Source organism: Syzygium oleosum, unplaced genomic scaffold (assembly GCF_021117445.2).
Source record: "Syzygium oleosum isolate NSW1041296 unplaced genomic scaffold, Sole_v2.1 Sole_v2.08, whole genome shotgun sequence".
NCBI classification, from domain to species: Eukaryota; Viridiplantae; Streptophyta; class Magnoliopsida; order Myrtales; family Myrtaceae; genus Syzygium; species Syzygium oleosum.
The window spans coordinates 4,406,812-4,547,199 of record NW_026607492.1 but is presented as its reverse complement, the minus strand read 5'-3'; the positions used below and the strand labels follow the sequence as shown (position 1 = coordinate 4,547,199).

The window sequence follows — 140,388 nt, the reverse complement described above, 5'->3', positions numbered from 1 at the left end:
CAGAGCAAACTTTCCTCCGTATGGCGAGACGTTCTTCCACCATCCCACCGGCAGATTCACCGACGGTCGTCTCATCGCTGATTTTATCGGTAACTTCTCTTTTTCCGGGTAACTCCTACGTGAATTCTATTTATTTCCTCATAAGTTAGTGCTTAATTTATTTATTGTTCTATTTTCTTTTTCTTTTTCTTTGGTTATGCAGCTGAATATGCAAAGCTACCGCTGATTCCCCCATATCTCCAAATGAAAGATGATGAATTCATGGGAGGGGCGAATTTCGCATCCGCTGGAGCTGGTGCTTTGGTTGACACTTACAAAGGATTTGTATGTCTCTTATTTATCTATTTATTCTTTTGGCTCGGAGCTTTAATTGACATGAATATTTCCACTTTTTGAGACTGCAAGAAAGATGGGAAATGAATAAGTTCGTGTTGTTGACTTATCAGGTGGTGGATATGATGGTGCAGCTGAAGCAGTTTGAACAGCTAGAGAAGAAGCTGAGGAAGAAGATGAGGAGTGAGAAGGCAAAGAGGATAATCAAGGAGGGTGTTTACTTGATTAGCATTGGAAACAATGATTACTTCGTTTATGATCCTGCTCTGTTTAATTCCATTTCCATGGAAGATTACGTGGGGATGGTGATTGGAAACATCACCACTGTGCTCAAGGTAATAATACAGAAAAAAAAATCCAAATTTCCATCCACTTTTGTGAAATGTCACTTAAAAATAAATTTTATCGACCTTGTGATTTCTTGCAATTTTTAGGCACAAATCGACACGGTTCGACAGATTTGCATATAAAAGCCGATGTAAATTGGCATATTCGAAAATGGCACGGTTTGAACTCCATGATATTTTCTTTATGTTCAATAGAGATATATTAAGATGACATAATCAAACACGAGTTTGTAATCCAAATTGACTAGTGAACACGAAATGCCGACCCTTAAGTAAACTGCTCTTAATATGATCAATTTTAAGTAGTTATTTAAATTTATAGGTCGTGATTTGATATCCAATAAAAATCTATAATATCACTTAGTTGATTATTGGTTACATAGCTCCGTGTGCGTCACAAGTATAGAATTGCGTAATTATTTGGGTGCCTTTTATCTAATAGTCAGGTGGTATCCGAGTGTATTCGATTAGTTCATCTCCCGAGCAATCTTAAAGGCACACTCCTCTACTTACATACACTATCTGTCAATTGTTATGGCATTTTAAGAGGGATGATTTGGCTTTCTGATTTTTCTTTTCAGGGAATATACAAAGTAGGAGGAAGAAAATTTGCAATGATAGGAATAGGGCCAATTGGGTGTGTGCCAGCCATGAGAGCATCGACCAGAAATGGAACTTGCTCAGGTAAAGCCAACAAGCTCGCAAAGCTTCACAACATTGCGCTTCCTTCAATTCTCGCAAAGCTGGAGACTCAACTGCAAGGATTCGAGTACGCCTACTTCGACTTCTACACCACAGGCAGTGACAATATAAAAAACCCGTCAAAATATGGTAAGTTATTTTTTCTCTGGTGCACTTAATTTTGCTTAAGCACCATTTTATCTATACCACTTATGGATTCATAATTGTTAGATCACGCGTGTACTAAATAGAAGTCCTTACTTTTGAAATGTGAAATTGATTTAGGTTTCAAGGAAGCGAAAACCGCGTGTTGTGGTTCGGGTCCTTTTAGGGCAGAACCAACTTGTGGAGGCAAGAGAGGGGTGGAGGAATATTCATTATGTCGTCATCCGGAGAAGTACGTGTTCTTTGATGCCAACCATCCAAGTGAGAGGGCTAACCGGCAAGTTGCGCAATTGATGTGGAATGGGAGTCTTAGTGTAATCAAACCTCACAACCTGGAAGCATTGTTCAAACTTGAAGGTGTTTAAATTTTATAATTATCTGGAATTGTAGGTAAATAACCACATCCCGCTCGAACATCAAGCTATGAATGACGAGGCATAATGTTGGATTGATTGTATGGCTGCACTTCTGTTATAGAATGAGGATGTTCAAATGAGTCCTAGTATTGTTAGAATGGCAATAGACTTGAATGCTTTAAAAGTTTCGGGAAAAGTCTGAAAAATGAGATTGATTATTCCTTGATTCTATGCTTTTAAACGCATTTTATGGGCCCAAAACACAATAACGTTCTTAAGATGTGGCAAAATGATAAAGAACCGATATTAAGTAGGGGTGAGCGGTTTCCGGTCCGGTTCGGTCCAACCCAAGAACCGGAAACCGGACCGGAATGATCGGTTCCCAGTTTCTAGGACCGAGGACCGGACCGATGGTCCGGTCCGGTTTTAATGGGATCAATCACTTATTAGTAAAAGCAAGAGGGAATTTAATCCCCCATTATAAAATGTGAATGTGCTCAAGGAAGCAAAAGAAGCAATGGTGCTCAGCAAGAATAAGCAATAAGCAGTCAGAAAGATATCTACTAGAACTTGCCTAAAGAACAAGACAAGTGACAAGCAAACTTCTGCTATCCCCTTCTTGGGTATTCAAGCAGTTTCAGATCATTCACTACAGAAGTCTTTGCAGAACAAGTCTCCTAATGCTGCGTCAGAAATAAACAGGCTTGACGTCGTTAGGCCCAAAACTAGCTCTACAGGATGGGCATTTGCGAGGACGAGTTTCTGTTATGTTCTGAATGCAGGTGTTACAGAATAGGTGATAGCATTTCGTGATGACAACCTGAGGATTTAAAAGCAAATATTTTCTATTTTTTTCAAAAATTTTAAAAAGTAAATAAATATATATGAAAAAATTAGAAAAATATATATTTTATCATCATTGTTATTACCCTAGAAGAGAACGATATCATGATTATTATTATTTAGTTTGCATGAGCTTAGCGGATATTATCGAGAACCGGACCAAACCTGTTTATAGGAGCGTAAATATGGCTGTCCATCATTTTGCTCACTCCTTAATATTAAGGCTCTCTTTGTTTCGCGGAAAACATCTTTCGGAAATATATTTTCCTAATTTTTCGGCGTTTGGATCACTTAGGAAAATGAGCCAATAGAAAATTTATGCTTAAAATCAGTCTTAAAGAATTAAGAATTAAAAAAAACTCAGAAAAAAGAAGAGGGAAGAGAGTCAATTGCATTATGCAGCCCATTAAACTATGGGCCATATTGATTATCCTTTCATTCCTCCTAGATGAACCAAGCTGAGTCCTACTATTACGTTTAGAAAGTTCATGATATCTCCCGAGAAACAATATGTATGTTAAAATCACCTGGAAAATTAGTATACTGATTGATGAGACAAACTGTTTTTTGGTTCGAATGTGCGACCTCTTTAATATAACGATCTTGTAGATTAGTTTTAGGTTGCTTTAGTGTTGCTCTTCCGAAAACGGTGGGCTTTTTAGCCCCCTTCAAAATAGTACCTTTATCTTTTTTTTTTGGGCCAGAAAATTAGAAACTTTATCTGATTTCTTATACTTTGTAGCTATTATTATTATTTAGTTTGCATGAATTTAGCGGATATTATCGCAGTTGCTGTTTATGGGAGCTAAATATGTCTTTTAATCATTTTTCTCGTTGGTTGATTTTTGTTATATCTTGAAACTCTATAGCCGTTGTGCTCCTTTTGCCAATTTTGTCTTAGTCTCCGATTGTTTCACAGAAAATAAAGAATTTTGAAAACATTATTCTAAAAATAATTACTTGTATTGTTTATTAATGTAAAAGAACAAAAAATATTTTCATTGTCTATGAAAATATTTAGTTATAAATTATTGTCAATAATGAAAAATATTTTTTATTAACTAATTACTTCAAGTGATAAAAGCGATCAGTTTTAGTAAGATATTTTTCAAATTATTCATTTTCGTGAAATAAACGGAGCCTTAGTCTCAAATTTTTTTTCATTGCGTCATTGGCTGTTTCCTTTTTCATTGGCTCTATCATGCACGCCCACCTCACATTACTTGTTAAACAATCATCTAAAGAAGTGACATATCCGCGAGCCACAATGGAAGCTGCCATTGTTGTTGTCCTCTTCTAGGGTGCCTTCGAAGAGCGCATAAAGAGAGCCTATGGAGACAATAATCACGAACATGCTGCCGGAGAATACGACCAATGATGAGATCTCTCTTCAGCGAGGGCCGCAACCCTTGCTAAGGCTTTGTGAGGGTCGCCAGCAGGCCATTGCCGAGACCCCGACGAACTTTTTTTTGGGAAGATGAACACAAGAAAGAATAGGAAAAAAAGAAAAAAAGAAAAAAAGAGAAGGAAAAAAAATTCAAAATATTAAAGAAATTGCAAAGATCATCCACCTCAACACTGGTCAACTGCAGGCTGTGCCACGTAGAACAGCTGGCGCTGATTAGACTACCACATCATCGATTTTTCGGCCAAAATTGGTTAAATGGACTACATTGGAATATTGTCAAAAGGTTTATGACTAGATGAGCTTGCTTTGATTGATACGTATGAAGGATTTTTATGTAATAATGCCATCTCTCTTCTATTTTCTTACACGAGATTCTAATAATTTCAAGTTATTTTCTTTGGGCTGTTATTAGGTGATGAATTTCATGATGCATGTAGTTTGAGAAGCTGGAGAAGACGTTAAGTAGGAGATTAGGGAATGAGTAGGCAAAGCGAGTAATTTCGGAGGCTATTTATTTGATTAGCATTGGAAGCAACGATTACCTAGATGCCGATTTATCGCAATCTCACTCTGTTCAAGTCCTATGCAATGGAAGATTACGTTGGGATGGTGATTGGAAACATCACCAATTTACCACCGTGCTCAAGGTAAGCACATTTGAGCATTCATACAGTTCCTAGAAGGTTTACTTCTTGATCCGGGGCTAAGCATATGGAACTTTATCCTCTGATGTTGACTAAATTAACCTTTCCTAATTGTCATAACCAATGACTATCTGAATTTTTCCTTTTTTAGGATATTTATGAAATTGAAGGGAGGAAATTTGGAATGATTGGGATGCGAAATATTGGATGTATTCCATCCACGAGACAATCAAGCGGGAATGGTTCTTACTCGAGCATTGCCAATGAGCTCGCAAAGCTTCACAACAGAACTCTCGTATAAATTCTCAAGAAGCTAGAGACTCAGCTACAAGGATTCAAGTACTCCTACTTTGACTTCTACACTTCAGCTCGGAATAGAATCCGAAACCCATCGAAATATGGTCGGTACCACAAGTCTTTCTAGCCTTGATTATGCTTACATATTTATCTAGACAGTGAAAAGTCGTGGGATCTTTTCTTCTAAAATTAATTTCAGGGTTCAGGGAGGCAGAAATGGCATGCTGTGGTTTGGGCCCGTATAAGGCGAATCCGAGTTGCGGAGGCAAGAGATGAGTGAAAGAATATTCATTGTGCCGTCGTCCCGAAAAGTTCTTATTCTTCGATAACCAACCGACCGAAAGGGCCAATCAATAGTTTGCCCAATTGATGTGGAACGGAAGTTGAAGTATCATCAGGCCTTGTAATATAAAAACATTGATCAAAATTGGGCAAAAATTAGGGAAAATGACATATACGGTCCTTAAACTTTGGTCTAATATGTAAAGTGGTTCATCAACTTTCAATATTCTATGGACTAATTTGAACATGTATCAAAAGTTTAGAGATCACATTGCACATTGGATTAAAGTTCAGGGATCACATTGAACAAATTAAAAGTTCTTGGATCACATTGTATATTTGGTTAAAATTTAGAGATGATTTATATTATTATCCTAGGAAATAAAGGTACTTGACTGATGACAGTTGCATTAATTACACTGATTCTCTACTTTTGTTTCCATCTGGAGGCGACAAAGCATAGGTATCACACGTCACGTGAAGAATGCTGTTGTTGGCATGTGGTGCAGTTATTAGACTTGTCAAATTGCCACGGAACTAGTGGCGAGTATGGTTCCGGGGTAGATCTTGAAATCTGAAAACTTGATCGATGAGAATCTGTAGGTTTTAAGTTTCAAGATATGTAAGATAAATTCTAGGTTTCAAAAATTAGAGAACTTGTTTCAACGGGTAGGTTCTAGGTTCTAGATAGGCGGAACCTAAAACCTGGAATCTAGAATATGGAATTTGAAACCTAAACAACCTTTTTGTGTTTTTTCTTGGTCAATATCTTCACGTGATCCTACGGTGTTTCATGGCGTTAGATGATGGATGTATAATCTGGAACCACTAGTTTGAGCTTTCATTTTATGACTTGTTAATGTTTCATATTCTTCGTGTGTCTAAATATAAGTTATGGTCAGTGGATCATAGCAGCAAGTGGTGGTAATTAAAGGTGATGGTTCACTGCAATTGTTCAATTAATAATATAGGTGGAACCTGGGTAAACCTTGGCAATGACCTTGGAACCTATGATATGGTAGGTTCCAGGTTCCAAAAAATAAGAAACCTATTTTCATGGGTAGGTTTCAAGTGGAACCTATACGAAATATGGAACCGCTCACTCCGAGTATTGATTCACACAATGACTTCTCAGTTTAATTGTATTTATTTGAAACGTAATGCCAGGAAAACTAGTCTTTTGTATTTTCTTTGGTGAATTCTTTGGTGAATGACTAGCTTGTTTAGTATTGTTGCGTTCATTTTTGTTTTGATTAACTAAAAATGAAATATAAAAAAAAGAACTTGTTAGACCCTTGAACCTATCCTGAAACCTGTGACAGGGTATGTTTTAGGTTTCACTGATTCTCTACTTTTGATTCCATTTTGAGGCGACAAACATAGGTATCACATGTCCCGTGAAGAATGTTGTTGTTGGCATGTGGTGCCGTTATTAGACTTGCCAAATTGCCACAGAACGACACTTCGCACGGCTTGGCGAGCGACCATGGACCGTGACAGGCCAATCTTTTCCCCACTGTTCCGTTTGATTATGAAAGATCCCAAGAGACACTGCTTTCTGAGTGTACTAAGATAATTAGAAAGAGAAAATGTCTCTGCTTAATCGTTTCTTATTATGGACATCTGTGCATGCAAAAAAGAGTGCATATTTCGAAAATGCAGTCATTTTGACCGTGATCAAAGATATTATGAAGATTACGATTGCATTGAGCGTTGGATTAATCTTTGATCTAGCATTGTGAACATATGAGCTATTATATTGTATATTGGTGAGCAACTTTCATGCAACCTCCAACTACCGTGAAGCATTTAAACCCATTAGGGGCACGGGTTAGTCTTAATCAAAACCGTGCTGTATCGAGCATGAGATGGGTTGCAGTTGGGGCTGCTAAGAGTGATGTCGGAGCCAGAGCGGAGACGCTTATCGGTTTTGACATACTTCGATCCCACGATATCTAGATATTGGCTGTTATGCTACCCGGTAAGTCTCGTGTGACCTTAGACTAATAAGATACTTATTATAATGTGAGGGTGCGAGTGAGACACGATTGGAGCGAAGGCCGCGGATGAGGCTGCCTCCTGATTGTGTTAGCCAGTAGTGTGCCCTGGGGCTCACACGAGGAACTCTTTTGAAATATCATGAACATATGATTTATTAAAGTGGGCTTCTGGATAACGACTAAAAGCGCTTATGATAGGGTTAAAGACTTGTCCCCCTTGACGAAAGTCTTCTTGCACTGCAAGTGTTGAACTAGTCGGCCACTTGACCAAAAAAAAAAAAAAAACTAGTCGGCCAAAGTGGCCAAACAGTGAAAACCGTGTCGGACCACGACTCGTTCAGACGCGTCTCCCACGTTGGTCCATCGTATCCCTCAAGTTCGTAATTCCTGGTAAACGCACAGATAGAAGAGACTTCGTAACAAATACTATGATTACCATATTCTATGTGTCTATATATATTAAACCTAAAGTGGACGAACATCATCCAATACAGGTCATCATGTCGACTCCGACTCTCCACATCATTCTCTTCGCTAGTCTCGCCAGCCTCTTCGTATCAACTGGCTGTGCCAATCAATCTCGGAAAGACGTTGCTTTGTTCATCTTCGGCGACTCCATTAACGACGCAGGGACCAACAACTACATAAACACCACTGCAGATTTCAGAGCAAACTTTCCTCCTTATGGCGAGACGTTCTTCCACCATCCCACTGGCAGATTCTCCGACGGTCGTCTCATCGCTGATTTCATCGGTAACTTCTTTTTTTTCCGGGTAACTTGTGCGCAAATTCTATTTATTTCCTCATAAGTTAGTGCTTAATTTATTTATTGTTTTATTTTTTTTTCCTTTTTCTTTGGTTATGCAGCCGAACATGCAAAGCTGCCGCTGATTCCACCATATCTCCAAAAGAAAGATGGTGAACTCATGGGAGGGGCGAATTTTGCATCCGCTGGAGCTGGTGCTCTCGTTGACACTTACAAAGGATTTGTATGTTCTTATTCCCCTTTTTTTTTGGCACGAAGCTTTATTTGACGTGAATATTTCCACTTGATGAGACTGCAAGAAACATGGGACATGAATAAGTTCGCGTTTATAATTTATCAGGTGGTGGATTTCAAGATGCAGCTGAAGCAGCTTCGACAGCTAAAGAAGAAGCTGAGGAAGAAGGGGGGGAGTGAGAAGGCGAAGAGGATAATTAAGGAGGGTGTTTACTTGATTAGCATCGGAAGCAATGACTACTTGATGCCTCTCGTTTATACTCCTGCTCTGTTTCAGTCCATTTCCATGGAGGATTACGTGGGGATGGTGATTGGTAACATCACCACCGTGCTCAAGGTATTAACCAAACTTCGTGGCCTTATAATTGTAATTAGACCTAAATCAACCTTTGTTGATTGTCATAATCTTTCAAAGTGGATGAATACTGAATAGATTTATAATGTTTTTTCAGGGAATATATAAAGTAGGAGGAAGAAAATTTGCAGTGATTGGAATAGGGCCACTTGGGTGCGTGCCAGGTGTGAGAGCATTAACCAGAAATGGTTCTTGCTCAGGTGAAGCCAACAAGCTCGCCAAGCTTCACAACACTGCTCTTACTTCAATACTCACAAAACTGGAGACTCAACTCCAAGGATTCGAGTACTCCTACTTCGACCTCTACACCTCAGGCAGTGAGAGAATCCGATACCCATCGAAATATGGTAAGTTACTTATGCTCTGGCGCACCTAATTTGGCTTTAGTTTAAGCATCATTCCTTCTATACCACGTGTGCATTTGTACCTTTTGCATTGCTCGTGTACTGAATAGAAGTCCTTATTTTTGACATGTGAAATCAATCCAGGTTTTAAGGAAGCGGAAAACGCGTGTTGCGGTTCGGGTCCTTATAGGGCGAATTCGACCTGTGGAGGCAAGAGAGGAGTGAAAGAATATTCATTATGTCGTCGTCCCGAGAAGTATGTGTTCTTTGATACCTACCATCCAAGTGAGAGGGCTAACCAGCAATTTGCACAGTTGATGTGGAATGGGAGTCCGAGTGTTGTTAGACCTCACAACCTAGAAGCATTGTTCAAATACGAGTGTGTTTGAATTTTTTTTTTGAAAACGTTGGTGAATAACCACAACCAGCTCAAACGTCAAATATGAATAACGGGGCATTGTTTTGGATTGATGTATGGTTGCACTTCTGTTAAAGAACGAGGATGTGCAAACGGGCTCCAGCATTGTTCAAAGGTGGACAAACTTGAATTCCTTGAAAGTTTTGGGAAAAGTTCGAATAAATGCGATTGATTATTGCTTTGTTCTATGTTTCTAACTACATTTCAAAGGCCCACAACACAGTGAGTGTTCTTAAGATAAGGTTAAACATTAAGCAACTGAAATGGAGAAAAATTACCAACGAAAACTCAGAAAAAGAAGAGGGAAGAGAGTCGAATGCATTATGCAGCCCATTAAATTAAAGGCCAGATTGATAATCCATTCATTCCCCCGAGATGGACCTAGCCTATGCCTACGAATGTTATTAGTATACTAATTGATGGGACAGATTGTTATTGGGTATTGAATGTTAACCCATTTAATATATCCATCTTGTCGACCAGTTTTAGGTTGCTTAGCATCGCTCTTTTGAAGACGGCGGGCTTCTTAGCCTCTCCAAATAAGTACCTCAAACGTGTGATCCATCTAAAGTATTGATCTTTCTTTTTTGACATCAAACCCACATAACTCGCTCAAGTATTGCCAATGAGCTTGCAAAGCTTCCCAACATAGCTCTCCTTTCAATTCTCACAGAGCTGGAGGCTCAAACTACGAGGATTCAAGTGCTCCTACTTTGACTTCCACGCTTCAGCCCATAATAGAATCCGAAACCCTCGAAATACGGTCGGTAATACAAGTCTCTCTAACCTTAATTATGCTTACATCTTAGATAGACAATGAAAAAGTGAGAGCATCTTATGGTCTAAAATTAATTTCAGGCTTCAGGGAGGCGAAAATGGCACGTTGTGGTTCGGGTCCGTGTAGAGCGAATCTGAGTTGCGGAGGCAAGAGAGAAATGAAAGAATATTCATTGTGCCATCATCTCGAAAAATACTTATTCTTCGACAACCATCCGACTGAAAAGGGCCAATCAACAGTTTGCCCAATGGATGTGGAATGGAGGTTTAATGAACATCGGGCCTTATAATGCATAAAAATTGTTCAAACTCGGGCAAACTTGAACTTTTCTTGGACCCTTGGACCCTTGAGAAAATAAAGGTACTTGAGCCTTGACAATTAAATTAATTAGACCAATTTATCACTTGTTTCTATGCTTTTAGTTGCATTTTGAGGCAACAAAACATAGGAATGATTTAAAATGAATCGTCAATAGTCTATCCCAATGCGATGAATAGTTAAGAAAAGAGATCGAGGATTGTAGGGTACTGAAACACTAATCGATTTCATTATGCAGCCCATTAAATTCTGTGCGGGCTTGATTAACCCGTTCATCCATCGAGATGGACGAGCCTGGATCCACCTCGGCACTTAGAAAGTGGTATACGACGTGATTAGACTATAGACATGGTGTAACGAGCTAACATGACTTTACCAAAATGGTGAATCATTAGGAATTTAGACATTCATGTATATGACGAGATCATGCCAAGAGCTGGGGTACCGATGATTCTAGATAGATTTCGAGACCTTTATGCATAATAGGACGAATGTTGTCGGCATGTGGTGCAATTATTGGACCTGCCAGATTACCACAAAACAACACATCGTATGGCCCGGCCGGGGACCATAGACAGTGAAAGATCTGAAGACACTGCTTCTTTCTGTCCTAACAAAATAGAGAGAAAAACAAGGTCTCTGCTTAATTGTTTTCTTATCATGGACATCACTTCCATATAAAAATGAGTACATATTTTGAAGATGCAGCCATTTTGACCCTCATAAAATATATTATGGAGATTATGATTGCCCTGGGCGTAAGATATATCTTTGATCCCATGTCGTTGGCATATGAGCTATTCAATTGATCGAAAAACTCTCACGCAACATCTAATTGAACGGAGTATTTTAACCCGTTAGGCCTCGGGTTAGTTGTGATCAGAAGCACGCTATATGGCACTTGAGACGGGTTTGATTGGGGGCTGCCTTCAGCGGTACTAGAAACAGAGTGAGGGTGCTCATCGGTTTTACATACTCTGGATCCCGTTGTCCAGATATAGGCCGTTATGTTAGCTAATAAGGGTGCACATGAAATGCATTCTGGAGCAGAATTTCTGCTCTGCAATGTATTCCGGAACAGAAATGCGTTTGTTAAAAAATTTTCGAAATGCATTCCGGAGCAATTTTTGCATTCCGTAACAAAAATGCATTTGGTAAAAATGCGTTCTTGACTTCTGTCGAGAGAGAGAGGGAGCGTGGTTGTGTTTGATTTGGAGTTGAGGGATTGGATTAGTCCTGCCGGTGGGATTGGAAGTTCGCGGTAGGTTTTATTGAGTAGATGATGCGGCTGCTTTAGGTTTATTCCGGTCGTTTGAGTTGGCCTCTCGAGCTTGAGAAGGAGGTTCTGCGCGGTTGGATATGTATAGACGTGTTTCGGTTGCTTGTGATTAATTGGATTGAAATCGTGACGCGGCGACCACCGGCTTGTTAGGAATTTGAATCTTGAAATGTGGGCGTGCCTTAACCTCCTGTTGGTTCTGCATTAAAGGGGGCTCTTTTTGTTATTAACTTCGTCCGCAATCGTTTGTATTTTGGGAGACTTTTCTGCCCTCCATTATAGTGGATTCCTGCGTGACCCCCCTCCTTTGTCGTGAATGGGGGTGTTTAGGAGGAAATTTTTAGATGATTCGGCTTTACCGCATCGGTTTTGTGGAGAATTTCGAGAGAAACCAATGAAGTGATGATGGGATATCGTGCTTAAAGCGTGAACGATTTTTTCGGTGGCAGCGATATCTGTTCCTCTGGCTATTGCAGTTTATGTTTTGCGTGATGACGATTTAGCTCCGTTTATGCAGGATCGCGATCTCATTGTCGAGCCAATGTCTTCCGGTAGTTCATCTCAGTCAGCAAGGCAATCTACACCGTCCTCAGCTTCATCAACGACCAATGAGCAGCCTCGATCCCGTAGCACTGGTAAAATACATTGACATTGGCCACTTTGATAGGAATGGTGTTGGGTGTATCAATGAAATTTTATAAGATGTGTTTTCTTTGATACACTACCATGTACCGATTTGAAATTCGTTTTGATGATTTTGAACCCTATTCTTTGGTTTAGGATCTTCTACCGGAAGCTCTAGCCCATCAGCAACTTCAGCTTCAAATCCAACTTCTTTGCGCTGGGATCGGCAAACTATACAATTCTCTGTCAATGCTTGGGTACGATGAGATTTCATCCATGCTTCATTATGCGCCTATATATTTTTTCCTTTGGAGTGAATATTTTCTGACATGTGAACAAGTGTTTGAATGCCATACAATCACTGCAACAGGGTCATATGCACTTGTTCTTCTAGTTATCCGAGTTATGTTTACAAGATTACATAAACAATGATTTTGGGCTACTTGCCTTGGACTTTTAATTGCATATGGGGTTCTAAGGCACAAATTAACGCTGTCCTGCTCTCTCTCTCTCTGCATCTGCGCCGTAGTTTGGAAGGGCAGAGTGCGTAGAATATCTTGATTCTTCAGTAACAAGCAACGTGCATAAAGTTCCTCTTATGCATGGTTCCTCTTAATTGCGTTATGTTTCAGACCTTGCTATTGATGTTGTATGAGGGACTCCTTATTGCTTATATCTCATTCTGCTTGGATCCTTTTTCCCTTCTGCAGCTTTTAAAGCTTATGTATCATGCCCCTGCAACTGCGGGCTATCATCAAAGTACGTGGGCTAAGATTGGAAGGAGTGTTAATCCGCTTTTTCAGCGCTATGCTCCATTCCTGAACACTCCATTATCTGCTGCTCAGAGATGGTGGTTCAGGTAGTGCCCACAAGGTAGGAGTCTTGGGGAGCCATCTTCTTGCTAGGACTTCTGGTGTCTCGGCGGAGGACACACTGATAAGTGTCGGAGAAAGCCATCTTAGACTTTAGATGGATGTTAGCTAATCCTTTAAAACCATGTCTCTGTTTTTGATTCTCGATCGTCTCTGCTGGGCCATCACGCCCTGTTTTCTCACCGATGCCCTCATAGCTTATTTATTAGTAGTTTGATCCATCTACACGACAGAACAAAATGGAGGTTGGAATTTGCCTTGACCACTTTTAAAATGGCACCTTGTCTTTCGTACTCTGAAATGACTTCTTGGGAATTGGCATGTGCACCTGAGACGAATTCGTGTCCTAGACAAATAACTCCTTGAGTTTACACGTGAATCATTGGTGTGCTCGTCTATTTTTTCATGTTATGCTTGTTAACGCTGTGTAACAGTGTTGAAAATATTTGTCATCTGCTACAGGTTTCAGAAAGTTTTTTGTGTTTTTTTTTGTTTTCCCGGGATCTATTATCTTTATCCACAACATTCTTCTGTTTTATCCATGTTACGTGCTTATAAGGAGTGGAAATAGCGGCGAGAGATCGCCATTATCAAGAGATGAACCAATCTAGTTTTGCATTTGAAGAATCATTCGACAGGCGTTGTGCCCACGTGTGAAAACGTTTCTTTAGTGCAGAAGTGTATTTGTTGACGTTGCCCACAATCATATATACTCGGTCATTGAAAGCCGATAGAAATTATCGTTGGAATGAAATCCGTTTGTTTCACAAAAAATGAATGATCTAGAAAATATTTTCTTGAAGATGATCGTTTGTATTGTTTATATGAACGAGTGAACAAAGTTTTTTTCATCGTGCACGAAAATATTTATATATAAATTGTTACCGCAATAGAAATATGTTTCATCGACTAAAAGTGGACATTGATATCACAACTTGCGAGGGCTCCGAGACATCAATCAAAGCGGACCAAGAAGCAACCTTTTCGTCAATGGGTGTTGCATGGTCAATAAATAGCCACCCAAATGGGAAGCAAAATGTACTCAGATTCAGTCGCATATTATGTCTTCATTATACATTATATAAAATATGCTTGAACTCTCTAAACATGTATTTTCTTTCTTTTTGTTTGACGTGATGGTTTTCATACAACTTTTCAGTCATATGAATCATTGCGTTGTAATTCTCTATTCGGAGTTGCCTTTTAAGACTAGGACCGATCTTGGTGAGGTATAATTCTGGTCACGTGATGGTTGGACTCTTGCGTGCCACAATCCAAACAACTTGAAATGGCTTTGGAGTCATTTGAATTTGGCAATTGTAATTTGTAGATAATGTGTCGTCGATCGCGATCGCGACATATGTGGCCTGCACTATATCGGACCTACAAACTCTGTTTTTCTCTTATTGACTTGTGACGACTTGGGGTGAACATGCTGACGAGGTCTTTACACCCCCCACAAATCATCTGATAATGCTAATGGCGCGGTTAGTTATAGCAATGTCTGTTATTTGCATCATAATCCTATCACAAATTCGTTACTGCATTGTAGGTTAAGATAAATAATATTTTGCAATTGAGTTCGAACTATCTTTATTGCGGAAATAAAATTGACGCGCCGTTATAAAATGCATTTCTCATCTAGAAGCAGAAATTTTCTTCTCGTTTTATCAAATAGATTTCTCTTCCATAAATCAATTTTTGGAGCAGAATTAGTCTTATTTTATCAAACAGATTTCTCCTCTGGAAATCGATTTCTAGCAAGAATTCCAGAAATTAATTTCTGGCAAGAATTTGATTTCCGGAGCAGAATGGTTATCATTCGCGCCCTAATTCCCGGGCGACTGTAAACTAACGATGGTTGCCTCCAAATCGAGTTAACCAATGGTGTGCCCTGGTGCTCACACGAAGAACTCGATTTGAATCATCTAAGCACATGATTTATAAAAGTGGGCTTCTAGATAAGTACTAAAAAGCGACTATAAATTGATTAGAGACTTGTCTCCTTGACGAAAGTGGGAATAAATGTAAAAATACATAGTCGGGCTACGACTTGTCCAGATTTATCTCCCACGTTTATCCAATGTATCTCCCAATTTCATGAGTGCTGTTCAATGCACGGACTGAAGACTTTGTAACAAATATATATGTACCAACCTCAAGAGGACGAATATCATCCAACACACGGGTCATCATGTCGACTCCGACTCTCCACATCATGCTCTTCGCTGTTTTCGCAAGCCTCTTTGCCTCAATTTGCTGCAACCATCAATCTCGGAAAGATGCCGCTCTGTTCATCTTCGGCGACTCCATTAACGACGCAGGGACCAACAACTACATAAACACCACTGCCTTTTTCAGAGCAAATTTTCCTCCTTATGGCGAGACGTTTTTCCGCTATCCCACTGGCAGATTCTCCGATGGTCGTCTCATCGTCGATTTTATCGGTAACTTCTGTTTTGCTGGGTAACTTGTACACAGATTCTATATATTTCCTCATAAGTTACTGCTTAATTTATTTGTTGTTCTATATTGTTTTTGTTTTTTTTTGGTTATGCAGCTGAATATGCAAATCTGCCGCTGATTCCACCATATCTCCAAATTAAAGATGATGAATTCATAAGAGGGGCGAATTTCGCATCCGCTGGAGCTGGTGCTTTGGTTGACACTTTTGAAGGATTTGTATGTTCTTCATTTATACGTCTTTGGGCTCGAAGCTTTATTTAATATGAATATTTCCACCTTTTGAGACTGCAAGAAAGATGGGGAATGAACAAGTTCGTGTTTTTAATCTATCAGGTGATGGATTTGAAGATGCAGCTGAAGCAGCTTGAACAACTAGAGAGGAAGCTGAAGAAGGAGATGGGGAGCAAGAAGGCGAAGGGGATAATCAAGGAGGGTGTTTACCTGATTAGCATCGGAAGCAATGATTACGGGGTGGCTCTCCTTTATAATCCTGCTCTGTTTCAGTCCCTTTCCATGGAAGAATACGTGGGGATGGTGATTGGAAACATCACCACTGTGCTCCAGGTGCGAAACCACAAGATTTCCAATATACACCGAGAAAGTATTTTCTAGTTTCACTTCAAAAGTAGATTTTATGACCTTGTGATTTCTTGCGATTTCTGGCACATTCGGACTCGATTCGACAGCTCATGCACAAAAGCCAATGTATATTGACAAATTCAAAAGTGACACGATTTCAAAGCACATGATCTTTAAGCATGCTCAATAGAGACATATTTCGGGAAAAGTGCCAAAAAAGTCCTAAATCTTTTGCATTAGTGCCAATTTAGTCCTAAACCTTTTTTTGGTGCCAATTCAGTCCTAAACCTTTTGCATTTATGCCAATTTAGTCCTAAACCTTTTTTTGGTGCCAATGAAGTCCTAAACCTTTAAATTGGTGCCAATTCTCGATCCTAAACCTTTTGTTTTTGTGCCAATTTAGTCCTTCCGGTCAATTTTGACCGGAATTTGCCGACGTGGACGCCTGCCGGCCGACAGCCGGTCACATGCGCCGACGTGAACAACTTTAATAATATTTTTTTGAATTTTTATTTTTTTTCCTTTTTTTTTCTTTTTTTTCCACTTTCCCCCCCCCCCCCTCCTTCCTCTGGCCGCCGCCAGAGGCCAGAGGCCGGCGAGCTCGACCTCGCCGGCCACTGGTGAGGGCGGCGGCCTCGCCCGGCGAGGGCTCGAGCCTCGCCATGGTCGGGCGAGGCTCGACCTCACCAGATCCGGCGAGGTCGGGCCTCGCCCCGACCATGGCGAGGCTCGAGCCCTCGCCGGAGGCCGCGGCGAGGGCGAGCCTCGCCATGGTCGGGCGAGGCCCGACCTCGCCGGATCTGGCGAGGTCGAGCCTCGCCCAGCGACCTCGCCGCGGCCTGCGGCGAGGCGAGCCTCGCCTTGGTCGGGCGAGGCTCGACCTCGCCAGATCTGGCGAGGTCGGGCCTCGCCCGACCATGGCAAGGCTCGCCCTCGCCGCAGGCCTCCGGCGAGCGCTCGAGCCTCGTCGGACCATGGCGAGGCTCGCCCTCGCCAGGCGAGGCCGCCGCCCTCGCAAGTGGCCGGAGAGGTCGAGCTCGCCAGAGGAAGGAGGGGGGGGACAAAAAAAAAAAGTGGAAAAAAAAAGAAAAAAAAAGGAAAAAAAATAAAAATTCAAAAAAATATTAAAATATTATTAAAGTTGTCCACGTCAGCGCCACGTCGGCGCCGGTGACTGGCCGGCAGGCGTCCACGTCGGCAAATTCCGGTCAAAATTGATCGGAAGGACTAAATTGGCACAAAAATAAAAGGTTTAGGACTGAATTGGCACCAATTTAAAAGGTTTAAGACTTAATTGGCACCAAAAAAAGGTTTAAGACTAAATTGGCACCAATGCAAAAGGTTTAGGATTGAATTGGCACCAAAAAAAGGTTTAGGACTAAATTGGCACTAATGCAAAAGGTTTAGGACTTTTTTGGCACTTTTCCCGACATATTTCAATGGCACGACTAAACATGAGTGCTTAATCCAAACTGACAAGTGAGTATGAGATGCCGGCTCTTAAGTAAATGTAATTCTTTCTCACACTCTTTACCATATGCCATGATTTGATACCCAATTAAGGTCATTATATCACTTAGATAATTGTTTTTTATATAGTTCCGTGTGTAGCGCAAGCATAGAATTGTGCAAGTATTTCGGTGTCTTTTTATTCGACAGTAAGTTGATATTCAAATGTATCTCGACTAGTTCATCTCTCTGAGAGGTCTTAAAGGTGCACTCCACTGTATACATACACAATATAGTGTGTTTGCAAGGTAACCTTCTTGTTCTGGCCTTGCAATAATTAGGCTTGCTAAACATCTGCTAATAGTTATAGCATTTCAAGGGGATAATTTGGCTTTCTGATTTTTGCTTTCAGGGAATTTATAAAGTAGGAGGAAGAAAATTTGCAATGATTGGAATCGGGAAAATTGGGTGTGTGCCAGGCTTGAGACTATTAACCAGAAATGGTGCTTGCTCAGACGAAGCCAACAAGCTCGCAAAGCTTCACAACGTTGCTCTTGCTGCAATTCTGGCAAAACTGGAGACTCAACTACAAGGATTCGAGTACTCGTACTTCGACTACTACACTTCAGGCAGTGAGAGAATCCAATACCCATCAAAATATGGTAAATTATTTATGCTGTGGGAACTTAACTTAAGCATCATTTCTTCTATGCCACTCGTGGATTTGTGCCTTTTACATCGCTCGTGTACTGAATAAAAGTCCTTATTTTTTATATGTGAATTGATTCAGGTTTTAAGGAAGCGAAAACCGCGTGCTGTGGTTTGGGTCCTTATAGGGGTAATTCAACCTGTGGAGGCCAGAGAGGAGTGAAGGAATATTCATTATGCCGTCATCCTGAGAAGTACATGTTCTTTGATGCCTACCATGCAAGCGAGAGGGCTAATCGGCAATTTGCGCACTTGATGTGGAATGGAAGTCCGAGTGTAATTAGACCTCGCAACCTGAAAGCATTATTCAAGCATGAAGGTGCTTGAATCTTTTTGTTTTCCATGAAATCATAGGTAAATAATCACATCCCACTCAGAAGTCATATTACGAATAACTGAGGGATGATGTTGGATCGATTGTACGGTGGCACTTCTGTTAAAGAATGGGTATGTTCAAATGAGTCTCAGTATTGTTCAAACATTGACAAACTTGAATTCTTCGCGTTTGGTCGTCCGAATTTGGATTGGGATAGGATAGGATAAAATAGGATTAAAACTCCTCTCAATATCCTCCGGATTGTAAAAAATCCTATCATATGTTTGGTATAACCTGGATTGAAATTTTTTTAAAATCTTTAAAAATCTACTAAATATCTCTCTGTGATCATCCTCATACTTCCTCCACTCTTCACGCTTTCGTTGTTTCGCTAATGACCGGAGGAAGCTCCTCTCTCCTAAGCTGTGACATTTCTGTAGTCCCGCGTTCTTATTCCCGATAACACTCATACACACGGTGGCGACCCCTCAAAATCGTCAAGTTAGTCTTGAACAAACTTGACCTTGTGATGCTCTGTTTTGGCACAACCCATCATTGCCAATGCAATAGAGCGCGAGGATTGTGTATATATGCAATTGAGACGTGTACTCGTAGGCATGAAAAATCCAAACTAGAATCAAAACCTTAATCACTAGTCGGAGCGAAGCAGAGTGAATTTCAGGGATTTTTCAAAGCTTTCTTGTCTCCGTTTGGTGGTGGGTGATTCGTGAATGTGAACAGAGCATAAACAAGTCGAAGAAGAAGAGGGAGAGGGCAAAAGTTACAGGGATAGCAGAATATTTTGCGGATATTATGAAATTTAGTTTTTTTGTAAAAAAAATCCATATTTACGATTCTATCCAGATCTATCCCACCCCCTAGGTAGGATATTTTTATCAGAACTATATCCGGTCATATCCGGATTTCACGTCACTCCAAATACTGGATAGGATAAAAGTTATCCTATCCGGAATTTTATCCGATCCACCAAACATAGCTTAAATGTTTTGGGAAAAGTTCGAATAAATGAGAATCATTATCACTGTGGTTGTGTGCTTTTAAATACAATTTAAGGGCCCGCAGCATAGTGAATGTTCTTAAGATGAGGTCAAACGGGAAAGAACTGAAAGTAAGAAAAAGAAGAGGGAAGACGGTCGATTTCATTATGTAGCCCATAAATTATGGGCCAGATTGATTATCCATTCATTCCTACGAGATGGACCGAGCCCAGGCCTTCTAATGTATTCAAGAAAGTTTATGGGCTCTCCCAGAAAGGTTATATCATAAGATAAGTAGTAAGTCTATTTAAGATCGACCTGATTAGTACACTAATCAACAAGACAAACTGTTATAGAATGGGATAATGACACAAACAGTCCCTAAACTTTGCCCTAATGTGCAATTTGATCCATAAACTTTTAATTTGTTTAATGTAGTCCCTGAACTTTAGGTTAATATTTAATGTGGTCCCTGAACTTTTGGTGCATGTTGAATTCAATCTCTGAACTATATAAAAATGTTTAATGCAATCCCTAAACTTGAATTAATGAAAAGGACTGTATTGAACATTTTCATATAGTTCAGGGACTGAATTGAACATGTAACAAAAGTTCAGGGATGACATTAAACAAATTAAAAGTTCATGGACCACATTGCACATCGGATTAAAGTTGATAGACCACATTGAACAAATTAAAACTTTAGGGACTAAATTGCACATTGAACCAAAGTTCAATGACTGTTTGTATCATTTTCCCTTATAGGATATTGAATGCGTGACACATTTAAGATACTGATCTTGTGGACTAGTTTTAGGTAGCTTGGCGTTGCTCTTCTGAAAATGGTGGGCCGTCTAGTCCTCTTCGAATTAGTACCTCACATCTGTGACCTACTTAATATATCGATCATTCTTTTTTTTTTCGAGGCCTAATTCCCTAAAGAACCCAAATTTTAGGTTTTTGCCCCAATTCTACCCTAAATTTTTGTTTTGTCTAAAAAAATCTCCAACTTTCATTATAGTCCCAAATTTGCCCATATTAACCCTCCGATCAAAATTATTGTTAGTCATCTAACGTGGCATTCCCACGTCAACTGTAAATCCACATTGTCTGCATACGCTGATTTTTCGTCACTTTTCATCACCTTCATATTTTTTTTCTTCTTCTCGATTCCTTGCAACCTCCAAGTGCTTGAGCTCAAATTTAGGTCGCATGACCTCGAATTTGAGTCGTGCAACCTTAGATGCCTAAATCGCAGGTTTCAATCTCCATTAATGGAGGTCGCCCATAGGGCACAGAGCGGAGGAAACGATCCGTGCCCTTGCAGTGACGGTGGTTGTAGAGAAAGCTTGGGTTCGTTTTGGCTACGCCCAGGCACGAAATGGGTCAACAAAGCTTCGGGAATGGCTGAGCAAAGGCGGTGGCCAATAAAAATGGCTTTTGAAGCTTGAAAAACCAGAATAATTAATAGGGGTCTCAGCTGAAATTAATGGTCAGAGATGATTCCAATGACCGTCAACCGTCGCGGACATGTTGTTGAAGGTCGTGGCTCGGCGTCTGATAACTCTATAAAAATAGAGTTATTTTATCTACTCTAGGCAATAAATAATGCAATATTTGTTAGAATATATTTGGATTTCCTTTTATTTACTTAATTTTTCCTTGTTTATGCAGAATATTGAGATATGGAGAAAATAATGAAAATATGACAAAAAGAAGGAAAAGAATATGCGACCCAAAGAAGAGTTAGAAGGTGGATATCACATTGAGAATTCTGCGATTTATTCCCTAATTTTATGCGAAAAAGAAGCAATTGCCTTGTGAGAGGAGTCTTGGATGTTATCATATAAATAGGATAACTTGGGGGAACATGGAGTTTTTCTTTTTTAGATCGTTTTTGTTTTCAGTGTTCTGAGAGTTTTTCAAGTATTTTGAAAAGAAGACAAAAGTGGTGACAGAATTCTTGTTCTTTGATTCAAGATGTTTGGTTTAATATCTATTGTCGTTTCTTCTTCTATTATGTTCTAATTTTCTTTGTTAGAGCTACGATATAGCCTAACCATGATAATATGAATTTCATGCTTTTTATGCTTTGCAAGTAATTTCATTCATGTGAGTTATATATTATTGTGCTTAATGCGTTTAGGTGATTGGCCACCACTTGAATGATCTGATGTGCATATTTGAGACTGAGAAGTAATAATATGCAATTGCTCCTTATAATAAATAACCATGAATTAAATGTGGATAGAAATATACCATGTTATTTGTGTAGCTTTCGGTGATAAGGTGGTCCAAAAGATTCATTGTAAACCGAGAATATTCACAGATTTTAATGCGCTTATGTTTATTTAAATTCACATAGAAATATAGTGAATTGATAAACTGAGTAGGTTTGCTAAACCTAAGGATAGGATAGTAAATAGACTAGGTAATTCCGCTATCACATGTTTGATATTGTTCTTGTATGCATAATGATCCGAAATTCATATCTAATGGTTATGGTGAAATCGGATGCTCTGACATATTTTACCTGATTGATTATCTGCCTTTAGTTTATAAAATTTCGTTTTTAAAAATTGTCAATTTTTATTTGTTCTTAATTATATTTTGATCTGTTAGATAAATTTTAGAATTAGTCTATTTTTAATATTTAATTGGTTTATTATCATCAATCTCTGTGGGACGATACTCTTCTCATCATTGTATTACTTGTTCAACACGTTCGTTGACACGTGCAGAATTTTACGAACAGCATCAGAGGTCTAGGTGGTGATGGATGATCACCAATGAAGCTGTGACCAAGTGAGTCCGTGCGAAGAGGACGATGAAGAGTGACAAGGCTTTAATCTCAACTAGCTTGGGACATTCCAATAGGAAAAAGTGTGCATGATCCGGGTGAGCGGTTCCCCGACCTCAGAAGTGGACCGCCTTAGCACTACAATGAGGACCGGTTCCAAAAATTGGAACCGAGAACCGCCAATCGGTTCCATGGACCCGCCCGAGAACCGGACCGCCGGTCCGGTCCGGTTCTCCCGGGCGGGTCCATGGAACCGGTCTCAACAAGTTTTCCTAGACAAATAAAAAAAAAATCTGTGGACCAACATCGGATCAACAGAACAAAAGAAAAAGAACATAACTTTTCATACAATTCCTACACTATGATCGATTATATTAACCACGTCATCCATAAATCAAGTGGTTACTCATTAATTATTGAGAAAAATGACCAAGGTATCCCAACTACACAAGAGCTTCAGACATGATAACAAAATTTCTTCTTTTTTTAAATTTTTTTTGGTCAGATTTTTTTAATTAAAAATTAAAAAATTAAAATATATTATTATTATATTACCGGTCCGGTCCGGGTGGGCGGGTGGGCGGTTCCACACCGGGAACCGGGAACCGGCCCAAACAGTACCGGTTCCAAAAAATTGGAACCAGGAACCGGACCGGTTCCCTTGGGAACCACCGGTTCCGGTCCGGTTCCGGGCGGTTCCGGGCGGTCCGGGCGGGTCCCGGTTCTTTTGCACACCCCTAATTCCAATACCCACAATTCTTTAAGCTTCTTTGAGCTTCCTGTAATGATTAACCTCTGAAGGAGGTCACACTTAGTCACTATCAATAGGAGTTCATGTTCTTGAAGCTGAGATTGAGAAATTTGTAGCTTTAGCAAGTTTTTCAAGTTGGAAATGATTGACCTAGGTATTGTTGAGTTGAAATTGACAAGTTGTGGCTCCGGAAGCTGCGTGATAGATTGCAAGCAAGTTCCTATAAAATCGCCGACCCAGATTTGAGCTCTGAGCTCGACCACCTCTGTTAATGGACGTTACAAGGAACAAAGAAGAAAAAAAGCAGATAAGGATGATGAACAGTGACGAAAAATCCACTCAAGTAGACTACGTAAATGTTGGGGTGTGGTTCGTATTCCTCGTTAAGGGGCAGCACTCCCGCGAGAGGGCTTTATAGTTTGAGTTGATATTTTATTGATAGTTTAGATTGAAGCCCATAAATAACTATTATTACGTATGGATATTCTCTTTCTTTTATTTAGTGATTTGTTACTACCGCATCAGTTGCGGAGGTGGTATGTATTTTTTTACTCAAATCCAATCGCAAATGGACACGTGTCTGCTGATATGGAATAAAAGTAAAACATTTGCATCTGTTCACCCATGGAAGCTTCCCCTCCGTCGTGCTCTTGGTGGCCTCCATCTTCCTCCGTCGTCGCTCGTGACCGGCTCTGTCGTCCCTTGCAATCAGCTCGTGGTTGGCCCCGTCGACGGCCGAGCCACTCCTTTATCATCATGGCGGCTCGCAGTGGTTTTCCGTCCAGATCTGGACTAGAGTCGTGCCTCCAGATTTGGGATCCCGAAGGCCAAGGACAGAGCTCAAATATCAAGAAAAAAAACAGAGGAAGCCATCTTCTTGCAGTTGTCCCTTGTGGTCGGCCATGGCGACGAGCGAGGTCAAGATCTCGAAGGCATGGACAGAGCTCAAATATCGAGATTTGTCGTTCCTTGCCGTCGGCTTGTGGTCGGCCATGGATGAACGACAGAGACGATGCCTGAACGCGTTCGACCATGGATGAACGATGCCGACGAAGACCATGGACGAGCACCGACGATTTCGGCCATGGACGGCCAGATCTTGAGATCTGGAGAACGACGAGATGGAGAAAACAGAGGGAGCTGGCCATGCCCGCTTGGACGCATCGGTGGTCAGCTTGGTCATGGCGCCAGCGACTCTGCTGGTGGTGACGGCGTGGGAGGAGTGGAGGTCGGTCGGCTATGGACATAGGAGGAAGAAGAGATAGAGAGAGCTAAGAGGTGAAGAGATTTTTAAATTTTTTACTTAGATTCCACGTCAGCTATTGACATGGATTGATGGACACGTGTCAATATATTAGTGGATATACGTGAAAGTACGCCACATATAATGCTGATGTGGTGGTTACGAATTACTAAATATTTTCCCGTATCAAACACACGTACCTGGCATAACTTGTCAAACAATCAAAATCTAAAGAAATTATCTCGAACTGCCAAACCTCTTGCTCTTAGTTAAATATGTAGATATAGATATTTAGATATAGAAATAGATCAATGGACCCATCAATGGTCTAATAATATGATCCAAGCATAATGTCTGGATAAGTAGGGAAGGGATTATAAATTTGATAATGAGTTGTTTCGACTGAAACTTCTGTGTAGATGTGTTGAAGTTGCTGGTGGACCGCAAAATTGAAAATAAAAAAAGGCGAAGTACGGATCTAGGAGTTGTCCAGACGTATTTCACCATTTTATAAATGGGTAGTGAAAGTCAGAATGCAAATTATGCAAGCAAAAATGTTTAAATGCCCCCCAAAAGTTTGACAATGCCAATTTATGACGTCCTGCGTTTATCCAATAATGGAAAGAGCTATCACGAGCCTTCTTCTTCACAAGTTACTCATTTAAGTCGTACAAAAATCCCAAGAGTCGCCGCATCGTCCGACCCAAGATCGCCATGTCGACTCCGAATATCCACGTCCTTTTCTTCGCCATCTTCGCGAGCCTCCTCTCCTCGACATGCTGCGACATCGATCGGCCCCAGCACGACGTCGCGCTGTTCGTCTTCGGCGACTCCCTCAACGACGCGGGAACCAATAACTACATAAACACCACCGCGTCTTTCAGGGCAAACTTCCCTCCGTATGGCGAGACTTTCTTCCACTATCCGACCGGCAGATTCACCGACGGTCGCCTTATTGCTGATTTTATTGGTATGACTTCTCCATATTCTTGGTTTTTCTTCCCCCATGACTAATTGATTGCATAATCAAAATCTTTTTGGGTGATTCAGCTGAATATGCGAAGCTGCCACTGATTCCACCATATCTCCAGCTGGAGAACAACGAATTTGTGGGAGGGGCGAACTTTGCGTCTGGTGGAGCTGGTGTTCTACCTGATACTTACCAAGGATCTGTATGTCGAGCCTCCTCCTTCTATTTTTCTCTGATGCTTTTTCATATAACCCTTTTGGGTCGTCTTCCTTACTTTTGCTTCTTTAGGTGGTGGATCTCGGGACTCAGCTGAAGCAGTTTGTGAAACTGGTGAAGGGCCTGAGGAAGAAGCTGGGGGATGAGAAGGCGAAGAGAATAGTTTCAGAGGGCGTTTACATGATCAGCATCGGAGGCAACGATTACTTGACCCCTGTGCTCAACAATCCCACTCTGTTTCAGTCCATTTCCATGGAGGATTACGTGGGGATGGTGGTTGGCAACATTAGCACTGTGCTTGAGGTAAACATATATCTATTGATTCGGGTCCGTTTCTCGAGCAATACTTTGCATCATTCCAGTGCACATGAGCACATTTGATTTCATCTCACGTGGGGCTCATATGATTGGCATTTTATATCATATCACCGTTCTGGTGTATATGATGCCAAATAATTTATCTTATCTGGACCCATATGATTTGACAACTTAGAGATTGGATCCATGTGCGTCCCTAGCAGAGATGATAAATTCTTTGTAGGAGTTTATTTACTCGTAAGGTGTTCTAATTTTACTTAAAAGATGGGATTTTTATTGGATCCACAATTGGTAAGATTCAATTTTGGGTTATAGACACGCAGAAGAACTTAATTAAGAAGCTAACTTCAAATGCAAATATCATTCATCCAACAACGATGGATGTGTTAGGATATTATTACACTGACGTTATATTAGAGAACTATAGACAAATTTGGGTTAGCTGCTGTGCTCGTGAACCTTAGTCAACTTTATCCGTTTTGTCAATTTGATTCGCTGGCCCTATTATCTGCATAAACAAGTCCCACCGGGTTACCATTATTGAATGGATTTTGTTGACCAACGCATCTTCTTCTTTATAGTTTAGTGGGGGCCTGATTTTTTGTTTGATTCTGAGCAATTCCTTTGAAAATAGTTTTCCAGAACTAAAGTCGAATTAAGCAAACAAGCTTTCCACACTCAAGACACATAATATCCAATTTTCATTTTCGGTGACTTTATTCATTCTCTTGAAGAGTCGATCTTTCCGTCGTGACGAATAGGTATTCAATTGACGAGTGCTTCAAGGACACTTACTAAATAGACATAGAAGAAAACTTAACGATTTTCACTACAATAATTTTCCCCGTGTTTGTTGTAGTTATTGTTTTGAAAATTGAATTGTTATATATTAAGTAAACTTAACAAGCGCCTCAAGTTCTCTCATTTAATATAATCCTTCTAATAATGCACCCAAAAGAAAATTTTATTTCACTCTACGTTGAAGAGTTTTGAAGAGTGCCATGCCTTTTTTTGGCAGTGTGCAAGTAGTTGGCTTCATCATTTGTATTTTGCTCTTGTATGCCCCACATTGTATGTAAGCCTATGAATTAATATTTCTAAGTAGTTGGCAACAAATGGATCTTCGATTTTTCTTTTCTATTTTTTGCAGGGAATATATAAAGTTGGAGCAAGAAAATTTGGATTTTTTGCAATGCCACCACTTGGGTGCCTCCCGGCCGTCCGACTGGTCGGCGGAAACGGTTCTTGTTCGAGACCAGCCACCGAGCTAGTGAAGCTTCACAACGTGGCTCTTCCGGCGGCTCTCGCCAAGCTAGAGTCTCAGTTGCAAGGATTCAAGTACTCCCTCTTCGACTTGTACACTTCCTTGAATAAACGAATCCAATACCCATCAAAATATGGTCAGTCATTGGAATTATTGTTATGCCTTAAATTTGTTTTCTTGATTCTTAAGCACATTCTGGCGAGGAAGGATGTGGATTTCGCTAACCTCGCGAAATTAACTTCCAGGTTTCAAGGACGGGAAGACAGCATGCTGCGGCTCGGGTCCATATGGGGGGAATTATAGCTGCGGAGGCATGAGAGGGGTAAGAGAGTATTCATTGTGCCCTAATCCTGGGCAATACCTGTTCTTCGATTCCTACCATCCAAGCGAGAGGGCTTACCGGCAATTTGCGCAATTGATGTGGAATGGAAGTTCGCGCACTACCAAGCCTTATAACCTGGAAGCATTGTTTAAACACGGCAACATTTGAGTTTTTTCTTTTTTCAAAGTCTTGGGCAAACAATGGGAATCAAGCTTCATCTCATGAATAAATGAGGCATATTAGTGCGGTTTGATTTTGTGATTGCAATACTGTTGTAATAATGCGAACAATGGGAATCAAACTTCATTTCATGAACAAATGAGGCATGTTATTACGGTTTGATTATATGAGGATCAAATCAAAGCATATATCACATCAATGATCTATTCCATTGCCAGGATATTTAGAAGCCCGCCGGAAAATCCTACAAGTTTCCAATACTGATTTCGTTAAGGTTTTTGGTATGTGTGTGCGGTCTTGCAAATTACACGCAGTTTGTAGGGTTTTATTCGTTGTGCCCTAATCCTGGACAATACCTGTCCAACATTCCAGTATCTATCTGTAAAGCCATTGAACAGAAGGTTGCGTCCTTCTGGTGGAGAAATAGTGAATCTAAGTCAGGGCAGCATAGGAGGGGATAGGAGGAGCTAAAGAAAAGAGAAGACAGAGGTGGGCTCGGCTCTAGAGATCTTATCACATTCAACAACGCAATGTTGGGCAAACAAGTTTGGAGATTATCATGGAATTCATCAGCATTATAGAGCCAATTATTGAAGGAATATATTTTCCGCATGTCGACTCTTTGTAGGCACCAGGCAGGAATAGGGGTGCAGGCCTTCGTGCGGATGGCAAAGTTTGATGGTAAGTAGAGAAGGCATTTCTAATGAAGTGAGATGGTCCGCAGGAAAGGGGCAAGACACTGAAATTCGGGAGGATCGATGGCTGAAATAGGAGTGATTGTAGGACCAGGAAACCCCAAAGAGTAGCAAAGGTAATTAACAAAGAGGAGAACCAGTGGAAATCACAAATCCTACGCAACTTATTTGATGAGATTTTGACCGCTCCTTTGGAAAATAGCACAGAGAAAGACAAGCAGGTTTAGGTGCACAGTAAATCTGGGGATTATACAGGAAAACGTGGCTATAATCAACTATGCGCAGCAGCAAACCAGCAGAGTGTAAACCAAGCCTTATCATCCTACCAAACCCCCTAGATCTCTACGGTAAAATAGCTGGAATCTAAGAACATACCCGAAATCAAAATTTTTCTCTAGAATCTTTGCCAGAATGCATTGCCTTCAAAAGAGAACTTGTTCAAGAGAAAGATAATACCTGAGCCACTTTGTCCTCTGCCAAAAAATATACTGAATCCAGGGAGCATCTTCTTTTCATGTGTTGCTAGGCTCGTGCAGTGTGGGTCGCGTCGGAATTAAATCTCCAAGACACATTTCAAGGTGTTAATAGAATTGAAGATTGGGTGATTAACTGTGAAAAGGCAAAGCCAGACTCACCGAAGCTAGAAATCGTTGCCAGAGTGCTCTGGAATATCTGGAGAAGTAGAAATAACTTCGTGTTTCGTCAGCAACGAGTAGATTCGAGACAAATAGTAGCGGAAGCCATAGCCATGAACAAAAATTATTGGAGATGGAACCCGGGTGCCGAATAGCAAGCAAAGAAGAAGCAGAACTCACAAGTTGCTTGTTTCTAGATACTTTTTGCAGATATTATTATAAATGATGTTTATGGGAGCTAAATATGTCTTTTAATCATTTATCTCTATAGCCTTTTGGGTCTATATGCCAATATAGTCCTGGTCACAAACTCTCCTTTTGTCATTGCTTCATTGACTTTCATTTTATCGGCTGTATCAAGCACACCGACGTCGCATAATTTGCCAAACTATCAAAGCCTAAAGAAACCATCTCGAACGGTCACACCTCTCAGCTCTTAAGCTTAATTTACCTAGTTCGGGGCCCACATCGCACAAATAAAAATTTAGGGACAATATTGTATATTGAATTAAAATTTACGGATCATTCGTGTTGTTGTTACTCCGATATGAAATGTCATATCTGGATTATTGTTTTAATTAACCGTTCAATGTGGTTTCATCTGATTCGTTCATGAGATTACAAAGGTGCTTATGGCTGGTTATGAGGAGGCAGTTGGTTTGTCAATTCTCACAGGTCACATTGTGTCAAATCATGTCAAATTCAAGCCTATGGAAGAGCACGTAAATGTAACTTGGGTGGCAATTTTCCTGGACACGATTATGAAAGAACTCGACATTTTTGTCATTATTGCGCCTTTTCTTCATTTCGTCAATTCTATTTTCGGAGCATGGAGATTCCGACTTCCCATCTATTAAAATAAGTTCCGCATTGGCTAAATACATAATTTTTCTAGGTATTTGGTGTCTCCTTTTTCTTATCGACTTAACATGTCGAAACGAGAATTCATTATACTGTTAGAAATTGTCCATAATCCTAAGTACGTAAGGACTCATTCCGTATATCTTATAACGCTCGGAACAAATAATATATAATATATATATATATATAGAGAGAGAGAGAGAGAGAGAGAGAGGCAATAAGTATGGTAACATTTATGGGCGTCTTTGCAATTTTGCCGTTTGAATTCTACAGACCAACAAAATCATGATTCATCGATGGAACTTGCCAAATTCTTACTGTCGAACTCAATCAGCGACCCCAAAAACACCCGACATAATAAGATATCCAGGCCGTCGCTAGGGCCTATTTATATATATCGAGAAATAAGCACAAGGAGCTCCAACTAAGTACAAGTACACCATAAACAAATGCACTTTTTCTAAGGAACTACACATGAGTGGCCCAATTGATTAAAGTCACAAAAGAGAAAAAGCAACAGTAAAGTACTCCCATTAAAGAAGGTGGCAAATAGTAATACACTCATTACGAATTTACGATTACATTATTTATTATTATTTTTTTAATTTCACTCCCTTTTATTTATTTATATATTTTTTGCTATATTTTAAAAAATCTAATAAATATCCCTCACTCTTCCTCTCATTGCCGCTCCCCACAGTCCTCCTGTCAAAACTCTCATTGCCGACCTCACGTAACTTGCTCAAGTATTGCCAATGAGGTTGCAAAGCTTCACAACATAGCTCTCATTTCAATTCTCAAAAAGCTGGAGACTCGGGTACGAGGATTCAAGTACTCCTGCTTTGACTTCTCCAATTCAACCCGGGATAGAATCCGAAACCCATCGAAATATGGTCAGTAATGCAAGTCTTTATAACCTTGATTATGCTTACGTATTTATATAGACAGTGAAAAGTCATAGGATCTATTCTTCTACAAATAATTTCAGGCTTCGAGAAGGTGAAAAGGGCATGTTGTGGATCGGGCTCGTACAGGGCAAACCCCAATTTCGGAGGCAAGAGAGGAGTGAAAGAATATTCATTGTGCTCTTTCACATAATGCCGCGTCAAGGAATCCAGATCATCATGACCCTACGTTCCGGCTTCCAAAGGCCGTCTCGAGAAATTATTGTTCTTCGATAACCATCTGATTGAAAGGGCCAATCAACAGCTTGCCGATCCATGTGGAATGGAAGTTCAAGTGTAATCGGGCCTTATAACATAGAAAAATTGTTCAAAGTTGGGCAAATTTGAACTTTTTCTTGGTCCCTTGAGTAGATAAAGGTAATTGAGCGTTGACAATTAAATTCATTTGACCAATTTATCCCTTGATTCTATGCTTTTAGATTAATTTTGAGGGACAAAACACAGGAATGATTTACAATGAAATGTCAATTATCTCTCTCACCGTAATGAACACTTAAGAAAAAAGATTGAAGATTGTGGGGGCACTGTAACATTAATCGATTTCATTATGCAGCCCACTAAGTTCATCGTCGAGATGGAAAGAGTATGGGCCCCTCTTAACCTCTTAACCAAAGGCTTCCCTTGAATTCTTGGTATCCGGTTAAAAAGTAACTTCACCAAAGGAAATGAGTTGTCACTCCTATAAGGGCCTCCGCGGCATGTCCGTTTGATATACAGGGACGGCGTGCTCCATGGATGCATTCTTTATTTTAATGAGACGGTGCTCGCACGCCTTGCGCCGCCAATTTCCATGTATCTTTGTCTTCTCTAGGGAGAGGGAATATCTTCTTGAATTTTTACATCCCAATGATCCCGAGATCCGGACAATAACTGAGTGAAGCTTTTCAAGGTCATGCTTAGGTTCAATGATCTCACATTGTGGGCTTACGAGTTATTGCATTGATTGAATAACTCTCATACAACCTTCAATAGAACGAAGCAATTTAAGCCCGTTAGCCTCAAGTTAGTCGTGATCAGAAGCATACCAAATCGAGCTAGAGAGGGTTTCGTAGGGGGAGCAGCCTTCGGAGATACGAGATGGTTTTACATACTTTGAACTCCGATGTCTAGATATAGGCTGTTGTGCCAGCAAATAAGTCCCGCTTCGACCTTAAAATAACGGGACACTCTTTATAATGTTAGCTCGTGAGTGAGCCGCGATCAGAGCGAGGCTCAGGGCGAGGCCGCCACCAGATGATGTTAGCCGGTAGTGCGAACCATGTGAGCACGTGATTTGTCAACGTGGGCCTCTGGATAAGTACTAGAAAGCGACAATAAATTGGTTGGAGACTTGTCTCCTTCGGCGAAAGCCTTCATGCGAAAAAAAGAATACATTGTCGGACCCCGACTTTGTCTAGACGAATCTCCCACGTTCCTCCAATGGATCTCTCAAGTTCATGAGTCCCGTTCAATGCGGGGACAAAAGACTTTGTAACAGATACTTTTATCACCATATTTTTCCATACATATGTACCAACCTAAAGAGGACGATCATCATCCAACACAGGTCATCATGTCGACTCCGACTCTCCACATCATTCTCTTCGCTATTCTCGTAAGCCTCTTCGTCTCGACTCGCTGCGATCATCAATCTCGGAAAGATGTCGCTTTGTTCATCTTCGGTGACTCCATTAATGACGCAGGGACCAACAACTACATAAACACCACTGCACGTTTCAGAGCAAATTTTCCTCCTTATGGCGAGACATTTTTCTGCTATCCCACTGGCAGATTCTCCGACGGTCGTCTCATCGTCGATTTTATTGGTAACTTCTTTTTTGCCGGGTAACTTGTACACAGATTCTATTTATTTCCTCATAAGTTACTGCTTAATTTATCTGTTGTTCTATTTTGTTTTTGTTAATTTTCTTTGGTTATCCAGCTGAATATGCAAATCTGCCGCTGATTCCACCATATCTCCAAATGAAAGATGGTGAATTCATGGGAGGTGCGAATTTCGCATCCGCCGGAGCTGGTGCTTTGGTTGACACTTACAAAGGATTTGTATGTCTCTTATTTATATATTTATTTGGCTCGAAGCTTTAATTAACACGAATATTTCCACTTTTTGAGACTGCAAGGAAGATGAGAAATGAATAAGTTCGCGCTGTTGACTTATCAGGTGGTGGATTTGAAGATGCAGCTGAAGCAGCTTCAACAACTAGAGAAGAAGCTGAGGAAGGACATGGGGAGCGAGAGGGCGAAGAGGATAATCAAGGAGGGTGTTTACTTGATTAGCATCGGAAGCAATGATTGCTTTCTCTTCTTTAATCCTGCTCTGTTTCAGTCCATTTCCATGGAAGATTACGTGGGGATGGTGATCGGAAACATCACCACTGTGCTCAAGGTACGAAACCACAAGATTTCCAACATCCACCTGTTTTAATATTTTCTAAAAGTTTAAATTTATAGAAGAGAGTGTGATTTAATATTTTAAATATTCTAACAACGTCCATTTTCGAGAGAGTATTATCTAATTTCATGTAAAAGTAGGTCTTATGAGCCTCGTGATTTCTGGCAATTTCTGGCTTAAATGAACACGATTCGACAGCTCTATTTACAAAAGCCAATGTGTATACATAAACTCGAAAATGAAATGAATTCGAATTATATGATCTTTAAGCATGCTCAATAAAGATATGTTGCATTGACACGACTAAACATGAGTGCTTAATCTAGATTGACAAGTGAGTACGAAAGCTGACCCTTAAGCACATTCTCAATGTAATTCTTTCTCGTTCTCTTGTCCATATGCCATGATTTGATATCCAACTAAGATCTATTATATCATTTAGTTGATTGTCCTCTATATTGCTCCGCGTGCAGTACAAACATAGAATTGTGCAAATATTTCGGTTTCTTTTCATTCGACGGTAAGTTGGTATTTGAGCGTATCTCGACTTGTTCATCTCTTCGGGAGATCTCAAAGGCACATTCCGCTTACCCCCTATATAGTGTGTGTTTGCAAGGGAACTGTCTTGCTCTGGCCTTGCAATAATTAGGCTTGCTAAACATCTGGTAATCGTTGTGGCATTTCAAGGGGATGATTTGGCTTTCTGATTTTTCTTTTCAGGGAATATATGAAGTAGGAGGAAGAAAATTTGCAATGATTGGAATAGGGCAACTTGGGTGTGTGCCAAGCAAGAGAGCATTGACCAGAAATGGTGCTTGCGCAGGCGAAGCCAACAAGATCGCAAAGCTTCACAACGTTGCTCTTACTTCAATTCTGGCAAAACTGGAGACTCAACTCCAAGGATTCGAGTACTCCTACTTCGACTTCTACACTTCAGGCAGTGAGAGAATCCAATACCCATCAAAATATGGTAAGTTATCTATGCTGTGATGCTATGGCACTAAACTAAAGCGTCATTGCTTCTATACCACTTGTGGATTTGTGCCTTTTTCATCGCTCGTGTACAGAATAGAAGTCCTTATCTTAAAAATGTGAAATCGATTCAGGTTTTAAGGAAGCGAAAACCGCGTGTTGTGGTCCGGGTCTTTATAAGGCTAATTCGACCTGTGGAGGCCAGAGAGGAGTGAAGGAATACTCATTATGCCGTCATCCTGAGAAGTACGTGTTCTTTGATTCCGGCCATCCAAGTGACAAGGCTAACCGACAATATGCGCAGTTGATGTGGAATGGGAGTATGAGTGTAGTTAGACCTCGCAACCTGAAAGCATTGTTCAAAGCATGAGGGCGCTTGATTCTCTCTCTTTTTTCCCTGAAATCGTGGGTAAATAATCACATCCCGCTTAAACATCATATTATGAATAACGAGAGATGATGTTGGATTGATTGTATAGTTGCACTTCTGTTAAAGAATGAGGATGTGCAAATGAGCCCTAGTATTGCTCAAACTTCGACGCACTTGAATTCCTTGAATGTTTTGGGAAAAGTTCGAATAAACGAGATTCAATATCGCTTTGGTTCTATGCTTTTAACTACGATTTTAGGGCCCGCGGCACAATGTTCTTAAGATGAGGTCAAACGTGAAAGAACTGAAAGTAAGAAAAGGAAGAGGGAAGAGAGTTAATCACATTATACAGCCCATTAAGTTATGGGCCGCATTGGTTGTCCATTCATTCCTACGAGATGGACCGAGTCTAGGCCCACCAATTGTATATTAGAAAGGATAACATCATAAGAGAAATAATAAGTATATTAAGATTGACCTACAAAATTAGTACACTGACCGATCAGACAGACTGTTATTGGGTATGTGTGACCCCGTCGAGATATTGATCTAGTGGACTAGGTAGGTTGTTTAGCATTGCACTTCTGAAAATGGTGGGCTTTCTAGTCCTCTTCAAATTAGTACCTTACATCTATGACCCACTTAATGCATCGATCGCTCTTTTGTTAGTGCTTCATTGGCTGTTTTTTGTTCATCATTGGCTGTATTATATACACGTACCTCGCATAACTTGCCGAACGATCAAAATCTAAAGAAACTATCTCAAATAGTCAAACCTCTTGCCCTTAGTTTAATGTATGTAGATATAGATATTTAGATATAGAAATATATCAATGGACCCATCAAAACAATACGCCAAAAGACAAATCGTGAGGCTCGGTATGGGACGGGTGAAAGCGGACAATACCTCAGTGAGTTAATCAACGGATGTGATAGTCCCAAATCACTTTTTCTCTCTTCTTCTCGTGTATCTTTGTCTTATCTAGGGAGAGGGAATACCTTAGGGAAGTTTTACATCCCCGATGATCCCGAGATTTGGATAAGGATTGAGATGAAGCCTTTCAAGGACATGCACAGCTCCGATGATCTCACATTTTAGGCTTACGAGTTATTGCATTGATTGAATAACTCTCATGCAACCTCCAATGGAACAAAGCATTTTAGGCTCGTTAGCCTGAAGTTAGTCGTGATCAGAAGCACACTAAATCGCGCTTGAGAGGGTTTCGTAGGGGGAGCAGCCTTCGGAGATACATCTGAACTCCAATGTCTAGATATAGGCTGTTATGCCAGCAGATAAGTCCCGCTTCGGCCTTAATCTAACAGGACACTTTTTATGATGTTGGCGCGTGAGTGAGCCGCGATCAGAGCGAGGCCCAGGTTGAGGCTGCCTCCAGATGGTGTTAGCCGGTAGTGTGAATCATGTAAGCATGTGATTTGTCAGCGTGGGCCTCTGGATAAGTACTAGAAAGCGACAATAAATTGGTTGGAGACTTGTCTCCTGACGAAAGCCTTCTTGCGAATAAAAGTAAGAACACATGGTCGGACTCCGACTTGTCCAGACGTATCTCCCACGTTTCTCCAATTTCTCTCCCAAGATCAAATGTCCTGTTCAATGCATGGACTGAAGACTTTGTAACAAATACTTTTATCACCATATTTGTCCATATATATGTGCCAACCTAACATGATGCAACACGGATAATCATGTCGACTCCCACTGTCCACATCATTCTCTTCGCTGTTTTTGCAAGCCTCTTCGTCTCAACTCGCTGCGACCATCAATCTCAGAAAGATGCCGCTCTGTTCATCTTCGGCGACTCCATTAACGACGCAGGGACCAACAACTACATAAACACCACTGCAGGTTTCAGAGCAAATTTTCCTCCTTACGGCGAGACATTTTTCCGCTATCCCACTGGAAGATTCTCCGACGGTCGTCTCATCGTCGATTTTATCGGTAACTTCATTTTGGCCGGGTGTAACTTGTACACAGATTCTATTTATTTCCTCATAAGTTACTGCTTAATTTATTTGTTGTTCTATTTTGTTTTTCTTTTTCTTTTGGTTATGCAGCTGAATATGCAAATCTGCCGCTGATTCCACCATATCTCCAAATGAAAGATGGTGAATTCATGGGAGGGGCGAATTTCGCATCCGGTGGAGCTGGTGCTTTGGTTGACACTTACAAGGGATATGTATGTTTCTTAGTCATCTATTTCTTTAATTTTTTTTTCTCGAAGCTTTGATTAACATGAATATTTCCACTTTTTGAGACTGCAAGAAAGATGGGAAATGAATAAGTTCGTGTTGTTGACTTATCAGGTGGTGGATTTGAAGATGCAGCTGAAGCAGCTTGAACAACTAGAGATGAAGCTGAGGAAGGAGATGGGGAGCGAGAAGGCGAAGAGGATAATCAAGGAGGGTGTCTACTTGATTAGCATCGGAACCAATGATTACTCTCTCTTTCTTAATCCTGCTCTGTTTCGGTCCATTTCCATGGAAGAGTACGTGGGGATGGTGATCGGAAACATCACCACTGTGCTCAAGGTGCGAAACCACAAGAATTCCATTGCCCACCGTTTTAATATTTTACTAAAGCCAATATGTATACACAAACTCAAAAATGAAACGAATTCGAATTACATGATCTTTAAGCGTGCTCAATAGAGATATATTGCATTGACACGACTAAACATGAGTGCTTAATCCGAATTGACAAGTGAGTATGAAATCCGACCCTTAAGTACATTCTAAGTGTAATTCTTTCTCATTCTCTTGTCCATGTGCCATGATTTCATATCCAACTAAGATCTATTATATCATTTAGTTGATTGTTCTTTATATAGCTCCGTGTGCAGCACATGGATAGAATTGTGCAAATATTTTGGTGTCTTTTTATTGGACGGTAAGTTGGTATCTTAGTGTATCTCGACCTGTTCATCTCTTCGAGAGATCTCAAAGGCGCACTCCGCTGTACACATACCCTACATAGTGTGTGTTTGCAAGGGAACTTTCTTGCTCTGGCCTCGCAATAATTAGGCTTGCTAAACATCTGGAAATTGTTATGGCATTTCAAGGGGATGATTTGGCTTTCTGATTTTTCTTTTCAGGGAATATATGAAGTAGGAGGAAGAAAATTTGCAATGATTGGGATAGGGAAATTTGGGTGTGCGCCAAGCAGGAGAGCATTGACCAGAAATGGTGCTTGCTCAGGCGAAGCCAACAAGATCGCAAAGCTTCACAACGTTGCTCTTACTTCAATTCTTGCAAAACTGGAGACACAACTACATGGATTCCAGTACTCCTACTTCGACTACTACACTTCAGGCAGTGAGAGAATCCAATACCCATCAAAATACGGTAAGTTATCTATGCTGTGATGCTGTGGGCACTAAACTTAAGCGTCGTTGCTTCTATACCACTCGTGGATTTGTGCCTTCTACATCGCTCATGTACTGAATGGAAGTCCTTATTTTCAACATGTGAAATCGATTCAGGTTTTAAGGAAGCGAAAACCGCGTGCTGTGGTTCGGGTCCTTATAGGGGTAATTTTACCTGTGGAGGCCAGAGAGGAGTGAAGGAATACTCACTATGTCGTCATCCTGAAGAGCACGTGTTCTTTGATTCTGGCCATTCAAGTGAGAGGGCTAACCGACAATATGCGCGGTTGATGTGGAAGGGGAGTCTGAGTGTAATCAGACCTCGCAATCTGAAAGCATTGTTCAAGCATGAGGGCGCTTGATTCTCTCTCTTTTTTCCCTGAAATCGTGGGTAAATAATCACATCTCACTTGAACATCATATTATGAATAACGAGGGATGATGTTGGATTGATTGTATAATTGCACTTTTGTTAAAGAACGAGGATGTTCAAATGAGCCCTAGTATTGCTCAAACGTCAACGCACTTGAATTCCTTAAATGTTTTGGTAAAAGTTCGAATAAATCAGGTTCAATATCGCTTTGTTTCTATGCTTTTAACTACGATTTTAGGGCCCGCGGCACAGTATTCTTAAGATGAGGTCAAACGTGAAAGAACTGAAAGTAAGAAAAAGAAGAGGGAAGAGAGTTAATCACATTATGCAGCCCATTAAGTTATAGGCCGCATTGGTTATCCATTCATTCCTACGAGATGGACCGAGCTTAGGCCTACCAATGTATTTTAGAAAGGATAACATTATAAAAGAAATAAGAAGTATATTAAGATTGATCTACAAAATTAGTATGCTAATCTATCTGATAGACTGGTATTGGGTATTGAATGTGTGACCCATTCAAGATATCGATCTCGTGGACTAGGTTTAGGTTGCTTGCCATGGCTCTTTTGAAAATGGTGGGCTTTCTGGTTCTCTTCGAATTAGTACCTTACATATGTGACCTACTACTTAATGCATCGATCCCTCTTTCTGTTGGTGCTTGCTTGGCTGTTTATTGTTCATCATTGGCTGTATTATGTACACGTATCTCACATAACTTGCCGAATGATCAAAATCTAAAGAAACTATCTCGAACTGTCAAACCTCTTGCTCTTAGTTTAATGTATGTAGAACTAGATATTTAGATAGAGAAATTGATCAATGGACCCAATGGTCTAATAATATGATCCAAGCATAATCTCTGAAATTGTTCCGGGCCTTACAATTTGGAAAGCTGCTCTGGGGCGGGAGTCTGGATGTAGTGGGCCTCACAATTTGGAAACTCTGTTCTTATTGAAGCCTTTTGTGATCTGTCAAATGAACTGAATGACTGAATAAATTGGTGTTACACCAACTTTGTGTAAGAGTATGGATCAGCCATTGACTGTATCTAAAAAGTTCAGGTGTCCTCCCATAATGAGGAAGTGTAAATTGTTTCAGCTCACGGACTCAACCAACATGCACCCTAATGTGAATTTGCCAGGCCTATATACATCGCTCCTCGCACTTGGGTCATCCCAATTAATCCGTGAGGCGCCATCTTATGCTAGCATTCTTACGACTGAGTATATGTCCACGTTTTGTGGACCAAACACCACAAATAAATGCTCTTCAAGTCTGATTTTGCGAGAAATGAGAAATTTGAAGACTTGCTTCTTAAAATTTTGAAACTTTTCCAGGAAGAATGTTGCAGATACATGCGTAGATAACAATAAAGAAAAGCAGCCTCCTCTCTGCATCCTCTGTTCGTTACAGTATCATCACTCCAGCGCACGAGCTGTTAATATTCTGAACCGAATCTGATAATCGAGTCAAAAAAACTCGGCTCTCCCCCATTTTTAATTCACTTTGCGCACGCTGAAAGTATCCTGACCAACACCATTCCCCGTCCGAACTTATGAAGAGCAACTCTTCAACATGACCATCCAACTCTACAATGATCAAGAACTGATAGCGATTGCAACTCGAGTTGATTACTCCATGTACTACTACTAGGCACTCAGAGTTGCATCTTGGAGGAGCAGCAAATCCGATAGCAAAGGAGGAATTACGAAACGCCGCTCGAAGAAGTTGAATACGGTAAAAGCACTCGGTCAAGCCTGGGTTTGATTAGCACACGTTTGCTCTCTAAAATGCCCAAAGACCGGAATGGTGTGATAGAGTACTGCAATGACTCAATTTGACAACTTGTTGCTCAAGAGTTTAACCACGAGGCTATTTTAGTGGAACTTCAAATCTAGTCACTAAATTTTGATATATGATCGCTTGATGCACTGAAGTTTCAATAGTTTTTCCAACCTTTTTTATCGTAATTCAACCAGTTGTCCGGGGAATATGCTAACATGAAGCCCACATGGCGATGACACGGCATCCTGAAAAATGGCCACATGTCCGCCACGTCAGCAATACGTGTAAATAATTGGACTTCTCCCCTGGTTTTTTCTAGGGCAGCCAACCCGTTATGTGCCATCATGCCGGTGTCCTTTGTTTACTTTTTTTTGGATCATTATTAGGGGTGAGCACCAATTGAGGGCAGATCCTGGAACCAGTTCGAACTGATAGTGTGCGGTCTGGTTCGGTCCGGTTTTTGCAAGAAATGGTCCAATCCTAGGTCCCAAAAATTAGGAACCACCACTTTGCAATTTGGTTCCAGGGTCAGAATGCTAAACAGGATAGAATCCAAGTTCCAGGGGTTGGACCGGTCTAACCTTGGAACCGCTCACCCTCTGCTCGTTACTAGAACGATTTGTGTTTAGTGAAAATGTTTCCGTACTTGTTGATTTCGAGCGTGTCATGTTCATATGGTATCGAACTCGGATTTTTCTCGACAAAGTTCAATCGTGTTTGAGTCAATGTCTTTTTGTGGATGTCAAGAATTTTTTATTTTTTATTTGGTCAAAGAAATACTTGCTTCATTCATTGCTTTAAGTGATACCACTACTACATGAAAAAGGGGCCTCAGAACATATTAGATCCCATAGGATTTTCGGGGGATTAGAAGTCCAATAACTAGAGAGCTCATTTCGTCCGTGGGACTTAGAAACCCAATCCGCTATTTGATTTGCTTCTTTTCGACAGTGGGCTAATTGTAAGCTTTTGAAGTGATGTCAAGAATTGACAGAGATGATTTGCCGTGGCCTTCTTTTGCTCCAAACGATGAGGATAAGAGAGAAAAACACACGATTGACGAGATTACAGAAAGACTTCAACATAACAAGTCCTATTCACATGAATAGCAGAGCCTTGCTCTTTTGGTGTGCTTCGTATGCTAAATGCTCCTCCTCCAAAATCAATGCTTTCCCTGGTACGTCACTGGTGGCGTCATATTCCCCAAAACATCGTGGGTCACTCCAAATTAGTCAAGAATCCTGGTCGGCCGTTGTCTTCTCGTCGGTGAATTCCGACCAGAGGGAACTGAAGAGGCCAAACGTTGATCGCCATTCTTAGAAGAGTCCAACTCCACGTGACTGTTCATATGAAATGTCGGATTCCGTGAACATATATAATATATATATAATAAGAATACTTATAGTTTAGGCAATTAAAAATGATGGATTCCACGCGAATTCGATTTATACATATAGATTAGGTTTTATAGGATGCGCTTTCTTTTCACACGGGGAAGTCCAAGCCAAGTCATCTCCGCATGTTTTGCGGCGAAGTAAAAAAGAAAGCCATGCACGTGTTTTATGGCATGCGCACGTGATCACGTCACTCGATTGTCACAATTATCTTTTTCCGATTCCTCGCTTCAAATTGAAGAGGGCGAATCTTAAGATCGGTGGTCCCCTGTGCTTGCCCCTTTTTCTCTGGAAAATTGCAATTTTGCGGACACCGTCCACAAGTAAAGTCAATCAATTACTCTCCAAAAAAAAAAAGGGAGGTATTTCGCATTAGGGTTTTTTTCCCTTACCTTTATATCAAATGATAAGAACAATAACTAATGTGTAAAAACCCTAATGCGCATTAGGGAAGTATGCAACCAAGGCATTCTGTCAGTAGACTCGAACTTTATTCTTACAACGATCAATTCAATCAAACATTCGCCGTTGACACTTTAAACGTCGGAGCCTGAGTTTAGAAAAACCAACCAATGAATAACGTCCAAAATGTGGAAAACAAGAGGCTGTGACTTTGAAATAGGCGAGACTCATGTACTCAGTGGTCGTAATAACAAAAGCCCCTTTTTTGGTGACGTATTCCTAAAAACCCTCCATGAATTCCCTTATCCGGAAGAGGAGGAGTTTCGAACTCCTCGCCTCCCCCATTCAACGGGCCTAGTACCGGGGCAAAATGGGGTGAAATTAGTATTTCTCGCTTTATTGGGGGGGCGAAAATGATAGTGAAAAAAGGAAAGAGCCTTGTATAAACACAGGACCCAAAACGGACAAGGACCAAGAACCGTGAAGTGATTAGAGCGAAACTCGGACGCACTCGCTCAGCTCGCCAGCTGCTGGCCATCCCTCGCCCGCAGACATGGCGAGGCGGAGCTGCTCCTGCGTTTTCTATGCTGCACCGTTCTTGTGGGCACTCCTCCTCAGGCCAGCCATTGGCTATGCCAAGAAGCACAACACTCTGTTCGTGTTCGGTGACTCCCTCTTCGACCCCGGCAACAACCAGTACGTGAACGCCACTCCCGGCGGCGGCGACGTGGCCACTTCCCCGCCTTATGGAGAGACCTACTTCAAGCACGCCACCGGCCGACTGTCCGACGGTCGCCTCGTCCCCGATTTCATCGGTACAGGAAACGAACACTTCTCACCAGACCGAACGTTCGCTTTTAGTTCTTCTCGGGGGGTGCTATGTCCAGTCCATTTAAGAAATACCAAATTTTTTTCTCCGATTAAAACGACACAGCACACGGGACAGTATCATAGGCCATAGGTAGTAGGCGTTGGAGTTGGCGAATACTTCGGGACCACTTGTTTCACCATGCAGATGCACGCCCACGTGAGCTTAGGGAAGCGAAGTGTTGTCCAACGACATGTGACCCATGCGTGCGGAATACGGGGTTCGGGCGCGCCCACGGAATCCCATTGCCGGTCGCCAGCGGGGGTTCGAGGCGCGCCAGCCGCGGGGTTCCATTGCCGGTCAGTGGACATTGCCACCTCGCCGGTGGCGGGCGGGCTCGGGGCGGCGCCGCCCGAACCTCAACGGGTTTGGGGGCCCGTATAGTACGAGATTAAGAGATTTCATATAGGTTTAGGTTTGGGCCCATTTGGGGCATATATATATTTTGCTCGTTTTTCGGATCATTGTAACGAGTTGAGTGGGCAGAACCGAAAAACATAGTGAAATCTCTTTGCGGACGTAACCCTAATCGAGGGTGAACTGGTAAATTCGTGCATCGTCTATTTTCTCATTTTTACGTGTGATCGTTGCTGTCTCGGTTCTCGATACGTCCCTTCAATTGGTATCGGGCGGAGTTGTTCGAGGAATTAGGGTTTATTCGAGATGTCGGGAGGATCACGAATTGAGATAGAAAAATTCGGCCGGAACGGTTTGATCTGTGGAAGATGAAGATGGAGGATCTTCTCTGTGATCGAGAACTTTGGTCGGCAATCGAAACGGAAAGGCTGTTCTTTGCACAACACTGGTGTCGTGATAGGCAAGGAAGCGGTGAAGGAAACGGATTCAACTTCCAAACCGCGGATCCAAAGGAGATTGAAGCTGGAATCGGATTGATCGGAGAGCAAAGGGTTTGATTCGGCTTTGTCTCGCACTCGATTCGACAAACGTGATGGGGAACCTACGGCCCGGGGACCTATGGCGGCTAGATCGGTATCAAAGTAAGTCGTTAGTTAATAAGCTATTTTTGAGGAAAAAGCTGTATAATCTTCGGATGCATGAGGGCGACTCGTTTTACGCACATCTGTATAACTTTAACACATTGATTAGTCAACTCGTATCAATCGGTGTTAAGTTCCAAGATGATGATAAGGCAATAACACTTGCTCCATTCCTTCTAGGATTCATGGGATAACTGATTGTGGTGATCGGTGGTGGGGATAAGGAATTATCGTATGAAAGTGTGTGTTACGCTTTGTTATCGGAGGAGACACGAAGAAAGGGATCAGAAATTCCGGTAAAGAGGCATTGGCGGCTAGGGGAAGGCCAACGAGAGAGACTCGAATCCGAGAGGACCCGGATCCAAATCTCGTGGGCGATCGAAGAGTAGGGAGAGGAGGGTACGAGTCTTTGGAAATGTCAAGAGTGGGGCCATGTGAAGCGGAATTTGTAAAAACAAGCCGGTTTTAAGAAAGAAGCTGAATCATCCTCGGGTAAAACAGGTCGATGCGGGAGATATGTATTTGGGCTGCTGCGTGTATGGCGCAATCGGACAAGGATATATGGTTGATCGATACGGTGCTTCATACCACATGACGCCTCATAGACACCGGTTTTGTGAATATGAGCAATATAATGGTGGGGATGTCATGCTCGGAGATGATCTGCAGTTCAAATTGTCGGGCGTGGCGGGGTAAAGGCGAGGATGAGTAATGGCACGGTGAAGACTATTCCGGACGTGATGCACATACCCTTGATGAGTAGAAATTTGTTATCGGTCGGTACGATGGGCGATTCGGGGGTTATTTTTAGCGTGATAAGGATTCGTGCAAGATGACTCGAGGTTCTATTGTGATTGCACGAGGAGTCCGTTACGGGACATTATACAAGCTGCTCGGGAAACAAGTGAGTTGGTAGTGGGTTCGTTTAAGAGGCCAAGGAAGATGGACATGATACGTCCATGTTGTGGCATCGAGAGGTTAGGGCATATCGGAGAAAAGGGGTCTACCTTAGCTTCAAGTCGATGGTAGAAGGAATTCCAAAATGCTCTATGGGTTTCGGGTTACGTGAACACTGTCTCCATGGAAAACGAGGCAGAGTTAGCTTCCAACACACTTGGTACAAGAGCAACGCGAGGTTCTCGAGGCGATTCACGCGATGTCTTTGGACCTACTTCGACTCCATCTATTGGAGGATCCAGTACTATGTATCGTTCATAGATGATTTTTCGAGATATAGTTGGATTTATTTTATTAAAAGTAAATCGAGATGTATTCGAGAAATTTCGAAATTTAAGGTTTTGGTTGAAAACCAATTGGGCGAGGAAAATCAAGGTCCTTCGTACGGATAACGGAGGTGAATTACATTCGGATAAGTTCGAGCAATTTTGTGTGGATAATGGTATTGCAAGGCGAAGACGACTCCATATACGCCTCAACGAATGGGGTAGCCGAAAGATTAAATCGGTCACTCATAGAAAAGGCAAGATGCATGCTTGAGTTGGGCGGGTTTGGGGACGGAATTTTGGGCGAAGCGTAGCCACAGCCCGATTATTTGAAGAACCGTCACCGACCTCATCGGTGAAGGATCGTACACCATATGAGGCGGTGTTTGGGAAGAAGCCGAATCTGTCCCATGTTCGGGTGTTCGGGTGTGACGCATATGTTCATGTACCCAAGGAGAAGCGGGGCAAGCTTGACAACAAGTCCGAGAAGAACATATTTGTCGGATACAAGGAAGGGGTCAAAGGCTATAAGCTGTGGAATCCAGAATCAAAGACCATTGTATATAGCAGGGATGTTGTCTTTCGTGAATCACAACCCCAGGTTGGCACACGAAATGTGATGAGCCCAAGAAAGTGGTAGTGCTTGAAGAAAGTCCTAAAGCTGAAACTGTGGAGATGGTTCCACAAGGCACGCTAGTAGAGTCGATTCGAATCGGAGCAAGGGGACTCGGTTAATGAAGTCGAGGATGCGATTCGGATGAAGACCGGATACGAATAGCATGCCGGCTCTCGGGAGATCGACGCGGAAAGAAAGGTACCACTTCGATACTCACTTAGTGCTTTAAGTACGTTTCATGCTTTGAGCATTACGGAGATGATCCTAGTTACGCAAAAGGGCGAGATCTATGGATGATGCGAATCGGTGGGAGCTCGCAATGATAGATGAGATGCGATCGCTTGATAAAAATGAAACATGGAGCTTGTGTAAATTGCCTAAGGATAGAAAGCCAATTGGGTGTAAATGGGTGTTCAAGTGAAAGTGAAACCGGATGGGGCCGTAGAAAGTACAAGGCTAGGCTTGTAGCCAAGGGGTACTCTCGGATTGAGGGAGTTGACTATGACGAGATTTTCTCTCCGTGGCGAAGTTGACCTCGATACGGTTTGTTCTGTCTATAGCAGTGCATATGATCTTGAGGTAGAACAGATGGATGTAAAGACGGCATTCCTTCATGGGAACTTGGAGGAGGAGATATATATGAGGCAACGGAAGGCTTTGAAGTAAGAGGAAAGGAGAATTTGGTGTGCAAATTGAAAAAGTCTTTATATGGGCTGAAGCAGTCACCGAGGATGTGGTACGAAGTTTGACACGTACATGCTCCCGGCTTAATTTTGTGCGTTCAAATTCGACCATTGCGTTTATGTGAAGAGAACGGGCGATCGGTTTGTCATTCTCACGCTATATGTGGATGATATGTTGTTGATCGGGAATAATGTGAAGATGGTGAATTACGTGAAGAGTTTGCTGGCCAAAAAGTTCGAAATGAAAGACTTGGGGCCCCAAATTTTATTTTGGGCATGCGATTAGGAGGGACCGTGAGAAACGGAAGGCGTGGCTAGGGCGGGAGAAATACATAAAAGAAATATTGAAGAAATTCAATATGATAGACCGCAAGCCTGTTGGTACCCCTATACCTTTAGGGACCAAGCTATCTCGGAACAATGTCCAAAAACGGATGAAGAAGGTGAAGAGATGGCCCGAATTCCAAACGCGAGTGCGGTGGGTAGCTTGATGTATGCTATGGTGTGCACGCGTCCGGATATAGCCCAAGCGGGGAATCTTGAGTCGATATATGTCTAACCCGGGTAGAGAACACTGGAATGCGATCAAAAGAGTTTTCAGGTATCTTCGTGGAACTTTGAATTTTTCTTTATGTTTTGAAGGTACGGGAATGGAAACATGTTTGATATCGTAGGCCATGTAGATGCTGATTGGGGTGGAGATATTGATAGTAGACGGTCCACTAGCGGATATGTTTTCACATTGTTTGGTGCTTGCATTGAGTTGGATGAGCAGGAGGCAAAGCGTGGTAGCGCTTTCTTCTACCGAGGGAGTATATGGCTTTTACTCATGCTTTGGAAAAGAGGCCGTATGGTTACGGCGGTTGTGCTTGGAGCTCGGTTTTGAGCAAGGTGCCATAGAGGTGAGATGTGATAATCAAGGGGCTATTTATTTAGCTAAGAATCCAGCATTTCACTCACGCACAAAGCACATTGATATACAATATCATTTCATCCGAGAAAAGGTAGAGAAGAAAGAGGTTCGGCTTGTAAAGGTTGACACGGTAGAAAATAGTTCGACTTCCTTACTAAAGCCGTCACGGGTGCGAAGTTTGAATGGTGCTCTACTGCGATTGGATTGAAGAAGAATGATATTGGAAAGGCCCTCATTTGCGCGAAGTATCCACCAAGTGGGAGAATGTTGGAGTTGGCGAATACTTGGGACCCTTGTTTCTCACACCGGGTACGCCCACGTGAGTTTAGGGAAGCGAAGTGTTGTCCAACGACATGTGACCCATGCGTGCGGAATCGCGGGGTTCGGGGCGGCGCCCGCTAGGTGCCCATTTGCCGGTCGGCAGGCGGGGGTTCGAGGCGGCGCCCACAGACGGGGTTCAAGGTGGCCCGTATAGTGCGAGATTAAGAGATTTCATATAGGTTTAGGTTTTTGGCCCATTTGGGGCATATATATATATTTTGCTCGTTTTTCAGATCATTGTAACGAGTTGAGTGGCTGTAAACCGAAAAAACATAGTGAAATCTCTTTGCAGGACGTAACCCTAATCGAGGGTGAACCTGTAAATTCGTGCATCGTCTATTTTCTCTGTTTTCTGCGTGATCGTTCTGTCTCGGTTCTCGATACGTCCCTTCAGTAGCAACGTCGATCAGAATTGGTGTGCTTTCGTGAAAGCAGAATGTTACTTCGTATGACTATGTATCTACAATTTATTCTGTTGTCTTGTATGTGCAGCTGAGTTTGCTAAGCTGCCCATTCTTCCGCCGTATTTGCAACCGGGTACCCAAAATTTGACTGACGGGGCTAACTTCGCATCCAGCGGAGGCGCTGTTCTGCCCAGCGATCATCCGGGACCGGTGAGTAAACTGTAATGCAGCTTTACTATAGTCTTATGTAGCAGAAACATTTGTATGTGCATAGATACTTTATTTACTGCATACTTGGTATTGATCTCGCCTAACTTGAATTTGAATCAGATTGATTTGGGAAAGCAACTGGACTACTTCAAGGAAGCGGTGAAATCACTGAGAGCCAAGTTGGGCGATGCCGGGGCCAAAAGGGTCCTCAGGAGTGCCGTCTATCTGTTCAGCATTGGAGGGAACGACTACTTTCGCCTCTACAGAACTAAACCGAACGTCACTCAATCGTACCGCCGCGTATACATATCGATTGTTGTCGGCAATATCACATCAGCTCTCAAGGTAACCACAACTCGCTGTTTAGGTCCATAGAGCAAAATTAAGAGATGGACAAGCAAATACAAAGAATCAGGGAACTAATTTCTTGCTCTGATTCCATGTAAAACCAAGCGACCAACTGATTGCGCTGACAATTTTAATCTTTCTTTGTACTTAGCATGTTCTAATGGATGTTGTGATCCATCATATGCAGGAAATTTATGGGCTCGGAGGACGAAAAATCGCTTTCCAGAATGCAGGGCCACTGGGCTGTTTGCCAGCCGTGAGAGCCAGGAGCAATGGAACTGGCTGCGCGGAGGAACTGCAAGCCCATGCCAGACTTCACAACCGAGAGCTCGCAATCACCCTCAGGAAGTTGAAGACACAGTTGCCGGGATTGGAGTATTCGATCTTTGATTACTACAACTCGCTCAAAGATCGGATCTTTAACCCTTCCAAATATGGTAGGTGCCAAGACCAATGTTCCATTGCATTATTACATTGCTTACGGCTCAAGACTCTTTTTTGACTCTGAATTTCTTCTCACCCCCTTGTGAAGGCTTCAAGGACGGGCAGGCGGCGTGTTGTGGCTCTGGGCCTTACCGAGGATCAAGCTGCGGGGGGATGCAGAAATACGAGGTGTGCAGTGACCCGAGCGAGTACATTTGGTTCGACGGTGGGCACACGACGGAGGCGGCGAATTACCAGTTGGCACAACTTATTTGGAGCGCAGCAGCGCCCGTCACAGGGCCTTCCAATGTGAGGCAATTCTTCGCGCATTAGTATAAGGATGTCTTGCATGTCACCACGGTCGGTAGACTTGTTGTGCACCTAGAATAGCTTGGATATATATGTCTAATACCGTCTCCGCCTGTTGCGGATGATTTAGAGAACCTTGTGTGATCGATGTTGCTTCTACAGTGGGGTATATGCTTTATGGCTTCCTCTATTTAGCGCTTCTTCTGATACACCTTTTTAAAGCTTTGCCAAGTTTGAGCAGCAATGAGACATACTTCGGGAGCTTCGTTAGTTAGCAGTACATGCCAGGGGACTAAAGAATTCCGATGAAGTTAATCCTGGTTCGAAATCACTGGCAAAAAGAAAAGAAAAAATGTTGCGAAGTTCGAATCTGTTGTTGAATGTAGATGGCATTTCTGCTTCTATATTTTGCTGTGATGAAAGAAAGGGGAGGAAAGGGTGATCAAGAACTAAAGGGTAGGACATGGTAGAGGCTCAATTTAGCAGACAGGTAGCTTGAGTGTACGTACTTTCAAAGTCTTCGAGGCACAAATCATGCTTGCTGGGAAGTGCACGCTCTTATCAACAAGTGCTCCAACCTAAAATCTGATTAAAATCTAATTAAAATTTGGTGACTTGTAAGATCATCAAATGTTCAAATTACATGGACACTTGAAGGGGTAAACTCGAGGCCAATTAGCATAAGCTCAATAAGGAATTTTACCAAATTTACATGGAGGTCCATGTGCATCAGCTCTGTTTTGCAGTCGATAGAGTAGAATCCGGGGGGGCGGCAGCGGCGGCGGCTCCACAACATTAGATGCAACAATCAAAAGTGACGTCGTTCGCGACATTATCTGGATGCGCCAGTCTCTGCCTCGTCGCTGCTTTCATCGCCGTTGCCTCCATATGCCCGTTTTGAGACCATTCTTTGTCAGCAAAATGTCAAAAACTCAATATGGCCCGATAGACTGGCATATGGGATTGATGTACAACCTTTGATTTTGCGGGTCAAACATGATCACAGCATGTGGTTCCCGCAAGGTCACCGATTATGATGCGCATCGGGTCCGGGGTTAACTTCGTTGAAGAAAGGGAGGAAGGATAGTAATCGAGAACTAATGGGTAAGGACATGTACCGGCTTAATTTGGCTGATCTAAACTTTATTCGCCGTTGCAGTGAGATTTGGCTAATTCGTTAATTCGAAGAATAATTAATACCATCGAAGTATCTTGTACATTATCTCTTGCAGGATCTATGATGGGATATTGGTGCAAAAAGGAAAAGCATTGAGTGCCTCGATATCTATAACATCAAAGGGAACGGGCAGCTTTTACAGACACTCCCACGTATTTTGAGTCTCTCTCGTTAGAGATGTTGATCTCTCTCTCTATACTTCTCATGGAATTCATTCAGTGAGTCGCCGAGTCCTACTTTTAGAAGGAGAAGTAGCAGATTGGGCTACTTATTAAAGGAGTTAGCTTTAGCTATTGTGAGGCAACCCCATGGTACAACCATAGAGTGTTTGTGGCAATGGTGGTGGTGGCGATATGTATCACTCGTGCATGTATTTGAGAGAGAGAGAGTGAGAGCACGAGCTAAGGGGGTGAATAGCTGCAAGCGACTGTGTAGTGATTGTCTTGGCAGTGGACAGAATCAAATCCCAATCACAACTATCCAATCTCATGCTTAAAAGGGTTCGTAATACTTTGCTTTATGCTTTTCCCTATGAATTTTCCTGTGCAGGTGAATGCTGTTGAGGCGGTAACCATGTGTATATATTTACAGATACATCATGTTTTGGTAAAATCGAGATATTTTTGGTTATGTGACATAATATGAGTCGGTTTATCGTGTCACTGATGAGTGTGATCATTTAGAGAAGCGAATTTACATCTCAAACCAAATCTAATTAGAATCAGATAACATGTATAAGCTAATGTAATTCAAATGTTCACATGCACATGAAGGGGAGGGGGGGTAAACTTACGGCCTATAAGCACAAAGCTCGATAAGAAATTTACCGAAAGAATGGGACGTCCACCATGCACATCAGCTTTATTTTTGCAGTCAATCTCAATGGGACTATACTAAGATTCCCCTTTCTTTCCCGCCAGAATCAGGTGGGGGCCCCGCGACATTATGACGCGGCATCAAAAGTGACAGTCGTTTGATGACATCTGTCTGGACGCTGCCCCATTCATGGTCGCCTGTCAGCAGTTTCTGCCCCCCTACTGCAGCTGCTTTTATTGCCCCTGGCTTTGCTTCGCTTCCATGCTTTTCGGGACCACTCCGTTCCACGAAAACGCGTGCAACCATTTGATTCACGAGGAAATTTCAAATAACAACTTGAATTTAGACTATTTTCTAAAAAAAAGAATTAAAAATGAATATTATCTCAAATAAGCGACTGAAGATCAATCAATCCATAAAGATCGAGAACTTGCCAACCGATTAAAAATTCTCCTGTCGACAGGCAAGTGATGTTTCGCGCATTGGAATTTCTTCCATCTACCCAGATCCATCCATTGGACCAACTCATTTGCAATCATTGATTTTGTGGCTCCAACGTGGGATCCCCACAAGTCGCTCGCGCGGTGTCGCCGATCTCGATGCACTCCGGGCCCGGGCAATCACCACCCTGCGTGAGCAATCGGGGCTCTCTTCGGGACCAGCAACGTATAGCTCACCGGCCTTTCCCAGATGCAAGGACGAAGCCATCTTTCTCCTTTCTCCCGTTCTCGCCATCAAAAGAAACAGACCCGAGCAGGTACAGACAAGCATCGAGTTGACCCCATCTTCTGCATATTGTGGGAACCATAATTTTTAAAGGTTGGACCGACACGTCCTTGTCCTCGCTAGATTGCGAGGTCGGCTTTGTCGAATAAGTTCTCACCAAGTGGGACACGGACATACTCACGTTGTTTCTATCCTCCAGCTGCGAAATTACTTTTTAGACCATGCCCTCATCTATAAATGCCACTTGGTCCTAAATTCGTATCATCAGCTGGTTCTCCTTTTGGTGCTGTAGAGTGTAGAGTGACTCCCTGCCTTTAGCATTCGCCACACAAATGACCATGCTTCACATGGACAGTTTCGGCTCACTCTTCCTCACATTGTCCTTCTGCGCAATCCTCCTGCTTCCGCTGAGCTGCCGCGCCGAGCTGCCGGAGAACCACGTGGCGTTCTTCATCTTCGGGGACTCGCTCTTGGATTCGGGGAACAACATTTACCTAAACTTCAGTGGCACTCTTAACTTTCCTTATGGAGAGACCTTCTTCAAGCACCCAACGGGACGAGTCTGCGACGGGAGGATCGTTCCCGACTTCATATGTAAGAGTTGCTCCTGCTAATATATTTCCCGTTTTCCCCCCTCAGCTCTATTTCGCCACATGACTATTCCTGGTGAAGCTGTCAGAAGAAAGATAACGTTGGCTTGTTCTTACAATGCGAATGTAAATTATGTGATCCTTTTTCTTTTTCCTTGACAACAGCTGAATATGCAAAGCTTCCATACATCAAACCGTACTTGGAGCCTGGGTTCACCGACTACACTAACGGGGTCAATTTCGCATGCGCCGGAGCCGGCGTTCTCCCGGAAACTCATCCCGGAACTGTAAGACGTATACACTTTTCGCCGAGCTAGTCCGGTTCAATGTTAAGCTGTTCGCTTTTTTGTCTTTCTTGATGCAATTAATGTTGGACGAGTCACTTCTCTCTGATGGTTTGTCTAATCGGCTTTGATCAGCTATACTTTAAGCTGCAACTGAACTATTTCGAGGAGGTAGTGAAGGGGTTGAAGCAACAATTAGGTGACGCCGGTGCCCGCAAGTTGCTCTCGAAGGCGGTCTATCTGTTCAGCATCGGAGGGAACGATTACAATGCCATTCAGAACAATCCCGAGGCAACTGCATCTTTCAGGAAAATGTACATGACCATGGTCCTGGGCAATATCACGGAGGGGATCAAAGTACATAACCATCCTCTGCTCACCCAATTTCATTTCTTGAACTTGAAAAGAATTTGGGAGCTAAAAGGAATCTATTTTGTTTGGTGATGTTGCAGCAAGTTTATGCACTTGGAGGGAGGAAATTCGCCTTCCAGAACGTCGGGCCGATCGGGTGCATGCCGGCCACTCGAGCCGCGTCCGGGTCAGAGGGATGCGTGCACGACCCGACCGTGATAGCAAAGATGCACAACATAGCCCTGTCGAGACTGCTGAAGAGAATCAAGCAGGGGCGACCGGGATTCAAATACGCCCTGTTTGATTACTACACTTCCCTCACCATGAGGACTCTATATAGCTCGAAATTCGGTACGTCCCCAACCCCAAGTCCTCTAATTTAAACCCGGTCATCGAAATTCAAGACGGTTGTTGTGGAACACTGATTCGAATCAAAGCATGGTCATCTAGCATCATTCACTTTTGATCATTGAATTGGACAATCTCTTATTTGGTGCAGAAATTTCGCTGATGTTCTTGAAATATCTGTGATGCTTTTGTTTGGTGCAGGGTTCAGGGTTGGGATGAGTGCGTGCTGCGGGAGTGGTCCATTCAACGGGCAATTCTCATGTGGGAAAATGAATGGCACAACAAGTGTTTACAATCTGTGTAGCGACCCGAGTGAGTATGTGTGGTTCGATGCTGCTCATCCGACCGAGATGGCCAACAGGCAACTCGCGTCTCTGCTGTGGGACGGACCCTCTCGCACCGTGGGGCCTTACAATATGAAGATGTTCTTTGAAATGTCATAGTAGCTGTTTCATGTCCTATGTTACATCTACAATTTTCTGAGACCGAGTAATAAAAGGCATAGTTTCTCTGCGGTATTGCCGGTGCGCGATGTCTGCAAACTTGGGTCGATGGATTCTTGCGCCCGTCCCATGAATCTGAGTCGAGGTGAGATATTAGGCAAAGAATTGCCCGGTTATTAAGCGACCGATGCACGTCACGGTCGAGCGACGATGTGGTGTGCCGCGTGCGTCAACCATCAGATATCTTCCCGTAATGTTGGGTTCGTGGTCTCAATGTGCTAGGTCCATGAGTACGTTTCTTATTACCAGAGATGTAGAGTAGACATTCAGAAGTGGAGGCTCCGTGCTTGTGGGGTCACCGTCAACTCAATCGCCAGTCAAAGCTGAACTTCCTCGGTTTTCACTGGACTTCCTTTTCTTGTGTTCTCACCATCACAATCACTTCAAATCGGGAGTGAACATAGAAATTGCAGTTGGTCAATTTCCGTCGTTCCCACCTCCAATCAATTTGTGCAGACTTTGAATACGAGTGAATTTTGATTTAAAAGTTAATACTATCGAAAATCTCACTTTGCCGTCGTGACACTTTTGTTATCAGGTACGAGGTTTTTGTGTACGGTTATTCCACTTGTAATTTGCAATATATCTCTTACCTTACCAAAAAAAAAAACTCAAATTGGCTTCTTCATCCAAACTAATTTTCATCTCACAAAAGATCTCAAACCGATACCTCTGACCCAAATCCAACCTCCAAACTCCCCTCCCCCCAATAGGAACTATAAGATTCATATACTCTGCATTTCTTGTACGTACACAATGTATGAATATGATTTCCAAGGGCTAGAGTAAAGTCCACGTATTGCAACCAAGACATATTACACACGATTTATTTCAACTCTCTTTTTTGGGAAGAGAACAAAAACATTGAACACACCTACTCATGCGGTCCACAATATTGAGCCCAAATTTCATGCGGGCTCACGTTTAGGTGTACTACGCTAGTGAAGACCGTCCGATCTGGTGAGACCCACATGGACTTCGGGTATCCATGAACATATTTTCCCTTTGTTCACTTGTTGATGGAAATGGAATCGTTCACTTCAACTCCGAAATCAAAATGAAAAATACTGATAGCGTCGAGATGAAGCACAAGTGATTAAGAATTCATGGCATAAGCAGAAATGAGATCCTCCTCTAATGAAGACTACGTGTAATGTTTCCCGTAAACCAGACTCCATTAATTCTGATTCTTCTGCAATGGCGCAGGCTTTCCCTCCCCCAAGCACAATCCAGACCCAACATGAAAATGGCGATGGGCAAAGCGAGCTTGAAGCTTCCGGTCAGCAAGAGCGACCAAACGGTGCTCTTTGCTTAAGCAGGCGAAGATTTTGTCATACTCCCTCTTCCTCATACCCTGCATTGCCAGTCGGAATGGCGATCCAACTCCTCGAGAAAAACAGAGATGGTGGGCAGTTTAGGCAATCTCTACGGCGGCGTCGAGAAGCTTAACGATGTGTGCATTGAATGTTCCAAGAAATGAGTATTACTCAATATGGTCTGACAGACTCACTGGCCTTTCCAGATGCAACGAAGCCATCTTTCTTGGGCACATCACGACTGGAGTAAATACAACTGACATGGTGTGTAGAATAAGTTCTGGCCAAGTGGACTCCAACGTGCCTACGTAGTTTCTATCCTCCAACCCAAGATTACGTTTTAGACCATGCCCTGATCTATAAATAGTAAACGCCACTTGGTCCTAGATTCATGTCAACCGTCTCCTTTAGGTGATTTGATTTGACTCTGCCATTAGCATCCGACATTCAAAACAAATATGCTTCGCATGGATAACTTCAGCTCACTCTTCGTCACATTATTCTTCTGCGCAATCCTCCTGCTTCCGCCGAGCTGCCACGGTGCGCTGCCGGAGAACCACGCGGCGTTCTTCATCTTCGGGGACTCGCTCTTGGACTCAGGGAACAACCTTTACCTAAACGACAGTGGCAAGGCTGATTCCTTGCCCTATGGAGAGACCTTCTTCAAGCATCCGACAGGACGACTCTGCGATGGACGCATCGTTCCTGACTTCATATGTAAGAATTGCACCTGCATTCTATTTTGCCGCATGACTAGTGCTAGTGAAGCTTTCAAAAGAAGAAAATGTAGCTTGTTCTTAAAATGCGAAAGCTAATTATGTGATCCTTTCGTTTCCTTGGCACAGCTGAATATGCAAAGCTCCCATACATCAAACCATACTTGGAGCCCGGGTTCACCAACTACACCAATGGGGTCAATTTCGCGTCTGCCGGAGCCGGTGTTCTCCCGGGAACTCATCCCGGAACTGTAAGACATGCTCTTTTCGCGTGCTATTCTGGTTTGATGTAAAGTAGTTCGCTTTTTTGAAGATAAATATTGATCGAGTCAATTATCTCTGATGGATTATCTAATTGGCTTGATCAGCTATACTTTAAGCTGCAACTGAACTGTTTCGAGGATGTAGTGAAGGGGTTGAAGCAACAACTAGGCGATGCTGACGCCCACAATTTGCTCTCGAAGGCGGTCTACCTGTTTAGTATCGGAGGGAACGATTACAATACAATTCCGAACAATACCAAAGCAACTACATCTTTCAGGAAAATGTACATGAGCATGGTCTTGGGCAATTTCACGGCGGGGATCGAAGTATATGACCAGGCTCTACTAACCCAATTCCATTTCTTGAACTTGAACAGAATTTGGGAACTAAAAGGAAGCTATTTTTATGGATGATATTGCAGCAACTGTATGCACATGGAGGGAGGAAATTCGCCTTCCAGAACGTCGGGCCGATTGGGTGCATGCCGGCTGCTCGAGCCTCGTCCGGAGCTGAGGGATGCTTGCACGACCCAACCGTGATAGCAAAGATGCACAACATAGCGCTGTCGAGACTGCTGAAGAGGATCGAACAGGGGCTACCGGGATTCAAATATGCCCTGTTCGATTACTACACTTGCCTCACCATGAGAACTCTATATAGCTCAAAATTTGGTACTATCCAACCCCAAGTCCTCTAATTCAAACCCATCGTCGAAATTCAAGAGAGTTACCGTTTCGAATGACAGCATGGTCATTTAGCTTCCGTCACTTTGATCATTGAATTGGACAATTCATGTGTCTCTTCTTGGTGCAGAAATTTGCTGATGTTCTTGTAATATCTTTGATGCTTTTGTTTGGTGCAGGGTTCAAGGATGGGAAGAGTGCGTGCTGCGGGACTGGCCCATACAATGGACTATTATTCTCATGTGGGAAAAAGAATGGCACAACGAGTGCTTACACTCTGTGTAGCGACCCAAGTGAGTATGTGTGGTTCGATGCTGCTCATCCTACTGAGATGGTCAACAGGCAACTCGCGTCTCTGCTGTGGGATGGACCCTCTCACACTGTGGGGCCTTATAATTTGAAGATGTTCTTTGAAATGCCATAGTAGTCGTTCTGTGTTGTGTGTTACATCCATAAAGTTTTGAGGCTCGAGTAATAAAATGCATAGTTTCTATGGTGTTACCGGTGCGCAATGTCTGCAACCTTGGGCTGACGCATTCTCGTGCCGTCATAAATCTGAGTTGAGGTGCGATATTAGGCAAAGAATCGCCTGGTTATTAGGCAATGGTTACACATCATGGTTGAGTGAAGATGCGGGGTGCCGTGTGTGGCAACCATCAAATATCTTCTCATAGTTTCAGGTTCGTGGTTTTAATGGGCTAGATCCACGAGTAGCGTTCCTATTACAGAAGATACTTCTGATAATTTTGGCGTTGAATGGGAGAAGAATTGAATTGGCAGTTCCACTCGCATTCACCGTTACAGGCGCCGGACCGGTTGGGTCATCGTCAACCACCAGTTAAAGCTGAACTTCCTCTTCTTGTGCTCTCACCATCACAATCTCTTCCAATCGTGAGTGAACATACAATTTACAGTTGACCAATTTCGCGCATTCCGCGTCGAATCAATTAATGCGAACTTTTTAATACCGTTGAGCTTCGATTCTAATGCATGTGCATTCATGTGAAGAACTCCCCTATGACATGCCAGCTTGCTTCTGTGATTTCAGTAATCGATGTAAGTCACGTTTGCATGGATTATTTAATCTACTATTCACAAATCCCGTTTCTGCACATGGGTAACTGCAAGAATAAAACCGATCCGCAATGAAAGATCTAAAGCGGTGTAGCCAACGACAGGTGACTGTTAACCGCTTCTTACTAGCATTTCAAAACTGAACCGGAGATTTGAACTGTTCCCAGCATGGGATCGACTCCAAATTAAATTCACTCGCCAAGTCCTCCAACGCTTGAGATCTGATGTTTCAGTGATCAATCCAGTCCACGGCAGCCGTAACCGATCCAAGAAATTCATGAAACCTGAATCGTACTTAATGTCCTAGGTTCTTCATTATTACGAGATAGATTCGGCTTTAGCTTAATCAAGAAAATTTCATCAAAAAAAAGGTGAGTGTGAACTTTCGCTTTTTTGTCAATGCTCAGCATTCACTTTCCTAGGTGCCCGCGCATTCAATGAATTCTTGCCAATTCTGAGCGCTCAAACCAAAGGCATGGTCGCCTTAAAGCCATTCCCGATCTTTGTAATTTATACATATATCGAGTAGGACCTCACATGCCATAGTTTCTCTGCTACACAGATTTAAACATTTTCACCTACCACAGCACGGCACACGTCTCTCTAGACCATGCTTCCAGTGGTTATTACATTGTTTTCCCTGTGTGCAATCCTCCTCCTTCCGGTCACCTGCCTTGGCCGGTTGCCGGAGAACCATGTGGCTCTCTTTGTCTTTGGGGACTCACTCTTGGATGCCGGGAACAACCTTTATTTGAACACCAGCGTGAAGATGAACTACTTCCCTTATGGAGAGACCTTCTTCAAGCATCCGACTGGAAGAGTTTGTGACGGCCGAATTGTGCCCGACTTCATTGGTAAAGCAATCTCCCAGAAATGAATCTTCTTTCAATGTAACTGAAGTTCAGTATGCTAGAGAAATAAATGTACCTTCTCGACAAGGAGATGTGTTGTGTTTGATTCATCTTTGTTTCAACACAGCCGAATATGCAAAGCTGCCGTTGATCAGACCATACTTGGAGCCCGGGTTCAGTAACTATACCAACGGGGTCAATTTCGCATCGGCTGGAGCAGGCGTCCTCCCAGAGACTCGTCCCGGGACAGTAAGATTCGCAGTTTGAGAGAATTAAGAGAAGGTTCCTTAGTTTGCTAGTCTTCACAGATTTAGCTAAATTTTGATGCTTGAAGCTTAAGTGAAGTTCGTATCTGCTATACTGCTTGGAAAATAACAGTTTGAACCTGACTTATACTACGAAGCTCATAGCATTCATTAACACATCATTAAATGCAATAGATTTATCCTGCTTGATACAAATGTGTAGGTGCTGTCAATTAATAATGTGCCTAAGGGAGTTAGAAGCTAACCATCGAGGATCCATTTGGCATTTCTTTATGTGTCTGTTGCATCATTTTGTACTTGGTAATCGATGATTTAGACAATCTGTTCATTGAGCAACCTCAGCTCTTGAAACTAGAATATCCGCTAAATCACAGTGAGGAAATAAGAATGCTTAATTTGATCAACTGAGTGATAATTCACGATTGAAAAGAACAATGTTTAAATCATTTGGCCATTAGGAAACGACATGGAATTAGAAACTTTCACTCCATGGATTTCTGATTCATTGATGGGAAACAGATACACCTGAAGCTACAACTGAGCTACTTTGAGGAGGTGGTGAAGCGGCTGAGGCAACAACTCGGAGATGAGGATGCTCACAAGTTGCTGTCCGATGCAGTGTACTTGTTCAGCATGGGAGGCAACGACTACATGGTCCTCGATACCAACCCCAAATCATCTGTCCTCACTGCTGCTTACAAGGAGACATTGGTGACAATGGTGCTGGGAAATTTCACAACTGTGATCGAAGTAGGAGCTTTGACTCTTACTAAGTTTTCTTGAAGTACTAGGATGGGCTAACTAATTCGTAACACTCAACTTGTGCTCTTTGTATGAAATGAATGATTAATTCAGGAAGTATATGCACTAGGAGGGAGGAAGTTTGCTTTCCAGAACGTTGGGCCGATCGGATGCATGCCGGCCACCCGAGTATCCTCGGGGATCGACGGCTGCCTTCACAATCCATCCATACTGGCGAAGATGCACAATATCGCCTTGTCGAGGTTGCTGAGGAAGCTGGCATATCAGCGAGCCGGATTCTCATACGCGCTCTTCGACTACTACACCTCCCTCACTATGCGAACTCTGCACAGCTCGAAATTCGGTAACGCCCCCAAAATTTAACAGGGGGGATCGTCGTCCACCCTTTAAAAATTTTCACTTCATCATTAACGTAGCACATTTTCTTGATCGTGCCATGCCATGTTTAGGTTGGTATTAATTTCTTGCGGCGCTCTTGTTATTTGGTGGTAGGATTCAAGGAAGGGAAGAGCGCCTGCTGTGGGAGCGGGGCGTACAACGGGAACTTCACCTGCGGAGGCAAGAATGGGACGGCGAACTACAATTTGTGCGGCGACCCAAGCGAGTACGTGTGGTTCGATCCTGCTCATCCGACCGAGAGCGCCAATAAGCAACTGGCCAGTCTGCTCTGGAACGGGCCGACCCGTATCGTCAGGCCTTATAACTTGAAGATGTTCTTCGATGCGTCTAATGTACAGGTGAATTGAGCGGTGATATGTTAGGCAACTATAGCCCTGAATAATATGTTTTGTTCTTGATTTGACCCACGTTAACCTCATGCATTGCATGTTAAAACATCAGTAAGTCTTGCTTTACGATGCTAAGCAACTCCTTTGGTTCTAGAAACGCGCCATTTCATGGAATCTTTTAGATAAAATGCACTGTCTTATGTCGTGTTGTAATTGTCTCGCGACGTTCTTTTTTCTTTATACTACCTCGGTTGATGTGCAGCGAGCTCTTACTAATCCTTGACGTGATTTGGTCATGAACGATAAAATTAGAACCTACGTACCGAGGCCCGTCCGGGGGGAAGCTACCTAATTCGCGAAATGAAAACAAGACAGATCATATGTAGTTAGATCTAATTCCCCAGGTGACCAGAAACTATATTCATTTGCTCAACTGTTCTAAGCAATGACTATCACCCATTAGGTGCACATGTTGTGACAACCCGACGTAGCTTCAGAGGTAGAGTGTTTTGACTTCTCATTCTGGTCATAATGTCTCGACAAGATGTACATGGCTCGTACCTTGCTCGTATCCGGCTCAATAAAACAAGGTTATGCTCTGCACCATTAGCTTTGTTTTCCATGAAAGTAGAGCTCCGATTTCTTTCTTGTCGAGACGGAAAGTTCGAGATCAAACAAATTTACCGATTCGATTACACCTCCTCGAACAAGCGCAGAATTCAAACCCCACCGAAAGTTCCTTGTCAAATCCCTTTTGAGGGGTCTGTGTGTCTTTAGGTAGATGAAAACGAAAACAGGGGACTCTGTTTTTGTGAACGGGAAGCGATGATCTATGGTGATTGTCACGTTTCGCCCTCGTGCAATCGCTGTCCATCATGCCAGCACAATGCGAGTGTGTGGCCGGGTAATTTCCGAGACTTTTCTAGGAATTTGATGCCGCTAATTTTTTTGTGGACGTTTCCAAGTGTTCCTCCATGATTGCGTTTATTGAAGACAGGGCATCAGCTTCAGGGGCCAGGGGCGAAAATTCGGTGCACTCTCGGAAAAACAGCGTTTCCTTCTCGTTAAAAGAAAAGGCAAAAGGCCAAAAAAAAAAATGGACGAGTACTTTTTCGCTACGTTATTATTTTGTCTTGTTTCTTATATAAAATGTCATATCATGTCATGTGGTGTCTTTTTCGAAAACGACGCTCGCCCAGCCCCTGGCCGGACCTGTCAATCGTGTCGAGAGAGGCTTTTTGTTCCATTCCGAATTCACTCCTGTAGACACTTCTTGATCATGCTGTCGAAGAATTGTCATAATTTTACCCCAAAAAAAAAAAAAAAAGGGCAGGAGGTTTTTGTCCATGAGAAAAAGCTTGATCCAATCATATGTTCAAGGCCACGTGCAAAATTTAATCGAGAACGAATTTGGTAAGTTTCCTCCAATTACCGATGGGGAAAAATACGATTCGAATTTTCAAAAGGTATATACGGTCGTGCTAAATCGCGAAAAATACGATTCGAATTTTCAGATGGGGGTGTCGCGCGTACGAAATTTTGTATCTGTGGCTCCCCGCGAGTACCGGGGAGAAGCCGAGACGCGCGAGTGGGGGAAACGCTCCCCCGGTTGCTCGAATAATTGCGTGGGGGTGGGTTTGACCTCATGTGAGTCGGGGGTGCTGTGGGGCCCCCCGGGGGGGAAAACTTTTGGACGGCGTTCCGACCGCACGTTTCACGTGGTGCCGACGACGGGGAGGGACACCTCGGCGTCCCTGCAGCGCCACGTCATCCCCCCGCGGGTCCCAGCTAATTTAATGCGCGCGGTGGTTAGTGAAATGACCTCCGTATCCCCAGTGGGATACAGCCCCCCCATCAAACGAGTCAATCCAGCTCCCGTTCCACGTTCGCCAAAGGTGTACGATCCAGTGATTGAGATGGAGAACGCGATGCGTGCAGATAACGGCCCTTGTATGTGCGAGCTCGAGCCTCTTCGACTAATTTTCTTCCGCCATTGGCGCGAGGAATCGGATTTTCGCGCGAAAGTTGGCGTGGAATCGGTCCATAGACTAGATTCTCTTCGAATTACGAAGATGGCGAGCTGGGTCCACGGATCGAATGCGACCGATGAAGGTCAAGCTGGGAGACGACGCGGCGACGAACCCAACCCATGCTCAATTGCTCACCCCAAACATGAGGAAGGGGGAATTGTCGGAATTTGTCTTTGACAACGACAAAACGATTACATCTTACTTGCTGTTGATGCTCAATTGAGATTAATAGAACAAACAATCCATGAACTTTGATTCAGCGTGCAATATTGTCCCCGAATTTTTAATTTGTGCAATGTGGTCTCCGAACTTTGGCGCAAAATATAATGTCGCATTTAGGTTATTAATTTGTTCAATTTGGTTTTTGAACTATTGGTAAATGTTCAATTGATTCCCTAAACTGTATGAAAATGTTTAAAAGTCCAAGGATCATATCGAATATTGGACCAAAGTTCATATACCACATTGAATAAATTAGGCCAAATTCAAGGATCTACATCGAATAAATGAAAAGTTCGGAGATAATAGTACATATCGAATCAAAATTCACGGATCATTCCTGTCATTTTTCACCCCTCGATCAAAGACGTCGCAACGCTTGTGGGGGGGTTGAGGGTGAAGCGGGGCCATCGTAACTGGCCACCTCCTCCTCATTTCGAGGTTTCAAATCCACATGGGTTTGGTGAGCGGGCCAGAGAGACGCCAAGGCTTCTGTGATCTCTATCAAACCTGACCGCGACACGTTTCACAGATCCCAATCTGATCCACCACGACGATGACGAGGACGATGATGATGACTATGACGATGGTGGCGAATCCAAGGTCCCGTTGTAACTTTGGTCTTGTCTGCATCGATTGTGCTCCACACCCTTGTCCCCCGTGAATTAATTTGTCACTTTCTCCTCTCCCCCATTTATGTCTTCCCGACTTCCCCCCTATTTACGTCAAGGAAGGTGACCCCCGATTTAATTGGCATCACCCACGATTGGGACATATAGTTGTTGTGGGTCGGAGCGGGCATCTAGATCCACATAACTTGAACTGGCAGGCAAACCCCGGTATTTCGATCCTGGCCCTCATATGTACGTGAGTCTTATAGGTAGATTCGACCCTGACTGTTCGGTAATTCCCCAACGAGGCTCGACTGGCTCGAACAGCAAAACGAACGAACCCAGGCAAGCGATTTCCTTTTGGGGCCCGAATCGCCAATTTTGACACGTCCAACCCGACTCGTATTGATCCCATCAATCTTATATAAAATAAATTAGTATCCTTAATTTTGGGCAGGCTTTAAATAAAGGGCTGATGGATCCTGCACTAAGCACGACCCTCCCAATTAATTGATTGACTCTAGCCACAGCATACTGCCAGAAACAGTTCTTTCAAGCACATGAGATGATGGACCGAGACAACGAATGTCGCGTTAGAATCGCATTCCCTTTTCCCTAGATGGAATACAATTCAAATTAGGATTTTTTTCTTAACAAATGTCCCGAGAGCACTTGTTAGATAGCCAATTAAAGAAACTCTACGATTTCCAAAGCACCAATCGTTCCCGTGTTATGCACGTTTTAATCGTCTCCATTCAATCGTCCCACATAAAATATGCTTTTCAAATGCGCCCGACCACTCGTTAGTAACACCCTTTTTACACACGTAGCAAAGCGTATACACCTAACTGTCGTTATAAATGTAGGAAAGTCGGACTAGGGAAAAGGCATCCGAAGGTTCCCTAGCGACCACGAAGCGTTCAGACTCTCTGCCACGTTCCCGGGCTTCGTTCGTCTCTCTCGCCTTAATATTATACAAATCGATGACCGACGATGATTGATCCCTCCCCTTGTCTGAACACATGTGGGCTTTTGGTCTCTTTTGAATCCCAAATAAAAAACAGAACAATTCGAGGCAAAAATAAATTAATAATTTACTTTGTTTTTTTTTTTAATGACTTGCGACGATTCGGCTCGACATGTAACCCAACGAACCGTGAAAAGACATTCGGGCCACATAACTTAACCCACCACCTCTCTCGATCGCCATCGACGCCTTCGCATCTCCGCTCATCGTTTTTCACATGCAAAAGAAGGGTATTGATTATTTTTTATGTTTATTTTTGAATTCTTCTTTCTTTTAAGGCAGATATTGAATTAAAAACTTTCAATTATGTCACCATGGCACCAAAAAATCTTAAATTATGCTTATTGTGATATCAATAACCTAATTTTTTGTTGCTATCACTGAAGCTTTTAAACGGGTACGGGTGTGACAAAAGTACTTTCGAGCCATGTGCTTGAAGTCGGATCTGCCTATCATTGCTTAAGTAAGCCGTCGCACCGGTTTTTTAACGTCCGCCTTGGATAGAACGGGAACGGGCGATGGAACATTTTTGTTCTTATAGTTGGTACGAGTTTGGGATATTGGTGATTAGAAAAATAATTTAGGCTATTGGTGTCACAATAACCAGAGTTTTATGATTTTTTGTGGTAGACATATGGGTATATTTGTCAGGCTACTACGAGTTTGGGGTATTGATGACACGATAAAAAAAAGCTCGAGCCGTCGATGTCACATTGGGCAAAATTTAGGGCTTTTGGTGGTAGATGGAGTGTAGTTTTATCACGCTGGTAGAAGTTTAAGGGTTTTGCGTGATAAAAAAAAAAGAGATAAACGCAATAGAAGTCCTAAAATTAGTCACGAAAGTGCAATTGAATCCTAAAACTTTAAAAAATGCCATCAAGTCTTAAAATTTGTCATAAAAGTGCAATCAAGTCCTAAAACTTATTGCAAAAGTGCAATTGACTCCTAAAAATTTTAAAAAGTGCAATCAAAAGAAGAACTTAGCCCGTTCGTTTGGCGGAAAATATTGTGTTTTTGGAAAATATTTTCCCAAATCATTTTCCTAGAAAATGTTTTTCCGAAACACAATTTTTCCGGTGTTTGGTTGAAATATGAAAAAGTTTCGAAAATATATTTTCCGGCGTCGCAACGATCGGCGCCGATTGTGTTCTTTTTCCTTCTTCTTCTCCGTGGTCGCCGCCATGGCCACTGCCGACGTCCGGCGACCACCAAAGGCGAGCTCGAGCCTCACCACAGGCCCGGGCGAGGCCACTGCGAGCTCGGCCGTGATCGGCCAAGCTGAGCCTCGCAAGATCGGCTGTCTCGCTCGAGGTCGCCCGATCGGCGACCTCGGGCGAGGTCGAGCTCGCCCAGTCGCCGTCGCCCGAGTCCTCGCAGTCGCCGATCAGCGATCGGGTGAGGTCGAGCCTCGCCCGAGGTCGAGCCTCGCCCAAGTCGCCGGACGTTGGCGAACCTCGCCCGAGGTCATCGGCGAGGCTCGGGCGAGGCCGAGCTCGCCGTCGATCGGCCGCCGACTAGCCGAGGTAGAAGAAGTAGAAGCAACAAAAAAAAATGAAAATAGGAAGAAGTTTGAAGCAAAGCAGAGTTTAGGACTTTCGGAAAATGACTTCGAGCTCCTGGAAGCAGTCATTTTCCTCAAAACAATGAAGGATTTGGGGGTGGGAAGGAAAATGTTTTCCGTGGGGAAAACATTTTCCGCCCCCAAACACCGGAAAACGCGAAAAATATTTTCCGGAAAAATATTTTTCGGGGCACGAACACAGCCTTAATTGGACTAACTTAATAAGTTTTAGAACTTGATTGCACTTTTTGAAAATTTTAGGACTCAACTGCACTTTGTGACAAGTTTTAGGACTTAATTGCACTTTTTGAAAGTTTTAGGATTCAATTGCACTTTGATGACAAGTTTTAGGACTTTCAATCCACTAATCCAAAAAAAAAAAAAAACAAAAGTTTCAAGGTGCTTCGGGGCTCAGGCATTGTATAGGGTTATTTATGGTATTTTCCCTGCTATTTGTTATTAGGTTTTTTTTTTTGGGTTGAGCACTTTTTGTGATTAGTTACTGCCACTTGGATCACATTTTTAATCGTTGATGATTGAAAAAAAAGGCAAGTGCTTAAAAGGATAAGACCACTTTTTCGCTCTTTCATGAAGGAACACCCGCACAAACACGTGGAAGTGGAGTTTAGCGAAAGCACTCTCACATGCTCAATAATAAATAGTCCTTAATTAGCAAGTTAAGTATGATTGTACCGATCGTAGTTAATTAATTCGATTTTTTAAACCCTCCACGGTTCCTTCGGAAATGGTAAGGTTTTTGGCGCAAGAAGAAGGGGCTGACCTGTATTATCATGACTTGGTTATAAAACATCGATTACTCGATATTAGACCCGTCAAAATGGATCATAAATCCATTACTTAACCCATATATTAGTAGATGGGTCATAAATGGATTAGTTATATTTAGTAAATGGGTCATAAATGGGTAGAAGTTTAATATTAGTGTTAAATAGATCATAAATGGGTTAGTTATATTTAGTAAATGGGTCATAAATGGATAGAAGTTTAATATTAGTGTTAAATGGTTGTAAATAGGTCATAAATTAGTTTATAACTGATTTAAACTCAACTCGTCTCTCTCGCCCTTACTCAATCTTGCGGTCACTCACTTCGCACTCTGATCTCAATTTGAGTATGAATTTTCCTAGATTTAATTAAATATAAAAGTGTTTTAGCAATATGGGTCTGATCGGGTACGGGTTGGGTATGGATCGGGTCGAGTATGGGTCAAGAAAATTGCATTGCGCATAAATTGGTCATAAACGGGTTAATGGGTCAATTTGGGTTGGACTATTTATGACTCGACCTAAATTCGACTCGACCGACCCATTTTACAGGTTTACTCAATATCTGTGCGAAAGGACAAAAACAAAAGACCTCTCAAAAGGCAAGATTTTATTTGATTTGATTTTTATGAATAACTCTTGGCAATGGGGGCCGCGAAAAATCGGGAAAAAAATGACAAATCAATTGTACATATCGTGTCGTATTTTGAAACGATGTGACGTTTCAAAAATTCACAGCGTCTGCGAACGTACCGTTGTTGTTTTCCTCTTAACTCCCGGTGCTCGGACCTCCCGATCGGAAGAGATTAACGTCTCCATCTGCGAAATCAAGCGAGCACCCACGTATCTAGGAAATGAACCCAGCGTTAGCGCGCGCGGAAGCATGTCTAGAAAATGACGACGCGCCGCTAATCGAAAGGACGGAACCCACGAAAGCAATCGGGGGAGACGTATCGAAATTAAGCTTTAGCTAATTCATTAAGATGGTAACGACTTCCTGTGCACACATTAGTAATTCAAATAATTAGCAACACGTACGCCGGTGATGCAAGCCATGGCTTAACTAGTATTTCTTTTCTTCGGGCCGGAAAAAAAACCATTCATCTATATTACATATACATATACATATGCTCAGGAGTTGACTGGATACGCCTCGAAAAGTTTGATACGGCGCTTTACGATGTTCCGTAATTACGACGGCCCAAGCAAAAAGCAACCCCGCGCGTTCATACCGTGCGTGTAAGAAGATGGCGCTTATTGACCTTCGGCTCGTCGTTGACCGGGGGCAGTTTGACTGACCCCCGGGAAATTTATTTTTTTCGAAATTACCGGAGGTCCCGTGGCAATAATTTACAAGAGGTCAAAAAGGGGCGCGATAATGATGACAATAATTGAGACCCGATTCCCGTACGTAGCTCGCTCCACGTAAAAAGGGAAAAAAAAACATTTAAAATACTCGAAATAATTCGCGGGGGGCAGTTCGCCACCAGCCATTGCTCCTCTGTTATTTATTTAATTTTTAAAAAATTTCATTTTCGTTTTAATTTGATTTAATTTTTTTTTCAAAAAACTATCGTGTGGACACAGCCGCCGGAGCGATCTCTCTCTTCTCTTCTCTTCTCCAAAACCTTCGCTCGCGCTCTCAATCTGCATCGGCGCTGGCGTGTTCCGGAGCTTCTCTTCGCTCCCTCCCTCCCCTCGTTCGTCTTCCGAAGCTTTCTTTTTTTTTTGGGCTACGCGCCTTCCCTCTGCGCGAGCGCTTGTTCGCGGCGCGCTTCGTGTCGGTGTCCGGGAGGGGCCCCACCCGGTCGGTGCCGCGCGTACGGATTCGGGGCGGCGGCGGCGGGGGGCGAGCTGGCTGGCGGTGGTTGCCGAGTTTGACATGTGCGGCTGAGTTCCGGCCGAGCTGTTGAACAGAGGAGAGGAGAGGAGAGGAGGAGGAGGAGGAGGAAGGGACGAGATTCGGCGACGCGGGAGGCGGCTGCGGCGAGGGTGCATGGCGGCGGCGGAACGGCGGTGCCGGATCGACGAGGAGGACGGCGGCGGCGGCGCCGCCGCCTACCGCTTGCAGAAATTCAGGCTCTACGAGACTCGCTCGGTATGTGAGCATGAGCATTTGCCCGGAAAGTTTTTTTTTTTTTTTAACCTTTGGCCGCGTTGCGAGCGTCTGCCAACTTTGCCACTTCGGCTGCTACCGTGTCTGCTTCTCATGGATGAATTGAGTTCGTGTTTTCGGATTTTCCAGATCGGTTTTAGGAATGCTGCTCTCCGGTGCAGTGCGCTTTTTTTTTTTTCCCGCTCCATTCGGATGTGATTTGAGTTTTTTTGTTCTTTTTTTGCTGATTGCGATTTGCTAGTTTAAGTTCATTCGGCGAATATGAATCGAAAAATCCTCCCTTTTTGTGCGTCAAGAGCTTTTACAGATCGTTTTGTAGTTTGGGATTTGTGGTTTGACCTGTTGATTTGCTATGATTGATCCACCTCACCTTCGTTCTGTTGGTTTACTGGGTCTCTTGTTCCTTCTTGGACTTCCATACAGTGAGGAGCACTGTGAAAGGGGGACTGTTTAGTTTCGTTTCGTCTTTGGATGGTCGCGTGAGATGAGATTTGTCTTGCTGGTGATGCAGAATCATGTCCTCTCACTGTTTGTTTAAACAGCGGGGAAAGTTCGTTAGTTGTGGTAATCGAAGATTTCGGGAGTCGAGACGGGCAAGATTACTTTGTGGTTGCGCTATGATCGGATCTCTCGGAATGTACTTCCTTGATCGAGGATTAGATATACGTCTGCTTAAATTTGTCCTCGCCGATACCGCTTTTCAGAAAACATTGCAGTCCAGATTTCACATTGCTGCAAATCGTCTATCTATTAAAATTTAACTAAGCTGTGGCGTGTTTCTTACTGTATGACATTGCACTATAAGTCTGTAACTCTGATCAAAGTTATGGTAGTTATTGGGGAGACCATGCCCCAGACCACTAGACATTTCTAAAGATGGAGGAGGCCAGAGGAGCGCATGTATGTGAATATCCAGATGATTTTGTCATGCTTTCGTAGTGCCGTGAACAGATCCAAAGCACTTCACTGTTTTTTTCTTTTTTTCGCTTCCGATTAATTTTTGTTATCTGGCATTTGAAATCTGATGACGTAGTTGCCTTACCTGTATGTCTCCATCTCTTTTATAGGTCGTTAGATAGGCTTATATGTTAATTTTTATCCCCCTACGTGCGACAGAATTTCTACATGATTGGAAGGGACAAAAACAGGACTTTTTGGAGAGTGTTGAAAATTGATCGATCAGAACCTTCCGAGCTAAACATTCTTGAGGATCCTACCACATATACGGAGTATGAGTGTTGTGACCTGCTAAAACGGATACATGAAGGAAACGTTGCTAGTGGTGGCCTTAAGTTTGTGACTGCATGCTATGGAATTATTGGTACGTTGTACCCAAACTTAATCCTCGAGCAACTCATTTTAGTATGAAACTCACGGTGTTTCTTTATTGTCTAGGGTTCATCAAGTTCTTGGGGCCCTTTTACATGCTGATTATTACAAAGAGAAGGAAGATTGGTGATATTTGTGGCCATGCTATATATTCAATCAGCAAGAGCGACATGATTCCAATCCCAAACTCTCAAGTGCAGACAAATATGGCTTTTTCTAAGATTGAAAACAGGTCTTTTGTCCATCCTGAGAGTAAATGTAATATACCTCGGTACTGTTAGGAAGATATATATATGAGATTAGCATTTGGATGGTCATTTCACCCCTGTACTTTGAAGATTGATTTAGTGGTCAAATGTTCTAAGTTCTTTTCAGCTTTATTGCGATCGTTGGACTTGGAACTTAGAATGAACTGAGATAACTCCCTTTTTTCTTATAACTTGTGTAGCAGTACTACAAGAAGAAAATCTCATTTGTCTGGCGACATTGTATTAGTAATTTAATCAAAGATAGAGGTCTCATAAGATCAAGTTTCTGTTAAAGATGCCTTGGTTCTTCGCTTATGTTCAATACATTGGATGAATAGTTAGTTTGTAGCTGTGGCATAAGGATATCACACTTCATGACTGCATCCTATATAGTGAATGAATTTTCCAGGAGTCATTGCCAGTTTTTTTACCGCAAATGGACAGGGTGAACTGCGTTGCCTCCGTGATCTTGTAATGCATAATGAATGATACAAGATGTCAGCAATAGATTCCTGTCAATTCTTTTTCATTGTTGCGGTTCAAATTATTGGATTACACTTCTACTTTGTGTTCGATCTGTTCTACTGTTCAATGTGTTTAACCAGATGCTTTGCCTTTTGATCGTCCGCATAGATACAAGAAGCTCCTGTGTGTGGTTGATCTTACGAAGAACTTCTTCTTCAGCTACTCATATGATGTTATGCGTAGTCTTCAGAGGAACTTGTGTGATCATGAGTCTGGGCAGACCCTCTATGATAAAATGTTTGTTTGGAATGAATATCTGACACGTGGAATTCGGAATAACCTCAAGAATACTTTGTGGACAGTTGCATTAGTACATGGGTTCTTTAATCAGGTATGGATTGTGAAGTACTTCAATCAGAGTTTTTACTGGATTATTGTTATACAGAATCAAGCGCAAGGGCATAAAAGGATTCATATAGCCGAACTCATTTAATGGGATAAGGCTTTGTTTGACGTTGTTGTTCCATATTATCATTATTTCAGTCTTTAGCTTACTCATCTAACTGTTAATCAATTAAAATGGTTTGAACTGAAGATAGCATCGTGTAGCTAAGTTAAAAAGCAACCTCATGCATTTCCATGATGGTTTGTGCAAAAAGTCATGTGCGTAGCTGAGAGAATGATAGATTGATGTCATGTTCACTGCTGCTGTGTTGTATCAGGTGAAGCTTTCTGTCTTGGGCAAGCAATTCTGGTTCACCCTGATCGCTAGACGCTCACGGCATTATGCTGGCACCAGGTAATAGATTCTCTTTGGTATTCTGAGGATGAATTTATCTGAAAAATAGCCATGTTTGTCCTCACATCTATCTTTATATTCTGTTTTCTTTTCTTTATTACTTTTCATAACAATGAAAATAAGCCAATCTTCCTCTTCATTTGCTCATCCTAAGCCTGATCCTGCTAATTCATCTCTTGTGCAGATACCTCAAAAGAGGGGTCAATGAGAAAGGCAGAGTTGCTAATGATGTTGAGACAGAACAGATTGTGATTGAAGATGCACCTGAAGGATGCCCGGTGCAAATCAGTTCTATTGTGCAAAACCGGGGCTCAATCCCTCTTTTCTGGTCACAAGAAACTTCACGATTGAATCTTAAACCTGATATAACACGTGCGGCTTGTGAAGATATGAATTCTGTTTTTTGTTTGGTTCCCCATAGCTTTACCAATATCTTACCATCTAACTCCGTCATTTTTTTTTCCTTATCCAGTATCAAAGAGGGATCCCAATTATGCAGCCACGAAACTTCACTTCGAAAATCTGGTCAAAAGATATGGAAATCCGATAATTATACTAAACTTGATCAAGGTTTGCATCTCTCCTAGTTCCATGTTTGGAAAAGCAATATAACAGCATTTACCACAACATTTCTAAAGTTTTATTTAAAGTTAACTTCCTGTCTCTTCTTCCCGCTTCTCTTGTTACGTTTTGACAGACACATGAAAACAAGCCTCGAGAAACTATACTTCGTGCAGAATTTGCAAATGCTATCAGATGTATCAACAAAACCTTATCTGAAGAGAATCGTTTGCGGTTTTTGCATTGGGATCTGCACAAGCACTTCAGAAGGTGATAGGTCTTTCCTTTTCCTGTTTATGGGATGTGATGTTATGCTGAAATGATGGTTGAAACATTGTTCTTGTCCCGGTTCGCAGCAAGGCTACCAACGTATTGGAACTTCTCACCAAAGTGGCTGTCTACGCAGTAAACTTGACTGGCATTTTTTATTGTAAAGTGTCTTCTATTTCAAGGATAGAGGGATCACTGATTTCATCTTACTTTGGGTAAGTGTTATCGGAGAAGCCGCTTGTTCTCAAGTGCGATACTTCATCCTCATTTGCTTGAGCCAAACTATAGATTGACTTTTGAATTCGGGTGAATTAGGTAGTTGGATCTTGTCGGATCTTATTCTGATCTCGATACTATTTGCTACTCGTTCTCTGCTGGCAATTTACTGACTTATAAAATGCTACAGGAATAGTGATAGTTCTGACTGCAGTTCTCTGAATTTCTCCAACAATGGTGATGATGCTGATAGCTTGGAAACAGAAATCAGCAGCAGCAGCAGTTGCTCAAAATTGAAGTTGTCAGTGTTTCAGAAGGGGGTTTTAAGGACCAATTGTATAGACTGTCTAGATCGCACAAATGTTGCCCAATATGCATATGGTTTAGTTGCTCTGGGAAGGCAGCTGCACTCAATAGGATATATAGAATCTGAAAACATTGAGTTAGATGATCCCTTGGCAGAGGATTTGATGAGGATTTACGAGACAATGGGTGACACACTTGCCCTGCAATATGGAGGTTCTGCTGCACATAACAAGGTCATTTTTCTCCCCTTCTCCATGCTCTTATGTCTCCTCGATACTCAGAAAGAATCAATATCGGTGCTTGCGCTACAAACCAAAAAAGAAAAGAAAAGAGAAGGATATCATGAGAGGTTAACGGCAGAAGTAAAGGAAATACATGGTCAATAATGGTGAACACTCTAGCTACATGGTCAATAATAGTGAACACTCTAGCAATATATGGTCCGGACACGTATTTCTCTTGAAGCCAAAAAAAGTCATTGGATCTACGAGAGACTTTAAAATGAGAGATTCTGTCGACTTTGTTGCTATCATTGACTATCTTTCTAGTGATGATTAGAGTGTGCAGTGCAAGAGGTTTGGAAACCAAGGTTTCTAAACATTCATAAAACTTAGTAATGCGTGACTTTGTGTGCTAAAACCATGCAACGATAAAACCTTATGATGTTCTTTCTGGGGTATGCTTAGATTTTAGTTGGGCGTCTCTCTTGTTTGTAACATTTATACACCCAAATTTCATTTTGCTTCTATGCTCCCAAGAAGTAGAAACTAGTAATCGACTTCCACCTCTTTTGCGTGAAGCATTTAATGACAGGAATGAGCAGTACACATGTCAATGTGCTTGGGTGGCCTTCAATATAGGAACCGCTTAAAACTTAATATTTCTTTCTCGTTTCTTTTGGAAATATGTGCTTGAACCAATGTAATGTTCGTGTGCATACCAAACACATGAATGCTGCTTATACAATGCAAAAAGTCATCACTATGAGGAGCAGTATTTTCTGATCAATTTAATATCCAGTTGAAGACACAAATATGTTAACATTGTGTTTGAATGACATAAGTTGATTTCTGTGCTTGCTTTTGAAATCTTAGTGGTGGAAACGAGTTGGTTTTGAATTGGAAGTTGCTGAGTTGTGAGATGGATTCATTTTGGTTTGATATGCCAAAACCATGCCCAGAGTGTTATGTCAGATTTTGTGGCATAGAAAATTCATTGCCACTTTGTTTTTGTTATACTCTAATCTGGACTCTGGATGCTAATTGGTGCTACAGTTCGGTTCATCCTTATTCTTTTGGTGCTACAGTTCTGTTCATCCTTTTTCTTTTGCTCTGCAATGGCCTTTACCCTCAACACCTTGATTTTCATTTTTATGATCTTAAACAGATATTTTCTGAGAGAAGAGGTCAGTGGAAAGCAGCTACGCAGTCCCAGGAGTTTCTTAGAACTCTTCAACGGTATTACAGCAACGCGTATGTAGATGCCGAAAAACAGGATGCCATCAATGTGTATGTAGACTCGCTTTTCGTCAGCGATTATTTAAAGTAGAATTGAGAGAATCTTTTTGTGTCGTTTTTTCTCACCATAGCTTAGGATAATGCATTTACTTAATTATACACGTCTTGACAATTATTGCAGGTTTTTGGGATATTTTCAACCTCAACAAGGGAAGCCTGCTTTGTGGGAGCTGGATTCAGATCAGCATCACACTGTTGGAAGGCACAGTGCTAACTGTACTCAAGAGACTCCTAGGTACAAAAAGGTTATTTTTCCTTATTTTTGAGTTATTAAAGTTCATCGTGTCAGATTTTAGGAGCTTATGATTGACCATATGTTGTCTATAAGTGGCAAATATCTGATCGGAATAAGCATTGTGGAGTCCCTCACAGTTAGAGGCATTGCTTCCCAGGACCCATACTACTTTATTTGTAAATATCAGAGAATTTGGGGATAATTCACGTACAGCATGCTGCTTTGAGAAAAATGACACGCACATGCTTGGTTCTCCCTTCTGGTGCAATGTCTGGAAACAATTACATAGAAGAAGACTTGACTCCAAAAATAAACTGCTATGTTTTTTGTAGGTCATTTATCAAAAGATCACTCTCTGATGGTAATATTCTCCTGGAAACCAACACTCCGATAGTGACCAAAAGTTCAGTTCAGAATCAGCCACTATCTGAGATTGCAGAGGGGACTAGAAAAGGTCTTTCAGAGTCGACGTTCAACATTTCGGCTTGTGAAAGTAACCTATCTGATGAAAGGTATGGTCGCTTGACATTTCACACCATCCTCATTTCTTTTTAGGGTTCTCCCGCATGGTCCTGTTATTTAATTTTTTCTGGGTTGAAGACAGAATATATGGGGAAGAAAATTTCTTTCTGACAATATCCTAGGTTTTTAATTTCTTATTGCCTCATCTTTATACCGGATACAAACAAGCCAAACTCACACAGTTAAAGAAGGAGATATAGGCTAATTGCTAAACCCGTCTGAGGCTAAGCCAACTCATTTTAATATATAAAAGAGAAGAACTATTATATATGGAGTATTGTTTTCTTCATTGTGTAGATCTTTAACATTTTTATAAAGGGAAGGCACTATGTGGAGATGAGTGGCTGCAATTGCACCCACTGAAGTTTTGTTTCCTCACGCTTTTTCTTAAGAGAAACTTATTTTGCACATCTCATCTTAAACCTTTGACCCCACTAGACTTGTTAACTCACTAAGTTTGACCCCAGGATATTCATATATTATTGTTTGAACTCTTAAGCTTTCTTGCAAAGATTACAACTAAAGGGAAGAACTCGCGGTAAGAGAAGGAGCACAATACAAAGTACTAGAGAAAAAACTAAACTTTACGTTTCCATCATTTCTAATTAATTCCTATGATATTATTTTTCCTAAGTATATGCACTTGTTTTAAACTAGTTGTTCTCAATTACGTCAAATGAAATAAACTTGAAGCATTAATAACAAAGTAGGTGAAAATTTCAATCCAAAAAAGAAATGCATGTACAACAATTGTAAAAGGTGAATATCATACCTTTTCAATTATTTCGACTGTTCACTTGTAGTAAGAAATTATTTTTCTTTTGAAGCTTTTCAATGCATTAATGCACGCCAGGAACGATGAAAAATTAACTATAACTTGTTTCTTTCTCATTATTATATATAGGGAAAATGCGTCCCCCTGATGTGGGGTCCGTTTCTTAAGCTTCTTCCGAATTTGACTTTGTTCCAAAAATCCCCTAAACATTCTCATTTTGACTCAATAACTCCTCTGAAGTGGCGCCAGCTTCTGGAAGTTCGCCCAGACTTGATTTTGTTCCAAAATACCCCAAAACTTGATCACTTTGACCCAATAACCCTTTGAGCTCATTTGTGTTGAAATTAATGGCCGACCAATGAACACGTGTTTGTCACGGGCACCTTTCGCCACTTTCCAAGAGGATTTTACTACGAAAAAAAAAACACATTTCTCCCATGTCATGCACATCAAAAACATTACAAGAACCCCCGCATCTGCCCCAACTTTATAGATCAGAAAGAAAAGGTTATGGTTTCTCGAGCATAGATTGAAAATTTTAAGATGGAGAATCACTACAGATGTGGGATTACTGAGGCCACAAAATCCTGTTTTAGATGTACTAATGATGAGCATTGGCACCTCTAGTGTCGATTTTCATGGATCTGGATAGCACTATAAAACCAAATGGTAAATGAGATGACTGTCCCTCTTCTCATTTTTTCAGTTTCCTCCTTAAGATTCATCTTACTTGATCAGTTTCTCTCAGATGTCCGTCTTAAAAACTGAACCAGACTTATCAATTGGAGTGACTTAATTTGTTTGCTTATGTCTTTGACTTAATTAGTGCTTCTTGCAATTTTTTGCAGATGTACACCTTCTATGGATGCTATACAACTTTTTAAGGACGTAAAAGAGGATGACTGTCCTGCAAGTAATTACATTTGCCTTGATAAACATGAGAATGCATGCAACTGTTCGAATTTTCTGGACGTGGATTGGCTTTCTTCATCAGGAAATTCTTTTGAGGAAGAAATATATGAAAGGTACCTTCTGGAGTGTACTTACTTTCTACTTTGGAATATCTCTGGTGAAAGCGAAACATTAAAGTGGAGTCAATTCGATGATGTTTTTGATTTTGCCAAAAATAACAGATGTTAGCCATTCTCTTTGAGGCATTCCTTTTTTGGATAGCGTGGCAAAACCGAACCTTCAACTCAAGTACTCCCCGTGGAGACCCACAAAGTACCACGTTCATGTGCATCATATAAGAATCCACTATATTGTGGCGGACCTGGCTTTAAAGATTATCTTGAGTGGGAGACATTCACGCAAACACACACACACACATATATATAGACATGTAAAATGTTAAGATTCATGACAGAATTTGGAGACGAGAAGAGTATATGGGTGCAATTTTCACATTGAAAGCTGCTTCTTTCTTTATAGTATTTTCATGGAAACCAACCACTTTTAGTTAATGATATTCACATGGAAACCATTTTGAGGGATAATGACTTCCTTCCTCAAGACGCCTGTTATACTAAGTATAAGTCAAAAAATTGTGTTATAGTGCTTCACAACAACCCAAATTACCTAAAGAATAGAAATTACAATAAGGACCAACTTTTGGAGCCACACTATTCTTATATCAAGCACGAAAGAAGCTCCAAATAACGGATGTTAGCCATTCTCTTTGTGGTATTCTTTATTTTGTTACCATTTACTTGTAAATAAAGAAAATAGAGACGAACTTGCCTATTGTGAAAAAGGAATTTACAGATCTAGAAGGGGATTGGTTATTCAGACTAGTGACTAGAAAAACAAATGAATGGATGAATACCATGAATGGGTCTGTAAAAAAAAACAATTAAAGGGGCTGTACTCAAGCAAGACTAGATTTCACACAAAAAAAAAAAAGAGACGGAAGAAGCAGCAGAAGAAGAAAGGCAAGAAAGGAGAGGCACTCTACTCATCAGGGTAGGAGTAGGAGGAAAATAAGCAGTGGGGCTTGATCATTTTTTCCTTAGAGTTTTTAGCCATTTGTCATCTTCATGTCCTTCCTTTTCCTTTACGCCTTCCAAAGTTTGTGTTAGGGAAATATGTAAATTTCTTAAATTGTTTATTAGTTGCCAAGCTCATATTTGCTTCTCTTTTAAATGGATACAGGTCATCCATCACTGGCCTGCCACAGGATAATGATGTCAATGGACAAAAATCAGCTTCAACCACATCCGGAAGCAAGTCTTTATCTGGAAGGAAGGTTGATAGTTTTTGCTTATTGCTGCTAAGTTTAAAATTCTAGAACTTTCCTTGACAGGTATTAATTGTCATGCGTTGCTTGAGTGCATGAAATGAAGGAATTGTTCTCGCCAGTTCTCAATGCAAATGCTTTAGGCCTTTGCTTCCTTTTCTTTTTCTTCTTTTTCTTCAACCCTTTATCTGTTGATTAGTAATGAAGTTGGCAGACATCAATGAGTGATCCATCTGATCACTTATCCCAGCGCAATCCCATTTTCTTATCATGACCAGAAGTTGTGACTTGGCTTGCATATGCTACTACTAAAAGTGAATGTCCTCATGGAATTTGTTTGTCGTGTGTGTGTGTGTGATCTTGCTTGTTTCCGACAATCCCTCACAGCCTGATGAAACATACACAAACTTTATACCGGGGGTAGTTTTCGCTGAGGGAGGTAGCTACTGTACCTCCCTGAACTTGGTACAAATTGGGATATACATACTTGACTGGGATGGCGTATGATTTACGACCTTCCATCCACTGAACAGTTTTTGTCCATTTTTGGCCTATTATCAACGGATGGCATCTTCTGACCTTGTATAGTAGATACTTTTGCGTGCTACCTCATTAGTTATTAATCAGGTGCTCTTTCCAATGGTCTGATAGTGTGACGCCTCGATCGAACTTTGAATTTGCACTTGCTCTTGTTTAGATCCCTGGATAATGTCAGTCTACCTTGGCACATTTATCAGATTATCACTTGTTCATTGAAAGTAGACGTTTCCTTGCGAACTTATTTGCACCAAATCTCATTTTCGCTTTGTCTTTTCTAAAAAGATTCTTCCCCTCTCTGCCTCTGCTTGTAGGAAAAGAAACATGCCGGAACTCGCACAGATTGTGGCAAGGCTCTAGCCGAATATTCCGATGACTTTGTCCGTTGGGTTACTGATGGGGAAATGCTGTCCCTTTGATCCCCGCTTTTTTACAAACTTGACATTTACCATATTCATCTGATTCAGACCCGTCCGAAGGACCGGGTTTCTAACGCAAGCAATAAAGCGGCGCCAATCCTTCTCGAGAAGAAAAAGACGTCGCCTCATGTAAATACCATGCAGCATTAGTTAGATTTTTCGGTCGTCTGCAGGAAATAAATGTCGCCATCCTCACGTAGCTTCTTTTCTGCCCATTCTTGTACATAGTGCTGTCTATTATTTTGGAATTTGGAGCTTCAGCTGAAAGTTGTACCTAGAGACTTGTAGGATCATTTTTGTAGTGTAGTAGGCCACTCATCTATTTCTCCCAAGGTGCTGAAGTGATGTAAGATGCTTTCCTGAAAATTTTGCACATTGGACAGTGAAGGTATACAAATTCTTGTCTATATTTCTCATTGGCTCTTCTTCCCTTTCCGATGGTGATTCTCTTTTTGGGGGTAAAAGTCGTCATCTCTTTGCATCTTCAGCGTTCGATTACCCAGCGTGGGTCTACTCCTTCTGTTTTTTTATCAGTTAGTACTTGGATTTAATTGAAAGTCAAGTCAGAAGCAGTTTGGACCCAAAAAATAGTCACATGCATTGAAGAGAACAAGAATTAATTAATGTTAAACGATGAAATTAAACGTTATGCATTGGCCAGGGGCCCACGAGGACGTCCGCTACTTTCGAGACGTTCTCTTCTAAAAGTTTGCTTTTGCACTTCCGCTAACAAAGAAATGCAAAGTTAAACTCTGTTATGTTTCTATTTTCTTGGTTTTGCAAATTCCTTCACCTAAAGCACAGATAAAAAGCCGCGAAAATAACTATCATAGATAAGAAACCAGTTGAACCAAATACAGCATATCACTTGACCGGATAACAAAAACTAATAGCAAAATCTCTCTAAAGAAAACTCATCTATAGAACTATGCTCCAACAAGTCCCAAACCCGAAAGATAAAGAACTAAATAAGTTGCCTGCAGACACAGCCAAAATTTACTCCCAACCAGCATCGTTTGACGGAGCCACTGCCGGAACAACTGCCGGAACAACTGCCGCACTGGGTGGTGGCGCAGCTGCAATTTCCCACCCGTCAGCTGCCACAGGTGCTGTTAAAAAGAAATTAAAAAAAGTCAGTGTCGATTACAAACCAAAAATGGATATTAATTACGGGAAATTATACTGATAAGTACCTGACTCCGTCCAGCCAGTTGGTTGGATTGCAGGCATGGGCGGGGCAGCTGCTTCACTGGCCCATTGAGAATCGGGGATTTGAGAAGTCCATTGGTCAGGCATAGCTTGTCCAGCAGCGTAATCAGTGATCCCATAATCACCTGCAACAACAGCTTCATCCTCCTCCTGTTGCTTCGCTTCCTCAGGTTCTCTGTAGAAGAACAGATCCACCTACACCCAAGTAACAAGAGCAAGCTTATTATTTTATTTGAATGATAAACCGCCTTAAAGCTTCTCTCAGGTCAAATTACATATTAAAAGCATGGCATTGTCTGTCAAACTGTTATTCTCTACTAAGTTAGGATGTGAAACGTAAACTCATTCACATGAGCAATGGGCTAGTAAACTTACCATAACATCCCACTTATGGCCAGGTGTAATGGTACCGCGCATCTGCAAAACCATCCTTGCCAACAGCCAGAACAGACATCCAATGCTGTGCTTTCCCTTGTTATTCGCCGGGATCCCAATATCAACATACCGCATTGGAGAGTCAGTGTCACAGAAAGCGATTGTCGGAATATTCCCAAGAGCAGATTCTTTAATAGGCTGCAGGTGTAACAAAGACAATTCATGAATGTGAAACATCGCAAATGTAAGAAGGATATACAGCCATGGCATTTAGGTAAAATAATAAGTGCAAAGTCTAAACTATCAAACCATATCATAAGAAGACAAATCACCTGGTGGTCAGTTCTTGGATCAGTGAGGATGAGAAGACGCGGCTCGCTGAAAGACGTTTGGAGCTGGTTAGTGAATGTACCTGGCGTGTGCCTTCCAGCAATGGCGTGAGTATTGGTATACTGGGCAAACTTGAGAACAGCCCTCTGACCATAGGGTCTAGCAGACTGAACAATGATGTCCTGAGGATTTTCAATGGCAACAATAACCCTAGCTGCCAACTGGAGTTTCTCCCATGTTTTTCCAAGATTAATAATGTAAATACCTGCAAATCAGAGCATTTGTGCATCAGCATGAAACAGAGAAAGCCAGATGAGGTAACTATCACCTTGTGCTCAATATCTTTGCCACACGAAAAAAAAAACAAACCAATTCTCGGAACTAATAGAATGACTGTCCAAGTATCCGATGTTCGCACATTTTGAGAAGATATGAAAACTCTATCTGTGATTAATTATCTATTCAAAAAGACTCGGACCCGAGCCTCAACAGGGGTATCAAGGCCTGAAAATCAATACCAGGAACAAATTAAGTAGAACTGCTTCCGCGGGAAGCATAAAGGATCAAATAGCAGAATCCAACACAGAACTATCACAACCACTAAGAAGATCATAACCATAGAATCACTACAAATCAATATACCACTCTCCATTCAGGCTGAAAGACATGATCAGCCAAATACTCCGGTCAACCTAAATCCATTTCCTCAAATTCAAGCATATTACCAGACAACTCCAATCAAATATATACGCATATATAGTGAACATACTACTAAAGTCCTTCCAAATCAACAAATTCACCTTACACCAACTCAACATCTGAACCCAACTTCCAACAAAGAAAACCGTCTGAATTCCCATAACCTAACCTATTGATACAAGTTCTAAAACACATTCGTTGAACTGTTCCGGCACATTCCCTCGCCCCTTAAAAAAAATCAGAACTTTACGAATTTAACGCAGACCCGACTCGCGAATCCTTCAAATGGAAAGGAAGGCAGATCTGGGGAAGGCATTTAAGCGACGAGGGACGAACCGTCGTTGCGGCGCTTGAAGACGTAGCGCTCCATCTGGAAGTCGCAGTTCTTGGTGCCGAGGTGGACCTCGGCGGCCAACATCATCTGGATGTCGGTCTCCTTCTGCGACAGCTGCCTCGCCGGCGCTGCGGCGGTGGTCGTTCCCGTCGCCATGCTGTCCCGCTTCGCTCTCTGTCTCTGTCGCCGGAGCAAGCACGGGGGTAGGAGGAGTTCGCTGCGAACGCTTCTGACGACGAAGGGGAAGAGGAGAAGAGTGAGGGGTTTGGGGCGTGCGTTTTATACGACAGTGCCAGAGAAAACCCTAGCTCCTTTCTTGACGGTTTTGTCCCTCGTGTTTTGGCCAACACATTGAAAATTCTGAAAATTCACTAATAACACGTATGGTTCTTAAGCTTTTAATTTGTTCAATATGGTCCTTAAAAATTTTAACTCAATGCGTAATATCGTTTCTAAACTTTTAAATTGTTCAATGTGATCCTTGAACTTTTAATACATGTTCAATAAAGACCTTGGATTGTATGAGAATGATTAATTTTGTCCTGAATTTGAATTAATAAAGAGACAACATCGAACATTTTCATATAGTTCATGGACTAAATTGAACATGTACCAAAATTTCAAGCAAATTTTTGAACAAATTAAAAGTTCATGGGCCACATTGCACATTAAGGAAAAGTTCAGAAACCACATTAAATAAATTAAAAATTTAGAGACCATATTATACATCGGGCCAAAATTCAGGTATTCCAAAATTCAACTAGAACTTGTAAATTGTTTGATCTCCTATAATTATTTCAAGATTATTCAAAAGAAAAAGTTATCTTGAACGTGATATTAGGAGTGAGCGGTAACCTGGAACATGGAACCTACCCTCAGATACAGGTTCCTTATTTTTTGAAACCTGGAACCTATTTATCGGAACATGGAACCTACCTTGTTACAGGTTCCAAAGTAAATTCTAGGGTCTAACATGTTCTTTTTTATTTATTTATTTCATTTTTAGTTAAATAAAACGAAAATTAACACAACAATATTGAACAAACTTGTCATTCACCAAAGAGAATACAAAAGACTAGTTTTTTTTGGCATTATGGTTCAAATAAATATAATTAAAATGAAAAGTTATTGTGTGAATCGACACTAGAGGTGAGTGGTTTCATGTTTTGGATGGAACCTATCCATGAAAATTGATTTCTCATTTTTTAGAATCTGAAACCTACCTTATCATAGGTTTCAAGTCGGTTCTACGATCTACCCAGATTTCACCTGTATTATTAATTGAACAATTGCAATGAATCATCACCTTTAATGACCACAATTTGCTGTTATGATCCACTAACCACAACTTATATTTAGACATACGAAGAATATGAAACATTAACAAGTTATAAAATGAAAGTTCAGACTAGTGATTCTAGATTATACATTCAACATCTAATGCTATGAAACATAACAGGATCACGCAAAGACATAGATAAAAAAAATATAAAAAAACTTATTTAGGTTTCAGGTTCCAGGTTCCAGGTTCCACCTACCTAGAACCTGGAATCTACTCGTCGAAACAGGTTCTCCAATTTTTAGAACTTGAAACCTATTCTACATATCTTGGAACTTGAAACCTACAGGTTTCCACCGGTCAGGTTATCAGGTTTCAGGGTAAAACCTAAAACCATGCTCAACCCTACGTGGTATCATTAAGATAAAAGCTATCTTAAAGGTGTCATTCTTTTTTTGATTCAAAGCTCATCTTATAAGTGATAAATTTATCCACTTACCAAATCGTATAAATCATGATGTATTATTGCATTGAGTTTTCTCCTTTTTATTTTTCCTTTAATTATATAAAGGGGATCATGACATGGGTGGTTCAAATTTTTTTTTAATGCTCGATATGATCCTTTAATATTTTTAGGGCTAACTCTTGAATTTTAAAAATTTGCCCAATGTCGCTATTACATTAAGTGTACTACCACATCGCATGCACTATTTTGACGTAAACTGTCACGTCGACGTTTATCAAGCCAAAATAATGATGTGAATTGCCTCGTCGTTTTTTCAAGTTAGCAAATCTTTTTTTTCCATTCTTTTAATTTCCCCCTACCTTTTCAGCCTAGATAATGAGAGAGATATGATGTGGAAGCCACGTATACACCAGCATGGGAAGTCTAACAAGTTAATAGAAATTACAGTCATATAGACTAACGATGTTAGAATTTGTAATAAAATGGCTATATTGAGTGGATTTTTCAAAGTTTATTGATTAGATTGAACTGATAAAGAAAATTCACATACCATATGGAACAATCCTTATCATTATTCCTTTTACAAATTTCTGATGTTGAATGACACGTCTCACAACCCACACCTCAATAAAGTAACTATCTATTTTCATGCAATGTATAACTCTATCAATCCATAACGAATGAAGTGTCTAGTCCTAATTGTTAGGATTATGCACACAACACAATAAAATAGAAAGTAAGGATGAAAAGAAAAATCGAGACACAAGGTTTTATCCTTGTTCACTCTTAAATAGGACCACATCTAGCAAATGATTCCACTATAATTAGCACTTCTAATATCTCTGTTACAATTATCAATTACAAGAGAAAGAGATTATATATAGGCAACAATTATTCACGGGTTTAATACGGACCTAAACTATAAAAATCCTCTGGCGGCTCAGGGGCTTTGCCCTCATGACTCCCACCCGCTCCCGTATCTTCCTGTTAATGGGGAGTATAAACCACACCATAATACTAATGTCATTAAAAAATTTGATCTACATATACATGAGAGAGATGTACCTTCGAATAATGGTGTCCAAAATGTCCTACTCAAGATAAGACATCACAATTTAAAATAAAAAGATGAAGAGAACAGTAACCGAAATTGAGAATTAGCGGTTCGAGTACAAAGAGCTTCCTCGTGCAAATAAAGAAGATAACTACAATCGGGCAAAAATGATGATCGGCCTCCTTATGAAAATTGAGATACCGGCCAGTCTAGAATCATAGTACAAGAAAAGCCGTCGTAGTGGAGCTCATGCAAAGCTATGACCTTCAAAGAGCATTCAAATCGGTACATCATTGTAATAAATCAGCCGGCCATTCATGGTACATTAATGAAGATCCGAATGCTTTGCCCTTCTTGAAGTCTACTTTCGAATCTTTTAACCCATTTTTTTCCTTCTTTGAATGCAAGGTTTCTTGTGAAACTAGGGGAAAAGCTGTTTTCCACTCTGTTTTACGGAATCCTGATGATTTTACTCGAGTCAATGAGTCGAATGAATGATGCTGTGCAGCGGTGAAATTATGCTTGTAGATTAGTGAACGCTAGGAAAATTGTCAAAAAGTTCTAAACCTATCAGTACGGCCAATTCATCCTAAACCTTTTAAGTTTGCCAATTCAGGTCCTAAACCTTTTAATTCTTGTCAATTCGGTCCTTCCGGCCAATTTTGGCCGGCCGGCTTGCTGCTGCCGGCCATGCGCCCCCCGACATGATAATTTTTTTTCAATTTTTAATCTTTTTTCTGATTTCTTCCTCTGGCGGTCCGGTGACCGGTCCGAGGGAGGGCCGACGAGGTCGACCTCGCCCAGCCAGAGGCGAGGCCGACCTCGCCGTCGCTGGTTCGACCTCGCCGTCACGACCCGGGCGACGGCGAGGTCGGCCTCCGCACGCCTTTGGGCCTCGCCTCGCCAGGAGCGCGAGGCCGACCTCGCCGTCGCGACCCACGGCGAGGTCGGCCTCGCCTCGCCCGAGCGAGGCCCGAGCCTCGCCGACGCCTGGGTCGCGACGGCGAGGTTGAGCCTCGCCGGATCTCGGCGAGGCTCGACCTCGCCGTCACGACCCAGGTGTCGGCGAGGTCGGCCTCCCCTCTGGGGCGAGGCCGGCGAGGTCGACCTCGCGGCCCTCCCCTTGGCATCGCCGGACCGCTAGAGGAAGAAATCAAAAAAAAAAAAAAGATTAAAAAGATTAAAAAATTGAAAAAACATAATAAAAAATGCCACGTCCGGGCGTTGGCCAGGCTGCCGGCCGCCGGCGGCCACATCAGCCCCGGCCGGCCAAAATTGATCGGAAGGACGAATTGACAAGAATTAAAAAGGTTTAGGACCTGAATTAAAGCAAACTTAAAGGTTTAGGACTGAATTACCACTGATACAAGTTTAGGACTTTTGACAATTTTCCCAGTGAACGCATGCACGATTCAAACACATAATAGCGCAGCTCATGCATGCTAAGACCTTCAACGAGTTCGAAATGCCGTTGCAGACAAAACAGTTTAAGGAACACATGCACGATCTAACAACTTCGGATGTTGCGAGAATTGGACAACTTCATACTGAGTTTGGATAGGACCTCAACGTAAGTTTGGAGCACGACGGATTTGAGGACTTACAACCTAACATTGCTCACAAGATGGTCGCACAGCGTGCGTCGCCACGGAACAATCCCAAGCTACGAAGTTCATTTATCTACAAGGCTATCACAAAACAAAGTACCGAACTATGAACTGGCAAAAGAAGGAAGGAGCCAGCGGTCGTCCTCAATTTATGGTAACCTCCACCATCTTGGGCTTGGGCGCAGGCAGCTTCTCCACCGTGACGGTCAGCACTCCGTTCTCACACTTGGCGCTGATGGCCGATGGGTTGGCATTGTCGGGCAACTGGAACTTCCGGGTCAGGTTCCGCGGCGCCCTCCTCTCCAACCTCACGTACTTGCAGCCCTCGTCCTCCTCCGTGTCCCTGCGCTTCCTCTTCCCGTTGCTCCTTATCACCAGCGACTTCTGATCGTCTTCCACGGTCACCTACGTTACACGCGGTGCGATTCAATCACCATGGCCGGAAATTAAGAAGGCGCAAAACTAGGGCAAACTTGCGGAAAAATGACGCTTGAAATTGTGATTGACTCATAGGACAAGCACACGTATCCTATGTTATACTTGGTCAATTTTACACAGCCACATGTTCAATGTTCTTTCTTTCGAAGACCCATCTGCCATCTGCTTCCTATATCCCAGCACTAACCAATCCAAATGTAGCGTAAGTCAGTCACAATTCAGTATATGAGCTCGACTGCAGTGTTGGGCATGATCTGAGCTTGACTTGAATACTAAGAACTCATGCTCGACTTGAGCTCAATCGGTCTCGCTAGCTGCTTTAGTAAGTACTTAGAACTTGCGGACAAATAATTACTTGAACTTCTCAAACTGAGATGAATCGTGCCGATCAGTGGATTGTATTTGAGTAGCTTACTTGACTGGTTTACACCCTCAACTCTTACCTACCCAATTAGAACAACGTAAACTGTAATAAAGTTCTAACAAGTAATGAGGCACGATGACCAAACGAGGACAGACCCAACTTCGCATTTCAAATCGATTACAGCGAAAAACTTGGGCCCGACCTAGGGGACCGAAATATCTGACGAAATCTCCATACCACGCTGCATATCTAAAAAAGCTAGAACAGCAACAACTGCGTCGAACTGGGAGGCAACGGACAAAACATTCTTGGGATTTGACCGAGCAAGAACAGGGGATGGGCGACGAAGAGTACCTGAATGTCAGACTTGGGGAGGCCGGGGACGTCGAAATAGAACACGTACTCCTTCGAGGTCTCCAGAATATCGGCAGGGATGCCGGCCGCGCCCTTGCACTCGCCGGCGGCGGCGGCGGCCTCGTGCGGACGAGACGAGAGCAAGAGCTTCTCGACGCTGTCCGCCGGGAAATTCAACAGGTGGCTCACCAAGTGGTCGCCGCCGTCCAACACGACCCGGCTCATCGTTCGATACTCGTCAGCTAATCCACACGCGACCCGAGAAGACAAGCAAGGGCGAATTCAAGCTTATGCTCCGCGACAGAACGATTCAGCTCAGTGCAGAGAATATGGGAAGGTGACAAGAGAATGGAGGGGGATAAATGGAGAGAAAGTGAGAGAGAAGCGGAAAGTTCGAGAGAGGTCGAGCGGTGCGGGGGATGACCGGAAAAAGCTGGAAAGGTCGTCGGCCACGTGTGCGGCGAGAGGGATGTCGTGGAACGATCACTTTGCTTCTTGAGCTCCGACGTGGCAACCCCTCCATGCGTCGATGGCGGACAAATTATTGAAGCCTGGTTCGGACGATGGGTCCTGCGCGTCTCCCCCCCCGCTTCCTTCCTCCTCCGTTGCCATCTCTCTCTCCCAGATACTTTGATTTGATTTTGTAGTGGGCCCACTTGCTCTCTATTTACGAGAGAGTTATCGCATTAAAAATCCGTATCAGCCCCAACATCCACTCCATCATATCCATCCATGTCAATAACTTCATCCTTTGAAATCTCAGCTCTTCGTTTCTTTCGACGGATAACAATGAAAAACCTTCCTCTCTCCCTCCTTTATGTGTTGTCTTTACATCTTCCTTTCAATTTTTGATATTAATTCTTTTCTCAACAATGAATTTCTTTCTTTAAATATCTCTTAAAAGAGCCGGTAGGGGCAAACTTTTAAGTAAATGCAATATTTCTATTGGCCATTAAGAAATAAGATACGATAAAGATTTTCCAAAATCAAAACAACAAAATCCCGTGCGAGTTTAAGGCCATCAACCGTCCTTCACCAACCTCCACGTACAATATTGAACATCTTCACCGACCTTCACCCACCCCCATGCGTCACAGTTGCTGAGCTCAATAGCTTCATCTCTATTTAAGCATCTTCGACCTCCCACATCTCTACATCCTTACGTCTCTCTCTATATTAACAAAACCCAAATATGGCTACCTCAAATAGATTTGCTACGCTGATCTTCTTCTTCCTTATACTCGCAGTTGCCATGGCAGTTGCTTGGAGTCGGCCATCATCCAACTCCATCTAAGTCCAACTTCACCGAAACTCGACTCGATTTCTTTTACTATGGACATTCATCCCATCTAAGCCCGACTTCACCGATCCTCGATCCGGATTTTTTTTACTATGAGCATTCACCCTGGGCTAGGCGCAACTTGCGTCGCTAGACTAGGGCATTCACCTCCTCACTTCCGTTTGGGTCGAGGAGGTATTATCTAACTGTACTACTACCTTCTCAAACCAAATTCAGCGGCGACGCTCACGTGGCTACTCCAACGCCGACAAGTCGCCGAAAGGCTCACTGGACGCTCCCATCATCCCCCTCCTCGCCACCATCAACCGCCACCCTTCCTTCTACACCACCAGCTCCCGCAGTGGCCGCATCTCTATCCTCTCCCAACCTTCCCGCCACCCCTCCGCTAAGAACAAGAAGGCTCGCGGCCGGACTTGGCTCCACATCTCCCACGACCCCGCCGATCCCGACTCCGTGCTGTCTTTGCTCTTCCCGGCCGAGCCGAGCCGGTGTTTCAGTTCGAGCCGCTCATCTTGGCAGTCGAGTGCAGGGACTTGAGCTCGGCGCAGCTGCTGGTGTCCACTGCCATCGCCTGCGGGTTCCGGGAGTCGGGGATCACAAGCAAGAGGTTGATTGTCGCCATCCGGTGTTCGATTCGGATGGAAGTGCCGCTGGGAGATGGGCGGGAGATCGTGGTGCCATGCGAGTACGTGAAGTTCCTCGCCGGAGTGGCGAACGAGAAGATGGAGGCAAATAGGAGGAGGACCGAGAAGTTTCATCACGCGTTGCGGAGGACTTGGAGTTCGGAGGGCGAAGTGAATGGTGCTGGTGATGAGAAGACCGAGAGTTAAATAATCCAGCGCATGTTGCACCGCTGGATCTGGTTTGAGGAAGCAACAGTACAGTTAAATAATACCTCATCAATCCAAACCCTGAGGAGGTGAATGCCCTAGTTTAGGTGCTGCATGAAAATCATTCTGGTTCTGTCCGAACGATTTTTGCTTCCAACCGCTTTTGAATGTAAACCTCGCTTCGGAATTCATTTTTCTATTTCCTGATGTTTGCTTCAAAACTCGATTCAAACCAGAAATGAGAACCAAAAAAAGTTGATTTTTCATTTCTGGAACAAAAGTGATAACCATTTATGAGGAATTCATTTTCTTCAACACACATATTCATATGGAAGTCACGATCTTTGAGGTGAGAAAAAAAGCAAAAATCAAAAATTTCAAAACTTAACAATGGTTTAGAATATGTGCTACCCACTTTCAATGAAATTTAAATTTTTTAGTGCATCAAAAAATAAATAAAAATAAATGGCTTAGAAAACCTATGCCACCCACTTTAATAGAAAATTTAATTTTTTAGTTGCCAAAAAAAAAAATTCTAAAATTTAAAAACTTCACGTAATATCTTAAATACAGTGGCCCACCCATTTGAGCGAAATTTTATTTTTTAGGTGCCAAAAAAAAAAAAAAAAAAAATCAAAAATTTCAAAACTTCACGAATGGCTTAGAATACTTGCGCCATCCACTTTGAGTGAAATTTAAATTTTTAGGTGCCGAAAAAAAATAAAAAAATAAAAATTTCAAAACTTCACGAATAGCTTAAAATACCCTGCCCACCCACTTTGAAATGAAATTTAAAATTTTTTTATATGCCAAAAAAATAAAAATAAGCAAAAAGTAAAAATTTCAAAACTTTACGAATGGCTTAAAATACCATGTGGCCACCCACTTTGAGCGAAATTTTATTTTTTTAGGTGCTAAAAAAATAAAAAAAAAAAAAGAAAAATTTCAAAACTTCACAAAATGGCTTTAAATACCGCGCCATCCACTTTGAAATAAATTTAAATTTTTTAGGTGCCGAAAAAAAAAAAAAATAAAAATAAAAAACTTCATATAATTCTTAGAATACCTGTACACCCACTTTGAGTGAAATTTAATTTTTTAGGTGTCGAAAAAAAAATAAAAATAAGCAAAAAGAAAATTTTCAAAACTTCACAGAGTGGCTTAGAATACATGTGGCCATCCACTTTGAGTGAAATTTAATTTTCTTTAGGAACCAAAAAAATAAAAAATACCATTTGGGCATTTAAAAAATTAAATTTTACTCAAAGCAAAGTATGGCTAGTATTGTAAGTCATTCAGTGAGTTTTGAAATTTTTGATTTTTATGTTTTTTTCACCTAAAAAATTTAAATTTCACTCAAAGTGGATGGCCACATGTATTCTAAGTCATTCTGTGAAGTTTTGAAATTTTTGATTTTTTGCTTTTTTTTTCACCTCCAAAAATTAAAATTTCACTCAAAGTGGGTGGCCATAGGTATTCTAAGCCATTCTGCAAAGTTTTGAAATTTTTGAGTTTTTGAATTTTTTGGGCACCTTAAAAATTTAAATTTATTCAAAGTGGATGGCGCACATGATTCTAGCCATTTTTGTGAAGTTTTGAAATTTTTGATTTCTTGATTTTTTTGAAAAATTCAACAAATTTCCTATTTTCCAAAAATCTAAAATTTTTTTATTTTCTCGACATTTTGATGATTTTTTCTGGAATTTTTCAATTTTTTGGGATTTTCTGAATTTTTTAAAGATTTTTATGAATTTTCGGATTTTTTATTATTTTTATTCCATTTCTAAAAAAATGGAATTTTGTTCCCGAAATAGAATTTTTCTGTTGTTTATCAAACTGGTTTTTATTTCGAAATAGAAATTTTGTGCTTATATCAACGGGTTTCTGTTCAGAAATAGAAATTTTTGTTATTATCAAACGGGTTTTTTTTTCTTAAAACTCATCCAGAACCAGAATAGAAAAATCTATTTCTGGTTCAGGAACTCATTCCGGAACAGAATGGTTATCATTCGCTACCTTAGCGGCGCAAGTTGCACCTAGTCCGGGGATGAAAGCCCATAATAAAAAAAATCTGAGTCCAGCTTCGGTGAATTCGGGCTTAGACGGGGGAATGTCCGTAGTAACAGAAATCGGGTCGAGCTTCGATAAAGTCGAACTTAGATGGGGGTTGGACAATGGCCGACCCCAAGCAGCTGCCGCCGCATCTGCAAGTATAAAGAAGAGTAAGAGCAGCGTAGCGAATCTATTAACAGTAGCCATATTTGGGTTTTGTTAATACGGAGAGAGGGATGTAGGGATGTTGTTTTGATTCTGGAAAATCTTTATCTTATCTTATTTCTTGATGGACAATGGAAATATTGTATTTACTTAAAAGTTTGCCCCTACTAGCTCTTATAGGAGAGATTTAAGGAAAGAAATCCATTGTTAAGGAAAGAATTATATCAAAAATCGAAAGGAAGATACTTGAGTGCTTTTTAGCAAATGCCCGAGTCCCATTCCTTTTCAACGTTTTGCAGGCATCCAAAGGACGCGGAATGTGCGATTTCCTAAACGATGTCGCGTTGTGGTATCCAATTTTTATTTCTTATTTTTATTTTATATTTAAATCATTTCCTAAAACAATGAAGAAATACGTGATATTTTTATTACCGTTTACCTTTTCGGTTTTTATAAATATTACAATAGTTCCATTTAATGATCACTATAATAGATTATTTCCTAAAAAGTCTCAACATCTGTCCCACCTCCTGTTCATAATATGGAAACTTGGAGAAAGGTTAATTAACAAAAAAAAAACTTAGAAAGAAAATTAAATAGTTGCCTGTACGTAGTTCTCTGTCTCTGGCTTTCTAAGGAGAAAAAACCATAGTATAGACTTTTTATTTCTCTCGTTTTCATAAATCGCTTAACTATTGGACGGTGAACTAGGCCTTAAATATTTAACTGCCGAAGCTTAGCTTGTTCGATGAACATGCAGAGTTCCTTCTCCATACATAGAAAATGCAGAAATAACCAAGCATCTGTTGAGCAGGAGCATTTGGGTTCAGCAGTTTGGAAGAGTTCTTCTAACAACCTCTAGTTCATTAAAGCCCATTTCGTATAATTTCTCTCCAGGAACATACGAATATTTGCAGCTGTGAACTGAATAAGTTTGTGAGCTTTGCTTTAATATATGATCAATTAAGCTACTTCGGCAGTCCTCGCTCTACATTGCAGGAAATCTGATGATGTAGATAATTGCTCGATAGACACCTTGTGCATCCAATGCATCAAACATCTCGAGCAATGACAAGCCGCAGAGCATTGACATGCAAATCAGCTCGAGCACGAAATAAGGCATATCTAAGCAAAATCGAGACGCGACTTCAAGGCCTGAGGGCTAGTTTCCAGATGTGCGTACGCAAAACGTAAGGCCTACAGCTCAAAAGCGTCTCGACATAATTTCATCCAGATTGTGGTCTGCCCATAAAGATAAAATCTAAAAGCACCAGAACAAAACTTAGGAATAAGAACATCTCCAGCCATCCTCGAGACATAAACAAAGTACTGTACGCGAGAAAACAAACTGAGAGACCCTGCGAAACAGTATCAAGAGCTTACATTTTCGTCATCTTCAATGTCATAGGCTCCAATGTCGTAAAGAAACCTCTTGTTCACATCGGATAGAACTGGAAACAATAGAGTCAGACGGGTGATCGTTAAAGCCTTCGGTATAAATATAAGAAGCTACACACTGAGATGTTCTATCGAACCAAGATTGAATAAAACAGGGGAAACGTCAGAACCAAACTTTTGCAATATTTTCCATTTCCAGAGTCACAGGACGAACTTATAAACAAGTTGTCTTCCAGAATTACCATGTATTGCCCTGTCATCACCATAAAGAAGTTTTAATTAAAATGCAATTGCTCGTACCGGAGTAGGCCTGTTGAATTTCCTGGAATTTTGCCTTGGCCTCTTCGGCGAACTCTGAAGTTCCCGACGCAGAACAACGATCCGGGTGCCACCTCTAAACCAACCGGAAACAAAGACAGTCTTAACACGCACGTCCCACACATTAAAAGGAAATGCTTCGCGCATCCCTTCTTGAAAAACGGCATAAATAAACACATTGACCACAAATCCGGAACCAAGAAATCCTAAGAAGATACTGTCACATGTCACCGATCAAAGTCTAGAATTTCAAATTTAATTACAGGTTCTCTTGTTCACTAACCACTATATACACGATTGACTTGCATCTCCCAATCAGAAATATAACACAACACATGTGAAAACACACACACAAAAAAAAAACCAGTGTCTCACACGTGATGAAATCAGTAACAATTGCAGAAGATGGTCGGTAACCGAAAAGGTGTGGCAGTGCTAACCAGGGCCAGTTTCTTGTATGCATTCCCGACCTCGGGAGCTGTGCACTCATCCTTCAGCCCCAAAACTGCGTACGAGTCTTCGTTCTTCTCGTTACCATTCGCCATTCTTGAGTTCCCCAAAACCAATCGGCAGACGGATACCCTTTCTTTACGAATTAACGATCCAAAGAAAAAAAATTTTGGTGTCGGCGAATTGGACTATGGAGCCAACCCAACATATAAAAGGGTATAAAATTTTGAACTTCGGAGGACGTGTTTCGAGGAATCCTGCACTGAAGCTTTCGCATTGTTTTCCATCTAACGGAAGGAAAGGGAAGAAGAGGGAAAAAGGTTGAAAAGAGAGGGAGCTCCCTCTCCATGAACACACAAGAACACTCGAGAAGCCGGCCATTTTTAACGTGTCTCCATTCGCAACTTGTTTCTTCTTCCCCTGTATTTGCCTCGCGTGGCACCATACCTGGATGGTTCCCATGCACATATCATGTACAATCACAGTCCCTTCATTTTTGGAGTATTTATGCCCACCTCGCGTGGGATCCATAGGATTAACGGCATGAATTGATTCAATTCAAAAGAGATGTCGATGCTTTTCCTTAACGATGAAAGCGATTAACTAAATTGAAGATGAAGCACGGATTCCTTCGCTATTCCATTTGTCCAAAGTCCTAGTCCCTACTCTCTCTTTTTCGCTTGGCAAAAAGAGCAAACAAGAGCGACCGGCGTGGACAATCCCTGTCTAAGCTCTATTTGTCATATGAGTACCACACCTGCGATTGAGATGTTCGATTTAAGTTGTAACTCTCCACTCGATTTAAGTGAGCTTGTTACCACCGCACCACTGGATGCAAGTTGGGATGAAGCCGGATTTACCCTACACGTAGTGCACAGGCCGGATCTATGTCATTGACGAATCAAGACTTTCTAAGATCAAGAAGCGACCGGAGAATTCAAACTTGTGACCAAGAGAGCTCCATATCACTGGTGAGTATGTCCTATCTAACTTGGCCAACCAAAAGAGAAGGGGCAAACTGGACAATATCTCGAAAAGGTTTTCTTTCTTTCTTTTTGTCTCTGATTGTGTAATTAACTTAATTTGCTTCTAGGATCAACCAAGAGTCATACCCATTGAGCATTTCTTCTTTCGTATGAACAACTTACACTAATATCACGTGGGTTGGATTCGATTTACGAATCACATATTGGCATAGGGTCAATTTGTTGTTTGGGGCTTAAAGGGTACAAGATAACTTTCGAGATCCCTTAAATTTTGACAAAATTAGATGAATTCTATAATGTTCTCAAAATGACATAGAAAAGTCGTTTTGATCCCCTTAAATTTGCACTGTTTTTTCAATCACAATCCATTTGTTCCAACAAATGTCGTCATTTCACTTTTATTCGATTAGCCTAAACAAATAACCGGGAGTTGGAAGCAAACCCGATCAATAGGCGGGCAAAGACGGGTCGGGCAAGTACCACGTGTTGGAAACTTCCTATAATATGGGCTTACATTAATTAATTGATTTTCTATTTTAAATACTCGGGTTAATGGATATTCCAATATATGTGTTGTACCCTTTAGTGATCTTATTGAATTGGGTTTCGGCATCTATAAATAACAGGCCTAGTTGAGCAGCAAAGTGTAGGCAATTGTGTTTAATTGAAGCTCGTGATGGGAGGGACCCAGTTAACGAACTAATGATTAGGGTTTGCTAGGTCCCCTCTCTAGCCTATAAAAGGGTAGGTTATACTTATCGGTCGCTTTATCCCATTGAAAGCTGCTATATCGAAATAGGCCAAAGAGAGGAAGATCGGCATTCCAGTAGATCGTTGAACTATTTCTTTTTTTAGAGAATAACAATGGTTCAAACATGTACGCTTTAATTCCGCTAGGTGTATTATTATTATTATTTTTCTTATGGTGTTCTACATTCATATACGGATCTGATTGTTCTTTAAGAATTAGTGTATATATATTAAGAAATTCTTTACATGTGGTATCAGAGCTTGGTCATATATGATTGTAGAATCCATAAAATTAATAAAAATCGTATTTTTACTCGAATATTCAACCAGTTCTTGATTACTTCCGATTCTAGGGTTCATGTTTTTTTTTGAATGAATCCTAAGATTTCGATTTTCTTTCGATTGAATGTCGCTATCTACATGTTTCTGAACATCTTGGTTGCATAAAGCTGAGATCTGATTATCTAAAATAGCTTCGTTCATGTGTGGCTAATAATTTGTCCTCCTGCGTAAACAGATTGTGGTTTTTGGACCGCTATAAACAACGGAGGGGGTGTTGTTTCGGATCTTGTTAGGTTATTCGATAGATGTTTTCAGCGAATAATTGATATAGCACAAATGGCGCTTAAGATTTACGATCACCAGTAATTAGGGAAATTTCACTTTTTTGAAGTTAAATAGCTCGGATTGTACTCAAATTCGGTCGGGTTGAAGCAAAACGGCCTTCTGAATCAAACTCACTGCCTTTGGCCGCGAACTATGATGGTTTTCGGCATTTCAAGGTCGTTTGGATGGGTTTTCGGGCAATTTTCTGATTTAGGCAATTTCCGGGCATGAATTGATTTGCATTCTCTTAGAATAGATTAGATATGTTATCTTTAGTAATTCTACTCCCTAAAGGAGTCCTCCATGTTATATTAGATGTCCGCCTTGTAATTGCCACGTTATTGTTAAATGCAATACGATCCTTAGAAGCATATGTCGTAAAGTGCTTCATATTGTCTAATGGAATTATGGGCATTGTTTGAATGGAACTTTTGCAGTTCCTTATTGATAAGAATTAGTATATACAATCACCTGCCCAAAGGGGGTTATTGTGTGTATTAATTTGAAAATTGCATGAAGATAAGTACCCATGTTAATAGATGGGGATGTATAACTAGAAAGATTTATCTGCCCAAAGGGGATGATTTTTTTTAATTTTTTTTTTTGAAAGTTATGTGTAATTTCCCTCTATAGTGATATAATGGAGATGTATAATTTAAAGGATTTGTCTGCCCAAAGGGGATGGGTCCTTGACAATTATGTGTAATTCTCCTTCTTGTTGTAATCTTCATGCTATGGAAAATAGTGGTGCATTATATACTTTGCCCAAAGGGGAGTTTATAGTGTGCTAATTATTTTGTTGAATTGTTTATTGCCCATAATTGATCTTATTGCATTGTATGTGGCTCAAACAGTTACTTTTGCTGTAAACAACAATAATGCCACTGTCGAAATGTTAATTGGATCGAACTTCAAGAGATGGAAACAAGACATAGAGTTTGCTCTGGAAATTGTGGATATGGACTTAGCTCTGCGTGAGGATGAACCTACCAAGCCCAATGATCAAAGCACTGCAGATCAAAAGGCTCATTATGCTAAGTGGGAAAAATCCAATCGACTAAGCCTCATTGCTATGAAGAGGTCCATTGCCGAGCATCTCATTAGTGGTTTGCCAGAAATAGCAAATGCGAGAGAGTTTCTTGTAGAAGTAGGAGCAAGATATGCAGTTTCAGACAAAGCTGAGGCTGGGAATTTGCTGAGTGAGTTAACTAGTATGAAATATGATGCTGTTATGGGTGTTAGAGAATTTATATTGAGGATGGTGCATATTCAATCCAAGCTTAAGGCCCATAATATTGTCCTTTCTGAAGTTTATGTTGTGCATCATGCCTTAAATATTATGCTTGCTGATTTCAGTCAGATTAAAACTGCTTATAGCACTCAGAATGAGACTTGGAGTGTTAATGCTTTGATTACTAAATGTGTGGCTGAGGAAGAAAAGTTAAAGAAGGAGAAGAATGAATCTGCCCACTTGATTACTAATGCCAAGTTGAGTTCCTTTAGAGGAAAATGGAAGCCTAAAGGGTCGAATGCTTATGCCCCTAAGAAAGATCAAGGCTTCAAGAAAATTGGCAATAATGGGAAACATGGAGATAAGAATTTTAAATGTTTTCACTGCAAGAAGCAGGGTCACAAGAGAGCTGATTGCCATAAGTTCAAAGCTTGGCTAAAAGCAAAGAAAGAAAGTAGCCAAGGTGAGTTGTTGGTTTGTTCTGAATCAAATATGGTTGATGTTCCTTTGGATTCTTGGTGGATTGATTCTGGTTCTACTGTACATGTGACTACTACCTTACAGGGTCTCACAAATCTAAGGAATCCAAGTCCGAGGGAGTCGAAGCTTAAAGTTGGAAATAATATCGGTGTTGATGTGGAGCATATAGGGACAATAGTTTTGAATTTAGACTCTGGATTTCAGCTAGTTCTGAATAATGTCTTTTATGTTTCTGGATTTAGGAGGAACTTGATATCTCTTTCTTTGCTTGACAAGGCTGGATATTGCCTTTATTTTGCAAATAATAGAGTGGATTTGTTTTATGACTCTAAAATTATTGGGAATTGCATTCTGTTTGATGGATTATATCGATTATCTTTATCTCCCGATAGACCATATTGTTCCTTCAACGTTGAGAATAATGTGGCTAAAAGATCCTTGATCAAGGAGAAATCTTCTTTGCTATGGCACAAACGATTAGGCATATCTCTAAAGAAAGGGTAAATCGACTTATCAAAGCTGATATCCTTCCTCCTCTTGACTCAGATGATGCTAAGATTTGTATTGATTGCGTGAGGGGAAAGTTGACTAAAGTCAAGAAGAAAGGCGCTACTCGCAGTCAAAATCTGTTGGAGATAATTCATACAGATATTAGTGGGCCATATTCAACCACCTTGTGTGGAAATAAGTATTTCATCACCTTTATTGATGATTTCTCCCGTTATTACTATGTTTACTTGATTAGGGAGAAGGCTGATGCTCTTGACATGTTGAAAGTATTTCGCACTGAAGTTGAGAAACAATTAGGAAAGATAATCAAGATTGTAAGATCTGATCGTGGTGGTGAATATTATGGGCGATATACTGAGACTGGACAGCAAATGGGACCATTCGCTAAATATTTATAGGACCGTGGTATCGTCGCTCAGTATATAATGCCTGGGAGCCCTGAACAGAATGGTGTAGCTGAGCGGCGAAACCGCACACTCATGGAGATGAAACGAAGTATGATGAGAAGATCTAATATGCCTGAATACTTATGGGGTGAGGCAATTAAAATAGCAGCTTATATATTGAATCATGTACCCAGTAAATCAGTGCCAAAAACACCTTTTGAGTTATGGACGGAGAGAAAACCAAGCTTGAACCACTTTCGAGTTTGGGGGTGTCCTGCAGAGGTGAAAATTTATGATCCTTCGCTGAAGAAGACTGAACCCAAGACTACTAGGTGTTACTTTATTGGATACCCTAATCATTCTAAGGGGTATAGGTTCTATTGTCCTACTCGTGGCACTAGAATTGTTGAGTCTCAGACTGCTAAATTCTTGGAGTTGGATGTTGCTGAAGAGAGTTCCTCTCTATCCTTTCAAAGGGAGGAACCAAACAATACAATCTCTATTTTATTACCCATTTTGAATGATGACTCCGTGCGAGAGATTTGCAGAGAGGAAACCCAGCAAGAAGTAGATATTGGAAATATGACGATAGACCATTCTGTTACGAAAGAAACTCCCCAGATGAATGATCCAGCTCCAGAAGTGCTTGTGCGAAGATCACAACGACAAAGAAGACCGACGCTTTTGAATGATTATCATGTCTATCTTGGAGAAACTGATTTTGACATTGGACATACAGTTGATTCGGTGACCTTCAAAGAAGCTCTTGATAGTGATCAGGCAGATAAATGGTTAGGAGCGATAAAGAATGAGATGACTTTCATGTCAAATAACAAGTATGAGAACTCATTGATCTACCTGATGGGCACAAACCGATTGGCTGCAAATGGGTATTTAAAACCAAGAAAGACAATAAAGGTAACATAGAGAGATTCAAGGCAAGATTGGTTGCGAAGGGATTCACACAGAGAAAAGGCATTGATTACACTGAAACCTTTTCCCCCGTGTCCACTAAAGACTCTTTTCGAATAATTATGGCATTGGTGGCTCATTTTGATTTAGAGCTTCATCAGATGGATGTCAAAACAGCTTTTCTAAATGGAGATTTGGATGAAGAAGTATATATGCAGCAACCTGAGGGGTTTAAAGAAGCTGGAAAGGAGCATATGGTATGCAAACTTCGAAGGTCTATATATGGTCTTAAACAAGCATCACGTCAGTGGTACTTGAAGTTTGACAGAGTTGTGAGATCGTTTGGCTTTGAAGAAAACAAATTTGATCAATGCATCTACATGAATGTAAGTGGGAGTAAATATGTTTTCTTAATACTTTATGTAGATGACATTTTGATTGCTAGTAGAGATGTTGATCTGTTGCATGACACAAAAGGTTTTCTATCTTCAAAGTTTGATATGAAAGATCTTGGGGAAGCCTCTTATGTTTTAGGCATTGAGATTCATCGTGATAGATCTAAGAAGGTTCTGGGATTATCTCAGAAAAGTTATATAGACCGCGTTTTGAAAAGATTCAATATGCACATCTGCAAGGTTGGTGAAGTTCCTGTTGTGAAAGGAGATAAATTAAGCATAGAACAGTGCCCCAAAAATGATGTTGAAAAAGAAGCAATGAAGAATATTCCATATGTTAGTGCAGCTGGCAGTCTTATGTATGCACAAGTATGTACCAGACCTGATATTGCTTTTGCAGTAAATACTCTTGGGAGATATTTATCGAATTCAGGTCATGAACATTGGATTGCAGCTAAGAAAGTAATGAGATATCTGAAGCGAACAAAAGAATTTATGCTTGTGTATAGCAGAGTAGAGGATCTAAAGGTAATTGGATATTCAGATGCGGATTTTGCTGGTTGTTCAGATGATAGAAAATCGACTTCTGGATATATTTTCATGATGGCTGGAGGTGCTATTTCTTGGAAGAGCACAAAGCAAACCTTAATTACGAACTCTACAATGTATGCTGAGTTTGTAGCTTGTTATGGTGCTTCAACTCAGGCTGTTTGGCTCAGAAATTTGATCTCAGAATTGCGGGTTGTGGACTCTATTGCAAAACCGATGGTCATCTATTGTGACAACACCGCAACCATGTTTTATTCTAAGAATGACAAATTCAGCAATGCGTCTAAACACATGGAGATCAAATATTATACTATTAAGGACTTGGTAAAAAAGGGAGCTGTTGTGATCGAGAATATTAGAACTGAGTCCATGTTGGCTGATCCTCTAACAAAAGCTTTACAACCCATTCTCTTTAAAAAACATGTAAACAATATGGGTGTTTTAGATTCTTTTGATTCCTTTTGTTAGTGGGAGTTTTGCATAGTTTGTTTATCTGGATATTGTGATTATATGCAAACTGATAATGCTTTTTATGATCTTTATTAAAGCATTTACTTTTGATTTTCATCATTTTTTTTGCTATGTCGACTGAGAGATGGAAATATAAAATAGTATCTTTAAACATATTTTAGTTTAAAGATGACTGGATGTCACTAATTTTGAGATCTCATGTTGAATTGTGACATAGTTGTGCAATTTCATGTTGTTTAGAAATTGTACTAAGGCAATTTCATATTGTTTAGAAATTGTGGTGATGCAGTTTCATGTCGTTGAGAAATTGCGTTGAGGACCGATAAGGAATAGTGCTTGTTTGATCACATGTTGGCACTATTTCTTACTACACCACTAGGCCTATGATCCATGAAATTATAATGCTTATTATATGTGATTATGGAAGGTCATGTGTTGCGGTGTTTTCTTAACACTTTGACCGCCATAGTCCTATATTGAGGTTATAAAGGATTGGGTTGGTTTTGAGATGCCATTATTGGAATATTATTATTATTTTTTAAATCGTGGCCACATAAAACAAATTTTCAGTTATTAACCCGAGAGTGTCATTTTCGAAATAAAATCATTCTAAAAAAAAGGGTTAATTAATGTAGCCCAAGTGGGAGAATGTTGGAAACTTCCTATAATATGGGCTTACATTAATTAATTGATTTTCTATTTTAAATACTCGGGTTAATGGATATTCCAATATATGTGTTGTACCCTTTAGTGATCTTATTGAATTGGGTTTCGGCATCTATAAATAACAGGCCTAGTTGAGCAGTAAAGTATAGGCAATTGTGTTTAACTGAAGCCCGTGATGGGAGAGGCCCAGTTAACGCACTAATGATTAGGGTTTGCTAGGTCCCCTCTCTAGCCTATAAAAGGGTAGGTTATACTTATCGGTCGCTTTATCCCATTGAAAGCTGCTATATCGAAATAGGCCAAAGAGAGAAAGATCGGCATTCCAGTAGATCGTTGATCTATTTCTTTTCTTAGAGAATAACAATGGTTCAAACAGGTACGCTTTAATTCCGCTGTGTGTATTATTATTATTATTTTTCTTATGGTGTTCTACATTCATATATGGATCTGATTGTTCTTTAAGAATTAGTGTATATATATTGAGAAATTCTTTACACCACGAACCTCGTACTTCAAGTGCAGATTTTGTCCATGACTTCTAATGCAAAATGACCGAGTGCGGGTAGACTCAAGCAAAGCCTATGCGGGTGAGTTCGAGTCCAAAAAGGAAAATTGCCCGCCTAAGACTGCCAGAAGGAGCACTTGGGATTAGGTTGGTTTTAAATGTGCTGGGTTCACTTGGAAGCGTCAAATACAAGCATGCAAAGAGAAGAGAAGCGAGTCTGTGGGCGAAGGCCCACGGAGAGACACGAGTAGATTGAATGCGAAGACCCACCGAATCTCACTCATCTCTCAGGACTTGATCTAGAGAATCGAAAATGGGATGGCCTGGTCGGCTCGCTCGCTCATCTTATCAGACACCAGACGTCACAAAACACACAAGTTGGAGTTGGACCCAACAACTTGACGCTCTTGTCCATTGGGCAGGGCTGAGAGAGAGAGAGAGAGAGAGAGAGAGAGAGAGAGAGAGAGAGAGAGAGTGTCCTGAACAGGTGGGAATTCAACTCACCTTTGATTTGATGTGGCCATACATGTTTGATGTCTTCTGCAGGATGTGATGGACAGCAGTTTCAGTGCACCAACATTGGCTCCTGTGCATTTATAGCTATATAACTAGTGACCCACCCACCATCTGTAATTTTGCCAAATTTTTGCAGCTGCTCAGGTTCATGTTCCCCTACATTCTCGTCTCATGTCTCTGAGGCCTCGACTCTTTTAAGCATAGCCAGCTGATTTCACTTTACGCATTGGTCGCTTCGTAAATTGAGGGGGTAGCCTAATTTGCCATGGAAATCCAAGAGGCTTTCTTTTCCGATGCGAAGAAAGTTGCAACTATCTTTGCAAATTCACGTACTTAGAGCATATGTTTATGGTTATCGATGCTTAATTCATGGAACTTCGACATTCTTTCTATCACGAGTCCAGTGCGCTCAGTCGCGACACCTAAATGAGAGGGCTTCGTCCGCTAAGGTCGTGTTCTCTAAGCCGTGGTCTACTTTTGGTAGCTCGGCTTAGAACTGACGACAATAGACAAGACGACGATCACCTCACCGTACTACTTTAGCATGTATATTCATGCTCCCATCATGTTGCTCACGAATCAAGTTCCTAACTTTTTTTTTTCTCGGGAGTTATTCTAATCTATACCGTTGACTCGTGCCGAATTTAATACATGTAGCGTCCAAGGGACCGAGCACAATAACTCAAATGAAACTTAGTATTCGCAAAGTACAGTTTAATCACGTGACTCTTCCTAATCTATTTATGTGGTTTAGAACAGTCGATGATTTGATTGAGGTACAAGTGACTTCGGCTTGAAGCAAAAGCGAGTGCTCCATATGCAACGACCACATTAATGAGAGCAAAATCATATCGTAATCAAGAAAACCATCTATGGTTATAGGTCAATATAAAGGCATCTCTATAACTAACCTAATCATTAGCTTCTTCAAGCCATCATATTCCTCTAACAGATGACCCAACAACCACCGCAGCGCAGCTGATTCTTGTTCATATCATCGTTGACCGCCGGTTTAATTTAATTGACAGACGTTTCCCTACGTTTAGTTTCTTATACTTTATTCGATCTGAATCACGCGCGAGAAACTGTGGTTATAGTAATAAAATGCGACACTTTCGTTTTTTACTACCTTGACAATGATTGAAAACGACATGAGGTATTTACTGCATGTTGTGCCCAAGCGCAAGCTGTGTAACCTTATTTTCTGGACAAGTCATGTCTCTATTAGGAAAAAGTACTAAAGTATTTTTAAACCTATTGCATTCGCAAGACCGCCCTTGCCCTTGCCCTTGCCCTTGCGAGGCCAACCCTAGCACAAGTGATGCCTGGTGAGGCCGCCTTGGCCTGGACAAGGGCGAGGCCCTTGCTAGATCTAGCGAGTGCGGCGACCCTCGCTCAGGTCATGGAAGAAAAAGAAAGAAAGAAATTAAAAAAATTAATTAAAAAATTATAGAAAAATGTCTACGTCAACGTCAGTCATGCCACGTAGGACGTGCGGCATCCACATAAGCAGCTTCCCGCCTAAATTAGCTGGATGGACTCAATTGATACCGATGTAAAAAGATTAAGGACTAAATTGATCGAATTGAAAGGTTTAAAATTAAATTGATACAAATGCAATAGGTTTATGACTCTTTTGGTATTTTTCCCGTCTCTATTACCATTTGATTCGAGAATTCATGTTTTAAGGATTAAATTAATTATCATAATCACAAGTGAAAAGAATATCGTTTATATATATAAAAAAAAGAGAATACATAAATATGTGCATCCTTATTTGTCCTCCCTTTAATTTTTATTTTTTTTTACATTTTGTGTTTTTCCTTTGTTGAGCTGCCGCTGACTACCATAAACAATTGAACCCGACACTTACAGGTACACATACAAGACTTAGGTGATTTTCATATTCCATTTGTTGACTTGTCGAGCCAAGTACTGAACCATGCTGATATGTTGTCCAGTTACGAATATTATGACAATCTAGGTGAAGGGTACGTCATATTTAGGAACAAAGAAGGACGTACTCTCGTATTCCTTTTTTTTTTTGGTCGGAACGTACTCTCGTATTCAAGGGAGCCAAAAAAAAAATGGAAAAAAAATAAAAAACTCGAATATGAACATGAACATGAACAGATTGATCCAATGCACTATCTTATTTGGGAGAGATCCAATGCACTATCTTATTTGGGAGAATTATTTCGTTGTTTGAATTTCTGTTGGTTTAGTGACGACTGACGAAATAGAAATCTTTTTGATATTATACCAAAAGGTTAATATCACGGAAAAACCCAAATTGGTACATTTACGACAAATTTATCCCAAACTAATTTTTTGACAACAAAAAACTCCAAACTGGTACACATGTGACAGATTTACTCTCCGATAGGTTCCGTTAAATTTTACTGTCAAATTGCTGAGTTGGATTATACGTGACAGTTGACGAGTGTACCAGTTTGTTTACCTTACGTTTGTCACAGGTGTGTTGGTTTGTGATTTTTCGTTATATTAATCTAATTTAACGGAAACTAACGGAAAATAAATTTGTCACAAATGTACCAGTTTGAGGTTTTTTATGGTCAAAAAATTAGTTTTGGGTAAATTTGACACAGAAGTGCCAATTTAAAGTTTTTTTAGGTCAAAAAATTAATTTTGGGTAAATTTGTTACATGTGTATCAGTTAAGGGTTTTTTGTGTTATTAATCCTATACCAAAATTGCGAAAAAGGATGAAAACCCTAAAAGCATTAAACATCGGAGCTCGGGCTTAATTATTCCTAGATACACATATGTGTTCTAAAGTAAATTTCTCCTACATTTTTCGATTGAATGCAAAAGGGTGTTCTTTAAGAAGACTATTACCCAATTGGCAGACGCATGCGCATTGATTATTTGGTTAGACAAGAAAGAACTAATGTGCAGGTCCATCATTTACTCTTCAATCAAGCTATGAACATTTGATTCGAATGAAACTATAGGATAAACAGACACTCATCCCACCCTTAAATTGTTTTTTTAATTAAAATCTAGCTCGCTAAACTCTTTACACTTCGTCCTAATCATCGTCCCCGTCAACATCATCATCATCAAACTCCTCGCAAATGAGATCAAAAGAATGGTGAAGTGACCGACAAGCCCTCGATGTCAACCGGTAGTGTAGAACTCGACCAGCTCATCCATGGACCCCAGCTGCGCGTCCCCGTCACCGCTGTTCTCCAGCATCCACAGCAAGTGCTCGAACAGCACCACCTCGCACGACACCACCGCCGCGCTCGTCGGCGGCGGCGGGGGGGACGACGGCGACGACGACGACGACTTGTCGACCAGCTCCCGGAACAGCGGGTGCTCGAACACGCGGGCGCTCACGTCGTACCGGCGCCGGGACTTCCCCACGTACACCGCCCTCACGTTGTTGCCACGGCCCGCTCCGGCGGCGGCGCTCCTGGGATCGTCTTCGGCCGCGGCGACGGCGGCGGCGGCGGAGTTGTTGCGGGACAGCTTGGAGAAGGAGGGGAATCTTCTGATGGCTGACTTGAGCTTCGTGAGCTTCCCCATTTTCGTCATTTCCAGGGAGATAGAGAGAGAAAGAGGGGTTTCAGGGGGGGTTTTGGAGAGAGAAGTTGGTGGCGGAGGTGGGAAGAGAAAGGAGGAGGAAGGTTCGTATATAAGGGAGGAGAGGAAGAGGGACAAGGAGACGTGCATGGCCCACGGGTTTATAGAAACAGCTACATCGAAATTTTTAGATATTTTCGTTCGTCCCCAGGAAAAAAATAAATGGAAAAAATGGGGCCAAACGAAGAAAGGAAATTCAAAAAAGGGAAAGAAAAAAGAAACAAGTTGCGCCTTGTTTGGCAGTTGGTGTGGAAATGGTCCGATGGCCCCCCACTTCCCAACCCACAATTTTTCTTTTCTTTTCTTTTCCATCCGGTTTTCCCTTTTTGGGTTGTTTTCATTTATTGAATTCTTAGAGTTAGATATTGATAAGATATGTGCATGTCTCATCTTACTTGTAATGGACATTCAATACATACATGTATACACATGTAATTTTTCCTTTTGGGTACTTTTTTTAATGTCACGAGCACGATGATAAACATATGTAACATCTCTCTTCTTTATATTCTACATGTAATACCTCCGTTGATGGTTGCAGGATTAATTTATTGATTCGGTGGACATATAGGTGAGGACCCCTATGAGAATCTCATGTCGCTACAATATAATAACCGAGCAAAAAATATAAATAAAGTAAGAGAGGCAGCTGAGTGCCACCCATGATGGCGAGTTTGAAGTGTCAAAAGCCCCACTAAAACCTAATCGCGAATTCCCTTTTTGGTTGTAACCAAAATGTTGATTAGCATCTTCTTGAGACACGCACGAACTTGTGCGAGTCTTCATTAGTTTTAAAAGAAGAGCTGTCGGGACTGGATAGAACACAGCTAGGTTGCTTCTTGTCTCATTATTGCACGAGACGGTGAGGAGGAAGTCTTCGTGCTAGTGAGAACCCGAAAGGACAAGGAAAGGAAGGAAAAAAACTGTGGGTTGCTGATAGGAAGTCGCACCAGTTCCAAGAATCTGAGAGAGAGGACACAGCTGGTTTCTTTTCTGAGGGGTGAGTTAAAGCTGGTGGTGTCCTTTTGCGTTTGCGAATAGTTGTCGCTCCTCTGTCTTTACGTGCATGCTGACTTTTCGTAGAGATCAGCTTTGCGTTCGGGCTGGAGAGACGGGACAAATGTGTTCCACGCACATACGTCTCCAAGGAATATTTTGTACCATCTTTGGATTCCACCTCATTAATTACATGAGGTTTCATACGGAAGCCGAGTTTACCGTCAGAGTTGTAAAGTAAGATAGAAGCGCGGTGGCGATCGGCCTGCTCTTTTGTAATGGTTTTTGAGCACTCGATTCATCCCCGATAGATGGGATCGAGCACGTTGCTGGGCACTCTGCCCAGCACGACAACTTTCAACTGTTGGTAAATGTAAATAGAAATGTGTATCAATAGTTGAGATCGATTGAAACACTTATAGAAGTACTATATAAGTTAAAGAATTTATGTCCGCGCAAGACTAAGCTGACAATGAACACTATGGAGAAGAGGGGTTGTCACCCCACCTTCTATAGCCTCATCATGTCACCAAGAAAGAATACCGTATGGTCAATAATTCACGCAGATCGAATACAATTTACAATGTTTTAACCTCTTGGCCGTGTAAAGTAGAGATGAAAAACAAACACACACAGCTAAGGCCAGGGTTGCTTCCAGTACTAAATTCTTCTGGAAGTGCACGTGTGACGGCCGACCTCACTATTCCATCTGTAAAGTGCTTCACGGCTCCTACCGAACGAGCACTTGGCTATGGAGGAATTTCTTCTGGTCTGAGCTAACAAAAAGCAGCAGAAAAAGCAGCGGATGAGCATGAAACGCCAAAGGCGCTTTATTAATCGAAACCAACACGCTTTGTTGGCTGGTCCAAGGTCCCCCTATTTGATGCAGGAGAGACGAAAGGAGCTTGTTTGTGGAAACGCTGTTTAACGTTTTTGGCCATATCTAAAGAAGGTGGTGGTCCTTCCATTATACGATGTGTTTGTGTGTGTCTCGTATTGATGTGCCGATCACATTTTCGGGAACCCTTTTTTTTTTTTTTGGTTGCATCATTTTCGGGAAGCTGAAAAGCATGCTTTAATTCGTTCTTTATGGAGATTATTCATACCTTAGGGTGCGTTTGTTTCGACAAAAGAGCTTCCTGCGAATTAGTTTTCCGAACTTTCGCAGAGTTTTGGTTCCTCGAAAATGGTTAGTTGACGGAAAACATCTAAAAGGCAAAGAGTAAGAGTTTACCCACACTTAAAATTAGGAAAACAAATTCATGTTTTTAAATTAAGGAAGTCGTTTTCCCAAGCATAACAAGCCTCTTAACAAGCGCTCACAGCTTCACCTTTTTTTATACCCATTATTCCAAATGAGATTCAAATGTTCGGAAACGTTTTTAGTAGAAAATTTTCAGCATATCATCAAACAAATGAAAACTAACCATTTTCCATGAAAATAATATACACGGAAAGCGATTTCGTTTATCATGAAATTCTACGCAAAACAAACACACCCTTCAGGTGATTTTTGTTTTCCCTCTCTTATTTCCGGTTCAAAGGACACGAATTTGGAAAAAAAAAATTAAGCTTATAATAAGAATAAAAAAGTCATGGAAGCTACTGTTCTTACGCACGCTCACACATGTTTTGTGTCTCTGGATTGGGTGAGTCGAATATCTCGAGGCTTGAATTGCAAAGGACAATTTCATGGACTCTGGAGATCGCCCATGTGCTTAGATTTGAATCATGTGATATGGTAATGATGAATATTGCTCTCCTAGATTTAAGCTTTAGCTTTACATTTGTATGTGCTTGTGCTTGTGATAACGGCAGAGTGAATACGAACGGCAGAGGGAGAACACATAAGCAAATGGATACGGTACCTCTCTTTTTTTGCTTTTTTTTTTTTTGCCTGGAAGGGAAATAGCAACAGTGTCCCTAAACTTACAAAGTTTTGCACTTTAGCTCCTAGAGTTTAAAAGAGCTCCACTTTTGCTCAACGGTCCCTGAAGTATTCGATCGATTTAAATTAGTCCTCGAAGCCCCCATTTTAGACAAATATGGGCCACGTTAGCAAGATTCCTCGACTAAAAACAGTGTGCTAAGGAAGTTGCCCTAAATTTTCTTTACCTACACACCTTGTATGTATCACAAGCAAGAAACATGCCCAATATTCGCCTAAAATGAGGCTGGAGGACCACAATACGTAAGAATAAATTATAACTCTAGGGCTTAAGTACAAGACGAGGAAAATTTTATTTGCCATTTCCTTCCTTTTTTTGGGGGTACGAAGAAAAAATATGGCAATAACTTAAGCTCCCAAAAGAAGAGGCAAACAATCGTTACGACTTCAGTTAATCACCCAGGCAAATTCCGTACAGGATGCAGCTACCCTGTCGTCATCAGCATCGCGCTATACGATCAGATGGTAGAATGTATACAGACTCTGTCCTTGCACTTATCTTCCCCTTCCTCTCCAACCTGAATCAAATGATGCATATCATTAATTTATTTGCTAGGAACGAAGAATTACTTACAAGCAATTGGCTTACCTCCTTCGCTATCTGCTGAAGGATCTCCAAGATTTCAGAGAAGTTCCTCTTCCTGAAAATTCCCAAAAATAAGCGACAATAACATGTACATGTTGAAACAAAGCGATAGAAGTTTGGCTGTGATCTTTCCAAAGCAAGAAACGTTAAACAGGTTTCTTCAATTGTGATAAGGCTTAAAACATATTAAAAAAGACAGGAAATATGCTGACCCGGAAGTAGGATGTTATCTCTTGATTTAACATACACCGGATGGCAAAAATGTGCAATAAAACACTAAAAAGACATTTTCAGTCGTGATATGGATTAAAACCTACAAAATAAAGACAGGAAATTTGCTGACCCAGAAATATGATGTTAGTTCTTGATTTAATATACACCGGACGGCGAAACTTGCATGAACCAATAAAAATCCTACTCAGAAAGACCGACGGATATCGGCATCCAGAAACAAATGCGTATCATTCTACAGAACAAGTTATCCGGCCTATGCAGGGAGGAAAAAGGAATGAATCCCCGGCCTAATTGACAAAGGTAACAGATGATTACTGAAAAAATAGTAATGAAAGTGCAAAGAAAATAAAGCAACTGACGGTAAAGAGCATAATTGGTCAGTTCTTCGATAATTAAGCAGACAGGCTACAGACCGCTCCTCTGTGTGAACCTAGACCACAATGTACATCAAATGCAACTCCATCGTAGACATCTTCTATGAGACAACAGTACAACAGTAGAAGAATAGAGACTGACTAAAATTTCAATAGATACCAAAAGAATGATGACTTCGATGCCAATGGATGCTAATTATGTGTTGATAAGATGTAATGTGCAGTCTGTCGCAGTCATGAAAGAACACTTTCAAAAGAACTTTCGAGTAACTTCTTGAAACATTTTGAGAGATCCAGCATATATGAAACTAAAACTTGAAGTTCAATTGCTAAATATAATTGCCACTAATGATAAATATATACCTCAGAGTGCCAACCATCAACTACAAAGACATCGAGAGAGAACCCATCAACAGTAGAAAGGCGTGAGCTTCTTGGATGTTAAGTCCAATCTCAGCAAGCAAGGCAGTGAGCTGGATCCAGTTAAAACAATACATACATACATACATACATAAAATATATGTTCTAAGTACGTGAATTCACAAAGATGGTTTCGACTTTCATCGAATCGGAAAAGAAAGTCCTTTGAATTTCCACGACAAATTAGGCTACCCCTCCATTTACGCGGCGACCAATGCCTAAAGTGAAATCAGCTAGCTATGCTTAAAAGAGTTGAGGCCCTCAGACATGAGACGAGAATGTAGGGGAACATGAACCGGAAAGCAGCTGCAGATTTTGGCAAAAATTACAGATGGTGGGTGGTTCACTAATTATATAGCTATAAATGCACAGGAGCCAGTGTTGGTGCACTGAAGCAGTCGTCCATCACATCCTGCAGAAGACATACTACATGTATGGCCACATCAAATCAAAGGTGAGTTGAATTCGCACCTGTTCAGGACTCAAAGCTCAAGTGGTTTATCAGACACTCTCTCTGCCCTGCCCAATAGACAAGAACGTCAAATTGTTGGGTCCAACTTGTGTGTTTTGTGACGTCTGGTGTCTGATAAGATGAGCAAGCGAACCGACCAGGCCATCCCATCTTCGATTCTCTCGATCAAATCCTGAGAGATAAGTGTTATTCGGTGGGTCTTCACATTCAATCTACTCGTGTCTCTCCGTGGGCCTTCGCCCACAGACTCGCTTCTCTTCTCTATGCATGCTTGTATTTGACGCTTCCAAGTGAACCCAGCACATTTAAAACCAACCTAATCCCAAGTGCTCCTTCGGGCAGTCTTAGGCGAGCAATTTCGTTTTTGGACTCGAACTCGCGCGCAAAGGCTTTGCTCGGGTCTACCCGCGCTCGGTCATTTTGCGTTGGAAGTCACGGACAAAATTTGAACATGGAGTATGAGGCTTGCGGTACTTGCCCGACCCGTCTTGGCCCGCCTATTGATCGGGTTTGCTTCCAACTCCCGCTTATTTGTCTAGTCTAATTGAATAAAAGTGAAATGACGACATTTGTTGGAACAAATGGATTTTGATTGGAAAAACAGTGCAAATTTAAGGGGATCAAAACGACTTTTCTTTGTCATTTTGAGAACATTAGAGAATTCATCTAATTTTGTCAAAATTTAAGGGATCTCCGAAAGTTATCTTGTGCCCTATAAGCCCCAAACAACAAATTGACCCTATGCCATTATGTGATTCGTAAATCGAATCCAACCCACGTAATATTAGTGTTGGTTGTTCATCCGAAAGAAGAAATGCTCGATGGGTATGACTCTTGGTTGATCCTAGAAGTAAATTAAATTAATTACACGACCAGAGAAAAATAGAAAGAAAGAAAGAAAAAAACCCCTTTCGAGATCTTGTCCGGTTTGCTCCTACTCTTTTGGTTGGCTGAGTGAGATAGGACTTACTCACCTGGGATATGAAGCTCTCTTGGTCACCAGTTTAAATTTTCCAGTCACTCCTTGATCTTAGAAAATCTTGATTCGTCGGTGGCGTAGATCTGACTTGTACACCACGTGTAGGGTAAATCCGGCTTCATCCCAACCTGCATCCAGTGGTGGGGTGGTAACAGGCTTGCTTAAATCGAGCGGAGAGTTACAACTTAAATCGAACATCCCGATCGTAGGTGTGGCACTCATATGACAAATAGTGCTTAGATGGGGGTTGTCCACGCCAGTCGCTCTCGTTCCTTCTTTCTGCCAAGCGAAAAAGAGAGAGGTAGGGAACAAATGGAATAGTGAAGGAATCCTTGCTTCATCTTCAATTAAGTTCATCGTTTTCATCGTTGAGGAAAAGCACCGACATCTCTTTCAAACTGAATCAATTCCCGCCATTAATTCTATAGATCCCACGCGAGGTGGACATGAATATTTAAAAAATGAAGGGACTGTGATTGTACATGATATGTGCACAGGAACCATACAGGTATGGTGCCACGCGAGTTTATCATTGGCAAATATAGGGGAAGAAGAAACACGTTGCGAATGGAGACACGTTAAGAATGGCCGGCTTCTCGAGTGTTCATGTGTTCAGGGAGAGGGAGCTCCCTCTCCTTTCAACTTTTTCTCTCATCTTCGCTTCTCTTTCGTTCCACGGAAAACAATGCGAAAGTTTCCGTGCAGGATTCCTCGAAACGCACTCTTCCAAAGTTCAAAACTTCATACCCTTTTATATACTGGGTTGGCTCTGCGGTCCAATTCGCCGACACCAAAGTTCTGCTTTTTACTTTGGATCGTTAACTCATAAATAAAGGGTATCCGTCTGCCAATTGGTTTTTGGGGAATTCAAGAATGGCGAATGGCGACGAAAAGGGCAAAGACTTGTACGCAGTTTTGGGGCTGAAGAAGGAGTGCACAGCTCCGGAGCTCAGGAATGCATATAAGAAACTGGCCCTGGTTAGCACTGCCACGCCTTTTCGGTGACCGAGCATCTTCTGCAATTGTTACTGATTTCATCATGTGTGAGACTGGTTTCTTTTTTTAGCGTTTTCACGTTTTGTGTTATATTGCTGATTGGGAGATGCAAGTCAATCGTGCATATAGTGATTAGTGAATAAGAGAACCTGTAGTTTAAATTTTAAATTCTATAGACTTTGATCGGTGACATGTGACAGTGTCTTTTTAGGCTTTCATGGTTCCTGATTTGTGGTCAATGTGTTTATTTATGCCGTTTTCCAAGAAGGCATGCGCGAAGCATTTCCTTTTAATGTGTGGGACGTGCGTGTTAAGACTGTCTCTGTTTCCGGTTGGTTTAGAGGTGGCACCCGGATTGTTGTTCTGCATCGGGAACTTCAGAGTTCGTCGAAGAGGCCAAGACAAAATTGCAGGAAATTCAACAGGCCTACTCCTGTACGAGCAATTGCATTTTAATTAAAACTTCTTTCTGGTGATGACATACCATGGTAATTCTGGAAGGCAACTTGTTTAGAAGTTTGTCCTGTGACTCGGAAATGGAAAATATTCCAAAAGTTTGGTTCTGACATTTCCCTGTTTTATTCAATCTTGGTTCGATAGAAAATCTCAGTGTGTAGCTTCTCATATTTATACCGAATGCTTTAACGATCACCCGTCTGACTCTACTGTTTCCAGTTCTGTCCGATGTGATCAAGAGGTTTCTTTACGACATTGGAGCCTATGACAATGACAATGACAAAAATGTAAGCTCTTGATACTGTTTTGCAGGGTCTCTCGGTCTGTTTTCTTGCGTAGATTACTTTGTTTATGTCTCGAGGATGGCTGGAGATGTTCTTATTCCTAAGTTTTGTTCTGGTACTCTTAAATTTTATCTTTATGGGCAGACCATAAGCTAGATGAAATTATGTTGAGGCGCTTTTGAGTTGTAGGTCTTACATTTTGCATACGCACATCTGGAAACTAGCCCTCAGGCCTTGAAGTTGCGTCTCGATTTAGCTTAGATATGCCTCATTTCATGCTTGAGCTGATTTGCGTGTTGATGCTCTGCACCTTATCATTGCTTGAGATGTTTGATGCATGTGATGCAAAAGGTGTCTATCGAGCAATTATCTACTTCATCAGATTTCCTGCAATGTAGAGTATGGACTGCTGAAGTAGCTTAATTGATCATAAATTAAAGTGAAGCTCACAAACTTATCCAGTTCACCGCTGCAAATATTCATATGTTCCTGGAGAGAAACTATACGAAATTGGCTTTAATGAACTAGAGGTTGTTAGAAGAATTCTTCCAAAATGCTGAACCCAAATGCTCCTGCTCAACAGATGTTTGGTTATTTCTGTATTCTCTTCTTTTAAAAAATATGCAGGAGAGATGAACGCTTAGTTATCTGGATTGAGCACTTAATGCCATCTGCAACCTAAGCACAAGAAGTGGCAAATTAATAATGCAGAAAACTCAAAACCACAGGTTTTCGGAGAGGCATTACACATGCAAGAAAACTTGTCAAACGATTATACGACACAAAAAAATCATCAGTAGTTTCCCAGCACACAAGGCCAATATCCAAACAAGAAAAATATACTTTTCTGAGGCTTCTAGCATGAGGAGGAATTGATTTCTTGCAAATCAGAAAAATGAGAAGGCGTTAGAAGCCTTCGCCGAGTTTAACAGTTGAGAAGCTGCACTGCTAATTTGAGGAACTACAAGCATGGAAGAATCAGGCCACGCCCTTGTAGCCTAATGATATCACCGACTCTACCTGTCTAAGAAAAACAGAATCGACCAGAATTAGCGTCATAAAAGGTGAAGGACGAGGAGGAGGAGCTGGAAGCATACTCCATGGACCTTTACACTCATTGTTTACACAAAGCCATCAGACTTAGAATCCAAAAATACAGAAATATAATAAGCTAACAAAGAGTCCAGATGTAAGAACCTGACAGGTGACAACCACCTCGAAGGGCTTCCATCACTAAGTACTTCAACTGCTCTCTGCTGATTGTGACATCTTTCAGATACTCTCTAGCCAAAATGATCTAAATGTGACCCGAATACCAGTAGTTAATTAAAAAGCACCTCATCTCAAAACATTGCTACTCAAATAAACAAAAATATCAGTACTAAAGAGTACAATGACGAATATAGCTTCTCAATTGAGGAAAATAAGCACTACTAGATCTAACAGGAGCTCATAAATTGGAGAAAGAAATTTCATAAATCCATTATATCTCCTTCGCAAATGATAAGTAAGTGAAAGTATGTCCAAGACCAATGTAGATTCAATAAATTAAACCATATCGAAAGTGTTTCCAAGATCGACACACAAAGCAAAAAATGGACTATCAAGCAATCTTTTGTCGATGTCTCTAAGAACAAAATTCCATTTCTAGAGTTACATCTCAAAATATGAGATGCAAACATAACTTCCGAACTTTGCCACCAATTACAAGGTCAATTATCCGTAGGTCTTAGCATCTTCTATCCTAAAATCAAGTCGAAAGACTTGATGCATGACTTGTTCCACTGATTAATAACTCACATACATAAGAATAAAATGAAATATACCCAACTTTACACATAAGTGCAGAAGGGGGGTGGTGGTGGTAAAGAGATAAGTAAATATTTTTATCGACTAGGCAGAACTGGATGCAATGCTAGTTTATTGGATATTTACCTGAGTCTTTGCATAGTCCGTTTCCTCCTCCATCTTGAAAACCTCATTAGCACGCTCTTGGAACTTGGTTACAATATCAACTGCCGCAACACGATCTTGAAAGCTCATAGGAAGATCTGCGCTGCAGCAGAAGTGTGCTATTAGTGGAGAAAGGAGGATAAGTTAGAGAACTAAAGCAGAGGGTTTACGTCAAATTTATGGCGATGCGGTCTAGAAGGTGTTCTCGTACAGCACCCTCCTCTGGGTTATAAGTAGCGATTAGAAGCGGGTTGCATGGATGTTTAAAGCTTATTCCCTCTCTTTCCACTGGATTAACTCCTCCAGTCTAAACATTAAGAAGCAAATCACTAATACCTTCATCCAAAAGATTGATCTCATCGGCATACAGAACCCCTCTGTGGGCCTCAGAGAGGAGGCCAGGCTGGAAAACAGTTGTCCACGTTTTGACAGATTCCTCAACATCAACAGAACCGAGGAGTCACAGATGACGAATGAATATGAAGATAAGACGCGATGAACTCGTCTTTAACAGGGTATAGTCTCGGAAAGCTTCCCGTCAAAGCACGGTGTACTCGACAGTTCAAATTCAAATCACGGGGCCTGCTCGCGACTTCCGGGTCTTCTACGACATATTCTCAATCGAAATCCCATTTCATGCCTTTGATGCCAAAAGGAGGTGGGACAGATGTTGAGACTTTTTCATTGATCTCCTCCTCTTTTACTTTCATTGATCTTGGGTCGAGCCAAGGAAGGACATATTCTGGATGTGCATTTGTATTATTTTCTGAATTGACAGCACAATATGACTATACTATTCAAATCTGGAGGCTAATTCTAGCATTATAACAGGCATTTTTTTTAAAAAACTTGTCGAGCCAAGGAAGAGCCACGGGGCCGGGTTCTTCCTTATCCACCAGACATGAACTATGAAGGCAAAATGCATGTCGACCACTCGAGAAGAACCGCACGACCTCCTCGACATCGCAGCACAACAAAGTTCAAAACCCCAAAATTTCTCGTGTTTTTGAAGGTGAAGTTTTCCATCGTGGATGTGGTTAATGCTTAGGATCCATGCCACCCGAATTTCAAAGTTTCCTACGATGGAAATGAAAATAAGTACCGAAATCTTGAAAAGTTTTGGCTCTTCTAGCGGAACGTGGAACCCTTGACCCTAACGTATTCGATGGATAAACCCCACGCAACCTCAAACTAGCACGGCGTGCTATAATCAAAGCCGTGTGGTCATGGATAAACACACGAGTGAGCCCGAGCGGGTTTGCCTAAGGAACATATTCGTGTATCTAAAATTCGACGTACGACACGACGAGCGTGATCCTACTATTTTGAAAGAATAAGTGTTTTCACAAGGATATCTGTAGACAGTGTTGATTTATCTATAGATGCTCATTTATTAATCTAAAATCTTGTTTCTAATTGTTTAGATAGATAAATTTTTCACTCTTGTTTTTTTTTTTTTTTGGTAAAGGTAAGATGTATTAAACTTTTCAATGCAAACATACAAGAGGAAGCCGAACACAAAAACCTCGAACCAGAAGTGATAGAGAATGTCCCGCCAGGTTCAAAGGTGTTACGGCAAAGGCTAACCAAGCCAAGGGCCCAGAAAAACTAAGCTATACAGAGACCAACAGACAGGCCAAAGAACTACAGAAAGAACAGCTAATTACAAGTGAAAATGGAATCAGAAATGCCCCAATTTACTTGTATCCTTCTATTAAGAGGATTATCTTGGATCGGGTTGAGGGGGAGACCTTTGTCTCTAACAACCTTGGTGAGGTGGACCCTGAGGGACTGCACGAAGAGGGTACCATTCCTAAAAAGGATGTGGTTACGTTATGTCCATATGAGATGGCATAGTGCCCCAAAAACATATCGAGCAATACAATGCTTGAAGGAATTTCCGCAAATAGACCGGGAGGCCCACCGAAGATTGTGTTGCCACGATCCATTCCGCCAAGGGAGGTAGCATTTAGTGGCCTAGAAACGCGCAAGGGAGCCCGTAACAAAGCAACCAAAAAATAAGTGATCAGTAGAGTCAGGCCTACCTTGGCAAAACGCACATACACCTTCGGTAATTCTATGATAGCTCAATAAGAGAACCTGCGTGGGAAGCCTCTTAAGTAATATCAGCCACAACAAAAAACTATGTCTCGGTGCAATGTGGCAGTCCCAAATAAAGGAATTCCAGAATACTAGTTGACCCCTTTTCCGGATCAAATCCCACGCCGAAGCGATAGAGAACACTCCCGAAGGATGTCCTTTCCAAATAAGCTTATCCCGGCTGTCCGAGTGAATAATAGGGAGAGGATCCGACCAAGAATTGAATGATTGCAACACATTAGACTGGTTCCATTCCGCAGAAAGGAATTCCCAAACTGAGGCAGATCTCGGGATTCCGGAACAAAAGATATCCCGATTAGAGAAGAGTTTATAAAGTGGACCTTTAGGGTGCCAAGAGTCGAACCAGAAGGAGGTAGCCTTTCCATTTCCAATTTGCCAAAGGAACTGATCCTGGAATTCCAGCCGAATATCATGAATTTTCTTCCAAGACCAAGAACAAAAGGTTGGCCTTGGGGTGACCCAAAAGTTTTTCGATTTGAGAAATGTAGAATGGATCCATTTGCACCATAGTGATTCTTTGTCCGTAAAGAGCACCCAAATGTGTTTGAGCGTTGCCGCTCGATTGCAGTCGACGAGTCTCCGGAGTCCCAAACCACCTTCTTGTTTGGGGAGGCATACCATGTTCCACGCGACTTTCACCCCTCCAGTCCCCAGATTTGGGCCTTTCCAAAGGAATTATCTGAGAACCAATTCAATCCTTGATAAGACCGCTCGAGGAAGAGTGAATATAGAGGCCCAGAACACATTAATAGCTTGGAGGACTGACTTTATAAGTTGAAGACGACCCACAAACGATAGAAAACGCTGGGACCACGAGCGGGCTCGAGCAGTAATAGAATTTACTAGTGCCGAGCAGTCGGTCTTACTCAAGCGAGATGCAATAATAGGGACACCAAGGTAGCGAAAAGGAAGCATACCTTCTTGGAAGCCGAAAGATTGCATGATCTAGTCTCTTATGTCAGGAGTACCCCCCGAGAAATAAATCTCACTTTTATTGATGTTTGGCTTAAGGCCAGACCACCGTGAGAAACATTGCAGGCCTTCCTTAAGGAGGGTGGTCAAAACCAAGTTTGCCTCAGCAAATAAGAGGACATCATCAGCAAAGAAAAGGTGAGTGATTCTAGTAGTTTTACACCGCCAGAAATATTTGAAACCAGGGAGCCGTGTTTGAACATTGAGGATTCCGGTAAAAACTTCCATAGCCAAGATGAATAGGTATGGAGACAAGGGATCACCTTGGTGAATTCCTCTTCGGCTCGAAAAGAAACCATGAAGAGTACCATTAATGGCTACTGAGAATTTAGGGGTTGTGACACACTCCATAATAAGATTAATAAACATTCTGGGAAAACCAAAAGTTTGCAAGGTTAGCTCGAGGAAACCCCAATCAAGAGTATCATATGCTTTCTTGAAATCAACCTTGACGGCACACTTAGGAAGATAGGGCTGATGATGAAAACCAGCAAACAGTTCTTGGGCGAGAAGGATGTTGTCCCCTATACGTCGCTTCTTGACAAAAGCATTTTGGGAAGGGCTTATAATAGAAGGCAAAACCGAGGCAATTCTATTAGCCAGAATCTTGGTGATGCACTTGTATACCGTATTGCAGCAAACAATGGGCCTGAAATCATTCATAGATAATGCATTAGGTACCTTGGGCACAAGTGTGAGAATGGTAGTGTTAGTCTCCTTGAGTAGAGATCCGGACTGGAAGAAATCCTTGATAGCCTTCGTGAAGTCGGATCCAACAATATCCCAAGAAGAGATAAAGAATTCAACATTGAAACCATCTGGCCCCGGGGCTTTACCTTTAGGAAGGGAGAACAGGGTGTTCTTGATTTCTAGATCAGTCACCTGCCTAGACAAAAATTGTGTTTGATTCTCATTGAGGGAGCAATGAAGCACTTCCTGAATATCTCGTCTTTCCAGCTGAGAGGTTGAAGGAGTTTCCGCAAGTAAGTTCTCGAAATGAGACACAATATGTTGGTGAACCAAAGCTGGTTCAGTAATAACAGAACCATTTTCATCAGAGACGGACATAATGCAGTTACGTAGATGTCTTTTATTGACAAAATGGTGAAAGTATTTGGTGTTGCGGTCCCCTTCTTGCAACCATTTGATTCTAGATTTCTATTTATAGAACAATTCTTCCTGGATTCTGAGTTCCGAGAATGCCTGAAGTTGAATCTTTTCAAGATTTGCCAAAGATAAGCTAGAAGGGTTGTTGGCAAGTGCTTCTTGGGTTTCAGTTAACTCTGCCCTTGCCCTAGCAGTGCGCCCAGATATGTCAGAGAAAGACTCCCTATTAAGAATTTTCAGACGACCTTTAAGAGCCTTCAGCTTGCAACAAAGGATGAACATGGGAGTGCCGGAGATGTGTGAATCCCAGGCCTGAGTGACAGTAGTCCGGAATGAAAGGTGGGACACCCAGCAATTAAAGAATTTAAATGGTTTCTTACCAGAAGATGAAAGCTCAACTCTGATAACCATTGAAGTGTGGTCTGAAACACCTGGTGCTAAGAAAGTAGCGTCCGAGAAAGAGAAGGTTCTGGACCACTGATCATTAATCAAGACTCGATCAATCTTCCTCTGTTTACGATAAGTACCAGCAGAAGTTGACCAAGTGTATCTGTGGCCTACATATTTAAGATCATCGAGACCAGCTTGGTATAAGCAAGAAGCAAGCTCATCAAAAGCGGGGATCCAAGAGGTGAAGCTGCCGAGCCTATCAGAATGGTCACGAATGGCATTGAAATCCCCCGCAACTAGCTAGGGTTCATTAGCAAAATTCACACTCGACTGGACGAGGTCATTCCAGAGTAAGCGTCTAGCAACAAAAGTATGCTCCCCATAGACAATAGAGACATGGCAGGTCTTATTCAATCCCAGCATATGTAAACGGACGTGGATAGCCTGAGCAGAAGTAGATAGGATGTCCACATTTACATCTTGGGATTTCCAGCCAAACCAAATTCTCCCACGAGGGGAGGATGCATAATTAGAAATCCAGCCCCAACCCGGCACAAGGCCAGCAGAAATGGTATCAAAAGAGGACTGGGTGACCTTAGTCTCGATAATACCAACACAAGAAAGGTTGAAAGATCTCACCAAAGATCTGATCTCGGCCTGTTTGAGGGGGTCCATGAGACCCTTAATATTCCAAACTCCAAAAAACATATATACAGTGAATTTCACTCTTGTTTGTCGTGCTTTCTAAGTTAAATTTAGTTAAATCTGTGAATTAGGAAATTAAAAATATCATGATTATTGACTCGATACAACTCTAAATAAGGTTATAGTTTTTCTATTTTAGTGATCATTAAATGGAACTATTGTAATATTTATAAAAACCAAAAAGGTAAACGGTAACAAAAAATCACATATTTCTACATTGACTTAGGAAATTATTTAAATATAAAAATAAAAATTGGATAACACAACGCGACATCATTTGGGATTTCGCACATTCCATACTCTATGGATGCACATTCCGTATTCTACGGATGCCTGCAAAACATTGAAAAGGAATGGGACTTGGGCATTTGATTAAAAGCACTCAAGTAATATTGATAGACGATCCATAACCACTCCACCCGTCCACCCATTTATGAAGATACTGAAGGAGGGAGTTATCGAATTAAAAGCCCGTATCAGCCCCAATAACTATTCCATCGCCCACCCACCCATGTCAATAACTTTATCATCTGGAATCTCATTGTGGTTTCTTATGTTCGCTCAAGTCTAGTTTCTTTCAACGGACAACAATCTAACAAACCTTCCTTTCTGCCTTCTTTGTGTGTTGTCTTTTTGTCTTCCTTTTGAGGAGAAGGTCCCTAAAATTTTTCTTGACTTTTTGATATAAGTCTTTCCTTAACAACGAATTTCTTTCCTTAAATCTCTCCTATAAGAGCTAATAGGGGCAAACTTTTAAGTAAATACAATATTTCCATTGGCCATCAAGAAATAAGATATGATAAGATTTTCCAAAGTCAAAACAACAAAACCTCCGTGCAAATTTAAGACCATCAACCGTCATTCACCAATTTCCACATGCAATATTAAACATCTTTACCAACATCTATTGAACATTTTCACCAACCTCCACCCACCCTCATACCGTCAAGAGATTTGCTACATTGCTCTTCCCCTTCCTTATACTCATAGATGTTGGCTGTTGCAGCAGCTGCTTGGGGTCGGCCATTGTCCAACCCCACATCTAAGTCCGACTTCACCAAAGCTCGACCCGATTTCTTTTACTATGGACATTCACCCCATCTAAGTCCAATTTCATCGAAGCTTGACTCGATTTCTTTTACTACGGACATTCACCCCGGGGCTAGGTGCAACTTGCTCCTTTTGGATCTAGTTTGAGGAGGTAGTAGTACAGTTAAATAAAACCTCATCAAGGTTTGGATTTGGATTTTGGTGATATTGTTCATATGTTTTTCTTTTTATGGGTCAAAATGGTATATTGATGTTTGATGATGTAAATATTTGCCTATGAATTAAGCCTAAGTGGGTTTGAAGGTGTGATTTTTTTGTTTAATTGGGTTTGAAGGAGTGTTGGGCGGGGGTTAAGCTGGCATGGAAAGCGTAGAAGACAGAATCTCTCTGCCCAAAAACTTTCTATGAGAGAAAGAAGCAGATGGTGGTGGCAGTGATAGTGATGGTGGTGGTGACCCATAAAAAGGAAAAACAAATGACATCACCCAAACCCAAACCTCGAGGATCTATCATTTAACTATACTATTATCTCCTCAAACTAGATCCAAAAGGGGCAAGAAGCACCTAGCCCCGGGGGTGAATGCCCGTAGTAAAAGAAATCGAGTTTAGTTTCGATGAAGTTGGACTTAGATGGGGTGAATGTCCGTAGTAAAAGAAATCGGGTCGAGTTTCGGTGAAGTCGGACTTAGATGAGTGTTGGACAATGGCCGATCCCAAGCAGCTGTCGTAGCAGCTATGAGTATAAGGAAGAGAAAGAGCAGTATAGCAAATCTCGTAGCCATATTTGGGTTTTGTGAATAAAGAGAGAGGAATGTAGGGATGTGGGAGGTCGAGGCTGCTTAAATAGAGATGAAGCTAATGAGCTCAGTAACCGTGAAGGTTTGCATGGGGTGGGTGAAGGTTGGTGAAGATGTTTAATATTGCACGTGGAGGTTGGTGGATGACGGTTGATGGCCTTAAACTCGTACGGGGAGAAAATTTTAGGTGAGTGGAATACTCCACATAGACCATGCACAAAGCCATTCTGCGAACGACATGTGGACAGTCGGGCCCACCAATCAGAATTTCAAAAAATCTCCAATTTTCCTTTCTCTCTCCACGTTTGTCTCCGTTAACTTCCGTTACTATCTTTCACTCTTTACGATATTCTCTCTCCCTCCTCATGCTTGCACACCTGCGTACATTTTTTCTCTCTCTCTCTTATATTCTCTCTCCTCGATTCTTTCATTCTCTGAACAAGAAAACCAATGCTCATCTCTCTCTAGCGAAGGCCTTCTTTATCCCTCTCCTTAATTCAAATTTTGGATCTCTCCTTTGCTCTCAAATTTTGCTGCTCCGGCGCTCTACTCCATTGTTTCAACGACGAAGAGGCTGATGTAGTCGGCTGTCGAGAAGTCGGGGATCACAAATGTTAGGCCATGGCTGCTGGTGCTACTAGCGAATGGGGGTGACGACGGCGAAGACAAAGGTGGTGGCGAAGGAGTAAACAATATTGGTGTTGTCGAACATAGCACGCTTTGCTTTCATTTTTTTTTTTTTGGGTCGGATGTTAGCTTTTGGTTTTTTTTTTGGGTCGAAAATGTTAGCTTTTGTTGAGTTGTTGAGTTTTGTTTATGAGGTTTTGCTTCGATTCTGTTTCTGATTTGTAGCAGTGGGATCATCCATTAGTTTTTTTTTCCGTAATCTATATCTTGTACAATTTGAATAAGATTTTGTTTTTGCAAATATATTTCTGGCACATAATTGTTCTTTATTTCATGTTTTGTTGTATACTCTGAATTTTTATGGGCAAAATCTGAAAGGTAACAAGGGGAAACAAAATGTGCTATAAAATGGTCATCCCTTTCTCCAACATCAATAAGAGCTTATATTAATGTAATATAATTTCTCACTGTCATAATGTCGAAAACTCGACGAGAGGATTCACAACATCACCCAACTTACATATAAATCGTTGATGTGAGAACTAAAACATCATCTGAAGTAGGTCTTAAGGCCATATTTACACGTCTCGAAGATAAAAAAACATCATCAAACTATCTTGCCTCCACATAACAACATATTTCTCGGGGACACCATCAAAAACCATTCTCGCTTCTTTTACCCTCCCAAACTTCATCAGAAAATTTACCATCGAACTTGCGAGAAAGTTCACAAAGTGCAAGGGCCTCATCCTACAATTCTACCCGACATGCAAAGTAGTGAATAGAGACGCTTCTGGGTGCGGAATTTGATCAAACACTTTGTACGCATATTCAAGGGAACCCAAACCATGATAAACCCTGATAAGTTCCGAATGAAGCCGTTTCTTGGGATAGAGAGACAGCGGCAGAGGACGAATCGTAGCCACCAACGGGGCTCCGAGAGGCGATGGTATAGGCGGAGGAGGTGGCGTGGTCGGGATCGGACCGATAGGCTCCGAGAGGCGACAGCGGAGGCAATGCAGAGGCCGGATAGAGAAGGGAGAAAAAAGGTCTTCGCTGGAGAGAGATGAGGGTTGTTTTTCTTATTCATAGAAGGAAAGAATTGAGGAGAGAGAATATAAGAGAGAGAAAGAAATAAATGTGTGCAGTTATGTAGACGTGAAAAGGGATAGAGAATATCATAAAGAGTGAAATATAGTAACGGAGGTTAACGGAGATAGACGTGGAGAGAAAAGGGAAAATTAGAGATTTTTTGAAATTCTGATTGGTGGGCCCAACTATCCACATGTCGTCTACGGAATGGTTTTATGCATGGCCTACGTTGAGTATTTCATTTACCTAATCTTTCTCCCCGTGCGAGTTTAATGCCATCAACCGTCCTTTACCAACCTCCACGTGTAATATTGAACATCTTCACCAACCTTCACCTACCCCATGTGAATCTTCATAGTTGCTGAGCTCAATAGCTTCATCTCTATTTAAGCAGTATCGACCCCACATCCCTACATATCTACATACCTACATCGCTCTTTCTATATTCACAAAAATCAAATATAACTACAGTTAAGAGATTTGGTGCGCTGCTCTTCCTCTTCCTTATACTCGCAGTTGATGCGGCAACTGTTTAGGGTCGGCCATTGTCCAACCCCCATCTAAGTCCGACTTCATCGAAGTTCGACCCGACTTCTTTTACTACGGACATTCACCCCATCTAAGTCCGACTTCATCGAAGCTAGACCCGATTTCTTTTACTACGGCATTCACCTCCCGGGGCTAGGCGCAACTTGCGCCTTTTGAATCTGGTTTGAGAAGGTAGTAGTACAGTTAAATAATATCTCCTTAAGGTTTGGGTTTGTGTTTGGGTGATGTTGTTCATTTGTTTTTCTTTTTATGGGTCAAAATGGTGTGTTAATGTTTGATAATGTAAATATTTGCCTACGAATTAAGTGTAAGTGGGTTTGAAGGGGAGATTTTTTTGTTTAATTGGGTTTGAAGGAGTGTTGGGTGGGGTTTGAACTGGACATGGAAAACGTAGAAGACAGAGTCTCTTTGTTCAGAGGGTTGTTATGAGAGAAAGAAGAAGATGGTGGTGGCGGTGGTGGTGATGGTGATGGTGGTGGTAATGCATAAAAAGAAAAACGTATGACATCATCCAAACCCAAACTTAGAGGAGGTATCATTTAACTGTACTCCTACCTTTTTAAATCAGATTCAAAAGGCGCAAATTATGCCTAACCCAAGGGGGTTGAATGCCCGTAGTAAAAGAAATCGGGTCTAGTTTCGGTGAAATCGGATTTAGACGGAGGGTTGGACAATGGCCGACCCTAAGCAGCTGCCGTGGTAGCTGCGAGTATAAGGTAGAGAAAGAACAGTGCAACAAATTTCTTGACGGTAGCCATATTTGGGTTTTGTGAATATAGAGAGAGGGATGTAGGGATGTGGGAGGTCGAGACTGCTTAAATAGATATGAGGCTATTGAGCTCAGCAACTGTGAAGGTCGCATAGGGGTGGGTGGAGGTAGAGAGGTGATTGGTTTCCGGTCCGGTTCTTGAGTGGAATCGGGAACCGGACCGGTAAGACCGGTTCCTAATTTTTAGGATCGGGAATCGGATCGACGGATCATGGAACCGGGAACTGGACCGGACCATCTCGGTTCTAGATGGCCCAATGAAACCTTTTGCTATTTACCAGCAAAAGAATTGACAGTGTGAGAATGACATACTTAACAAGTAATACCCTTTGTCGTGGCCAACTTCCTGCAAAAAGAATACAGCATGTGAGAAAGGCTTGGCTTGGATTTTATTGACAACTCCTCTTACAATCTTTGCATAGACATTCGATGTGGGACTCTCGGCATTCGCAAGGAGACACAACAACAGAGACAAGCCAAGAGTCCCATATCGAAGGCATCTACATGAAAACTGGACATACAATAGAAAAAAGCCATACACATTACACACCAAGAGTCCTACATCGAATGGGAACTAAGAGACCATTAGAAGGGTTGTGCATAAAACCCAAGCCTTGCACAGTAATTGTAGATCAAATGGCTAAGTTTGAACTTTTTATAGAAATAAAATTAAAATTAAAATTTTGAATAGTATCGGTCCGGTCCAGTTGGCTTTCCCCTGGAACCGGACAGAAAATCACCGATTCCAAAAAGTTGGAATCGGGAACCAGACCGGCGCCCCTTATAACCGCCTAGAACTCGCCAGTCAGGTTCGATTCCGGACGGTCCGGGCGTTTTTCGGTTCTTTTGCACACCCGGTTGGTGAAGATGTTCAATAGAGATTGGTGAACACGTTCAATATTGCATGTGAAAGTTGGTGAAAGACGGTTAATGACCTTAAACTCGCACGAGGGAGAAAATATTAGGTGAGCGGAATACTCAACGTAGGCCATGCATAAAATCATTCCGCGGACAACACGTAGACAGTCGGCCCACCAGTCATAATTTCAAAAAATCTCCGATTATCCCTTCTCTCTCCACGTCTGTCTCTGTTAACCTCCGTTACTATCTTTCACCATTTACGATATTTTCTCTCCCTCCTTACGCCTGTACACCTGCGCACATTTATTTCTTTTTCTCTCTCTTATTTTATCTCTCATCGATTCTTTCATTCTCTAAACAAGAAAACCAACGCTCTTCTCTCTCCAATGAGGGCGTTTTTTCTCTCTCCTTAATTAAAATATTGGATATCTCCTTTGCTCTCAAATTTTGTTGCGCTAGCGCTATGCTTCGTTGTTTCAGCGTCGAAGAGGTTGATATAGAGAAGGGTTGTTAGACTGCTTAAGTCTTACAATAGAATGAAGTTATTGACATGGGCTGGGTGGGTGGAGGTTGGTGAAGGACATTCGATGACCAGATTGTTTTTCAGTTGGGTGGACAGGTGGGTGGATGGGGGAGTTATTAACATGAGCAAAAATACTAGAATTAAATTCATGAACTTTAGTAGGTGAGATATTTCTTCTTTCGGGATTGTTTTAATTCAGGAATCTTATCTTATTTATTGGAAATATTATCCCAAAATAGGGGAAAAGACACAAAGAATCAGAATAACTTGTTTCTGGTTAGAAGTAAATATACGAATTTTAGTAGGTGAGATGTTTCTACTTCTACCCATCCACCCATTTATGAAGATGCTCGAGGAGGGAGTTGTTGCATTAAAAGCCCATATCAACCCCAACAATCACTCCACCACCCACCCACCTATGTCAATAACTTCATCCTTTAGGATCTCATCGTGGTTTCTCACTTTCGCTCAGATCTAGTCTCTTTCATCGGACAACAATTTAGCAAAGGGTCCTCAAAATTTTTCATTTTTTTCAAGAAGAAGAAGAAGAAGAATGTTTCTCTAATGGAATGAGATGGGTAGACAAATGCTCTTGCCATGGCTGCAAAGAGTAGCAAAAGCAGGAAGAAAGCAAGCTTCTTGATGGCCCCCATTTGGATTTTTTGAATAGAGAAATGAGGGATGTAGAGAAGGCATGTTGAGGTTGCTTAAGCCTTAAAATAGAATGCAGTTATTGACATGGGGTGGATGGGTGGAGGTTGGTGAAGGATAGTTGATGGCAAAATTGCTTTTCAGTTGGGTGGTCGGCGGGTGGGTAGATGGGGGGAGTTGTTGACAAGAGCAAAAGCACCAAAATTAAATGAACGAACTTTAGCAGGTGAGATGTTTCTTCTTTCGGGATTGTTTTGACTCGGAAATCTTATCTTATTTATTGAAATCATACTCCAAAATAGGGGAAAAGATACAAAGAATCATAGTAACTTGTTTCAGGTCAGAAGTAAATATACGAACTTTAGTAGGTGAGATATTTCTACTTCCACCCATTTATAAAGATGCTGGATGAGGGAGTTGTTGCATTAAAAGCCCGTATTAACCTCAACAACCACTCCACCACCCATCCACCCATGTCAATAACTTCATAATCTAGGATCTCATCGTGGTTTCTTACTTTCACTTAGATTTAGTCTCTTTCATCGGACAATAATCTAACAAAGAGTCCTCAAAATTTTTCATTTTTTTCAAAATGAAGAAGAAGAATAATGTTTTTCTAATGGAATGAGATGGGCAAACAAACATTATTGCCGCAGCGGCAAAGAGTAGTAAAAACAGGGAGAAAGCAAGCTTCTTGATAATCCCCATTTGGGTTTTTTGAATAGAGAAAGGAGGAATGTAGGGAAAGGATGCTAATGCTGCTTAATCCTTAAAATAGAATGAAGTTATTGACATGGAGTGGATGGGTGGAGGTTGGTGAAGGACAGTTGATGGTCAAATTGCTTTTCGATTGGATGGGCGGGTGGGTAGATGGAGGGAGTTATTGACATGAGCAAAAGCACAAGAATTAAATTCGCGAACTTTAGCAGGTGAGATGTTTCTTCTTCCAGGATTATTTTGACTCAGGAATCTTATCTTATTTATTAGAATCATACCTCAAAATAGGGCAAAAAGACACCAGAAGTGCCACAACTTGTGTACGGAGATCACTTTGGTATCATAACTTTTTTTCGGAACACTTTGGTGCCAACTTTTTTTAAAAACGATCATTTTAGTGCAAATGTGGCTCGCCGGAGAGGTCCAGTCAGCATTAAAAATAAAAAACGACGTCGTTTAGCCCGCTGACGTGTACTTTTTTAGAAATTTTTTTTTAAAATTATATAGAAAAAAAAAAAGTTGCAGCAGCGGCGAGGGCTGCTGCCGCCAACCCACCACCGCCGGGAAGGGCCGACGGTGGTGTGGGAGTGAGTCCCAGCGAGGTCGCCGGCCACTCAGGCCGGGGCAACCTCGGCGAGACCCGGCGGGTGAGCCAGGCCGGGGCCGGACCCTCGCCGAGACCGGCGAGGGTCGAGACCTCGCCGCCTCGCGAGACCTAGGGGCGATCCGGCCGAGGTCCTCGCCAAGCGGCGGTCGCTCGACTTTGCCGGGCGAGACGAGACCTCGCCGTCGCTTGGTCACGACGGCGAGGTCTCTCCTCGCCCAACAAAGGCGAGGCCGACCTCGCCGTCGCGACCCATGCGACGCGAGGCGGCCGCCTTGTTGGGCAAGGCGAGACCTGCCGTCGCGACCCAGCGACGACGGTGAGGTCTCGCCTCGCCTTGCAAGGCGAGGCGAGACACTCGCCGTCGCCCGGGTCGTGACGGCGAGGTCTCGCCGCTCGAAAGGCGAGGTCGACTCGCCGTCGCAACCGGCGACGGTGAGGTCTCGCCTCAAAAGGCGAGGCTCCGCCCGGGTCGCGACGATGAGGTCTCGTCACGGATCCCGCCTTCGTCGACCACTCGCCCACCACCGCCCTTCCCGGCGGTGGTGGAGTTAGGGCAGCAGCAGCGAGGGCTCCTTCACCGCTGCTGCAACGTTTTTTTTTTGTTTAATCAAAAAATTAAAATATTCGAAAAAAGCCACCTAATTTCCACATGTACAAGTCAGACCATTTGTTTTAATATAAATGCCAAATCAGCTTTTTGGCCGGAATTTTGGCCGGAGTCACTAAAGTGATATATTTTCCTCCGACTTGGCACCAAAGTGATCCGAAAAAAAGTTATGGCACCAAAGTGATCTCCGTACACAAGTTATTGCACTTCTGGTGTCCTTTTGCTCCCAAAATAGGGGAAATGACACGAATAATCAGAGTAACTTGTTTCGGGTTAGAAGTAAATGTACGAACTTTAGTAAGTGAGATGTTTCTACTTCCACCCATCCACCCATTTATGAAGATGCTGGAGAAGGGAGTTGTCGCATTAAAAGCTCGTATCAACCCCAAAAACCACTCCACCACCCACCCACCTGAAGGGTTCATCAACGAAAAATAACGCAGCGGAACATAGAACCCTAGACAGGATCCATGTGTATATTGAAATCGAAAAGGAATTTTGAAACGTACCTTTTGCAGATCGAAGATAAATCGGCAATCGATTGTGTCTGGATTAGCGCCCCAAGTGTTGCGCCTCTACCGGTATCCACACACACGAACGGAGTTCTCCAACGATCCACGTGCTAGCGAAAGATCTTGAAGTTCCTTTTTCTTGAACGCCTTTTGATTTTCGATACTCGGTCGAAAAAACCCTAGACAGAGAACGATTCTCTATCTATTTATACAGCTTCATTATCCAGCGGAATTAAAAGAAGTGGGCCAGGCAATTTGGGCCCGCCAAACCGTCCACTTTCAATCGTACATTTAATCGTTATCTCATAACGCACACGACCGCGTAGATAAGTTGAATAGCAGAATAAATTAAAATTTACTTCTTATTTTAAGTAGATCTCAGCGTACAGAAAATATTAACTTAGTTCGCTTTTGTGTGCGACCCTGTAAGTTCACTAAACATTAGCAGTTTGCTCAAAACTCTTTTTGGCCCACAAGTCATTAGCGGTCTCTAGCAAGACATTATGACTACCTAAGTATAGTGAAGGTCGATTTTTCGACACAACCTAATCCACAACTAATATTAGAGCATCAATCTTGATTGATTCCTAGGGCATACCACTAACACCACCCATGTCAATAACTTCATCCTCTAGTATGTCATCATGGTTTCTCACTTTCGCTCAGTTCTAGTCTCTTTCATCGAACAACAATCTAACAAAGGGTCCTCAAAATTTTTCATTTTTTTCAAAATGAAGAAGAAGAATAATGTTTTTCTAATGGAATGAGATGGGCAAACAAACATTATTGCCGCGGCGGCAAAGAGTAGCAAAAACAGGGAGAAAACAAGCTTCTTGATGGTCCCCATTTGGGTTTTTTGAATAGAGAAAGGAGGGATGTAGGGAAGGGATGTTGATGCTGCTTAAGCCTTAAAATAGAATAAAGTTATTGACATAGGATGGATGGGTGAGTGGATGGTGGGAGTTATTGACATGAGTAAAAGCACTAGAATTAAATGCACGAACTTTAGCAGGTGAGATGTTTCTTCTTCCAGGGATTGTTTTGACTCTAGAATCTTATCTTATTTATTGAAATCATATCCCCAAATTGGGAAAAGACACAAAGAATAAGAGTAACTTGTTTCGGATCGGAAGTAAATGTACGAACTTTAGTAGATGAGATATTTCTACTTTCACCCATCCACGCATTTATGAAGATGCTGGAGGAGGGAGATGTCGCATTAAAAGCCCGTATCAGCCCCAACAATCACCCTATCACCCACCCACCCATGTCAATAACTTTATCTTCTGTGATTCTATCGTGATTTCTCACTTTCGCTCAGGTCTATCCTCTTTCAACGGACAACAATCTGACAAAAGGTCCCAAATTTTTTTCTATTTTTTTAAAAAGAAGAAGAATATTTTTCTAATGGAATTAGATGGGTGGGCAAACGCTGTTACCGCGGCGGCAAAGAGTAGCAAAATCAGGAAGCAAGCAGGCTTTTTGATGGTCGCCATTTGGGTTTTTCGAATAGAGAGAATATAGATGTAAGGAAGGGATGTTGATGCTGCTTAAACCTTAAAATAGAATGATGTTATTGACATGGGGTTGGTGGGTGGAGATTGGTGAAGGACAATTGATGGACAAATTGTTTTTTAGTTGGGTAGGCAGGTGGGTGATGAGCAAAAGCACTAGAATTAATGCACGAACTTTAGTAGGTGATAAGTTTCTTCTTCCTGGGATTGTTTTGACTTGGGACTCTTATCTTATTTATTGAAATCATATCCCAAAATGAGGGAAATGACACAAAGAATTAAAGTAACTTGTTTCGGATTAGAAATAAATTTATGAAATATAGTAAGTGAGATATTTCTATTTCCACTATCCACCCATTTATGAAGAAGCTGGAGGAGGGAGATGTCGCATTAAAAGCTCGTATCAGCCCCAACAACCGCTCCATCACCCACCCACTCATGTCAATAACTTCATCCTCTGGGATTCCATTGTGGTTTCTCACTTTCGCTCATGTCTAGTCTCTTTCAATGTACAACAATCTGACAAAGGGTCTCTAAATTTTTTCTATTTTTTCAAAAAGAAGAAGAAGAATGTTTTTCTAATGGAATGAGATGGGATGGCAAATGCTATTACCGTGGCAGCAAAGAGTAGCAAAAGTAGGAAGGAAGTAAGCTTTTTGATGATCGCCATTTGGATTTTTTGAATAGAGAGAGAATGCATGTAAGGAAGGGATGTTGATGCTGCTTAAGTCTTAAAATATAGAATAAAGTTATTGACATAGGGTGGGTGAGTGGAAATTGGTGAAGGACAGTTGATGGCCAAATTATTTTTTAGTTGGGTGGGCTGGTGGGTGGAAGGGAAAGGTTATTGACATGAGCAAAAATACCATAATTAAATGCACGAACTTGAGCATGCGAGACATTTTTTCTTCCGGGAATTGTTTTAACTCGAGAATCTTATTTTATGTTTTGGAATCATACCCTAAAATGGGGAAAAAGACACGAAAAATCAGAGTAACTTATTTCGGGTCAGAAGTAAATGTACGAACTTTAGTAGGTGAGATGTTTCTACTTCCACCCATCCACCCATTTATGAAGATGCTGGAGGAGGGAGTTGTCGCATTAAAAGCCCGTATTAGCCCCAACAACCTCTATCACCCACCCACCCATGTCAATAACTTCATCCTTTAGGATCCCATTGTGGTTTCTCACATTAGTTGAGGTCTAGTCTTTTTTAACAGACAAGAATTTGACAAACCTTCCTCTCTGCCTCCTTTGTGTATTGTCTTTTTATCTTCCTTTTGAGGAGAGAGTCCCCAAAATTATTCTTGACTTTTTGATATAATTCTTTCCTTAACAATGAATTTTTTTCCTTAATTCTCTCCTATAAGAGCTATTTAAGTAAATATAATATTTCCATTGGCTCTAAAAAATGTTATTCCTCATTTTGGCATATGATTTCAATAAATAAGATAAGATAAGATTTTCCAGTGTCAAAAAAAAAAAAAAAACAAGCGAGTTTAAGGCCATCAACCGTCATTTACCAACCTTCACGTGCAATATTAAACATCATTACCAACTTCTATTGAACATCTTTACCAACTTCCATCCACCCCATGCGAACCTTCATAGTTGCTGAACTCAATAGCTTCATCTTTATTTAAGTAGTCTTGACCTCCCACATCCCCATATCCGTACATCCTCTCTATATTCACAAAACCAAAATATGGCTACCGTCAAGAGATTTGCTACATTGCTCTTCCTCTTCCTTATACTCGCAGCTACTGCGGCAGCTACTTAGGATCGGCCATTGTCCAACCCCATCTAAGTCCGACTTTACCGAAATTCGACCTGATTTCTTTTACTACAGGCATTCAACCCATCTTAGTCTGACTTCACCGAAACTAGATCCGTTTTCTATTTCTATGGACATTTACCGCCGGGACTAGGCGCAACTTGCGCCTTTGGATCTGGTTTGAGCATGTAGTAGTACAATTAAATAATACCTCCTCAAGGTTTGGCTTTGTATGATGTTGTTTATATGTTTTTTCTTTTTATGGGTCAAAATGGTGTGTTGATATTTAATGATGTAAATATTTACCTATGAATTAGGTGTAAGTGGGTTTGAAGGGGAGATTTTTTTATTTAATTGGAGTTGAAAGAGTGTTGGGTGGGGGTTGAGCTGGACATGGAAAACAAAGAAGACAGAGTCTCTCTGCATAGAGGCTTTTTATGAGAGAAAGAAGAGGATCGTGGCGGCGGTGATGGTGGTGGTGATGAACCTGGATAGCGATAAAGTTTGAAGCTTTGTAGTCTTTGATATGGATTTGGATTACGATTTACTGCTTTTGATTTCACTTACTACGATAATTATGACTGTGCTCTCTCCATCTTTATTATTTATCGTATCTTGTTGTCGTTGTTACTTGATATCCTCCATGTTTAGATGTAGTTAAATAATACCTCTTCAAGGTTTGGGTTTGGGTGATGTTGTTCATATGCTTTTCTTTTTATGGGTCAAAATGGTGTATTGATGTTTGATGATGTAAATATTTACCTATGAATTAAGCGTAATTGGGTTTGAAGGGAGATTTTTTTGTTTAATTGGGGTTGAAAGAATGTTGGGTGAGGGTTGACCTGGACATGGAAAGCGTAGAAGACAGAGTCTTTCGGATTAAAGGTTTTCTATGAGAGAAAGAAGAAGATAGTGGTGGCGATGGTGGTGGTGATGAACTTGGACAGCCATAAAGTTTGGAGCTTTGCAGTCTTTGATTTGGATTTCGATTACGATTTACTGCTTTTGATTTCACTTATTACATTAATTATGACTATGCTCTCTCCATCTTTATTATTTATCGTATCTAGTTATCGTTGTTGCTTGATATCCTCCATGTCTAGATGTAGTTAAATAATACATCCTCAAGGTTTGGGTTTGTGTGATGTTGTTCATATGTTTTTTTCTTTTTATAGGTCAAAACGGTGTGTTGATGTTTGATGACGTAAATATTTACCTACGAATTAAGCGTAAGTGGGTTTGAAGGGGAGATTTTTTTGTTTAATTATGGTTGAAAAAGTGTTGGGTGGGGGTTGAGCTGGACATTAAAAGCGTAGGAGACTCTACTTAGAGGTTTTTCATGAGAGAAAAAAGAAGATGGCGGCGGCGGTGATGTACCTAGATAGCGATAAAGTTTGGAGCTTTGCAGTCTTTGATTTGAATTTGGATTACAATTTACTGCTTTTGATTTCACGTACTACATTAATTATGACCGTGCTCTCTCCATCTTTATTATTTACCATATCTTGTTATCGTTGTTGCTTGATATACGCCATGTCTAGATGTAGTTAAATAATACCTCATTAAGGTTTGGGTTTGGGTGATGTTCTTCATATATATTTTCTTTTTATGGGTCAAGATGGTGTGTTGATGTTTGATGATGTCAATATTTACCTATGAATTAAGCGTAAGTGGGTTTGAAGGGGGATTTTTTTTTGTTTAATTGAGGTTGAAAAAGTGTTGAGTGGGGGTAGAGCTATATATGGAAAGTGTAGAAGACAAAATCTCTCTGCTTAAAGGCTTTTTATGAGAGAAAGAAGAAGCTGGTGGTGGCGCGGTGGTGGTGATGGTGGTGGTGATGAACCTAGACAGCCATAAGGTTTGGAGCTTTGCAGTCTTTTATTTGGATTTGGATTACGATTTACTAATTTTGATTTTATTTACTACGTTAATTATGATTGTGCTCTCTCCGTCTTTATTATTTACTGTATCTGACTGTCGTTATTGATTGATTTCCTCTATGTCTAGATGTAGTCTCTTTTGCCCTCGTCATTTGGGGGATCTCTTCATACATTTTCTTGCTTTTATCTCTCTGTCGCAAAAGTGAACTATTGAAAATGGCATCGTTATGCATTTCAGAAGTGCACTTTGATTTAAGCACGAGATCACCTGTTCATGTTGTTCTACAAGGTTGGATTATGGTAACTATAGATGGAGTATATTGGTTGGCTATTGGTGAAATAAATGAACCTACAAGGCAGTGCCACTGTCCTGCTTGTGATGAGATCCGTATCAAGGCATGCAAAAGCAGTTCAAGCAAAAAAGATTAAGCTTTATGGGCAGCTGGCAGTACTCTTGAATGAGAAGTTGAAGACGAGAGGCATTTTGGTGATCTCTACTAGCAAAGTAAATTCATTCTTTAGAATTTACTCTTCGAAAATTAATGTTAAGCGTTAAAATTCAAAAAAATAATAATAATCTTGTGCACGTGCCAATACCATGCTTCCCATGTTTACATATCGTATCGTGCAATGGTTTACTGAACTTTAAGGGAGGAAATAGTTATTAGTAGAGGGAAAAATAAAAATATTTCGCTCCACTAATAACTATTCCCACCATTAATAACTATTCACTGTTATTTTAAAAAAAATAATGTCCATAAATCCACACTCGAGATAAAGAAAAAAAAATTCACTTGTATCTACCTTTTGTCAAAACAATTAAAGGCAGTTTGTATTTCCAAGAAGTAATGCATAAAATCCAATTTCTTCCACATTTATGGACATATGTTGTTCATAAATCCGATTTGTGTGATGTTGTTCATATGTTTTTCTTTTTATAAGTCAAAATGGTGTGTTGATGTTTGATGATATAAATATTTACCTACGAATTAAGCGTAAGTGAGTTTGAAGGGGAGATTTTTTTGTTTAATTGGGGTTGAAAAAGTTTTGGGTAAGGGTTGAGTTGGACATGAAAAGTGTAGGAGACTCTGCTTAGAGGCTTTTCATGAGATAAAGAAGAGGACGGTGGCGGGGGCGGCGGTGATGGTGGTGGTGATGAACCTGGACAGCACTAAAGTTTGGAGTTTCGCAGTTTTTGATTTGGATTTGGATTACGTTTTACTGCTTTTAATTTAACTTACTACTTTAATTATGGCCGTGCTCTCTCCATCATTATTATTTACCATATCTTGTTGTCATTGTTGCGTGATATACTCAATGTCTAGATGTAGTAAAATAAAACCTCCTCAAGGTTTGGGTTTGGGTTTGGGTGATCTTGTTCATATGTTTTTTTTTTCTTTTTATGGGTCAAAATGGTGTATTGATGTTTGATGATGTCAATATTTACCTACAAATTAAGCGTAAGTGGGTTTGAATGAGGGATTTTTTTTGTTTAATTGGGGTTGAAAGAGTGTTGAGTGGGGGTTGAGCTGGATATGAAAAATGTAGCAGACAAAGTCTCTCTGCTTAAAGGCTTTTTATGAGAGAAAGAAGAAGCTGGTGGTGGCGCGGTGGTGGTGATGAACTTAGACAGCCATAAGGTTTGGAGCTTTGTAGTATTTGATTTGGATTTGGATTACAATTTATTGCTTTTAATTTCACTTACTACGTTAATTATGATCGTGCTCTCACCGTCTTTATTATTTACTGTATCTGGCTGTCGTTATACCTTGATATCCTCCATGTCTAGATGTAGTCTCTTTTGTCCTCGTCATTTGGGGGGTCTCTTCAGACATTTTCTTGTTTTTAACTCTCTGTTGCAAAAGTGAACTATTGAAAATGACCTCTTTATGCATTTCAGAAGCGCGCTTTGATTTGAGCACGAGATCACCTGTTCATGTAGTTCTACAAGGTTGGATTATGGTAATTATAGATGAGAATTTAAGAAATTTTTTGATAGAGTATATTGGTTGGTTGTTGGTGTAATAAATGAACCTAAAAGGCAGTGCCACTGTCCTGCCTGTGATTGAGATCCATATTGAGGCATGTAAAAGCAATTCAAGCAAAAAGTATTAAGCTTTATGGGTAGCTGGCAAAACTTTTGAATGAGAAGTTGAAGAGGAGAGGCATTTGGGTGATCCCTGCTAGCAAAATAAATTCATTCTTTATAATTTAGTCCTCGAAAGTTAAAGTTAAGCTTTAAAATTCAAAAAGAAAAACATAATCCTGTGCACGTGCCAATGCCGTGCTTCCCACGTGCACATATCGTATTGTGTAATGGTTTACTAAACTTTAAGGGAGGAAATAGTTATTAGTAGAGGGAAAAAGAAAAACACTTCGCTCCACTAATAACTATTCCCATAATTAATAACTATTCACTGTTATTCACAAAAAAAATGTCCATAAATTCACACTCGAGAAAAAAAAAATTCACTTGTATCTACATTTTGTCAAAACAATTAAAGGCAGTTTGTATTTCTAAGAAGTAATGCATAAAATCTCGTTTCTTCCATATTTATGGACATATATTGTTCATAAATCCAGTTTGTGTGATGTTGTTCATATGTTTTTCTTTTTATAAGTCAAAATGGTGTGTTGATGTTTGATGATATAAATATTTACCTACGAATTAAGCGTAAGTGGGTTTGAAGGGGAGATTTTTTTGTTTAATTGGGATTGAAAAAGTTTTGGGTAGGGGTTGAGTTGGACATGAAAAGCGTAGGAGACTCTACTTAGAAGCTTTTCATGAGAGAAAGAAGAGGACGGCGGCGGCAACGGTGGTGATGGTGGTGGTGATGAACCTAGACAGCCATAAGGTTTGGAGCTTTGCCGTCATTGATTTGGATTTGGATTACGATTTACTGCTTTTGATTTCACTTACTATGTTAATTATGACTGTGCTCTCTCCGTCTTTATTATTTACTGTATCTGGCTGTCGTTATTACTTGATATCCTCCATGTCTAGATGTAGTCTCTTTTGCCCTCATCATTTAGGGGGTCTCTTCAAACATTTTCTTGCTTTTAACTCTCTATCGCAAAAGTAAACTATTGAAAATGACCTCCTTGTGCATTTCAGAAGCGTGCTTTGATTTGAGCACGATATCACCTGTTCATGTAGTTCTACAAGGTTGGATTATGGTAACTATAGATGGGACTTTAAGAAATTTTTTGATAGAGTATATTGGTTGGCTGTTGGTGAAATAAATGAGCCTAAAAGGCAGTGCCACTGTCCTGCTTATGATTGAGATCCATATCGTAGCATGCAAAAGCAATTCAAGCAAAAATGATTAAGCTTTATGGGCAGCTGACAAAACTTTTGAATGAGAAGTTGAAGAGGTGAGGCATTTGGGTGATCCCTGCTAGCAAAATAAATTCAATCTTTATAATTTAGTCCTCGAAAGTTAATGTTAAGCTTTAAAATTCATAAAAAAAACATAATCTCGTGCACGTGCCGATACCTTGCTTCCCACGTGCACATATCGTATTGTGCAATGGTTTACTGAACTTTAAGGGAGAAAATAGTTATT

The 140,388-nt window shown here is 41.4% G+C and overlaps 14 protein-coding genes across 17 annotated transcripts in view; 8 read left to right on the top strand and 6 right to left on the bottom strand.

Moving 5' to 3' along the window:
* LOC115663765 (GDSL esterase/lipase 2-like) overlaps positions 1-2,022 on the top strand; it is a 2,309-nt gene extending 287 nt beyond the window's left edge. Inside the window, exons 1-5 of the mRNA XM_056314101.1 lie at positions 1-89; positions 203-324; positions 447-668; positions 1,262-1,511; positions 1,647-2,022. The exon at positions 1-89 is cut by the window's left edge and continues 287 nt beyond it. Coding sequence (XP_056170076.1) covers positions 1-89; positions 203-324; positions 447-668; positions 1,262-1,511; positions 1,647-1,891 — 928 coding nt within the window. The 3' untranslated portion in view covers positions 1,892-2,022. The remainder of the gene's footprint in view (positions 90-202; positions 325-446; positions 669-1,261; positions 1,512-1,646) is intronic.
* Positions 2,023-4,831: 2,809 nt separating this feature from the next.
* On the top strand, positions 4,832-9,658 carry LOC115666262 (GDSL esterase/lipase 5-like). Its single transcript, XM_056314105.1, has 6 exons — positions 4,832-5,178; positions 7,851-8,109; positions 8,224-8,345; positions 8,463-8,693; positions 8,809-9,058; positions 9,200-9,658. The coding sequence occupies exons 1-6, from the start codon at positions 5,176-5,178 to the stop codon at positions 9,442-9,444; spliced, it is 1,110 nt and encodes a 369-aa protein (XP_056170080.1). The 5' UTR covers positions 4,832-5,175; the 3' UTR covers positions 9,445-9,658.
* A 5,848-nt stretch (positions 9,659-15,506) lies between these two features.
* Positions 15,507-18,881, top strand: LOC115685681 (GDSL esterase/lipase 5-like). Its single transcript, XM_030610771.2, has 5 exons — positions 15,507-15,791; positions 15,905-16,026; positions 16,144-16,374; positions 18,251-18,500; positions 18,629-18,881. The coding sequence occupies exons 1-5, from the start codon at positions 15,539-15,541 to the stop codon at positions 18,871-18,873; spliced, it is 1,101 nt and encodes a 366-aa protein (XP_030466631.2). The 5' UTR covers positions 15,507-15,538; the 3' UTR covers positions 18,874-18,881.
* Positions 18,882-25,216: 6,335 nt separating this feature from the next.
* LOC115686275 (GDSL esterase/lipase 4-like) lies at positions 25,217-57,738 on the top strand. 3 transcript variants are annotated; one of them, XM_056314099.1, is made up of 8 exons: positions 25,217-25,624; positions 33,002-33,123; positions 33,242-33,466; positions 34,193-34,442; positions 36,888-37,009; positions 37,137-37,361; positions 37,925-38,174; positions 38,312-38,770. In XM_056314099.1, the coding sequence occupies exons 1-8, from the start codon at positions 25,369-25,371 to the stop codon at positions 38,554-38,556; spliced, it is 1,695 nt and encodes a 564-aa protein (XP_056170074.1). In that variant the 5' UTR covers positions 25,217-25,368; the 3' UTR covers positions 38,557-38,770. The 3 variants fall into 3 exon arrangements, with proteins under 3 accessions (XP_056170074.1, XP_056170075.1, XP_056170073.1); XM_056314098.1 differs by lacking the exon at positions 25,217-25,624 and adding an exon at positions 32,503-32,885; XM_056314100.1 differs by lacking the exons at positions 33,002-33,123; positions 33,242-33,466; positions 34,193-34,442; ... (2 more) ...; positions 37,925-38,174; positions 38,312-38,770 and adding exons at positions 25,705-25,826; positions 25,913-26,143; positions 27,309-27,558; positions 57,421-57,738 and having other exon boundaries at positions 25,237-25,624.
* On the top strand, positions 42,603-54,277 carry LOC115685670 (uncharacterized). Its single transcript, XM_056313858.1, has 12 exons — positions 42,603-42,966; positions 48,266-48,387; positions 48,508-48,732; positions 48,923-49,172; positions 49,268-49,490; positions 49,630-49,633; positions 51,194-51,211; positions 52,486-52,780; positions 52,942-53,063; positions 53,196-53,417; positions 53,513-53,762; positions 53,961-54,277. Exons 1-12 carry the CDS (start codon positions 42,705-42,707, stop codon positions 54,200-54,202), a joined length of 2,235 nt encoding a protein of 744 aa, XP_056169833.1. The 5' UTR covers positions 42,603-42,704; the 3' UTR covers positions 54,203-54,277.
* A 971-nt stretch (positions 57,739-58,709) lies between the features above and the next one.
* LOC115685661 (GDSL esterase/lipase 1-like) lies at positions 58,710-61,079 on the top strand. The gene is made up of 5 exons (XM_030610750.2): positions 58,710-59,169; positions 59,294-59,415; positions 59,952-60,182; positions 60,288-60,537; positions 60,687-61,079. The coding sequence occupies exons 1-5, from the start codon at positions 58,926-58,928 to the stop codon at positions 60,938-60,940; spliced, it is 1,101 nt and encodes a 366-aa protein (XP_030466610.2). The 5' UTR covers positions 58,710-58,925; the 3' UTR covers positions 60,941-61,079.
* An 8,012-nt stretch (positions 61,080-69,091) lies between these two features.
* On the top strand, positions 69,092-80,122 carry LOC115686222 (phosphoinositide phosphatase SAC2-like). The gene is made up of 16 exons (XM_030611443.2): positions 69,092-69,253; positions 70,388-70,592; positions 70,667-70,832; positions 71,482-71,704; positions 72,036-72,112; positions 72,297-72,484; positions 72,585-72,682; positions 72,810-72,943; positions 73,030-73,158; positions 73,350-73,698; positions 74,852-74,973; positions 75,104-75,217; positions 75,550-75,729; positions 77,363-77,539; positions 78,666-78,759; positions 79,602-80,122. Exons 1-16 carry the CDS (start codon positions 69,152-69,154, stop codon positions 79,704-79,706), a joined length of 2,463 nt encoding a protein of 820 aa, XP_030467303.2. The 5' UTR covers positions 69,092-69,151; the 3' UTR covers positions 79,707-80,122.
* A 387-nt stretch (positions 80,123-80,509) lies between these two features.
* Positions 80,510-82,907, bottom strand: LOC115687270 (40S ribosomal protein SA-like). The gene is made up of 5 exons (XM_030612787.2): positions 82,656-82,907; positions 81,623-81,885; positions 81,291-81,488; positions 80,900-81,110; positions 80,510-80,815 (listed from the first exon to the last, which is right to left on the bottom strand). Exons 1-5 carry the CDS (start codon positions 82,807-82,809, stop codon positions 80,703-80,705), a joined length of 939 nt encoding a protein of 312 aa, XP_030468647.1. The 5' UTR covers positions 82,810-82,907; the 3' UTR covers positions 80,510-80,702.
* A 4,001-nt stretch (positions 82,908-86,908) lies between these two features.
* On the bottom strand, positions 86,909-88,582 carry LOC115685419 (17.4 kDa class III heat shock protein). Its single transcript, XM_030610501.2, has 2 exons — positions 88,216-88,582; positions 86,909-87,464 (listed from the first exon to the last, which is right to left on the bottom strand). The coding sequence occupies exons 1-2, from the start codon at positions 88,438-88,440 to the stop codon at positions 87,204-87,206; spliced, it is 486 nt and encodes a 161-aa protein (XP_030466361.2). The 5' UTR covers positions 88,441-88,582; the 3' UTR covers positions 86,909-87,203.
* A 5,178-nt stretch (positions 88,583-93,760) lies between these two features.
* Positions 93,761-95,110, bottom strand: LOC115685430 (uncharacterized). Its single transcript, XM_030610511.2, has 3 exons — positions 94,719-95,110; positions 94,261-94,354; positions 93,761-94,013 (listed from the first exon to the last, which is right to left on the bottom strand). The coding sequence occupies exons 1-3, from the start codon at positions 94,821-94,823 to the stop codon at positions 93,934-93,936; spliced, it is 279 nt and encodes a 92-aa protein (XP_030466371.1). The 5' UTR covers positions 94,824-95,110; the 3' UTR covers positions 93,761-93,933.
* An 11,485-nt stretch (positions 95,111-106,595) lies between these two features.
* Positions 106,596-107,321, bottom strand: LOC115685409 (auxin-responsive protein SAUR78-like). Its single transcript, XM_056314019.1, has one exon. The coding sequence runs from the start codon at positions 107,249-107,251 to the stop codon at positions 106,832-106,834; it is 420 nt and encodes a 139-aa protein (XP_056169994.1). The 5' UTR covers positions 107,252-107,321; the 3' UTR covers positions 106,596-106,831.
* A 6,729-nt stretch (positions 107,322-114,050) lies between these two features.
* LOC115685441 (uncharacterized) lies at positions 114,051-115,484 on the top strand. The gene is made up of 3 exons (XM_030610522.2): positions 114,051-114,286; positions 114,646-114,739; positions 114,980-115,484. Exons 1-3 carry the CDS (start codon positions 114,182-114,184, stop codon positions 115,057-115,059), a joined length of 279 nt encoding a protein of 92 aa, XP_030466382.1. The 5' UTR covers positions 114,051-114,181; the 3' UTR covers positions 115,060-115,484.
* A 114-nt stretch (positions 115,485-115,598) lies between these two features.
* On the bottom strand, positions 115,599-117,661 carry LOC115685471 (magnesium-chelatase subunit ChlD, chloroplastic-like). 2 transcript variants are annotated; one of them, XM_056314049.1, is made up of 4 exons: positions 117,168-117,661; positions 116,980-117,100; positions 116,242-116,341; positions 115,599-116,064 (listed from the first exon to the last, which is right to left on the bottom strand). In XM_056314049.1, exons 2-4 carry the CDS (start codon positions 117,085-117,087, stop codon positions 116,006-116,008), a joined length of 267 nt encoding a protein of 88 aa, XP_056170024.1. In that variant the 5' UTR covers positions 117,088-117,100; positions 117,168-117,661; the 3' UTR covers positions 115,599-116,005. The 2 variants fall into 2 exon arrangements, with proteins under 2 accessions (XP_056170024.1, XP_056170025.1); XM_056314050.1 differs by having other exon boundaries at positions 116,980-117,095.
* A 3,587-nt stretch (positions 117,662-121,248) lies between these two features.
* LOC115685634 (uncharacterized) lies at positions 121,249-123,319 on the bottom strand. Its single transcript, XM_030610721.2, has 2 exons — positions 123,236-123,319; positions 121,249-121,887 (listed from the first exon to the last, which is right to left on the bottom strand). The coding sequence occupies exons 1-2, from the start codon at positions 123,317-123,319 to the stop codon at positions 121,249-121,251; spliced, it is 723 nt and encodes a 240-aa protein (XP_030466581.2).
* Positions 123,320-140,388: the final 17,069 nt, after the last annotated feature.

Coding starts and splice junctions, on each gene's coding strand:
- LOC115666262 (XM_056314105.1), top strand. Junction 8,346..8,462: donor TTGACACTTACAAAGGATTT/GTATGTTCTTAT, acceptor ATAATTTATCAG/GTGGTGGATTTCAAGATGCA. Junction 8,694..8,808: donor ACATCACCACCGTGCTCAAG/GTATTAACCAAA, acceptor ATGTTTTTTCAG/GGAATATATAAAGTAGGAGG.
- LOC115685681 (XM_030610771.2), top strand. CDS start 15,539: ATGTCGACTCCGACTCTCCACATCATGCTCTTCGCTGTTTTCGCAAGC. Junction 15,792..15,904: donor TCTCATCGTCGATTTTATCG/GTAACTTCTGTT, acceptor TTGGTTATGCAG/CTGAATATGCAAATCTGCCG. Junction 16,375..18,250: donor ACATCACCACTGTGCTCCAG/GTGCGAAACCAC, acceptor TTTTGCTTTCAG/GGAATTTATAAAGTAGGAGG.
- LOC115686275 (XM_056314098.1), top strand. CDS start 32,588: ATGTACCAACCTAAAGAGGACGATCATCATCCAACACAGGTCATCATG. Junction 37,010..37,136: donor TTGACACTTACAAGGGATAT/GTATGTTTCTTA, acceptor TTGACTTATCAG/GTGGTGGATTTGAAGATGCA. Junction 38,175..38,311: donor CCAATACCCATCAAAATACG/GTAAGTTATCTA, acceptor AAATCGATTCAG/GTTTTAAGGAAGCGAAAACC.
- LOC115685670 (XM_056313858.1), top strand. CDS start 42,705: ATGGCGAGGCGGAGCTGCTCCTGCGTTTTCTATGCTGCACCGTTCTTG. Junction 42,967..48,265: donor CCTCGTCCCCGATTTCATCG/GTACAGGAAACG, acceptor TTGTATGTGCAG/CTGAGTTTGCTAAGCTGCCC. Junction 48,733..48,922: donor ATATCACATCAGCTCTCAAG/GTAACCACAACT, acceptor CATCATATGCAG/GAAATTTATGGGCTCGGAGG.
- LOC115685661 (XM_030610750.2), top strand. CDS start 58,926: ATGCTTCCAGTGGTTATTACATTGTTTTCCCTGTGTGCAATCCTCCTC. Junction 59,170..59,293: donor AATTGTGCCCGACTTCATTG/GTAAAGCAATCT, acceptor GTTTCAACACAG/CCGAATATGCAAAGCTGCCG. Junction 59,416..59,951: donor CAGAGACTCGTCCCGGGACA/GTAAGATTCGCA, acceptor GATGGGAAACAG/ATACACCTGAAGCTACAACT.
- LOC115686222 (XM_030611443.2), top strand. CDS start 69,152: ATGGCGGCGGCGGAACGGCGGTGCCGGATCGACGAGGAGGACGGCGGC. Junction 70,833..71,481: donor TTTTCTAAGATTGAAAACAG/GTCTTTTGTCCA, acceptor TCGTCCGCATAG/ATACAAGAAGCTCCTGTGTG. Junction 72,113..72,296: donor CGGCATTATGCTGGCACCAG/GTAATAGATTCT, acceptor TCTCTTGTGCAG/ATACCTCAAAAGAGGGGTCA.
- LOC115687270 (XM_030612787.2), bottom strand. CDS start 82,809: ATGGCGACGGGAACGACCACCGCCGCAGCGCCGGCGAGGCAGCTGTCG. Junction 81,489..81,622: donor ATCCAAGAACTGACCACCAG/GTGATTTGTCTT, acceptor TTACACCTGCAG/CCTATTAAAGAATCTGCTCT. Junction 80,816..80,899: donor AACTGGCTGGACGGAGTCAG/GTACTTATCAGT, acceptor TCTTTTTAACAG/CACCTGTGGCAGCTGACGGG.
- LOC115685419 (XM_030610501.2), bottom strand. CDS start 88,440: ATGAGCCGGGTCGTGTTGGACGGCGGCGACCACTTGGTGAGCCACCTG. Junction 87,465..88,215: donor TCCCCAAGTCTGACATTCAG/GTACTCTTCGTC, acceptor CGTGTAACGTAG/GTGACCGTGGAAGACGATCA.
- LOC115685430 (XM_030610511.2), bottom strand. CDS start 94,823: ATGGCGAATGGTAACGAGAAGAACGAAGACTCGTACGCAGTTTTGGGG. Junction 94,355..94,718: donor CATACAAGAAACTGGCCCTG/GTTAGCACTGCC, acceptor CGGTTGGTTTAG/AGGTGGCACCCGGATCGTTG. Junction 94,014..94,260: donor AATTCAACAGGCCTACTCCG/GTACGAGCAATT, acceptor TATTGTTTCCAG/TTCTATCCGATGTGAACAAG.
- LOC115685409 (XM_056314019.1), bottom strand. CDS start 107,251: ATGACGAAAATGGGGAAGCTCACGAAGCTCAAGTCAGCCATCAGAAGA.
- LOC115685441 (XM_030610522.2), top strand. CDS start 114,182: ATGGCGAATGGCGACGAAAAGGGCAAAGACTTGTACGCAGTTTTGGGG. Junction 114,287..114,645: donor CATATAAGAAACTGGCCCTG/GTTAGCACTGCC, acceptor CGGTTGGTTTAG/AGGTGGCACCCGGATTGTTG. Junction 114,740..114,979: donor AATTCAACAGGCCTACTCCT/GTACGAGCAATT, acceptor TACTGTTTCCAG/TTCTGTCCGATGTGATCAAG.
- LOC115685471 (XM_056314049.1), bottom strand. CDS start 117,087: ATGAGCTTTCAAGATCGTGTTGCGGCAGTTGATATTGTAACCAAGTTC. Junction 116,342..116,979: donor CGGACTATGCAAAGACTCAG/GTAAATATCCAA, acceptor GGTCACATTTAG/ATCATTTTGGCTAGAGAGTA. Junction 116,065..116,241: donor AGGTGGTTGTCACCTGTCAG/GTTCTTACATCT, acceptor TTTCTTAGACAG/GTAGAGTCGGTGATATCATT.
- LOC115685634 (XM_030610721.2), bottom strand. CDS start 123,319: ATGGCCGACCCCAAGCAGCTGCTGCAACAGCCAACATCTATGAGTATA. Junction 121,888..123,235: donor ATGTAGCAAATCTCTTGACG/GTATGAGGGTGG, acceptor AATGAACCCTAG/CTAGTTGCGGGGGATTTCAA.